The sequence below is a fragment of the Pongo pygmaeus genome, chromosome 8 (assembly GCF_028885625.2).
Source record: "Pongo pygmaeus isolate AG05252 chromosome 8, NHGRI_mPonPyg2-v2.0_pri, whole genome shotgun sequence".
NCBI classification, from domain to species: Eukaryota; Metazoa; Chordata; class Mammalia; order Primates; family Hominidae; genus Pongo; species Pongo pygmaeus.
Window position 1 is genome coordinate 4031699 of NC_072381.2, and position 144179 is coordinate 4175877.

A 144179-nucleotide genomic window follows, 5' to 3' on the forward strand; every position below is an offset into this window, starting at 1 on the left:
GTTCTCCCATTTTATGCTAAAGTTAATTAAATTTTATCTGTGTATCTAATTATAAATGTCACAAATAACTTTTTAGTAGCTAAAAGGAGTTCCACTGCAAGTCCCTGTATTTTCAGTTAATAGTGATATTAACTAAATAATAGAGATGTTTATCAGGATAGTAGCTATGTGTTTAGGCAAAGCTGTTACCCAAATAATTTACATGCGTCTTGATGTAGGTTTTGCTAATGAGCATGCTTTTCACTCATATAAAGCAAGTTACTTTAAAAGGTGAGCCCATTTTGCTAAAATACCTCCCAGAAACCCATTCAAACAATATCACATTTCTGAACGTGAAACCCTTTTATTATTTAATTTAATAATAATTATTAATTTAAACCGTTTTATTATTATTACTTAATTATAATTTTAAGTAAGCAGTCTTGCTTACTGAGTATGTGTTTGAGTAACTTTTCAGTTGTGTTTATCTAATAACCTTTATGGGAAAAGAATCTTTTTGCCTAAAATGGTAGTTAGCCAGAGAAATGTTTAAAGACCACCAAAATTTATATATATTATAAATATTATATATATTGTAATAATATTTACACATGTAATATTTGCATATATAATAGTATTTACTTATATACTATTTGTGAAAGAAAAATATCTTGGGCCCCCAAATTATCCCTCATTAAGCTAAAAGGATAATTCAAGCTGGGAATTGCTTAGGGCAAAGGTGCTTTCCCTTCTATTCTCTCAGCTCACTGAGATAAATGCATACCTGATTGCCTCCTTTGAAAAGGCTAATCAAACACTCAAAAGAATGCAACCATTTGTCCCTCACCTACCTGTGACCTGAAAGCCCCCTCCTCACTTCGAGTAGTCCCACCTTTCTGGAATGAACCAATGTTCATTTTACATATGTTGATTAACGTCTCATTTCTTCCTAAAATGTATAAAAGCAAGCTGCGCTCTGACCACTCCTGGAGCACATGTCACCAGGGCCTCCTGAGGCTGTATCATGGGTGCGCATCGTCATCCTTGGCGAAATAAACCTTCTAAATTAACTGAGACCTGTCTCAAATTTTCGGAGTTCACATATTTAGACATATATTATATATTATATACACTCTATTATATATTAGATACACTCTATTGGCTCTTTGGGCAGAGCTAAGATAGTAGAAGAGAAGGAGTTTTGGAAGCAGAGAGGTAGGAAATAATGGAAGTGATATAAAAATAGCTAACATGGGAAGTTTAGAGAAATGAAGAAAACTAGTATGAAGATAAGACCATGGTAAGTTTCAGCTGAAGAGAAGTCGGATTTGGGATTGGTGATACGGTGCTATAGATTTTTTTTTTTTTTTTTTTTTTTAAGATGTTAACTAGGAATGGTTTTCCCTGTCTCCTCTCCTTCCTTCCCCTATTCCCAATCTGCCAGCTGCCGCTCTGTGGGGATCGCAGGGACGGTGGGAAACACAGCAAGCCCAAAGAAAAGCCTTTGAATTCCCTCATAGGCTTTGAGTCCTCAAGGCCTGAATCCACCAAGCTGATTGTTCCAGAAGCGTCAGCAGGAAATGCCTGGGATCCCCTCAGAGAGACCAGAAGAAGGAAGGAGGAGCGTGGTCAGGAAGAGGCCCGTGGGCTGGGAAGAGGGGCGGTCTTCCTCAGATGGTTCTCTCCGTCAGCAGACCACCCAGCTGCAGCTGTTTCCCTGCAAGCGTCATCTGTGATTCCATTGAGTTCTCACCAGGGAGGTGTTTTTGCCTGGGTTCTAGCATCCCAGGGAAAGGTTTTGCAAGGGCAAGATAACTAGGTCATCGTTCATGCCGCATAATCCAATCAGATATTCTTTTCTGACCCACCAAAGTGGAACTCCCATAAAGAATGATAATTATTGAGAAACAATTTTGACTTCTCTAAAGCACATTAGGAGATGTTTTATTTTTCTGTCACTTTTCATATTCCATTTTTCTTCTTTTCTTCCAAGCCTCATATCTTTTCTTAGAGGAAAACCACAAAGGGTTCCCTTACGGAACACTTCAGGGCCTTTTCATCTCAGGCCTCTTTACAATCTTTCAGGGAAGAATAGCTTATAATTTATCAGAAGGAAGGAAGGTCAGCCCTCCTGAGGGGGTGTCAGGCTGCTGGAAATTTCAGAAGTTCGGTCCCCCGACCCGAGTCACAGAGCAAGAGGCAGCCGCACGGGGCCACTTGGTGCGTGCAGTTGCTGCAAGGCTGCAGCCTGGAGGCGTGTGGAGATGTCCTGCAGTAACAGTGCACGCTAGGGGATACTTCAACTTCTTGCATCCGGCAGCTTGACTTAAATTTAATTCGATAACCACTGAAAGGTTCCCTGCAGTTTATCAACCTGTTCCCTGAATTAGATCCCCGAGGCAAGCTCTACTCACTCTCACCATTCTCTCTCTACCCCGGAACACTTTTCTCTCCCTCATGTATCTCCCCTCCTGCTGTGAAGCCTTTCCCTCAGTGATTTCACCCACTCCCATGGATTTGACACTTCCCTATATTATTATCTAAAGATCGAACTAACCCCTTTCTTGAAGTTTTAGACCTTACTAGAGATATCATTCGAACTCCTGTCTGCTAGGAGACTAGATATTGTCTCTATCTTGAGTGCTCTCTCTAAAGTCATAATAGATACATGAACAGATGGATGACTGGCTGGCTGGCTGGATGGCTGGATGGATAGATGGATGAATGGATAGATGGATGGATGGCTGCATGGATGGATGGATGGGTGGATGGATAGATGGATGAATGGACAGATGGATGGATAGACGGATAGATGGATGGATGAATGGACGGATGGATGCATGGATGGATGGATATGGAGTGATAGATGATAAATAGAATTGGATAGATAGATATGGATAAATAGCTAATTACATTTATAGACAAATAAATATAGGTGATTGACAGAGATACCATGCCTTCTTCTGATCCACATGTTAAGAATAGCAGTCTTGCTGTGGCCTCTGTTCTTAGGATTTCACATAAAACTGCTTTCATCAACACAATAGTGCTCTCCACGTTGCTAAGTCTGATGATATTTTATTCAGAATTATTTAATTTGAACTTCAGGAGCATTTGATGCAGTTGACCATATATTTCTTCTTGAGACCCTTCACTATTTCCTGATTTTCCTTTTACTTTATTGGTTGTTTCTATCAGGTCTATTTTGCTGTCTCTTTCTCCCGTTCTCAAACTCTGAATGTCAGAGAGAGAGATTCGTCACCCTCTTTTCTTCTCTGAGACTCCTTCCTTCCTGGGTGACTTCATGCAAACTTATGGCTCTGAAAACATCTGTATGCAAATAGCTCACTCTGTATTTCCAGCCAAGACTTCTCTGATTAGCTCCAGACTCTCATATTCATTGCCTACTTGATATCTCCATTGAGCTATCTCATCAATTATGCAACTTTGATAGGAACAAAAGAAAGTTCTCCAGCAAAACTAGTAGGTATATAAATAAATAAAAAGATTAACAGTGTTTTTCTAGTCCTCTTTGCCCCAGTGAACAGTTCCATCATTGCTCTAGTTTCTCAAACTTCAGGCTTACAATTTCAAGCTAATTCCTCCCTTTCTTTTATCTCCCACATCTGATCCATTACAACATCTTATTGCTTCCATCAAGTGTGGCCATTTTCTGCTGCTCCAGCACCAGCATCTCAGTCCAAGATGCTATGATCTTTCATCAGAATGGACCCAACAGCTTCCTAAATTCCCAGTGGGTCGCACGCTGCATCAACAATTTCATTCACTCATTTACCCAAGCCATAGTTATTGAGGACCATTATGTTTCTGACATTATTTTAGAGAGTGAACATAGAATCATATACAAAATTAAGGTGATTGTAGAGCAAGAGATAGACTGTGAAAGAGTGGGTGAATAACTAACTAATTTATATCAAGCCTTTGGTGAGGGCAATGAACAAAGAAGAAGATGGGAAAGTCTAGCAGATGGTGGAGATGGAAGGTGCTGTTTTAGACAGGTGTCTGGGGAAGCCACCAAGAAAGCTTCTGATGATGAAATGTGGAGATCCAGAGCAAGAATTAGGAGCAAGGGGCATAGCAAATGCCTGCATCATTGTCTCAGCTCTGGACCTGCTTACAAACGGGTGAGGCGTGGAATATTTCGAGCAGAGGAGTTGCATCATCTAACATGTTCTGAAAAGGTCTCTTGGCCGATGGGCGAGGAAGCACCTCATTCCCTAGAATACACATAAGAAGTCATTCCTGTCCACTAATCTGTGCCGTGCTTCCCATGTTTGCTGGCGTTCAGCCCAGTGGCCTCTCTCCCTGGAATGGAAGGTGGGATCTGGTGGACTGGCTTTGGTATGAGCTCCTCTCTCCACTGTGACACTGTTGTCCTTTGTCTTCATGTCTTCCTGCTCTTTCTCCCCACTCCTCTCGGCTCAGCCCAGACTTCCTCTCCTTCCTCTCTCCTTCTCCAGTCCTCAAGTTACAGTACTGTGTCAGTCCTTCTTACATTACTCTCCTCTACTCATCTTCTTAGTACTCATGCCTATTTGGTATTTTGTGGTATTGCTGTTTATCCTTTTGTTAATTTTTATATTCCATTGTTCCTCAATGCAATTTAAGGTTGTTGAGTGCAAGGATCTTGCCTGCCTTGTAATGCTAAATCTCAAGCACAAGGAAGTGCACAACATGGATATTTGTTGAATGAGTAAATGAATGAATGACCACTGGCATTCAGGGGTTGGCTAGTCATCAAAAGGTGATGTTCTTGGGTTATAAAAAGGCAGATAGAGTTCGGTCCCCATTGTTGAGAGGCTTATAATATAGTGATAGAGAGAGTGAGTGCATGGATGGTTGGATCATAAATCAGTCTATATAAAGATAGAGAGGTAAATGGATGAAGGTGGTGTATATATGTAGCAATATAAAGCCTATTTAAATCTGCAGTTTCTTTTAATGAGTGCCTTCCTATGAAACCTTTCCCAGCACTTAGCATGGTATGTAAAACTGAGTAAGTTCTGAATAATGATTTGTTTACCACATAAATATGTTAGTAAATGAATGAAGGTGGCTTAAGTTTGAGGAAGTCCTTACCATTTATCAAGATATTCTCTTATTCAATATATAATTCACAGAGATGAGGTGTTTATAAACCCTGAAAACAATGTGTTTAATTTGAGGAGGCACTTTCTAGGTCACAAAGGTGGTTACAGAATCAGGAACATGACAGTAGAAAACACCCAGCTTTATTGAGAACCTCCTGCCATATGGTTTGGCTTTGTGTCCCCTGCCAAATTTCACCTTGAATTGTAATAATCCCCATGTGTCATGGGAGGGACTCAGCAGGAGGCAATTGAATCATAGGGGTGAGTTTTTTTCTGTGCTGTTCTTGTGATAGTGAATAAGTCTCATAAGATCTGATGGTTTTATAGATGGGAGTTTTCCTGCACATGCCCTCTTGTCTGCCGCCATGTAAGACATCCCTTTGCTCTTCCTTTGTCTTTTGCCATCATTGTGAGTTCTCCCCAGACATATGGAATTGTGAGTCCATTAAACTTCTTTCCTTTATAAATTACCCACCCTCAAGTATGTCTTTATTAGCAGCATGAGAATGGACTAATACCTCCTGTAACATCATGGAATGTTCTGTCACCATACATAGAGCGAGGGTAGGAGAAACTACAGAAAATCCACAGAGGAGTGTTGACTTTGACCACAGGCATGGAAAAGAGATTCCCTAAAAAAAGGTAAGAAGTATAAGAGAATGTTAAGGCATGGCCTAACTAAGCATTCAGGACTGGACTGGGATGGGGCTGGGGGATTTGCTGTGGCCACTGGGCAGTTGTTCCTGATAATGAATTCAAATACACAAAAGCTGCTGAAACTAAAGTTAGAAAACAAATTCATGCCAGTGTTGATGAAACCCCACAAAGACCCTCAAAACTCAACCCCACCGCCACCTTACAATATGCCAACCGACGCCCTGAGGGTCAGGAGCTGCTCAAGGAGAGCCGCCTTCTATTGGAAAGAAGCCAGACCCAGTGGCCGTCTCTACACTCCAATCCTTCCCACCGAGGTTGTGTGGCCGTCTGCTGAGAAGATGCCGAGATTATTTCCAAGGGAGAGATGGGAGACAAGAGCATGATCTATCTTGAAGCTTTGGACATTTCTGTGCCTGCTGGTTTTGAGATCACTTGCAGCTTCATGCTTCTACAACGTTGCCTTGGCAGCTTGGAAAAGCAGCAGAATGGAGAAGAGAGCCAAGACCAGGTGGGGGTGAGGGTGGAATAGCGACACTGGAATGAACTTCCCTGACCCAGGGCATGCTTTCAGCTGGAGCTTTGGGAGAGATATCTCTACTGCATGGCTCTGGGGGCAGCACCTCCTGCTCCCTGCCTCTGGCCTGGTGAGGTGGCTTCTTGCTGTGCACGTTTCTTCCTCTGTCATTGCATTTTTTTTTGTTCGGGACCCTACATCCCCCTCCCTCTTATACCAGACTGTGAGCTTCCTGAGGCAGAGAATGGATTCATCTCCATCGTCCCTGAACTGGTCACACAGCACAGGATCAATAGTGTTTCTGTGGGCTCAGCCGACCTGTTTGTTCTTTGCATTTTCTTTTTCTTTTTCTTTTGTCTTCTCATGGTTCTTCTTGCTGAAGGGTGAGGAAATTGATGGCTCATAGATGCAGTGACCTGAAGGCTTGCGATTTCTGCCCTGGTATCTTTCTACTCCATAAACCTGCCTCTCCCAGGCAGGTGTGGCCCAGAGAGGTCATACGATTTAGAATTACAGTTTTACTAGAGGAGTCTGTGAAGATCACTGCTTGACCCTCGTTTCTTTTTAGTCTTCTTTTAATGGTCTTTGTGTCTGTTCTATCTGTGTGTTTTATGTGAAACCACTGCAAATCTTTATTGGAAGCATCTGTGGTACAAATTAATAAGAAGAAAATATTGGAGGCCACATAGCATAAATATGTCTGATTAAATCTTTTTAAATATTTAAGTGTATTTTTTTCCTAAACCAATGCTCTACCTAAACTAATGTTCCACACAAAATTTTCTTTTGCAACTTTAGAAGCACTTTTTGTGAGCATTATAGCACAAGCTAGCACAATCTAAAAAGAAAGGAAACATTAGAATCGATTCTTTAGCAATTTTGCACAGATGTGTTTTGCAATGAGCAGTGGCCTGTACTTTATCATGCATCTTTAAAGGAAGTGGTTTTGTTACAGAAATTTCAGCAAAAAAAAAGACTCTCACTCTAAATAATTATGAACTTTTTTTTTTACAGTAGAAAATAGAAACTAGAAATATCTGTATGACTTTCTTTTGGCAATATTATCAGTTTCTTTGTGTTATGAATTATATCAAACACCCAAGATCACATGTGCTATTATGGGAGAAATATGAATTATCTGCATTTAGCTCCCACACTATAATTGCCATTTATGACATACTTTTTTTTTATACATAGCTCATTTTCATAGTGAGAGTATCAGACTATAAACACCAGCAGTTTTCTTTAATTACTATCCTATATTTTGAATGAGCTCCTATTAAGAAAAAGCTTTTTGCATGCTAAAATATTTACAACCATTTGTTGAACTTAAACCATTAGGTGGGGAAATAATAATAGTTTTAATTTTAGTCTCAGAAAAAAAAATGAATGATTACACTTACTGTGGCTAGTAATTGGCCAGTTGGGTTTTGGGGCTAGAATTTCATTTCCTTCCAGCTTTTGTAATTTCAGTTTTTATTTTTCTGCACATGAAAGTTAGGCAGCAGAGCATGCTGAGATTGTTAGTGTGGAGAATGGATTCTGAGCCTCTCTTTATAAACATGCTTCATTCACATTATGGGTAAGGATCTGGGGAAATGTCCTTTGCTAATCTAGTTAGTAGCCCCCAGAGAGACCCTGGAAGGTAGTGCTCTGGCCAAAGGGGGCTGCGGGCTTTGTGCATCCCTGACCTGTCTGCATGTCAGCCACAAGGCAGAACAATAGCAAGCGAGGCCAGGAAGATGTTTAGCCTGGTTTATTCAAGAGTAGAGGGTTTCTTAGTGTTTCAAGAAGATTCTGCATAGACAACCAGAAACAGCTAAATAAATTCTTATGAGCCACAGCAGAGGTCAGAAACAACTCTTGCTGGGTGACAGAGTTTTACTTTTCTTCACTTCAACTTCCAAGCTAGCGACCAGCTGGTAGAAACTCCTGTCAACTGGTCTAAGGACAGATAACTGTGATATATAGGAAGGTGCCACCTGTGAAGCCGTGGGGAGCTGAAGAAGATACTGGAATAGTATCTTCCGAAGCTATTTCCCAAGACTGAGAGCTGGAGGAAATGCCAACACTGAGAGATGGACAGTCCATGGGGAAGTCTACAGAGACTGGAGAAATACTTGCATCTTCTGTCCTGAAACCAGTCACTGTATTCAATGCCTCCAGCTAATCACCTTCACATGATTTAAAAGCAAAAAGACTTGTTTGTTTTATTTATCTATTTACCCTAATTCATGATCACTTTCTATCTCTCTTGTATTCTCAAATTAATGTATTTGCTTCTCCTGACAATGGCTTTCAGAGCTTAATTATTTTCATAGACAAAATCTCTCCAATACAAATAGAAACTTAACTGTATAGTTATGTCAAGTCACTTCATAGTGGTGACGTCTTATGTATTGTTGGAGAACCCACATGCAGTCTTTGGCATGTGATGTTTAAACAGAGACAAAAGAACAACTAATCCACGGTGGACTAACTATAGGATCTGCTTTCATTTTTTCTTTTCTTATTTATTTATTTATTTATTTATTTATTTTGACCCAGAGGATGAAGAGCCATATCCCACATACTCTACTTATACATTCTTCTTTTTTTTCTAAATGAGTATTTCCTTGTCTTAATTTCTAATAAACATTTAGTGTTTCTGGTACAGTTTCTTGGAATTTTAGGATGAGAAGCTGGGGAGGATAGTTAAAGGATTACTAACAAACACTGTGAAAATTGATAGAATTTTGTTCACAGCAATCAATACGAAATGTCCTTATAGATACATAGGTATACAGCATAAACAGATAATTCAAAAGTAAGGAAATACAGCTCGTTAGTGAATATGTAGAAAACTGTTAAAAGGTGCTGTATGAGGGGTCTCCAGAGAAACAGACCAACAGGATGTGCTTACCCAGAGGAAAAGATCTACTATAAGGAACTGGTTCCTGTGATTATGGAGGCTGCATACCAAGCTCTGCAGTCTGCAGTCTGGAGACCCGGGAGAGTCTGTGGGTGAGTTGCAGTCACCGTTGGAAGGCTCAAGACTTGGAAAGAGCTGATGTTTTACTTCAAGCCTGAAGGCAGGAAAAAAATAGTGTCCCAATTCAAAAGCAGACAGGCAGGAAAAATTTCCACTTGCTTGGAGGAGGTCAGTTTTTTGTTTCATTCAGACCTGCAACTGATTGGATGAGGCTCACCCACATTAGGGACTGCAATTTGCTTTACTCAGTCTATCAACTTGAATGTTAATCTCATCCAAGCACCTTCATAAAAATACCCAAAATATTTGGCCAAATATCTGGGCATGCTGTAGCCCAGTCAAGTTGACATAAAATTCTATATCACACATATCATTCCCATCAATAAACCTCTTGTTCTAACAAAACCCTTCTCTGCCACACAAAGACCTTGTTGTCTCTCTGTACTTTTTTACATATGATTTATTCTGCCTTTCTAAGTCTTACTTATCTTTCAAAGCTAGCTCTTTAAATTGCCTTTTAACTTTCATTACTAGCATAGCACTTCATGCCTACATTCATGGAGCACTAACTACCCATCCCAGTTCTGGCATTCAGCCATTCGTGTTGCTCAAAAGACTCAAAAGTAATGATGTCATTTTTAATGTGTAATTTTTTCAGTTAAAAAAATGGGTGCTCCGGTCTATTGCTGGTATGAATATAAATAAGTGCAAGCCTTTTAAGAAAGCAAATTTGCAAAAATCTTAAATGTTCATACCTGCTGATTCAGAATCCTTACTTTGGAAAATCTTCCTAAGAGAATAATCCCAAAATATGTGGATAAATTGGATGCATACAAAACCTTTCATCAAGCTATATTTATAATATAATAAAATTATAACAAATGATCTAAATTTAAAAATATAGAAATGATTAGTTATAGCATGTTGCCACTAGGCAACAAAATATCAAGTACTCATCACAATGTTTGTAAAAGTTTCTAATAATGTAAAATGTGCTTATGTTAGGTGACACATAACATAGTAGTATAATTACCTTATAAGATATGCAAAAAAGACTAAAAAATTTCTAAAATATTAGCAAGTAGTCACTTGGTGATAGTAAAGCTACAGATGCCACCTATTTTTGTCTTTCATGTGTTCTTATTAAAAACAAACCAATAAGAAACACAAAAGAATAATTTGACAATTCAGCTTAGTTCAACCCCTTTGTTCTTGTTTTACTACCTAATTAATATAAATAGCGTGAATGATGTTTTAAATTTAGAGAATGTTATATAAATGGGATCTTAAAAATTCCTCTTACAGCAGATCACGAGGTTAGGAGATTGAGACCATCCTGGCTAACAAGGTGAAACACCGTTTCTACTAAAAATACAAAAAATTAGCCGGGCGTGGTGGTGGGCGCCTGTAGTCCCAGCTACTCGGGAGGCTGAGGCAGGAGAATGACGTGAACCTGGGGGGCGGAGCCTGCAGTGAGCCGAGATCGTGCCACTGCACTCCAGCCTGGGAGACAGCGAGACTCCGTCTCAAAAAAAAAAAAGAAAAATTCCTCTTACAGAATGTATTTTAACCAGACCATCACTGTTATTCTTTAATAATTATTTCACTTGGCAAACAGTTTCAGACTGTGTTCTGTGAATAAAGTACTACACAAGCAGCCTTGTACACCAAAGATGATCGAGCAATCCCACTGCTGGGATATGCATCCAAAGACGAAGAAATCAGCCTATGGAAGAGGCATTTGCACTTCCATGTTTATGTAGCACTATTCACAATAGCCAAGATATGGAATCAACCTAAGTGCCCTTCAGTAAATGAATGGGTAAAGAAAATAAGGCACACACACACACAATGGAATACTATTCTGCCATAAAAAAGAATAAGATCCTGTCATTCGCAGCAATGTGGATAAGCTTGGAGAAAATTATGTTAAGTGAAATACACCAAACACAGAAAAACAAACACTGCACGATCTCACTCAGATGTAGAATCTGAAGAAGTTGATCTCATTGGAGCACGGAGTAGAACAGTGGTCACCAGAGGCTGGGAAGAGGGGAAGGGGCGGGGGCGAGGAGAGGTTGGTCAACAGGTACAAATTTACAGTTAGATAGAAGGAGTAAGTTCTGGTGTTCTACTGCACACTAGGGTGACTAGAATCAATAATAATGTATACTTCAAAATAGCTAGAAGAGAGGATTTTGAATGTTCTCACCACAAGAAATGACAAGCGTTTGAGTGGATGGATGGGTCAGTCATCCTTGTGTTATTTGATCATTACACAACCTATATATATCTTCAACATCACACTGTACCCCATAACTATGCACAGTTATTATGTGTCAATTAAAAACAAAATAAAACTTATTTTAAAAAGTCCATCCACTTAAGAGAAAAAGTAATTAGAAAATCGAATCCTGGGCCAGGTGCCACGGCTCATGCCTGTAATCCCAGCACTTTGGGAGGCCAAGGTGGGCGGATCATGAGGTCAGGAGTTCAAGACCAGCCTGGTCAATATGGTGAAACCCCGTCTCTACTAAAAAATACAAAAAAAAAAAAAAATTAGCAGGGCATGGTGGCGTGTGCCTGTAGTCCCAGTTACTCAGGAGGTTGAGGCAGGAGAATCACTTGAACCCCAGAAGTGGAGGTTGCAGTGAGCCGAGATCGCATCACTGTACTCCAGCCTGGGTGATAGAGTGAGACTGCATCTCAAAAAAGAAAAAGAAAATTGAATCCTGACACCAAAGTTTTTCTGCTTTAAAAATGTATGTTGAGGTTGATTCTAAGGTATTTTAAACACAATCTCTGCAAAACTGCCTTTGGTAAATACAAGGTCAATTCTGGGTCCAGTATCTGGGCGTTGCCCTTTGCCACCACCATGGTACAGACTTATTTTTGGTGTATTCCTGTCCTTGCCCAATTTGCACCATTATGCCAAGATTATAAAACCAGTCCATGGAAGCTGGTGAGTTGTGAGAAAATTAAAACATAAAATAATAGCAGTAACTCCACATCGCTCATATTGTGCTCAAGAATAACATGTTAAAGACTCACCTCCACCACATTCTTGGTTGCTGCCATCATCATGAGCAGCTCTGTCCTCAATGAAGCACATTTCCTTTGCAGGTGGAGGCTGCAGGGTGCCAGAGATTTCTGTGATGCACTCTGGGCTGCCCTAGTGTAAGCAGAAACAGTGGAAGCCTGGGGGTGACTGTCTGCGGCAGCTTGAGGCAAACTCAACATATATATATTCAACATTCAGGCAAACAGTGAACTTTCTGTAATACATCATGTGTGTTTCACTAGAAACTAATGTTTTAAGCTGTTTAACAATTGAATCCAAACCCAACTTCCCAAATACCCACCAACTTTCTTCCTTTGGTTTTAGAGGTCTCTGAAATGTTACCAAGAACCTCCTGGGTCTGAGTGCCTTAGTTCACGAAATGCTGCCCTACCAGATTTTGGGGATCCAGATTTTAGAACAACCACTTTCAATATTGGGAAGCAATGACATCGATGATAAAAATCGCCTTGGGGGCAAGTCCCTTGCTGTAGCTATTTTCATATAAATACCTTCAACGGCACATTAAAACTGAGGCAGAAAACAATGATTATGTCTTCTAAACTCGGATTCATATTTTCAGACCCGTGTTGCTATGGCAACAAAAGTGGCATTCTTTTAATTCATCAAAAATGTATTTCATTCATACACTACTTACGTTTCAAGACTGTTAGTAAAGATTAAAGGAGTTCAAGCTGTAAAACACTTAGGACGGGGCCCAGCACAAAGAAAATACGGAATGAATGCTAATGCTATTAATACTCCAATCTCTTTAATTTGCCAAAGATTTATTGGACACTTCTATGTGCTGCACAGTGTTTTAGACTATACCAAAATAAAAGACCCAAGGATAGAATATATACTGTGGTGGAATTGGTAATCTTTTGTTAGCTTTCAGGTTTGTAACATGAAAAGGATGATAGCAGAGTAAGACAGATTAATGTGAAAAGAAGTTGTTACCATAAAATGGCAGACACTTTAATAACATGAGAGTTAATGTTTGCAGAGGACTTCCACCGTGGCAAACATTGGATGCACGTCTCATGCAACTTTCATGACTGTCCTTCATACAGACAAGGAAATTAAGGATTAGAAAGGAATTGGCTGCAACACCCGCAGTTGGCAGAACAGCGTTTACTCCGGGCCAGTGTGTCTTCAAGCCGGGTGCCTGGAGTCTTACCCCTTCACTCTGGTATCCTGGAATTGATAGACAGGAACTTGCTCACCACAGCACCAAGCCTTTTGTGACAACGCAGTGGTCTCCATTTCAGTTGGGACACACCGAATGCATACACAGTCTGTGTGCTGAACACTGGGCAAGGTTTTCTGAGCCAAAGACTGCCCTGCTTGGGTTGAGCTGGGATCTCTGGAGTTGAGGCTACCTCAGTTCACTGAGGTAAATAATGATTGGTCTCTCTGTGTTCCACACTAACATTGTTAATTCTATTTTAGTGTGTAATTGATAATATTCTTCTGCCACTGAAATTAATTCGAACCAGATGCCCAGACTTAATATTTCCAGCATTTGCTTCAGTGGCACTTGGTTTCAGCATAGTCATTCTCTGCCTGGAATGAGAGTGGGATTGGTAGATGGTTTTAATACTCCCTCCACGTTTCAGATCCTACTGGGCAACATTTACCTTCTGATAACTGCTTAAAAAGATACAGAACTATTAAAAGCTAAGGTTTTAATGGGCATTATCTCATCCCCAAACTCTCAATGCTCTTCTAACCCACTTTCTATCTCCTACCTGTACTTTTGACCTCTGGAACAAACACGCATTCTCGTGACAAGTGTCATAAGAGTTTAATTGTGGTTTGATTGTTTATAACAACCGTGTCCAGGCTCCTCGAATATGTCCTAGTTTCATGCTTTTTAACTGTTCTGTTTTACCCTCCTTGAAATTAGCACACCTTTTTCCATGTCTGTCTTAAGGTGTTAATTTGGGTTCTAATTCTAGTTGATTCATATATTGTATGACTTAACTTTTCTGACTCTCTGTTTACATAAATGGATGAATAATAATACCTAGTTTTTAGGCTGCTCTGAGGATGCAAAGATACAGTATATATCAAATTTCTATCACAGTGTCTGACATTTTAATAACCCATTGCATGTGATTTGGTTATGACATCCTCCTATTGATAAGAAGGCCTCCTTACACCTCAATCTCCATCTGATCACATGAACAATATCTTTCATTTATGCTCCTTCTTGCGGAGGAGAGATGGCTGGAATTGTTGACTAGACTAAGTGCCTTATGTATACTGTGTCATTGAATCCCCAACAGTGACCACCCTGCAAGATAGGTGATGTTGTCTCTACCCATTAGATGAAGACACTGAGCCACAGTGACGGTTAATAGCTTGCTGACAATCTCACAGTGCATATAGTGGAGCAGTGGTGAAAACGTGGGCCGTCTGATTCCAGAGCATATGTTTTCAATCGCTACCTTAGAGATGCCTCTGAGGGAATTGTATGTTTTTTTTTTATATAATTGAGCCTGTTTTATTGGCCTCCAAATATGTAGGTCTGTTATGAGATGTTTAGATCCTAATTCAACTATTACATCCCTATATCTAATAGCTCTTCTTTCTTTAAACCACGAGCAAGATTCAATCCATATGCCATACAAGTTTTGCTGTAAGTGTTAATTAGAAGTTAAAAAATCTTATCGTGCTATAAATACCCAACCCTTTATTTCTCAGATTTGACGCCCTAGGTGTCTATGTAATATTCACATATAAGGACTTACCCACATTCTCTACAACTTGTTCAATTATGTAAGAAAAACAATTGTGTAAAAAAATGTTTGGTTTTGAGACAGGGTCTTGCTCGTGACACACGCAGGTTGGAGTGTGAGCATCGCTCACTACAACCTCCACATCCTGGGCTCAATTGATCCTCCTGCCTCAGCCCCCGAGTGGGTGGGACTATAGGCGGGCGCCACCACACCAGGCTAATGTATGTATTTTTTGTAGAGATGGTACTGGCACACCATTTTAATTTTGCTAATCGGGTGAGTGTCAGTATCTATTATGATCTTGTTAATTTGCATTTTCTAGATTATTTATGATCTCCCTTTGTTGCCAAGGCTGGTCTCAAACTCTGGGTACAAGCAATCCGCCTGCCTCAGCCTCCTCCCAAAGTGGTAAAATTACAGGTGTGAGCCACCATGCCTGGCCAAAAAGAAACATTAAAAAAGTAATGGAATGATAAAGTATAAATCTCAATGACAGCCTCTGCTGCCTTTGCTTCTTAGCGTTAACTCCTGAGCTGCCTCTGTAGGGGCTTCCCCTCGTACTTCCAGAGCTGCTTTGCCTGGAGGGTCAGAGAGAAGAAGCACCTTGGACTCACTTGTGTGACAGCGTCTGAAAGCCTGACTCTCCGGCCCCTGGAAAGAGTCAACACTCAGGATTCTCCTCTGGGGCCAGACTGCAGCACCAGGGACCTCGCCTTAGATGAGGCTGTGGGTGGGCTCCTTCCTCTTCTTCCTCTTCCCTGTCAGTTTCCCCTACTTGAAGGCAAATTCTAGTCTTAATTCTAGTGAGTTCTGGTTTGTTTCTGGCGAACCAGACCTGAGACACGAGAAAAACAAATCCTGCTAAGTGACAGAGGCCCAGTGCCATTACACTGGGGTGGTCAGTTTTCTGGGTTCGATTTGCAACACCTGCTGCAAGGTTGAGAGCCTTTAAATGCATTTGCTCAGGCTCTGGGCGGCTCTACATTCAGCTCCTCTTTTCTAAGATCTGAATTTTGCTTGAGAGTGTAAGCCACACACTTCCTATCTTAGGAAATACTCAGAATGTAAACTTCTCCTTAAAGGGGTTGTCTAACAGCTCATATTGTAGATTATTGGGAGACACGGTGTGAGGTAGAATGGCCTTCTGGCCCTCTCCTTTCCTTCATTCGTGAGGTCGGAGCAGCTGCTTCCTAACTCTTGTAAAATGCTTTCGTGCTTGTCAACTAAATGTAAGTTGCAGCAATCAGAAAGCCATCCTAAATAAATATCTAATGAGAATCTTCCATGTATAAGATTTAATGCTCTGTGCTCAATGATTCAAAGTACAATTCTATATATTGACTATCAAAAATATCTAATATAGAGAAGTGGCTGAAATAAGAAAATAATTAAACATATTGGACAGTCCATCAACAGCTGCCTGAAAGAGGTCACTTACTTATTTCAAGAAAGAAAGAAAGTCGTTATGTTTCTACATTGACAGCTATGTTAGTCAGGATTCTCCAGAGAAACAGAACAAATATATATGTCCTATTGATCGTGTGTGTGTGTGTGTGTATATATATATATATATATATATATACACACACACACACACAAATATATATACACACACATATATGATATGGTTTGGCTGTGTCCTCACCCAAATCTCATCTTGAATTGTAGCTCCCATAATTCCCACATGTCATGGGAGGGACCCAGTGGGAGGTAATTGAATGATGGAGGCAGGTCTTTCCCATGCTGTTCTTGTGATAGTGATTAAGTGTCACAAGATCTGACGGCTTTATAAAGGGCAGCACACGCTTTCTTGCCTGCAGCCATATAGGATGTGCCTTTGCTTCTCCTTCACTTTCCGCCATGATGTGAGGCCTCCTGCAGGAGGAAGGCCAGGTGCTAAACACTCAGTTTGGGATGACGCAGAAGGCTTTTCTTAAACCATGAGCCGCTTCTCTGAGTGTTTTTCAGTTGGAGCTGAAGTGCTGAGTATAGCAACATTTCAAAGTGCAGCAGGGTCTGGCAGGTTGTGCAACTGTCAAGTCGCATGCACAGGTACCTAGTTTTGTTTTATGTTTAAAATAATAACTTTTCATTGGTAAGGCTTCAAAGAAATCTTTCAGAGTGCTACACAAAGATTTGTATACTTGTTAAAAATAGCAAGTTCAAGTGATTTATAAATTGTCCATTTATGATGTTGTGTGGTGTTGACCTAAAAGCATGGGTTTGTGTTTCTTACTCTACGGGGACATCAGGGCCCCCCAGTTTTCACCAACACATCAGTCAATGTGTATTGATTATCATTCCATGTCAAACTCTATGTCAAATCAAAGAACTAGCAAACACCCTCACTACTCTCAATGGGTGAATAATGCAATTCCTGAGACAAGACAGACACACAAAACTTTCAGTAGCACTCTAAATTGTGAGTCTTTTCCCAGGAGTTCAATGAGTGCTTTGAATGCAGAGGAGAAAGAGCCACCGCCTGAGCTAGCTGTGGAAAGAGGCAAAACTCTAACTTCAGCTGGTTTTGAGTGAGAAGTGGGTCTCTGTTAAAACGCTAGTAATGTAAAAGCATAGTTGCCATCTTGTCATGTTTTTTTTTAAATGTCAGTTTATAGCCACTCAAATTTGAATCTATCAGTCTGTTAAATGATGCAAAATTTCTATGGTAAATTACTACAATCAGCCACTATAGAGCATTTATGGACTAAACTGGATTAATTTATCTTCTACTATAGGCGCCGCACACCATCCTCAGTAAAGCTTCAGTCAATCGCTGTAAGTGACCAGGAGCCCTGATGGGAGACATGTTCAGGTTAAGATCAAACAGAATGGCAGTGAATGGAAGCATCATGGGAGACAATAACATCTCAGAGGTGTCGGGAGGAGGAGAAGGTCAAGCCAGGCAGTGGTGGGCCACGTCAGCACGGCCAGGCACACACCTTCCCTTCGTCAGAAAGACACTCAGAAATACTGGGGAAAAAGCCATCTTTTCTTTTTTTTGCAATTAGGCAAAAATAGCTACAGGGAGAAATAGATCTCATCCAAGTCAATCTCCAAGTGACTCGTTGATGACACCTGTGATACATTCCATGAAGAATCCCCGATGGTCAGGTAGCACACAATGGAAGGTCTGCACCTCTTCAGGGAGGTGGAGGAGCTGGTTCCGTGAAGAGCTGACGTGCAGGTTGAGAACTGAAGGACAGGTAGGAATTAGCTCGGAAAAGCAACAGCAGAATCCAGTGTGTGCAGCACAGTTGAAAGGGAAGGTGCGTGACACACGAAGGGAGTTAAAACAAAAAGATGAGAAACCAGGCCAAGGTGGTTGAACCAGGAAAAAAAAGAAGAAATCGCCATGTGCAGAGGCATGACAGGCTGGAGCGAGTCGGGGGGACGCTGTGTGGACCTGGAGTGTGTGTGCATCTGGCTGCTCAGGCAGGGGATAGGAGGCAAAGGCCAGGAGTCAGAAACAAAGACAAGACAAAAAACAACAGCTATGAAGCAAAAGAAAACAAAAGTGGGACTTCTCTGTCATCTAACTTCTGTCAATTTTGATATCATCCAAGTGACCATCCGTCCCTGAGCCTCTGCTTCCTTCTTACTTGACATCCCAGCAAGATGGCTGTTGGGAAAATTCACTCATTAACTCAGTTAAAGTTAAGGACAGATATCTGTGTTTTAAAATTCCTCCCCATTGGCTGGCTGGCTCTTTCTCCAGACCTTTCTGTCCTCTCCTCCCCACTTCCCTCCTCTCCTCCTTACTCCTCTCCTCCTCTCCTCTTCCTTCCTCTCCACCTTCTCCCCTCCCCTCCCCTTCCCTCATCTTCTCTCACCTCCCTTTCAAACCTGCCCCAACTGCAAATGAATAAATCACCAACCAGCCCACCACACTCCCACACAGAACTCCTCCATCCCTCCTCCTTATTCCACAGAGACATGTCTGTCAGCCTATACCCCAGGGGGACTCTTCTTTGCCTTAAGAACCTGGTGAGAAAATTCATCACTCAATATTTTTACCAAAGGAAACCGAGGAAGGCTTTAGCAGGCAGGTGCAGAGGCAGCCTGGGAAACACAGGTCAGAGCCAAGGGTGGCCTGAGGTGTCTGCAGTCAGCAGGAAGGTGCAGGACGACTGCTAGCTGCCACCGGAACGCAGGCGGCCAGCGAAGGCCTCACAGGCACGGCAACACCTCTGACCCTGTTTTCTCTGCCCGGGAGTCTGTTTTTCGTCTTTTGTTTTTGCGCCTGCCGCCTTTGTGTGCTTGTAGCCTCGGCAGTGTGATCAGGTTGACCTTAGAAAGAAAAGTGAAAACATTCCTGGAATAAGCCGGCCAGGGCTAAAAGTGTGCCCCAGGGCCTCTCTATCCAACCGCAGATGGCTAGTTGGATGCCTGTTCTGAGAGTCATTGTCTTGATTGATGAGCACATCAGGTTTCTTTCTCCTCTGGGATGGAGTGTTCCCAGGCCCAGGCAGTGCAGACACATGAGACGGTGTGCAGCATTTTTACAGGAGCAGAGCACAGGTGACCTGCACTGTGCGTTTGCTGGGGGAAGGCCTGGAATCCCAGGCCAGTGTCTCAGCCACTCCCTTCATTGCCAGGAGTTGTGCTAAGCAAACCATGACTTCTATGTTTACACCACTGAGGGAGCAGTAGAAGACAGAATGCTCAAACATGGTTCCACTTTGGAACCCGCCTCCCCTGCCATGTCAGGGATGTATTGGAAATTCTTCACACAATGAAAGAACAGCGATGTGACCGCAGTGCGACACCTGCCTCTCAGGACATGGCAGACGGCAAGGTCAGCCCTGCCCAAGCTGTTTGGAATTCATTCCGCTCTGAGCTTCCTCAACTTTCACCCTGTTCTCAACTCCAGCAAAGCTGCCATTAGCTTTCCTTCTTCCCAAGCATGTTCTGTCCCTTTCTCTGGGGTTGGGAAGTAATCAGGTATTTTGGGCTTGTAAAATCTCCTGCTGGGTTGTCAGCATAGGAGCCAGAAAAATAAAAGAACATGCCGAGCAATGTGAAGAAAAAGACAAGATTTAATTACCCCTTCTGCTTGCTTATTTCAGAAGGTATTGGAAGCTAGTACCTCTGTGCATAATACGAAGCCAATTTAGCATCATAACGTCTGCTTAAGCAAATTACAATAAGTGAAGAGTATATGGCAATCAGGAATAAAATGTTCCTAGGGGGCTGTCTTTGATGGATGCTTTAGAAGAATGTCACTAAAACCAAAATATATCTGAAGCCTGGTTGGCGGGCATCACGAACAATGCGGTTTGCTGGTCAGGTAACTTCATAAATCTCCATAACCAAGATGCTCTGTCCTTCCCCCTAAATTATCCCACCATCGCTATAAATCAGTAGCAACTATTGACCTGAATCAGGGAAGCACAGTTTGCAGAACCTAGTTCGTTGCCAATCAAGGATGGCTGAGTCACCTTCCACACAGGGCAGCAGCTTTGGGAAGCTCTTGTCTTCGACAGATCCCCATTCCTTTGGAGATGCTCTTGGTCCAGACCAGAGAAAACAGGGTGTTTATGCAGTGTTGAAGAACATAGTAATAATTACCCTTTATTTCCTCCACACCAAGAATTCAAAAATATCTTAAATCATTTTCACTCGACATCCTCCCTGCCCCTGAACACAAAACAAAACTCTTCTAACCAAACATAGCACTCTTTCAATGGCTAGTGGTATGGTGTCCTTCTGTGGCCCCACCCAAATTTTGTCTCAAATTGTAATCTCCACATGTTAAAGGAGGGACCCGTAATCCTTACCTGTAGAAGGAAAGAGGTGATTGGCGGTTCCCCCATGCTGTTCTTATGATAGTGAGTGAGTTCTTAAGAGATCCCTGATGGTTTTAGAAGTGTTGCAGAGCTCCTCCCTTACACACACTCTCTCTCACCACGTAAGATGCACCTGCTTCCCCTTCCACCATAATTGTAAGTTTCCTGAGGCCTTTCCAGTCACACAGAACTGCAAGTCAATTAAACATTTTTCCTTTACAAATGACCCAGTCTTGGGTATTTCTTTATAGCAGTGTGAAAACGGAATAATGCACTAGCATGAGAATAAGGGCTGAGGCATACCCATTACACCGTCTAAACGTAAAGTGCTCCCCCAGAACTGTGTTCAGAACATTTCATTTTTTTTTTCCTTTATTCCTGGTTGTTTTCTCTTTGGTCTCTAGGCCCTGTAATATTTCACTGTGACTTCTATCAGTGCATTTGCAATGAAATTTTATTACAACCAAAGCAGAATGTCTCCTGCCATTTACTTCAGGAGAGTTCGATTAATCATTTATTCTAAAACTGAAACTGAACCTGAAACAATGAGGACATAGGGTAGGGATTGGAATGAGAAGTGGCCATTGTTAAGGCCTGTGGCAGAATTGCTTCATGAAGTACACATAATGTTTTTATTTTTATTTTATTTTATTTTTATTTTTTTGTTACTTGAAGTTCTGGGATACATGTGCAGAAAGTGCAGGTTTGTTACGTAGGTATACATGTGCCATGGTGGTTTGCTGCACCCATCAATCCACCATCTAGGTTTTAAGCCCTGCATGCATTAAGTGTTTGTCTTAATGCTCTCCCTCCCTTTACCCCCCAGCCCCTGACAGGCCCTGGTGTGTGATGTTCCCCTCCCTGTGTCCATGTGTTCTCATTGTTCAACTCCCACTTATGAGTAATAACATGCGGTATTTGGTTTTCTGTTCCTGTATTAGTTTGCTGAGGAGGATGGTTTCCAGCTTCATCCATGTCCCTGCAAAGGAAGTGAACTCATCACAGAATGTTTCTTAAAGAGCAGACTTAGAAATCAGAGAATTAGAGAAATTTAGGAATGGGAAGGAAAAGGAATTCTCCCCAGGTACCAAATGAGAAGGGCAGAGCACACTGGACCTGGAGCCATGTTTCTTGCACTCAGTGCTAAATCCTGGGTCTGGCAAAAGCAGTGGAGGAAACCTCAGGCAGAAGGTTGAAGAATGACTTAATTATAGTAAGTGGTCAGCTTTAATTTGGGGACAGGACAAATGAAAACAGGTTGAAGACAGAGTCTGAAGGTTTCAGGTTAGAGATGCGTTTCAAGGCAATGTGTGGGTCATTAGGGAGGTTGTAGAATCACATCTAACTCAATCTCTATTGGCTTCCCCCGTTTTCTGAACTGCTATAGCACCTTCTATATGTATTGCTCTTTTTAATCGTATATTCAATTTTGTCTGGCACTTAAATATTTTCGGTATGTATTTCTCCTACTATCATATAAAATTGGCTCATGGCCTGGAAGAGTTATGTAATTTTTTGGACAGAGCTCAATACCCAGTCATCCATTCCATCCTTCCTAAGCTCTGTGAAGTAAGCAGAACAGGTATTTTTATTTCTAGTTTTTGGATAAAAATACATATACTGAATTGAGCCAAGTGGCCAGTAAAGAGAGAGGAGGCCTTGACCAGGTCCTGGCTGCCCTAAACAAATGCTGCATCTTCTAGTCCATGCAGCTGATCTCTTGACAAGCTTGGAGTAAATGCTTGCTGGGAATAGAATGGATCAATGCAATAAAATTCCTACATAATACAGATTTGATGAGTGAAGACAAATTAGGTTTTTTGCTAACCCTATCGGTCTTTTAATATTTCATTTGAGATCTGAGATTTAAATATGTAATTTAAAAAATCATGCCTATTTTCTTGAGGACATCTGCCATCATTTCCTCAATTTGTAGCTCCCTTTAAAGTTCTGAAGATGGTAATTAAATATATATAATACAGAGAATAAAAATAAGAACCTAATCCGGCCCTATGAAATTAGAACTGGAAATGTTTTGTCGAGTTGACATAGCTGCCAATGAGTTATTGCTCCCAGTGGAATTTTTTAAAATTCCTTTTTAAAAATTTTAAAGTGCAATTTTAAATACCTTAGTAAATTTGCTTGTACCTCTTCCCCAGAGAGATTATAATTTAATGTAATGGCATCCACTCTCGTGACATTCTTGGGCAAAGAATATGAATGTTCTTTTTAAATATAATTGCTGTACTTTTAGGTATGAACTTTAATTCACACATTTCTTTCCCTTTAGGTTTTTTTTTTTTTTTTTAATTTCAGATCCACTGCACGGTCATTTCTTCAATAACATGTATTTTTGTCATTGTCACTTTCTATTTCTTTTCTCTTAATCACTTTTGATCTTCCTTTCTTGATTCTCATCTCTGTTGTCTACCTGCTGTTGGCATCTAGACACTTCATACTGAATTCAGATTTTTCTGGCAGGTTATTCTGAGATCTTTGCTATTTCCATAGAAACCCAACTTCAAACCAAACTTGGCTCCCAATTCTTTAATTGTTATATCCTATGAAAGTCTGTTCTAATTATATTTTCATTGGCGTTCCAATTAACAACAAATATACCTGGATCAACTACATTATTCCAAGGTGAAACTACATGTTGCTGATGGCAGAGAAAAGATAAAATAAAAGGCTCCAGTTATAAGGAAAAAAGAAGACATATGCAGAAATAATTTCTGAATTTCAAATGGTGTTTTTTTTTTTTTTTTTTTTTTAGACAGAGTCTCCCTTTGTTGCTCAGGCAGAAGTGCAGTGGCGCGATCTTGGCTCACAGCAACTTCCGCCTCCCGGATTCAAGCAATTCTTCCACCTCAGCCTCCTGAGCAGCTGAGACAACGGGCATGCGTCACTACACCCGGCTAATTTTTGTATTTTTTGTAGAGACAGGATCTTGCCATGTTGACCAGGCTGGTCTCGAACTCCTGACCTCAAGCGATCTGCCCACCTGGACCTCCCAAAGTGCTGGGATTACAAACGTGAGCACCACACCCAGCCAAATGGTGTAATCTTTTAAGCAATATTGAATACAATCCAGTGTCTGTGTAACAGTAGAATTATGATGTGTAGCCTAGGGAAATGGGGCTTAACCTGACTTGAATGCTATTTTGTTATTATTTCTAGGCATAATTTGAAGACAATGAAGTTTGTCACCCTATGGTTTGATTCCATTTTCACAGGCTTTCTTTTTCCATCCCATTCTGCGAGCTCCTTCATATGTCCTTTGTTCTCACCCTGAAACCTGCTTTTGACAGGATATCTGTGAAGAGGACCCTGCTAATGAAACCTCTCTAATTTGTGTGCGGTCAGTGATAGTGTGCTGTCTCATTCTTCTCAGGGTCGTGAAACACCAACGTGCTTGGACGCTTATTACAGGAAGGGTGCAAATGAAAACAGATTAAAAATGTAGAAGGAAATATGTAGGTTATAGACAAAGCACACTTCAAGGCAACGAATTCGGGTAATAATATGGATATTACTCTAGTGGATATTTAAAGCTGAAGCTGCAGATCTCACCGAAGCTTCCCTCAGACATGGTGGTCATGGTGTCTATTCTCAGCGGCCATTAATTTACATTACATAGCCATTTGCCTGAAGATTTTCTGTGATATCATCTTCTAGAAGTTTTACAAGTTTTCGTTTTACACTTATGTCTATTATCCATTTTGAGTTAATTTTTGTGAATGGTGTAAGGCAGTGGTGCCCAATCTTTTGGCTTTCCTGGGCCACATTGAAAGAAGAATTGCCTTGGGCCACACATAAAATACACTAACACTAAAGATAACTGATGAGCTAAAAAAACCCTCCTAATTTTTTTTTTTTTTTTTTTTTTTTTGAGACAGAGTCTCACTCTGTCGCCTAGGCTGGAGTTCAGTGGTGCAATCTCAGCTCACTGCAACCTCCGCCTCCCGAGTTCAAGGGATTTTCCTGCCTCAGCCTCTTGAGTAGCGGGGATTACAGGCACCCACCACCACGCCCAGCTAATTTTTGTATTTTTAGTAGAGACAGGGTTTCACCATGTTGGTCAGGCTGGTCTCGAACTCCTGACCTTGTGATCCACCCGCCTCAGCCTCCCAAAGTGCTGGGATTACAGGCGTGAGCCACCATGTCCTGCTATAACAATCTCTTAATGTTTTAAGAAAGTTTATGAATTTGTGTTGGGCCGCATTCAAAGCTGTCCTGGGCTGCATCAGCCTGCAGGCCATGGGTTGAACAAGCTTGATGTAAGGTTGGTGTCTTGATTTGTTTTTTGAATGCGGATGTCCAGGTGTTCTGGTGTCATTTGTTGAAAAGACCAAACTTTCTCCATTAAATTGCATTTGTTCCTTTGTGAGGGATCAGTTGTGTGGGTGTATTTCAGGGCTCTCTTTTCTGTTCCATTAATCTAGTTGTCTGTTCTTTTATCAATACCACACTGTCTTGATCACTGTAGTTTACAGTAGTCTTTAACTCAGTACAGTAAGTCTTTACGTCCTAAATATTGTTCTTCTTCAATACTGTGTTGGATATTCTAGGACTCTTGCTTTTCAATATAAACTTTAGAATCAGTTTGTTGATAGCCACAAAACAACTTGCTTGGATTTTGATAGGAATTGCATTAAATTTATCAATTAATATGGGAGGAACTGATGTCTTAACAATATTGAATATTTCTATTCATGAATGTGGGATATCTTTTCATTTATTTCACTCCTCTTCGACTACCTTCATCACAATTTATAGTTTTCTTCATTTAGATCTTATAAATATTTTGTTAGATTTATACTGAAGTATTTTTTTGTCTAGTGTTGGTAAATAGTATTGTGGCTTTAATTTCAAATTCCAACTTTTCAGTGTTGGTATATAGAAAACAATTGATTTGATTTTTTTGTGTGTGTGTGTATATATATATATATATATATAGCACTACTACGCCAGGCTAATTTTTGTACTTTTAGTAGAGATGGGGTTTCACCATGTTGGCCAGGCTGGTCTCAAACTCCTGACCTCAGGTGATCCACCCGCCTCAGCCCCCCAAAGTGCTGTGATTACAGGCATGAGCTACAGTGCCTGGCCTGATTTTTGTATATTAATCTTGCATTCTGAAACCTTGCTGTAATCATTTATTTGTTCCATGAGGCTATTTTTGTTGTTTTTGTTTTTCATTCTTTGAGATTTTCTATTGAGAAAATTGTTTCATCTGTGAGCAAAACTATTTTATTTCTTTTTTCCTAACCTGAATATATTTTAATTCATTTTCTTGTCTTATTGCATTAGCTAGGATTTCCAGTATGATGTTAAAAAGGAGTAGTGAGCAGGGTCATTCTCACCTTGTTCTTATCTTAGTAGGAAAGTGTTTAGTTTTATTACAAGGTTTTTAACAGATAAAATTAATTAAGATTTATTATAAGCATTCAACTGTGCTAAGTGTTCTGGGTAATATACATTTTAGTCCTATTCTTAAACCATTTACACTTTGGCAAAAAAATAAATAAATGAAATAGAGAATATAACAACACATGCAATGATATATTCTCCCTGCCCCTTCTGATACTCTTTGCTAAAACTCTATCATACTCTGATGGCAGTGATCAAAAACCCTTTGCTTTGCTCAAGCTGCCTGCTCCTTCAGCCCTGTAATCCATGAGTCTCATTACCTTAATACTTCTAAGATTTTTAACTCAATTCCTTTATCAAGTGTATCCCAAATGTTGCTGGCTTTTCTCATCTCTATTTCAGATTTCCTTTTTTTTCCCTCTGTATCCTAATTCTCTTACTACTCACTTTCTTTTCTCTCATCTTAGAGGAAATAATCATCCTCTTTTCCACCTATATTTTCTTTAAGAAGTGTACTTCATCCTCAGAATCTTTATCCACGAATTGTTCTCTTTTGTACTTTCTTTTTTCCCCATTATATCATTCCTCCCCTATAAAAAAAGAAAAAACCTTTTCCTGACTTTAGTTTTTATATTGTTCAATATAACAAGCTTTCTTCAATTTCCAGCTCCACAGAACATTTGGCTATTATTTTCTCACTGCAGCCACTTCTCTTATTCATGATTTTTCTCTTGATAATTAATTTTTTATCCTGTGACTCTATGAAAATCACTTATCAAATTGCACCTTCTCTTCCTCAAAGCAAGCCAGTCTCATTGTCTTTGAACTTCTGTAAATTTGACATTACCAGACGTACTTTGATTCCAACACTCTTCTGGATACCTTTCCTTTTTAAGGTTTTTATCGAAATTAATTTTCATCACTCTCCTTCACTTTTGTTGCTTCCTATGGCTTTCTTTTTCCTTATTCTTAATGTAGGTTTTTGCAAAATTCTGGCTTTCAGCTGCCCTTTGCTCTCCATCTCAACCTTCTTCCTTGGCCTTGGGATGTCTTTCAGGCAGAAGACTTCAGTCATCTTCCCTCCGTAGACAGGTTTTTTTTGTTGTTGTTGTTATTTTTAGTAGAGACATAGTTTCCCCATGTTGGCCAGGCTGGTCTCAAATGCCTGACCTCAGGTGATCCGCCCTTCTCAGCCTCCCAAAGTGCTGAGATTACAGGAGTGAGCCAGCACCACCAGCCAAAAGTACCTTTGACAATTTTTAAATGCACATTCCCAGCTCTGGGCTCTTGGACCTCAAGGTGTGCATTTCATGGTCTTTTTGAGATCCGCACAGTGTGACTGCTTGTACCCTAAGACTCACCACAGCCACAGCCACATTTTTTCTTCAGAGTCTCCTCCTCATACTCCCACCCGCAATGTTCTTGCTCCTTCTAATAGTTCCTCCATTCCCTAGAATACAGGCTTAAGACTTTTATTCACCTTCGAATTCGTTCTTCCCAGTGACTTGCTGCCATGGTGAAATACTTCAGAACCTCTAATATCCCTGCAGCCTTCAAACTGAAGGTAGTTTGTCTCTGATCTTTAAAACACTGCAATACTAGTATTGCACTCCATATGACTTTTTCAGTAGTTTTGAAATAGAGATCTCCATTGTTATGTTACAAACTACTCTAAAATATGCACAGATTCTTAATCCTTTTTTATAATTTCAGTGTTCATTACCGAAAGCATATGGCAGGTAATCGAAAAATATTTGCTAAATTAAATGGAATTAAATGGCCTTTGATTTCCTTTTCTTAATCATTTCCTTTTGTAACTAGAATCTCATATTAACAGAAGAGAGCAAAATTTTTGCATTTTATCAGATTTTATATTCTCTCAAGTCTTAAGGAAGCAAAATGTCTTGTAATCAATCAGGAAATTAACAAAAGCTGGCAACTTGCCACTATATTTAACAGTTTGAACTATAAGACAAAAGTTAAAAAAAAAAAGAAAAAGAAACAGCTCTACTATTATTAAAGCCTAAACAATGTGTTCGGGACTTAATTTAATCATGTATGTATTGTAGTGTTGCTGTGGTTGAAAAGAAAGTTTTACTCGACGTTTCCTCTTTTAGTCTCCCTTGACTTTTGGCATAGATGCCTTTGGAGCTGAGCATTTTCATGCTTGTTTTCAGTGCAGTCCAATCATTGCTGAAGTAATTAGGTATAAAAAGTATTACTTCCTATTTCTTTGTGTTGGGAATAATGGATATGCTAATTACCCTGATCTGGTCTGTATGTATGATATGCATCGAAAGAGCACTGTGGACCCCAATAACGTGGACAATGATTATGTGTCAATTAAAAACATTTTGAAAGTAATGTGTTTTAAAAATTATAGCATTAATATTTTTGCTCTGTGTTATCGTTGGATAAAACAACAAGATTTACAAAAATGTGTGATGGTCTAGTGTCACGTCCAAACATTCTGGAAAACACATTGCCCAGGCTGCCGGCTCTGCCTGGGAAGCTTGAGGACCTGTCACAGTGTCTCTGTGGGGTCAGCAGCTCAGACCCGGCCACGCATTCTTGTCCAACAGCCAAGAAAAGCTACCCAGAACCGCAGATGGCCAATGTTGGCTTCCGAGGTGCCAGCCCACTGCTGAGAGAGGAGCCCTTGGGAACAAAGTTTTATGAAAATGAGCTACCTGTGAGGAGGCCCTCCGTGGCTCCCACATCCAAGTTGCAAACTGGTGGCTCTCAAGCCAGACTCAGATGTGGGTTTTGGTTTCAAATTGTTGGCTCCAAGAGCACTTTTCATATCATCTTCCCAAGCAGAATTTTATTGTATTTTGTCTTATATTTACTTATTTATACAGTCATCTTTATTTTAGGGAAATTAGAAGCCAAGTTCCTGGTTGAGATGGAGGGTTAGTAAGATGGAGTTTTGAATGAGGGAATGGAAAAGCCTCTTCGAAGTGCGGTGGAGAAGCGGAGGCCATCCACGGGTGCTGGGAGCCAGCTGTGCTGGAGGTGCTGGGAGTTCAGCTGAGCGGAGAAGGAATTGACTGTGGGGAAGCCAGTGGTCTGGGCCACAGCAATCTTCCTATAAGAGCAAGCAAAACGGAACAGTCATTGGATTTGCCTAGGTCCGGGGCTTCTGTGTAGAGGTAGATTTATATGACATTCACAGGGAGGTATTTCCTTTCTTCCTATTTTCCCACCCCACTAGCAGAAGTTATATAACCCAAGGTACAGTACTACTGGGGGGTCTGCAGAGGAACGTCATCTCTGTGTCCTGGTAATATTTTAAAAAAGAAGAGAGTATAAATGTAATACCTTTCATTGTGCCCCCTATGTAAAGCCATGTAATTATGATTGTTATTTTTTTATATAACTTTGAGCATAAAGCCATTTAATTTCTTGGGTTTTATGACATGAACAAAGCAGTACTCAAAATTCCCAGGCAGAATTTCAAACATTAGCTACATGCCAACATTTAAAAAAATCATGAAATTTCACATAAAACTATGGATTTCTGGCTTCTTTTGAGAAACTTTTGTATCTGGCACACACACTGGGGGGCTGCGTGTAGAGAGTGTTTAACCCCTCCTCACTGGGCTGTCACTCACAGCCATCCTCATCACTGAGCTGAGAACAAGCTCTCCCCCTCTTCATTGCACACACCGTCCACCTAAACCCATTGTCTGCATGTTCCTGTTGGCACCAAGGGTTGCGACCCCTGGTTTATGTCCTAGGAATCACCTGGGGGTTACCACGATATCTCAAGTAAAGTCTCAGTAATCAGAAGGATGGGTTTATTTTTAGGGTGAGAAAAAACAATTGAATGGGGTAAACCAACTGCAGCTTAGTTGGAAGAGACACCACTTATGTGTCTGTGTGACTCAAAATTCAACAAATAATTCTTATGCACAGCACATATTTACCACCAGATTGTCTCAGTTTGATATTCTTTATCTTCAAAAATATTGCAAACAGGCAGTATGTCATCCCTGGGGAATAAAGATGAATCAGGTAGGGTTTCTGACATTACTTTCATCAGATTCACTAAAGAAGATTTTGCATCGGAACCCTTGCTCCTGCATGGACTATGGGAGGTCTGTTAGATTTTAGGAAAATTCTCCTCATTTCTTTGTGGATCATTTATTTTTTCCTCACCTGCAAAGCAGGAACACGTGTCTTACCAAGTGGTAGTAACGATTGAAGATCATATATATGCGAAGAGTCACACAGAGTCAGTGCCAAAGAAAAAACTGGTCATTTCTGTCCCTCCTGAATATTATTGTTGAGATAATTCCTGGAAAGCAGGTAATTGATCTTTATAGGAGGGGACACTGATACATACATTTAGATCACCTCAAATTATTTTGAAATCTAAACACAGTGAGTAAAAGAGCACTGGTGTACAAACACATGAATTTAAAAAATACGTAGATAAAGACGGTTTCACGGGGGACTGGGTTTAGGAAGATTACGGTACAAGCGAATCAAGTGACCGCAAAGGTAAGCCACGGGATGGGGGCCTGAGTGTGCTGGGGCCCAATGGATGTGAGCTGCATCCTCTTCCCAGAATCTGGGGCATGGAATGTGTCCTCGGAAAGACTGTTGAATGAGAAGGCTGAAGGGTAGCTGGGAGTGGGGGTCAGAGAACACATGGAAATGAAGATCTCACTGAAAAGTGTCTTTCTTCACATTTATTTTTTAAGGCTGACCTTGATTATCTTCCAGAGACATTGGCTAAAACCTTGTGATGGAAAAATATGGAATTATTCTTAACACTGGTTGCTGTACTCTTACAAATATCCTCCAAGGTAACCCTTTTGTATTTCAGCTCCTTCTTATTCCAATTTATAGAACTGGACAGTGATAGATGGGATGGCGGAGTGACTGTGAAGGTCTCTAATCCTACAAGCGTCTCGATTTCCAAAGGGGCAGGCTGGGCCTGACTGCGAGTCACGTTCCCACGCCTCCGCTCCTCCGAACGGTGCTGAGGTGCACGTCAATAACTCAATTACAAAGTCTTTGGTCCTTGCTGTCTGTGTGTGAGGTCCAAATTTTAGGGAAAAACACATGTACTTTTGATATGTTTTACAAAGTTAGTTCTTTGAAAGTCGGTTGTGGGGAATAGGACTTAATGAGATGCCTCCTTTGGGGACCTGCTAAATAAGATCAAAGGCTCTGAGTCTGGACCGTGGTGCCCCTCCTGCAGATGACCTAGGAGCACCAAATTCAACCTCCCAGGGCCTGCCTTAAGCTCTTTGGAAGACACTGAGTCACCAGATGTGATATCGTGAGTCTGGGCCCTGGGCCCACGTCCCTCACATGCAGCAGTGTCCGGAGAAAGGGCACAGGCTTTGGGGACAGCCCGGCCTGCGTTCACGTTTTGGATCTGCGACTGTGGATGGCTTTGGTTATTTTAACTCTTTTGTGAAATGTTTAACTTTCCTTCTAAAAAGTGAACTCCTCGAAGGAAGGGGCCCAGTTTTTGAATCTTTAAAGCTTTAGCTAATACAATAAATGGATGAGTTCCTGAATGATGGAGGAGTGAGCTGGGTACGGAGAGGCCAACACTTATCATTCCCGGCAGCCTACTGTGCAGCTGGTCACTGTGGGGACGCAGGACTCACATGCAGTCTCACTCGCCTTTGCACAGACATCGTAATGCTGGCAACCCCACGTCTTTTACAAATCAGATTTGGTTTTAGACGGACCCAAGAACTTGCCAATAAAGGAGGTAAAGGAGGTGAAATTCAAGCCTGTGAATGCTTGGGGGCTGGAGTTTTAGAAATGGCTGATCACGCCCAACACATAGTGACCCCTATGCTTTTCAATAATCAAAGGTGAGAGAGTCTGAAAAGATCCCTAGGTTCTTGGAGGAAAATAAAAATGCTCCAAGAACGACCTAGACTGGAGCCTACAGATTAAGGTAAATTGGGGCAGCTGGCCCAGTCCAAGTTGGTGAAATGAAGAAGAGAGAAGACAGGTGCTGATAGCCAGATAACCGTACTGTGAATCTGGCCCCCTCAAAATAACATCAGCTTTCAATGCCTCCTCCACAGGGAGAAAGCATAGCTTTTCCTTTAGCTTTGTTTGTTATATCTGCTTTTATCTTGTCCTGTAGCAGGAATAGCATTTGTGGCTTTGCAGTAATATATTTACAATAAATGGCTCTTGCCATTTTCAAATGTCTCAACATCACAATGACATTTGACCACCTGAAAATGACATTTATTGCTTTGTTGAGTCCAAAGTCGTGAGCCTCATCCTGTTCTATTCGATGGACTTTTCGTTTTCGTGAAGACTTCTGCTTTTTCTCCTCTATTGGAAATGTTTATTTTACTTCCCAGCAATAGGCAGGGAAGATCTCACTCACAGGCTTATTTTAAGTTGCTTATTACTGTGTGTTCTGAAAGTTGTTTCCTTCCTCTTCCATGGGGCCGGCACCCACGCAGCAACCTTTTACTGTTTATAGCAAGTGAGGGCACATGTACGTTTTGGAACCAAACCTTTCGGAGTAAGTTTGGTTTGCTCTTGAGGCAAATTTCAAGCTGAATTTTTGTTTTCTTTTTCTTCTTTTTTTTGGGACGGAGTCTTGCTCTGTCACCAGGCTGGAGTGTAATGGCATAATCTCTGCTCACTGAAACCTCCTTCTCCTGGGTTCAAGCGATTCTCCTGCCTCAGCCTCCTGAAGAGGTGGGATTACAGGCATGCGCCACCACACCCAGCTAATTTTCGTATTTTTAGTAGAGATGGGGTTTCACCATGTTGGTCAGGATAGTCTCGATCTCTTGACCTCATGATCCGCCTGCCTCAGCCTCCCAAAGTGTTGAGATTACAGGCATGAGCCACCACGCCCGGCCTCAAGCTGAATTTTTAAAATGGCATGTATGTGAAAGCTACTTGTTCACGTTGACAGTGAACACATTGCTGAAGAAAGACATTCATCTGATACCTCGTATCATCAACACCACAACACAAATGGTCATTTGGTCATAAAAGAAAAATTTCAAAAGTGAATCTTAAAGCACCACCTCCTGGATACAACCTTAGCAGTGTAATTCCACTGTAAAACACACTTATCTCAAATGCACGAAATCAAGTAATTGTTACTCAAACCGATGCAACTATGACCTGTAATGATGTGTGGTAATACTGATGATGAGACTGTTGTCATTGGCATCAAAATCACAAAAATTTGTCTAAAACATTCTGAGTTGATAAATTGCTTGCTTTACCTCATCACAGAAGTATTTGTTCATGTCATTAATAATTGCTTACTAATAAGCTGAACTTCTCCCTGCTTGGGATGGGAGGCCTGTGTGGCAGAGCTGGATGCCTGAGCATGTGTCTGATTTTCCTTAAGTGATCTATGTGGTGAAGAGGGCTGCTGGGGACCAGTGCAGACCCCACTGCACTAAGTCTGCTTGCTGATTTTTACCCAACAGTTCTCCTGGAGACCTGCTCAATATGTCCTGAGAGCCATTTAGTTCAGTGCGTGGGGGAGGAAAGTGTGTTTATTCCCCAGCTTATCCTTTGGGTACCTTATCCTCTTGTTTTAGATTCACCCTCATCTTCACCAGCACACCTGCCCCTCACTTTACCCTTTAGCTTCCCCAAGTTCGTGTACAGTGAAGCTGCTCCCTCCATCTTCTCAGAACCTGGACCTAGGGAATCCCATAGTAGGTTTCTAGGAAAAGAAGACCAGGGCGCAGCACTGACATCAGGGATGGCTTTGCACATCACCTGTGACTGTGAGAAATCATCAAGAGTCCTTCGGAGCCACCCTCAGTTGGTAGCTCATGGGCTATGAGTCTGGAAATTAAGGAAAAAATGTTAGAACAAAAATAACAAAACGTATGATCCTGGTGAAAATATCAAGCTTCCCCGAGGTTAAAAATGTAGTCATTGCCGCTGTGGTGAGAGAGTTGTGAGGAATGATGCTGATCGAAGTGATCACTATTGGCATTAATTCCCAAGTGGCTGAGTCAGTTACTAGTGAAAAATCGGTTTATTCAGGTGGCCCTGTGACTTGAGGTTGGATAAGGGGCATTTGTGTGGGGTGAGAAGCAGCAGCTAAGGCCCTTGCTGAGCACTCTATGTCTGCCACCTTATTTAATCCTGAAAACAATCCACCTTACAGATAGGCAAATGGAGAATGGCATCATTTGCCCAGCATAGCCCGGAAACTATGTAGGAGAGCCACGCATGAAACCCAGGCATGACTTGAGAATGTGCTTCTCTTAACTATGCTCCTTCACCTGGAGTGGCGGCTGAGAAGGCTTGAGCGTGGCCGCTATTAGCCAAAGAGACGGACGCTCTGGAAAGGAGCACACAATGTCACGTAATTATAAAACTAATAGGACTTGACAGTGTTATTCATTTAATTCCTATGGCTTTTTGAAATGCATGCTCTTGCTATTCCCTATTTTATAGATGTGAAAACTCAGGAAAGTAAATTAATCAAAGCCATGATGGGAGAGGCTCCTGCTCTGTGTGCTTGTGTGCTATGGACAGTAAGAGGTGCACCATTTCCATTTTTCCAGAGAACTTCATTGGACAGAGTGGCTCAGTGGTCACCAACCCCACCTTTTCTTCCTTCTGAGCCCAGAGCAGTATTCCAAGGACCTCTTACAGTTAGGCATGACATAGGACTGAGGCCCTGTCTGCTTGATGTAGGGAGAAGGAATGTGTACCACTTCCAGGTTTGGGCCAACAAAACCCCCATGAGAAATGCCACATATACCATCCTGATCTGCTACTTTGCTGTAGTAGAGTTTGGTGAGTTGACAGCCACAAGTGAATGATGTAGAGGAAAAGAGGGAAAAAGCCTGGGTCCCTGAATCACTGCCTGGAGGGAAGCACCCTGCTAATTAAGAGCCCTTGCTTCGGACATGATATGAACAAGAAATACATACCATAATTGGGATCTGCTGAGATTTTGGAGTTTATTTATTATTGTGGCCATCTTCCTTTAACTAACAGAGATATACAGTCAGTCATCTATGATTCAAACATAAGATATCTAGATGCAGGCTTGTTCCCGACCACCTCACTGAAATAAGCAAAATAGAGCAAACAGTACAGTCATGAGCTGGGTGAAAAAAAGAGAATGTAACTAGCAGACTACTGTAAAATCAAAGCATTATATTTTCTTTCAAGATTAGAAAACTTGTCACTAATAAAATAACAGTAATGATTTATTCACAGTTTCAATTCTATGTGCTGAGAACTGAGCTTGAATGCGTTTGATCCCCGCTAACACCCTTTATAGTAAGTACCGCGCTATCCCAGCATTACAGGTAGGACACCAGTGCTTGGCAAGGTTAGGTAGATAGGCCACGGTAATAAACTAATAGAATAAAGAGCCATTTGTAAAACCCTGATGCATTGATGGCAAATAATGTGCATACATGCAGGGACTTTCAGGGATATTTCTTTTCTTTTTTTTTCTTTCTTTTCTTTCCTTTTTATTGAGACGGAGTCTTGCTCTGTCGCCCCGGCTGGAATGCAGTGGCACAATTTCAGCTCACTGCAACCTCTGCCTCCCGGGTTCAAACAATTCTCCTGCCTCATCTTCCTGAGTAGCTGGGATTACAGTTACATGCCACCACGCCTGGCTAATTTTTGTGTTTTTAGTAGAGACAGGGTTTCACCATGTTGGCCAGGCTGGCCTGGAACTCCTGACCTCATGATCCACCTGCCTTGACCTCCGAAAGTGCTGGGATTACAGGCATGAGCCTGGCCCAGCCTGGGGGACATTTCTGACCACAGCTGTTACTAGCCCCAGCCCTGGAAGAGTTTAATGTAGAATGGGCCAGGAGAGAATTCTGAGGAAGTGGGATCCACTCCAGACTGTGGCTAAAGAGAAAGTGGTCTGTAGCAAGGAAAGGCCTTGCCTGGGGCGGTCAGATGTGTGAGTGTTTGTGCACGTGCTTGTGTGTGTGTGCACATGGGTCCGTGTGAACAGTTATTGGGCAAAACTGTAAAAAATCTGTCCATAGTGCTGTTTAGTTTTTCAACTAATTTGTTTTCTGAAGCTGTCATCTAAAAAGCAAAAGAAAACAAAACAAAAACAAAAAGAAAGCTTCTTCCAGGATTGAAAGCCATGCATTCCCAAACTAAATTTATGAAAATCCCTAGAATAGGACATTAATGGAGTCTGCTCCACAGCTACCATCTTGATAGGAATAGGAACTAAACTCCTAACTGAAGAGGAAATGTGTTTGCTTTGGATATTTCTAAATGAAATATATCATTATGGCTCTGGGTGACAGCCTTAGGCTATGTGCTAAGAAGGCAGGGAGCCTAACCTAAATCTCCCTTGTCCACATGGCACTCACAGGTCAGTGAAGCACACGCTTTATATAAAGATGACACAGTCGCATAAGGAAGGGATGACCCGACTGCAGCCATCTGCAACAGTTAATACGCTCATCCTACAAGGTGTCCTTATTCATGTGTTGCTGTCTTAATAACATAACATATTTTAGGGGTGAAAGCTAATAGACATGCACTGTTTAATCATCTTTTTTACAAAAATGTTTTATTTAAAAATAGACATGTGGTCTTGCTATGTTGCCCAGGCTGGTCTCAAACTCCTGGGTTCAAGAGATCCTCCCACCACCCCCTCCCAAAGTGCTGGGATTACAGGTGTGAGCCATCACACCCATCCAGTCTCTTTTTTATTTTTATTTTTTTGAGACGGATTCTCCCTCTGTCACCCAGGCTGGAGTGCAGTGGCATGATCTCAGCTCACTGCAGCCTGCGCCTCCTGGGTTCAAGTGATTCTCCTGCCTCAGCCTCTCAAGTAGCTGGGATTACAGTTGTGTGCCACCACACCTGGCTAATTTTTATATTTTTAGTAAGGATGGGGTTTCACCATGTTGGCCAGGCTGGTCTAGAGCTCCTGACCTCAAGTGATCCCACCGCCTCGGCCTCCCAAAGTGTTGGGATTACAGGCGTGAGCCACCGCACCCAGCCAATTATTATTATTATTATTATTATTATTTTTCGTAGATGAGAAAATAGAGGAAGCCCTAGAAACCAGCCAAGGTCATTTTATCTTACAGACAAAATTATGAATGAAAGCTGGAGTACACACACACTCACACTCACACTCACACGCACATCCACAATGCTTCCTAAAGAAAATTGGAAAGGAAAATCTCTAAACCCAGCAACTCTAGATGAGATAGAAATGGAACCAAAGAGAAAAATAAAACAAGACCATCTACGTTAATGGTCAGCGTCCATTCCTCCTCTCCATGTCATTTCCCACACCAATCATTCTTTGTGATACTAATTCCTCACACTGCCTCAGTGAATGAAGGTAATAGATGAAAATACTAGCCAACAGGAAGAGAGAGGAGCTCAGGGCTTTGCAGTATGTATCTGTAAAAGGCAATAACCAGAACAAAGAGTCTGTCTCCTAGATCTTCAAGGAGAGGCTTTGAATAATGTATGTGACTCTACCACGAAAGTCAAAAAGGAGTGTTATGCAGGCCCTAGCAGGGGGCGCTTACCATGCGTTTTCTGCCTGGTGGCCTGATAGGGAGGAAGGAATCCCTTACCTCACAAGAGTGTCACTCAGGTAAAAGATGGCAAAAATCCTGAGCAGCACACATGCTTATCTAAGTAAATTATTTATTTAAATCATAATGAAAGAAAGGGGTCACAACTGAGTCATCTCAATTTCATAAATTCTAGAATCTATGATTCTAGATCTAATCTAGATCTAACCCAGATCTAGATCTAGAATCCAGAACTGAAACATACCTTTGGGCTTTCAGAAAACACTAGAATGCAAGCAAGCAAGCAAACGAAACACACCAATTGATCAATAAACTAATTATGGATAAAAAGCCTGGCAAGGGGTGGTTGGTGGAAAGATTCTAGACCTGGTGGAATTGCAGGCAACCCAGAAGTTCTCTCTTCAGAGGGGAGGAAACCTGTGGTTGGACCTCGAAGGCTCCCAGGGGTGCATTTGTTCCTTATCCTAAAATAGCAGAGAGATGAATTATGAAAAATAAGAATACCTGAAACCAGATAGGGAGTACAACATCCGAAGACCCTCTACATGTGCACATAGACATTAAGAAATCTTATTTATATGTGTTAGAATTAAATGGCCTGTGGGCTGCAGAGGACCTGGATGGGCAGGACCTGGCCTAGGGCTGCCCAGCAGACCCTGCACAACGGTGGACACCCCTGTGCTGTCCCACGTGGCAGCCGACAGCAGCTTATCCTTGAGCACTGGGAGTGTGGCCAGTGTGATGGCGGGGGGGTGCATTTCAAATCATATTTAATTTGAATTTTTAAAATATAGATAGTAGACACAGGGAGCTGGTGGCTACTATATCAGAGAGCATAGATACAGACTAATTCTACTATATTTATTTTTAATTGAAAATACAAATGTCACAATTATTTAATATGTATCATGAACCCATGGTGTATGAAGTGCTCCAGAAAGCGCCTGCCTCACAATACTGCTGTTCTGTGGTGGTGCAGAGCTGAAATCCACACATTCTTCAAGCTTTTCTTCCATATTTCTGCCTGTCCTGATGCTCTAGAACCAAAACAAAGGCAGGGTATTGTCATGGATGACGTTTAGGGAGATTGGCAGGAAGTAGAAAATCATTTGCAGAGCTAGCTTGACTTAAATTTCAGGTATCTGTAGCGACCCAAATAATGTGCATGTAGACATTAAGAAATCTTATTTATATGTGTTAGAATTCAGTAATGCAATGCATCCTGCACTGCAGGCACTTCTTTACTTGAAAATAATCACTTTTATATTTTCTGTTCATATGATACAATTCGTGTTCTTTCCCTCCTTTCCTATCCTTCCCGCCTTCCTTCCTTTCTTCCCTCTCTTCTTTCTCTTTTTCCTTCCTTGCTTCCTTCCTTCCTTCTTTCTTTTCTTTCTTTCTTCCTCTCTCCTTCCTCCCTCCCTCTCTTTCTCTTTTTTTTCTCTCCCTTTGTCCTTCCCTTCCCCGTCTCCCTTCCCTTCTCCTTCCCTTCCATCCCATCCCTTGCCCTCTGTTCCCCTCCCTTTCCCCTCCTCATCCCCCTTCCCACCCCTTCCTTTCCTTTGTCCCTTCTCCATTCCCCCCCACCCTTTCTGCACCTCTCCTCCCCTTCCTTTCCCTCCCCCTCCTCCTCTCTACCCCTTCCTCCTTCTCCCCCTCCCCTTCCCTCCTCTTCCTTCCCCTCCCCTTCACCGTCCTCCCTCTTACTCCTTCTTTCCTTTCTTTTCTTTTCTTTCTTTCTTTACCTTCTACCCCTCTTCCTTCCTTCTCCTCCCCACTTTCTTCTGCTCTCCATTACCCTTCCTCTCTCCTCCCTCCCTCCCCCTCTCCCTCCCTCCCTCCCCCTCTCCCTCCCTCCCTCCCCCTCTCCCTCCCTCCCTCCCCCTCTCCCTACCTCCCTCCCTCCCTCCCCCTCTCCCTCCCTCCCTCCCTCCCCCTCTCCCTCCCTCCCTTCCCGCTTCCCTAGGCTATGTTTGGGGTATGGAAGTCATACCTGTGGGCATTGCTTAAAAACTTTGCACTGGATAATTTATTTTTGCTTTCATGAGACAATATTGAAAAACGGTTTCCAGAGGCAGCTTCACCAACAAGAATGGTTTTGGGTCCTGTGCTTTGGTGCATTTGGCATCGCGGTTAGAAATGCGGTGCTTGACAGGGACATGCCAGCTACCTGATGTGGACGTGGGAACAGCAGACTGTGGGCGGGTGCGAGGCAGGACTTTCCCTCCACTTCCCCAGCAGCTTAGACTATTCGGTCTCCAGCACACGCGCTCACGAGTGACTTGACAAAGCTTACCTTTTACCATGCATGTGACCTTCTGGAGTGGCGTCTTCCTCTCTGTTCACGGGAGCTTGGGAAACCACTCTGGGGCATCCCAGGGGGTGGGAATGGCGTCCTATCCCTGGGTGGTGTCAGGTGGGGCCCTGCCCAGGGACTCCCTTCTCTAACCCGAGGCTTTCTTTCCTCTCTCTTGGCCTCGTCCCAGGGTCTTGGCTGCCAGAACTGAAGGCCTGATGGTGCCTGATGTTAGCAGACATTGAACATTTGACAGAAACGTTCTTGTAGGGGGAGGAGTGAAACAGACAGCTAATAGGAAAAACAGTTTAATAAATGAATAAGTCAGGTTTAGGACCAGAATTAGAATCGGTTTCTGAGTCAGCCTCAGGGTTAGAGCTGGGGGAGAGACTGTCACAACATAGCACATCACTGGTTTTGGTGATTTTATTTTCTGTCATTCCTAATAATAAAACTGCTACAGACCAAACACTCATTGAGCCTACATCAAAGATGCCGGCAGCTGCAGTTACTGCAACAGGATTTCTGCTATTTAGAAACACTTCACTACATTTCTCTAGAAATTTTGATAAAGATGGGTCTACACTGACCACACGAAGACCTTCACGGTGTTCAAAGTAACATGACATACTAAAGCCAATGACTTATTTAATGTAGTGACACATGGTTTATACTAATAATCTACTAATTACTAAACTTAAATTAGTACACTGTCTATCTTTTTTGTATAAATATATATCTTGTGGTTTTATGTAGTCATGTCTGGCCCAAAGTCAACATACTCATATTTGTTGAATGATAAAAGTTTTAATTTATTATCTTTATTATTGCTAAACATATTTTCTATCTTTGTCATTGGGCTTTATAGACACATCTTTCTTCCTTTACAACTTTGTTTTTTGATTTATAATAATATTGTTTCTTATGTTTTAATACCTTGGAGCATATGAAACCAAAAGAGGATTTAATTAAGACCAATTTGTTCTCCATGTGTGATGTCATTGATGTATTCTTTTTACAGTTATGTGAGATGCATGGGACAGACACAAGGAGCCCCATTCATCAGCAAGACATAAACAAATTTGGTGATTTCCTAAAGGTGCATCCCTCGCTGGTGGCAGATCTGGGTGTGAATGCGTCCTCAGTGAAGCTGGGTCGGCTCCTGGGAAGCTTAGCAACTCAGACGCAAAGGTCAGAGCCCATTCCTTCACCACTGCACATTGCCTAAGAGGAGATTGCAACGCATCCCATATTCAAAGACTTAAATGCTCAGATGTCCTGTCTGAAGAAGGATAGAATCATCTTGCCTGCCCCAAATCTTTATCTTTAAAAATCACACTTCTATCTTTAGAGTTACTGGATGGCCTCAATTGAATTATGATGATCAGACTTTAGGACACGAACTAACAACAAATTTTCTAAAATGTATAAAATGCACCTATCATGCATAGGTCTAGAGATCACTAGAATGTTAGCAGGAAAGCTGCAGTTTTTACCTGTATGGGCTAATTGCTGCATTTAATTTCATTAGCCAGTGGCGTGAATAACAACTTGTTTTGGCTTCAAACGTTTTGGTCCTAGATGAAAGAAAGTCATGCATTTCCCGTCAGTATCATAGTAGAGTACAATTTATGTTTGCATGGCATATGATACTTTCACAATATTATTTATTTTTCTAAAAAAAAAATGTGCTTGGCTATTTCAATAGGGCATGATGTCCTTACATAGTTGTGCCTGTGTTGCTATGGCCCTGACGGCATCACTCAGGGTTGCTGTGCGGAGCTGTATACTCTGAGCTGTCACGTGGGCATTAGAAACACTGCATGCACACACCCACTCAGCACGCAGGCCTTCTTTCAAATTAGGTACAATGTAGTCTGCAGTGAGGAAACATGGTTTGTCTGTGTATAGAACTGGAGAGCTGAGGCCGGGCATGGTGGCTCATGCCTGTAATCCCAGCACTTTGGGAGGTCCAGGTGGGAGGATCACCTGAGGTCAGGAGTTTGAGACCAGCCTGGCTAACATTGTGAAACCCCATCTCTACTACAAATACGAAAATTAGCTGAGCGTGGTGGCACATGCCTGTGATCCCAGCTACTTGAGAGGCAGAGGTGCAAGAATGGCTTGAACCTGGGAGACGGAGGTTGCAGTGAGCTGAGGGTGTGCCACCATACTCCAGCCTGGGTGACAGAGCAAGACTGTCAAAAAATAAATAAACAAATAAATAACTAGAGAGCTGAAATGAAATAGAGACAAACGTGGTAGTTGGGTTTCTATGACACATGTTTATAAAATTAAAAGTAAGTGAAGGTAGTCAGGACAGGCCTCCTGGAGAAGCAGATATCAATGGTGCTTGGAGAAACATCATGGAATGTATCAGGCCTTTAGGTCCGCCATGTTCTCAATGTTTGTGCCTCTTCCAAATTCATAGGTTGAAGCTTAACCTCCAATGTGGGAGTGCTGGCTGGGGGAGGGCTTTGGGACGTGATTCAGTCATGAGAGTGAAATCCTCATGAATGGGATTAATGCCCTCATAAAAGAGTCCGCCAAAAAAAATCCTTTGCCCCTTCTACCAGGCGAGGACACAGAGAGAAGGCAAGGTCTATGAGCCAGGAAGCGAGGCCTCCCCAGACATGAGTCTGCTGGTTACGTGATGTGGACGTCCGGCCTCCAGAACAGTGAGACATCGGTGTCTGCTGTTGATAAGCCACCCAGCTGTGGTATTTTGTTACAGCAGCCCAAAGGGACTAAGACCATGGCAAATGGAAGGAGAGGCTCCTCAGTGTGTAAAGCTTCGTCACTTTTGGGGGGCGATTAGTGAGACAGAATGACTGGACGAATCTCACTTCGGTCACAGTGAAGCATCCTGCCCTTGGCACTCTGTTGCAGGGCCAGCATCTGTCTGCAGCCTCTAGTCAGGACTGGGAGTCCCAGGGGCTTCTTCGAGCTTTGGCCTCCGATTGGTTGCTGGAGAATGAGTGGCCCAGAGCCTCACACTATTTGACTGTGGGACAGCTGAGGTACAGACGCGTCTTCCTTGGAGAGTTGTAAAGAATTTTAAATCAATAGTTAAGCATTGAAAAGTCCCAACTTGAGCTTCTGTCAACAAAATGTAATTTTATAGACACCGAGCGTTCTTCTTCCGTGGCCACCAAGCTCGAGCTGGGAAGGGCCGGTGTCCCCAGGACCCATGACTGGTATCCAACACTGATACCCCAGGTGAGTTACCGCTGATCATCATGAAGCAGGATTCATTTTGTGATCATAAAAATATTTTTAGGAATGTATGTCTATCCAACCTGATAAAATGCAATACAGATACAGAGGGACATTTGCTTTCTCCTGAACTCACTTATGCTGTCAGTCTGGCTGCTGAAGTCATCTGAGTTTATGGTGAAGACCCACAGTCTCTAAGGGAAAGAGCCAAATTCATTGCTCTGCTCCAGGAATTCCCCTCACCGCCCAGCCATAATGCCTGGGCTCACTTTGCCCTAAGCACACAGGTCTCCTTGTGGTCCTCAGGCCCTCCAAAGAGGTTCCACCTTCAGGGTCTTCTCCTGTGACATGAGTGCCAATAATCCTATCTGGCAGGAAGTGTAACCTTCCCCTTTGCGTCCAATAGCAGACCTGTCTATTTACGTGAACCTTGCTTTGTTATCCAAACCCTGACTATTTTCAGATGAACTCGGGGTAATTTTATTTCCACTTCACTCTCAGGAAACATTACTGTTCAGAGCATTTCTACTCAAAGGCGTTCTCAGTAAACAACCTAGAATGTTTTGTTTGATTGTTTTGCGTTCATTTTTTAAATCTTGAGAATATCAGTCTTGTTCAGCAGCCTTGAAAATCACAGCCCCTTGAATAGTAGTTTATTTATAAGGTTAGAATGAAACTTTGACTCTCTGGCAATTTGATGGGATAGATGTCAAAAGCCTACTAGACTGTGAGATTCTCTATGTCAGGGCCTGGAATTTGATGCTTTTGCTGCCACCAAATAGATGACAGGGGGATAGAATTATTCAGTAGGATTATTTGATTGAATGACCCCAACCTCATAGGGAGGATCCTCTTAGGAAGCAAATGCGCAGCGGAGGCTAAGAAACAGGGGGTTGACATCCTTAGAGCCCACACAGAAAGGGGTGAAAGCCTGCAGGGGGTGGCCTCATCCCTGGTGAATGAGTTGCCTGTTTGCTGGTCACATCGGGCGGTGTCCACCACACCGGGGCTTCCTCAGCACTGAACACCCTCAGGTCTGGTAACTGCATGGCTTGTAAATCACGAGAGCTTTGGGATTTTGAAACTTAGTCACAAGTCTCTTGATGTAAGCGATGTTTTCTGTTATAATCTCAAGACACACATGAAGTGGTACACTAATAGATAGAGTCACAAGACAGTCACATTTACTTGATAAACCTCCAAAGATAGTTGGAAGGAAATCTGAAGATACAATGCAGAACAATGTTCCCTTTTTGCATCTGAGACTATTCATGTTATTGAAATACAGATCAAACAGTGATTTCAGAATTGTGACGATCTGGTCAAAATGCCAGGAGGTTGGACTGTGGAAGCTGTGGTCTGTGGGTAATGAGATGACAGAAATGATTTTTAAATCTGCTGTTTTTTTTTTTAATTCCCCGACAGCTAATTTGGTGATAGAACTCAATTGCATTTTCATTTATTTTTAGATATGTAGGGAATTTTTACATTTTATGTATTTTTTTTGAAAAAATATGCTTTTATATCAGTTGCTCTTCATCAGTGGGGGAAATTTTGCTCCCCCAGGAGGTATTTGGAAATGTTTAGTGCTATTTTTGGTGTCAGAACTGGGAAAAGGATGCTTCTGGCATCACGCAGGTGAAGGCCAGGGATAGAGTATCTGATGGTGCACAGAGAAACCCCCCCCCAAGGAGAAATCACCTGGTTGCAAATGATGCCAGTAGTGCTGGGGTTAAAAAACCCTGATGTGCATGTGAGTGTGTGTGTGTGTGTGTGTGTGTGTATTACATGTATGTGCATATATGTGTACAATATACATCTATAACTAATGCATATACATACATATAGCATATATATGAAATCGTGCATGTGATATTAAATGCATGCATATGCATGTATATCTATGTGTACAGTATACATAAATAACTCATGTATACACATACATATGTATATTTGGAAGAGGGAGAGAGATTGGAAACCCCGTTCTTCCACTGTCTATGGGTCCACAAGCAAGTGCTAAATTTTATTTCCTGAGAAATTAAACCATCTTTTGTTCCAAAATAGCGGGAATTAAGAATAGAAAAAATACAATGTGCTCTTCAAATTTTTTTTTTTGAGATGGAGTTTTGGTCTTGTTGCCCCGGCTGGAATGCAGTGACACGATCTCAGCTCACTGCAACCTCCACCTCCTGAGTTCAAGCGATTCTCCTGCCTCAGCTTCCTGAGTAGCTGGGATTTCAATTTTTTTTTAATTAATTCAACAAAAGCCCAGACAAGAGAACTTTAAAAAGTACGAGGCAAGGGCCCGCGATCGGAATCTCAGAACCCTCCCCAGCTGTTTCACCCACCACCTGTCCTGGGAACTCTCACCTTCTGAGCCTGGGATGCTTCCCTTTTAAAATGAGGCAAGTAATGAGCATCAAATTGAAAAAAATGTGGGCAGTCACTTCCTAAACCCAAATGTAGTTTAGAAAGAAAATATGCAAATAATCAGGGAGAGACGAAAGTTCAAGGAAAAGGGCTTACTAGGTAATCAGAAGACTAATAATTTTACCGAGCAGTAAAACAATTGAGATTTTTTTTCTATTTATTCATGTATTTATTTATTTTTTGAGACATGGCTCACTCTGTCACCCAGGCTGGAGTGCAGTGGTGCGATTAGGGCCCACCGTAGCCTTAACCTCTTGGACTCAGGCGATCTTTCCATCTTGGCCTCCTGAGAAGCTGCAACTACAGGTATGTGCTACCATGCCCGGTTAATTATTATTTTTTTAATTTTTAGAGATGGCTGGTGTTGAACTCCTGGGCACAAACAATTCTCCTGCCTCGGCCTCCCAACATGCTGGGATTACAGGCCTGATATATATTTTTTTTTTTACAGTTGTTGCTGAAAGACTCTTGAGCTCCCTTTTAATTTTTCAGAAACAGTTTCAAAAAAGAAAATTTATTTCTAGGAATAATCTTTTAAAACCTCTGCCATTATTACTGTGTTTGATTTCTGGTTCCTTTAATTTTGGCAGGACCCTTTATCTGCCTGGAGCTGCCTTCTTCTAGGGACCTGCAGTGGTGCTCCCCATCTTCTGACAGATGTTCCTTCATGAATTCAAAAGCAAGCAGGGGTGATTTCAGAATGGGTTTATGGGCCAGGCACAGTGGCTCATGCCTGTAATCCCAGCACTTTGGGAGGCCAAGGTGAGTGGATCACCTGAGGTCAGGAGTTCGAGACCAGCCTGGCCAACATGGTAAAACCTTGTCTCTACTAAAAATACAAAAATTATCTGGGTGTAGTGGTGGGTGCCTGTAAGCCCAGCTACTTGGGAGACTGAGGCAGGAGAATCGCTTGAACCCAGAAGGAGGAGGTTGCAGTGAGCTGAGATGGTGCCACTGCACTCCAGTCTGGAGTGCTCCATCTCAAAAACTCCGTTTCAAAAAACAAAAACAAAAACAAAACAAAACAAAATGCGTTTGTGATTGAAAAGTAAGGAAATTTGACAACAGTAATTTAATGTGCCAGTTTCCCTCCTTCCATCTCAAGAGAAAACATATCATCAAGAATTACTATCACAAATGCTCGCAATCATTTATACTATCACAAATCCTCACAATCATTTAAAAATAAAGTTGGAAATGGCATTCTAACACAATCCAGGCTTCCTCATTAGCACAGTCACTTGGTTTACCGCTGTGGTTGTATACAGTCTGTGCACACCATGGGGCTCTGCACATATGCTCACACCAGAGCCTGTGCTCTGAGATGCAACTTTCAGAGTAGAAACTCACATTGCCATAGTGCTTAAGCCCTCCCTTTTCTCCACATCTTCACCAACACCTGTTATTTTCTTTTCATTTTTTTTTAATAACAGCCATTCTGACTGTTGTCATACGACATCTCATTGTGGTTTTAGTTTGCATTTATCTGATAATTGATGACGTTGAGCATTTTTTCATATGCTTTTTGGTCACTTGTGTGTCTTCTCTTAAAAAATGTCTGTCCACGTCCTTTGCCCAATTTTCAATGGGATTATTTTGTTGTTGTTGTTGAGTTGTTTGAGTTCCTTGCAAATTCTGGATATTAGTGCCCTATTAGATGCATAGAGTACAAGTATTGTCTCCCATTCTGTAGGTTGTCTGTTCACTCTGCTGATTATTTATTTTGCTGAACAGAAGTTTTTTTAATCTATTTTTGGTTTTGTTGCCTGTGCTTTTGAGGTCTTACTCATAAATTCTTTCCCTAGACCAATGTCCAAGAGAGTTTTCCCTAGCTTTTCTTCTAGTATTTTTATAGCTTGAGGTCTTACATATAAATCTTTAATCCATCTTGAGTCAATTTTCATAGAGGGAAAGTTTCAGGGACCAATTAAGTCATAGGATGGAACCCAGAAGACTGTCCACAGAACCACTAAGTGGGAGAGAAGGTGAAGAAAGCAATAGCCCAGAGTGAAACCAAACACAGAAGGAACTGATTGAAGGTGAGGAGAGAAAATGGAGCTCATATTGAAAGGGTAGTAGCTCAGGTGGCCTCAGCAGTGAGAGAGGATGAGAGATTTGAACTGATGCCACTGAAGGCAGGATGACTGAGGCCAAGTCTGAGCACCAGAGGTTTAAATTGTGTACGTGCGGATTCTTGCCAGATAAGGCCAGATTCCCAAAGGAAACAAGGTGCCTGGACATTGACTTGGTCTAATTTCATTCTCCAGTGACCTATTGATGAACACCCAAAGGGCAAAGGAAGAAATGGGAAGAAGATTTTTCTAACAGTGGACAATTAGAGACAAGCACACAGTCACAAACCTGAACAGGCTGGCCGTTTACATTTTTGCTATATCTTTAGATATTTACTTAACTTAAAATGGTTTCTGATGATCAATCGGAAAGGGAATAAATATAAGAAAATCTTTACTTCTTCTAACTTGTCAATTCCTTGAATTTGTTATTATTCCATCTAGGCCTAGATAAATAATACCTATAATCAGAATGTTTCCTTTGGGGTAATTTCAAAAATTCCATAAAAATAGAGCAATTTTAACACAGCTCAAAAACACTGAGAGTTTCTTAAATTGGCATCAGCATCCAAGTGTTTGACAAACTGAATTGTCTTCCTGCTTTGGACCGGAAAGTTGGGTGGTCTATTAAGACCCTGTCATTTTCCGTGAACGTTAGGAACAACCATTCAATTTTCTGCTTTCTCTTAAATGTGATTTGTGGCTGCCTCTTTACTATATACCTCAGTGAAATCAAATAACCCTAATTTAGATAAATATACTAGCCTAGACCATGATTTTAACTGGAACTGAAGATAGACTATTCTATATTACTATCTGAGGATGTGAAACGGCACACATAAACAAAATGTGCATCCTAAGTGTTGCACAGTGAGAAACCACACTGTATTCACAGCAGAGGACATGCTGGTTTCCCGGTAAAAAGACTGCATTTTAAGGACTCGAGTCACACAGAGTCTGCTGCTTGCATAAATTTTTCAGTACCCAAATGGTGGTAAAAAAAAGGAATAATCTGGACATTTACAAGGTGGCTCTGGACATTTCTTATTTAACTAGATTTTCTTTTTTTACAGCCTAGGAATAGGAAAGTTAATTGTGTTCTAAACTGGGCTGTATTCCAGTGGGGTGAGAGGTCATGACTTCTCTAACATTTGTCATATAAACCCTAGAAAAGGATACACTAGGCCAGGCGAGATGGCTCACGCTTGTAATCCCAGCCAAGAAAAGCAGATTATTTGAGACCAGGAGTTTGAGACTAGCCTGACCAACGTGGTGAACCCTGTCTCTACTAAAAATACAAAAATTAGCCAAGCATGGTGGCACATACCAGTAATCCCAGCTGCTCGGGAGGCTGAGGCGGGAGAATCACTTGAACCCAGGAGGCGAAGGTTGCAGTGAGCCAAGATCTCACCACTGCACTCCAGCCCCGATGACAAAATGAGACTCTGTTTCAAAAAAAAAAAAAAAAAAAAAGGAAAGCATACCCTGAGATAGCTTTATTATTAGAGGATATAGTGGGAAATGGACTAATTTCTATAGGTTTGGAACTAATTAAAATAAGAGCACTTCTTTTGGCAGATAAAAGTAAGCCAAAGTTTCAGGTAATGATGATATAATATAAAAGCACTTTCTAAAATGGAAAGTCTCTACCGGCAAGATAAAACATAAAGTGTCTTTTATTCTTTGAAATTGTTTTTCTCTATTATTGGACAATGAACAATCTGTGCTTTGGAGAATCTTTTGTTGGTAGATAGAGAAGACTATTGCTCAGGCGGTTTTACTGGAGAGATCCAGGAAAACATTTCCTCTATATGACAACGTGGCCCTATCACAAATGCCTCAAACTCCACAGCTGGAAACATTCAAGCCAGCAAACAGCTAGTGAATGGCACAGCTGCACACTGAGGTAGGACTCTGCCTGTCCTCTCTCAGCAGCCACCGAGACTAGAACGGACGCTCACTAGACAGCCCACAGGGGAGAGCTGCAATCTTAGCTGCAGAGCTCTGTCAGGACAACACACTGAGCTGCAGCTTCTAATGAGCAAATCGATGGCTTTCCTGACAAAACTGGACAGATGTCTTATGGGGGACGGTGAAGGGGTCCAGTGTCGTCGGCCACAAGAGATTGTTTCCAGAGTCTCCTGCTTTATCCTAATATTTCTGCCAAACTTGCATTCTACCTAATAATATAACTTTTTAATTATTAAAAATGTATATATTCTCTAAAACCTCAAGTAAATTTGATTCTCAGAGATGAGATATCTCTTTTTTTCCACAGTTACATTTCTTTTTTTAAGAGGAAACCCGTTACCCCTTGATTTTCCAAAATTATCATGATGAAATCAAAATCTATAAATGTATAGGTGCTAAGTGAACGTGTATATATACAATTTCCAATGAAAAAATAAAGTTCTTAAAGGACTGAAATAAGCAAAGCATGTTCTTAGTTTCCTGCCTATTCCATTATTCTGAACGGAAAACCCCAGACAACTTCTTTTATTACGAATTTCGCTGAATCTGGCTTGAATGGACATTTCTCTTCTGAATGAAGACTTCGACAATGGATGAGTCAGCATTTCATGTGACTAATTGAATGCCACTTAGTAGACACTGGGGTTCAGAATAACAATGTCTGGCAATCAGTGCTCTACTCCAAACTCAAAATCCATTTCGGAGAGCAAGTTGTACGGGCGCGAGACTCAGCAGGCAGAGAAACTAAACCATCAGCCGCCATTATCACCAGCACATCGTCTGCTTCCTAATTACACCATAATTAGATCAGGGATAATTACCTTGATTTCTATTATTATTGCTGAATCTTAGAATCATAATGTTAGAAGGAAATTTCATGCTCATCAATTTTAACATCCTTATTCAGAGAAGGTGAGAGAGACCAGAGAGTTTAAGTGACCTGTCCAAGTTAAGATTGCACAGATATTTATTAATACGATTTAAATTAATTAGATCCCTAAATAATGAATGTACTTAATTGGGAACCAGTATTTTGACTGTAGACTATCCACGTGCACCTATGTATTGGCCTGTGCAGAGGGAACGCCAGCGATTTTCTGTTTTTTTGGCATGCTCCCACCGTGCACTGTCTGGTCCCTCAAACTGCTATTTATGCCCTTCTTTCTATTTTAATCCTGCCCACTTCTATTGCAGGGTAGGCTCAGCGAACAGCCATGCCTCTAGTGCATGTTTTATTCTCGGAGTCTCTGTGCAGTGCCTTAACCCTGATGGAAACTTAAGAATCCTGCATTCAATGAATAGTGAACTCTGTGGTTGTGACATCAGCTCTGGGTCCCAGTCTACATTCCGCGGCAGCCTGGCTCCAACATCCCAGGGAATTGTGCCATTCCCATTGGGCAGCTGTGGTGATGGCGTCTCCCACATAGCCCAGCTCTAGTACTGTGTCAAAGGTCGCACAGCCCAGACAAAAGCAGGACACAGCAGTGTGTCAATGAGCCGGGCTTTCTCCTTCCTTCCACATAATAAAAGGTGCCTGAGGTTGTTAAAATACAGTCCATTTCTCCTGGGAATGACAAGAATTTGAGGGATGCTGACTTTCAAGGAATACTGCGTGACTGGCATCAAGATAAACCTGATGAAGAAAACATAGGCCAGAATCTGGGAATCGGGAGCAAAATGATTCAGCTCTGGGGACAGGCACGTAATGAGGTCATGAGGTAGGAGACTCCCTGCATGACTGGTGGCCCCTGTTCCCTGGGCTGTTCTGGCTCTTTCAGGTGAGAGAGAAGGATACAGGCAGGAAATGGTACTTCCTAGAAGGGCCACCCTCTGTTCCTGGGGTGCGTGGCATCTTCCAGCGTTGGGTCTGTGGTTCTAGTTAAGGCTTTACCTCAAAGACAGCCACATATTGCTTTCTCAGTTGAGGCCTCCCACGAGGCTGAGAACTGCAATGATTTTTGCAAATATGTCAGTCATTTGGATGGTATTTTAACAGGCTGTTAGTGGAGGGTAGGTAAACCAATGTCTAAATGAAAAGGGAAACTCTTGCTGCTATTTTTAAAGAGATGTTTCCTGAACAGAACCTGCCCAGCTTGCCCGGGAGGGCTAGCCTGGATCCACGCTCCTCAACCTGCTCCTCCTCAGTAAACATGTTGAGAGAGGTGTATTTTTTTTTATGATTGGCCATATGGCTCTATTAAGTTCAGAATCAAGGATATATTTTTTGACTTATCTATAAGAAGCATAAGAAATTTAAATAGGGGCCAGGCACGTTGGCTCACGCCCGTAATCCCAGCACTTTGGGAGGTCGAGGCGGGTGGATCACGAGGTCAGGAGATCAAGACCATCCTGGCTAACACGGTGAAACCCCGTCTCTACTAAAAATACAAAAAATTAGCCAGGCATGGTGGTGGGCGCCTGTGGTCCCAGCTATTTGGGAAGCTGAGGCAAGAGAATGGTGTGAACCCAGGAGGCGGAGCTTGCAGTGAGCCGAGATCAGGCCACTGCGCTCCAGCCTGGGGGACAGAGCGAGACTCCGTCTCAAAAAAAAATAAAATAAAGTAAAATAAAATAAAAAAATAAAAGAAATTTAAATAATACTTAGGTGTTTTAGGTTAAGACTCGCTGTCCCTTTTGCATAAAAAAGGTTCACTGAATGATTTATTGTAGGTAAAATCTTTTTTTCAGCAGCAAAATATTTAAGGGGGCGGAACAATATTATCATGGATTTCTTTTGTTTAATCTGAAAACATAGTTTCACCCTTGCTACCGTGATACTTCAGTCCATGCTACGTAGTTAGAAATGGCCAGTGCAGAAACACCTTCTCAGGATGCCTTTGGCTTGAGATCTCTCCAGTGAGTCAGTTTTCATGCTGATCATTTTCAACTTTCTTTTTCTCATCTAATTTGTTTTACTCAAACATTAATATCAATCCTAGCCACCAGACAAACGCAATTTGGTACAGTGTAGACCTTGATGATGGAAAATATATTAATTTTTCAAATCTTGAGCTCTCCTTGGTTATTAGGATTCAATTCATTAAGCTGGCAGCCACCTCCATAGGCTTTCTGAATGAACTAGCCACAAGATAACACGTGCGTCCTGAGGTAGGAGATGGGGAGACATTGGGGTAGTTACAGAAAAGAGGTCAGCTAGCTTCGACAGATGCATCCAGACTTTCAACAGCAAGTTAACTCGCTCTGGGACATACCAAGAGCCTTTGAGGGGCTACAAAAATAAAATCAGATACAGGAACACGGAGTGGGATAGGTGGGAATGGCTATGGCAGTGCATTTACAGCTACAGTGCAGGGACACAAACACAGGAAGAGCCCCCATGGCCCTCACTGGGAAAGATGGGCTCACTCGTTGCACGTGAGCACTGCAGACAAACAGCATCACAGAAAGGAGGCTCTCCTGCCGTACTTGTGAGACATGTCTTAAAGGTACCCTAAGAGAAGTGAATAAAGCTGTATTACGAGACACTTCTGAGGAGAGAATAAAAAGGGAATATGTATTTTACTTTTGTACATGGAATTTCCTTTTAATTAATATACTTGGTGATTTTAAAATATCAGGTTCCTAGGAGGCCGGCCGTGCGTGACTTGGCTCACGCTGCTGCCGTGGGCTCCTGGGCGCTGGAAGAGCACTTTCAGGTGAAACGTCTGAGAGCATCGAAGGTTCCAATCCCAATCATTTTTGTTTTGTGCAGCCTGCAGCTCTGTCTTTAGTCCCTGTTCACGTCTTAAAATGGATAATGACTGACTTTCCCCTTCATTCATTTTATAGCAAAGATGTAATAAATTATTGAAATCGGGGGAACAGTACCACTTCATTTGCACTCCCCAGGGGCAGATGCTAGGTGCTGAAAGTCACAAGCATTTTCTTATTGTATTCACATGAAGCATTTGCCATTCTCTGTAAGTACACATTGGAGGAATCATTGCTGCTAATTGCATATTGAAGTGGGTAATAGCACCAATGACCAAGTAACCTCGGAAAAGCAGAGACAGCTGGAGTGGGAAGAGTCTTCTCTTCTTGGAAGGAATTTGCAAGGAAGACAGGTCCAAAATGAGGATGAGGAAACAGCCTGCATTCCTGAGGGTTTTTTTTTTTTTTTTTTTTTTTAAATCATTGCTGGTTCTACAGGTTTCCCTGTTGGAATTGCCCTTTGGGTCTCTCAGGTCTGGATGGTTCTCTGAGGCTGAGGAGCCTGCTGGGTGGTGGCAGCCTGGCGCCGCTGGTGCAGTCAGCCGAGGAACTGTAATCCGACTCTGGAGGGCAGAGAGATGGGTTAGTGGGTGAACCCAACATCTCTGCTCACTGTTGGCCCTTGAAGCTTTTCTTCATCTCATCATGGGGACCTCAATGAGGAAGGTGCCCAAGGCAAGGATGGTGGTGGGGGACCTGAGTGTCATCCCCACTTCTGGATCCAGTGTTCAAACACCCAGAGTGGTGATAACATCTCTGCATCTGTACAGTGCACGGGGTGTGTGGTTAGAGCAGGAGTTGGAAGGAATGGGGAGGGAACAGTTGTAGCTTCCAGTCCCATCTCCTTCTTGTCTCAATGCCCAGACCCTGACCCTGGAACAGGACTGAGCAGGTGTCTGTGTGTGCAGAAGCTCTTGTGTGAGAGACCTTTGGTACCATGTTTGCCACACGAATGTCTGAGATGTCTCACAGTCGCTTGGTTCAGCCTCTCTCTCCTCTCTCTGCTGGGGCACATCATCCTTCATCACTGGAAGAAATTACAAGGATTGTGTAAACAATTACAAGTATTCTACAAACAATGAGCATGCTGGTTTGGCCCATCTATTTGTAAGAAAAAACGTGGGGTTTTACGGCAATGAGTTACAGCTCTGAACTCCTGGCGCAATCACAAATATCCTCAGCACAAAACACCAAGTGTATGTCTCCCTTCTGTCCTAAAAAGGTAGTGTGTGCAACTCACTGATGGGGCTCCCATTTCATTTTTGAAAGATCTGCTCACTGATAATACCAGTGAGATTGTTTTCACCAAGATATATGACTTACAAATAAACTATTGTTTCAAAAGCATCTAGCAGCTAATCGCTGATCATCCAAGTGACAAAAAGCTAACTACTTCATTCCTAATTATTACTGCACACTGCACACATATATCTCTCAATCTATTACCAATTTTATCCTTGACTCTTAATGAAACACAAATCTCCTTGATCAGCTTATCACATTGCATAGGTGCCACGGTGGTTGCTTCAGGGGAAATAATTTAATTCAAGTGCTTTGCAGTTTGCTAGGTGCCCTGGGGCATAGTATTCTTTGGGCCTCCTAAGGTTCTGATGGTGATGAAGTGATATAACGTATAGAATAATTTTTAAATGTGAAGTTCTACAGGGACCACTATGCAGGGAGCTGAAGGACTATTGAGCTGGACACTTGAGCATTGGCTGCATTGAATGATATATATTGCACAATATTTCTCTTTATCAAAATAGAAAATGACAATGGAAAACCTTTAATAATGTCAACATTGGTGACTAGAAATACATATATGCCTCCTTATGAAAGCAGGGGTGGTGACTGAATAGAATTGTTTTGTTTTTAGAGAACCATGTTTTTCTTTTTGCTTGTTCTTCTTTTATAGTATTTTACTTAAAAATCCAAGTAATAGTATTCTACTGTATTGCCTTGAAGAAGCAAATTGAGAAAAGTCAGAACATTTATGTATTTTTATTTAAAAATGAATGTTTTAGTCAGCACCCAATGCAACAAAAGCATACTAAAAATTGCATGTCAGCAATAAAATATCAGGTTCCTAGGAGGGTGGCCTAGGTTAGCTCTACAGATTCTCACCTTTGCTGATTTAGCTGCATGGAACCTAATTAATGGGTAGATTATACATTTGCTCAACAAGTATTAACGGAGGTACTTGAATGAACTGACAGGGCCCAGCCTTATGCACTTGTCCTCAAAGGCTTGTTCATGTCTTGATTTGGACATCAAAAGAGAAGTCCGTCACAGGAAATCGGAGACCTTGAGCTTTACATGACCACCTCAGAGACTAGACGTCAACTGCCTGCTAGAAATAGTGCCGTGAGGAATGTGAAGGGGAGAAGTTGTTTGAAGGAGCTCAGACTCCATGCCGTGTACTTTAAAGATGAGCTTTAGAAATTGCACATCAATAGTTACTGCAGAAGGAGTGGTAGGAACTGAGAACATCTCACGCGGCTTAGTGCGACCGATAAACACCAGCTGAAGCTTGTGTCCTGCACAACAAACCTTATTTGCTGATCTCTGAAGGTGCAAAGCAGGGCGCTACTGCTCAGCAGCCTCTGATGATGGTGAGGAAGGCAGAATGGCGTTGGTGACATCTGCGTCCAGCAGGCCAGGCTCCATAGATTCATGGTCCCAAGTGCAGATCCAAGTCTAGATGCTTGTAGGAAGCCTGCTCCCCGCTGCTGGGAAATCCCAAACTTAATTTTGCAGGCCTCTGAGATTTAGATAAGCGTTTGTTTATTTCAAGTAGTATCCTCAAGTCTGTACTCTGATCGGCACTACAAATATTTTACCAGACAATGATATGCTGTGTTTAAGTTGTATGTAAACACTGTGGAATCCTTATTTATTTTAGTTTATTTCTTCCATTTGTTGATAGAGTGATGCAATAGGAAGATTCCTTCTTAAAAAGAAACAAAATCTTTGAATTAATTTTTATAACTTTAAAAAGTCTACTTTAATAGAAACAATACCTTACTTAAAACCGTAAGTTATTCTTTATAAAAATATTCTTCTCTTCATTTTCAAGCAATTGACATTACACACAAGGAGATCTCAAGTTAAACTTTTATTCCAAGAAATGAGCTGAAGGGTTATTTGATTTATTTTAGTTATTTGCTGTTACGTACTATGTGCCTCTATTTCTAAATTGTGATTGCTGCCTACAGATAGAAGTATTTATTATAAACTAAGCAATAAGCTGAACAATTTGACCCATTTTGATTTTATGTATCTATTGGAAATGAATGGGATATACTGCCTAATTTGGAGGAAAGCTTGCTGATTAAATTCTAGTAATAGGGACTAGGCAGGCACGAGGAATAATAGTCTATGATAAATATAGAAGAAATAAGAATTTTAAAATCACTGAAAGTAAGTTAGTCTTAGTCATTTTCAAAAGGATACCACTGACATCAATTTCTAGTTTGTTGATTGTGTCAAAGCAGTTTCCTGTGTCATTGTTGATCTCTTTAGAAAAATAAAGGAAAAAACCGACGTCAGGATATATTTTCAAGGGTAAATTATTTCCTTAATATTTTTGTCTCTTGGCCGGGCACAGTGGCTCATGCCTGTAATCCAAGCACTTTGGGAGGCAGAGGCAGGCAGATCACCTGAGGTCAGGAGTTCGAGACCAGCCTGGTCAACATGGTGAAACCCTGTCTCTACTAAAAATACAAAAATTAGCTGAGCATGGTGGTGGGCGCCTGTAATCCCAGCTACTCAGGAGGCTGAGGCAGGAGAATACCATGAAGCCAGGAGGCAGAGGTTGCAGTGAGCCAAGACAGTGCCATCGCACTGCAGCCTGGGCAACAAGAGCAAAACTCCATCTCAAAAAATATATGTGTGTGTGTAGGTGTGTGTGTGTGTGTGTGTGTGTGTGTATATATATACATATATATATACACATACATATGTCTTTTACTTTTTACCCCATATTAATTTAAGCATCCACATTTTAATATGTCAGACAGAAAATTGAATGCTTTTAGTTTTTTTCACTTTCTCTAACCCCTACATAAAGAAAAATATCAGCTTTTTGTAATACCTTTATATGTTCAGGGTAAAATAATTATTTAGTTCCAATCATCTTTGTACACAAAGATTTATATGTTAACAAGCTGAATTCCTTCTTCATCTGGAGGACTGCACAGTGTATCTGAGAGAGGATTTTCAGGAGGCCAGAAAATCAAGTTGGAGAGATTTTTAGCATGTTGGGAGATTGCTACCTGTTTTGAGTCAGAACATTGCCACTTCTTTTTCCCCACCTTGGAGACTTCAGGTAAATTGCTAAATTTCAGGTAAATTGCTAAAATTGTGCTCCATAAGACTTTTCCTACCAGGAAACTGGTAGATTTAATTAAACAGGGATCCATAGGGAGATTCTATTCTTGCTGGTTTGTGTTTTGAATCTGATGTCCAGTATTAGAAAATCGTATTTCTACACTTTTAGGAAGCTGAGCTAAACATGTTTGGGGAATCTTATTTATCCGTTGTTTAAAAGGGTTTCCAGTCAGCCAAGTGTTAAAATCAGGACAGTGAGAAGAGGCAGTGCTGAGGAGTACCCCAGGGGTCGAAGTTTGCGTCCTGGCTGGCACTGTGCATTCGAAATCAGGACCAAAAGACAGCTCTGTGTTGGAATGAAATGTCACTTGGACATTTTATATGCTTTATCATAGAGAGTTTCATATTATGCAACCTAGTGCATAGAGATGGAGGTAGTCAAAGCAAAATATTTTTGTAAGTATTTCTATTTCAGGGTTGAAACAGTGTTATGAGTTTTAGTAGTGGTGGTATTAGGCTGAGAGTGTGCCAGAAGAAGGTGTGCTAGTCAAGTCTCTTTGGTTGCATATAACTCAAACCAGATAGTGTAAGGGTTAGGAAAGGAATGGGTCAAGAGAGGCACTGACTATAGGGACAATCAGATGCCAACAGGAATGAGCTGCTGATTACTCAGATTTTGACTTCTGGGTTGGATTTTCTGTAAAACTACATTGGTTCATAGCTGCCAACATCTCTGGACTTCTAAAGGACTTTTTTTTTGGGACAGAATCTCACTCTGTCACCCAGGCTGGATCTCTGCTCACTACAGCCTCCACATCCTGGGTTCAAGCAATTCTGCCTCAGCCTCCTGAGTAGCGGGGACTACAGGCATGCGCCACGATGCCTGGCTAATTTTTTTTTTTTTAATTGTTAGTAGAGAAGGGATTTCACCATGTTGGCCATGCTAGCCTCAAACTCCTGACCTCAAGTGATCCACCCGTCTTGGCCTCCCAAAGTGCTGGGATTATAGGCATGAGCCACCATGCCTGGCCAGGACTTCTGAGTTTCAATTTGGAAATTTCAGAAAATCACAGGGCAGCTTCCCACTGGGACATGGCCCTGTGGCCCCTGCAGTGGACAGCTACGTTGGGGAGAGGGGCTGTTACTGCTCTGTTGTATGAAGTGCTTACCTTTCCTCCAATTACTATAGCCAGACAGAGGGATGGCAGAGGGTGAGGTGGAGGGTTGACTAGTCCAGTCCGGGATGCCAGGACACCCTTGTGAGAAGAGGAGCCACTCCCTCTATTTCTCTCTGCAGCATATCAGAATGTCACTCATCTCCCACCACCCTTACCCAGGATTCGCCATGCTGCTTTCTTGCTCCTGGCCTTGCTTGAGTGCTCTCTGGTCTCAATATGCTCAGGGCACAGCGTTAACCCCCATCTTCCAGGTCTTGACCATGCAATCATAAGAGGCATGGAGAACCTACTATGAGCCAGACATTTTTCTACCTGTTTCTGTGCAATACCTCATTTTGGTTTTACAACATTCCTTCTGGGTAGGATGCACAGTTTATTTACATTTTATAGATAAAATTATTGAGGTACCAAAAGGTTGAGTGGTTTTCCCAAAGCTACAACCTTGTACGTTTTGGAGACAGGCCTGAAACTTTGTTGGAGGGGTTCAGAGCCCACCTCCTTCTCTTCAGCATCACTATGCACCACGGCTGGGCCAGCCCTGGTCTTGAGTCTCATAGAAGGTCTCTATTTGCATTAAATGCTAAAAAGAAGCCGTCATAGAAGATCCTCCTTCTGTCGGTTTCTTTTCTGCTTGGACTCTGGCATAGTAAAAAATTCACACACAACTCATTTTGAAAAACCAAGTGAAACAAAACAAAGATCCTCTTAGTCATAGCATCAAAACTTAAAGTTAGTGAAGGGCTTAGAAATTCACCCTGACTTTATACAGGAGGTAATAGCCACTGGGAAAACCGAGTAACTCTCCTTCCACCCACACCAGATGGTTTCTGGTGGAGCCAGGACAGTGCTCCTGCCCCAGGACCTCAGGACGAGGACGAAGTCCTGGGCTCTGTTGGAACACAGCATAGGATAATTCTCACAGCTGGATGGGCCTGGGAGGCAGGAGGGAGATGTGTGCTGAGGGCCACCTGCCAGATTTAGAGATGGAGCCCGGATGGATTGAGAAGAGGTTCTGAGACATAAGTATTGCTCTAAGGATCCGGCGCAGACAAATGGACCCTCCTTGGAAAGATGAGTGGCCCTGGGGTTGTCCCCAAATCTCAGGACCAGCCCAAGCCTACGACTCCTTGCACAAGGGCACCTGTTCTCACTGCCCAAGGATCTCCAGACTTTCTCCTCCAAAGATCTGCTCCAGGAAGACAGAGCCCCTCTTCTCCTTCGTATTGGGACCCGCCTGGCCGCACACTAGGAATGACCCCTGGACAGCCGTTTGAAGGCCTTATGCTCGCTCACTGCACTAAGGATTCTTGAGCGATGGGCGACTTGGTCGACACGCAGCCCCGGCCCAATGTGCGGAATTGCGTCGAGTAAGCTTCTCCCCGGGGCAGAGTCCCTGCCTGTCCTTGCCGCCCCCGTCCTGTTCTCGTCCCTCTATCCTCCAACCCTCCCCAAGACCCTTTCTCCCCCTACTTCAAGGCTGGGGCCCTTTTCAGAGACTTTGCTCATTGCAAAACATAACAAAATAAAACAAAACAAAGCCCATTTTGGTTTGGGCCTCTAATGTTCTCCTAAATGCTCTCTGATTTTCCATTTGAACCCTAATTTTACTCAGCCTATTTCTGCAATAAATTATCACTGTGTTTTGAGAAAGTGATAGATTTTGAACCCTTTGGCCCATATTCTTTAATGAATCCTCTTTTAGATTGTAGAGTTTCATCTGAGCTTCCCAATCTTAACTCCTCACTCCCCGCCTCACCCCATAGGGAAGTTAGAAGGATCTGAAGAAGTGGGTTCCTATCAGAGAGTCTGGCGTCTCCACTGTGGACATGCCACTTAACATCACCTGACCTCTGGACCAATCAAGTCAGTCAGCTTAGCAGGCTGTAAAACCCCTTTAATTCAAAAACTTGGAGCCTGTATTTTCTTTTCCTTAGATGCCCATTATTTTTTTAAAAATTTGGGATTCTAATTTTCCACCCAAGACCCTTGCACCCTTCAGTACACTTAGTCTGGGGTTCACTTTCCAGACCCTGTCTCCAGGTGATGTCTGCTTCTCCAGTCATGTTAGCCTGAAACGGCGACTGACTCCTGTGCACGCTTCGGCTCCCCAGGCCAGAATGCTGTCACTCTGGGGAGGAATTATGGTTTCACTTTTTGCGTCATTCCTGCTGTAGAGAACAGGCACCCAGCAAAGTCCAGAGTAAACAGACACTTTCACGTGCAGCAAATGGAAGTCTTTATTCATGATTACTTTTGTCCTATGTCTTTCATGTCCCCCTGTTTTATTGATGCCCCTCACTTTTCCCTTTTAAATACTTTGGGTGATGGTTAAAGGCAAGACGACTGCTAGGTTATTCGTCACACCGGAAGCAAGAAACAGTTACATGCAGGCAAAGGAGCTGGATGCAGGATCTCATCTAAAGGACAAGATCACTTAGCTATGCATGGGCAAGAAAGAACGGAATGTTTCTGAATAGAGGAAACGTTAGTCCTAGATTTCAACCGAGAGAAGGAATGCTGAGAGTTCCTGACAGCGAGGGCTTCGGCAGGGGTGACATGCCTTTGATTTAGAATGGCTAGCACATACCCACATGCACACATGACCTTCTGCTTTAGTTTCAGGATATGGAAACTTCTTAACAGAATTGTGGGTACAGCTGCATTTACACATATTTACTGGGCACTTATCACATATAGCAAAATATCCTGAAGAGTAAATTACAATCCTCTCCCATTTTGAAGGCACTTATGAAATTCTGCCTGTATTTACACTTTCATTAGGGTTAGTGAACAGCAATGTGTTGCTGATAATTCTAATGTTGCTCCTGGAAATGTGTTATTTTAAGAGATTCATATCCTCCATGTGGGGTTGGAAACATCTGTTCAGAACAGAACATATCAGTTAAGATTATATTTTGCTCCTCCCAGTTTGAGTCCAGATGGTTATATCTACGCACTATGTACTACAAGTTTCAATTATCTACTGTAATTTAATTTATTTTCTTTTGTATGTCTAATGAAACTAATATTTAAAATAACTCCTAATATATTTCTAATGTGCTAAAAGCTAAAGGTCCTTAAATGTGTGTGTATGTGTGTGTGTGTCTGTTAAAATGTTATAAGATTACTGGATGCTAAGAATGCCATTTTCAGGCCAGGCGTGGTGGCTCACTCCTATAATCCCAGCACGTTGGGAGGCCTAGGCACGTGGATCGCTTGAGGTCAGGAGTTCAAGACTAGGCCGGCCAACATGTTGACACCTCATCTCTACTAAAAATACAAAAATTAGTGGGGTGTGGTGGTGCACGCCTGTGATCCCAGCTACTCTGGAGGCTGAGGTAGGAGAATCGCTTGAACCTGGGAGGAGGAAGTTGCAGTGAGTTGAGATTTTGCCACTGCACTCCAGCCTGGATGATAGAGACACTGTCTCTAAAATAAATAAATAAATGAATGAATAAATAAATAAATACATATTTGTAAAATGCTGTAAGATTACTGTTAAAACGTGTATAAAACATATTATTAAAGGAAAGGTAAACATTCCCTCTGAGTGGATTTTCTAAATCCAAACAAAGTGAACTTCATCAGAAATAATAGCTTCAAGAAAGAAAATCATTTAAAACAGTGATGAATTGTTACTTAATTCAACAAAATAATACATAGTCCATCATAGAAACATATAATAAAACAAATTTCTCATTGATCACTATTTTGAGAAAAGTGACAAAGCTATTGAAGTGAATAAAAAGTATGTGAATTTTCAGGTAATTTTGTGGGAGAAAGGATGTTTCAGGATGCTTTAGAACATTGATCTCCAAATGTTTGTCACTGTTCTATCCTGTTGTTTTGCAAAATGCAAACTCTCAGTCGTTTTTAACGGACATACGAAATTTTTCTTCATATGCTGAAATAGTTGCAAATGATGCAAATTTCAGGATACTGTGGACAGATAAAAATGAAACTATGAACTTGTTCTACGAAATGTAGTCAGTGGAATGTCAATAACGAAGTGATTTGATACTGACCACCACCTATTAAAAGAAATATACAAACAAGCTCTTCAATTACGGGAAATTGGACATTGTTCCTTTTTCTCTTTGAACTTGTATTCCAATTTTATTTCTCCATAGATTTTATCTTAATGTAATCTTTACTCAAAACATTCTTATCGATTGTTTCATAATTCTTTCTGTGAAGGAAATACATAAATTGAAAACAAAATATTTTAATTTTGCCCATGCAGGTCTAAGTGTTACATTTTTCTATACTGAATTGTCATTATAATTACTATTTGTACAAGGCTGATCCCAATAACACACATATACAGTTTTATATTTAGCAAATAAAAATATGCAGTTTGATTTGAAATTCCTATCCTAATAAGATAGATGAAATTTTTTTATTAGTTTATATAATTATTACATAATTAACAGAATGCAGTAAGTGTATCATCAAACCTATTATTGATAACTTTTTAAAATGTAGGCTTTGAGAAGGTTTGAAGTGTTATAGAATTTCGCTGACTTATTCGAAACGTTTTCTGAATTAGATAAAAATATCAATGATCTGTTATTGAAAAAATGTAGTCTCCCTGCTGAGAAGTTGATTAGGTTCTCTTTGAAACCAGATAATCAGAACTACAGAGAGGCTGTGTTATCCATTTATCAGAGTCTCTAGAATGTCTGTATTGTGGGTTGATCATGTATGGTTTGCTCATTGTCTTCATGGGGCTTTATCTCGAGTTCCTCTGTGATATTATAAAGCTTGCAGAGCGGCCACATCGTCCTTGTTTTTCCATCCTCTATCTTTCTCCTCATCACCCTCTTCTTTTACTTCTTATGTTTTAGCTCCACTTGATATTTTTCTAAAATGCTTCCGCTGTTAAGCGTTTAATAAAGTGTCACGTATCTCAAGCATGTGATAGGTTAAGCAGCTCATAAAAGAGAATTTACACTTGAAAAAAATCTTTATAGAAAAACACGCATTAGTGTTCTTGTTGACAAGTTCCAGCAGTGATGCTACAATATATCATATTCACTTTAAAAATATTATATTCAGTCTATTATTTAATGTGAAAATCAATTTGTTGGCTTGGACCAAAGCAGAGATTCTTGTTATATTCACAGCATGGACTATTTTAACGACTGTTAAAAGCCCTCCCATGGGAAGCAACCATTTAGCTAAATTCTATGGCATCATCCACAAAAACCATTCTATCTAGATATAACTTTTCTATCAACCAGAGACTTCAATCCGACTTCAGATGAAAGTGGCCCAGCTAGTGTTCAAATGCCTCGTGTTAGTATTGTGGTGTGTCCCACATCTGCACGACTGTGGGTCTGGCCAGGGGCAGCCAGCCCATCCTCCCAAGGTGAGGATGATTGGAAAGATTCGGTTTGGCTCTGAGGGGATTGAAAAAGGCTTCTCATCTCTCCTTTTTCTTTTTTTTCCATTGAGTCTAACATCCATATCCCTCCAACCATAACCACTTGGGAAGTATTTTTTTCTCTTATTTTGCCAGATCTTTATTCTTGAATTGCATATTAACTGAAATAAATATGTCTTATGTCCTCATTTTTGTTGCTTCTCTTATTTAAAGAGATCTGTACTTTAATAATTTTGCCTTTACTTTAAAAAAATAGAGTTTAACACAGTATAATCTATTTGGGGGAACTGTAATGCATTTTTAAATAGCTATAAAACAGTAAAGTAAAAAGATAGAGTGAAGTAACTCCATTTTCTCCATATATTTTTTAAAAGTGAACCAGTACCTAGTCATAAATGTTACTTTGCACTGTGGATTGATCCCATTTTGTAGGGCCAGAAACACACATTTTTGAGGACCCCCTTTAAGATGACAAAATACTAAAAGCATAGGCCAGGCGCTTGGCTCACGCCTGTAATCCCAGCACTTTGGGAGCCCGAGGCAGGCAGATCACCTGAGGTCAGGAGTTTGAGACCAGCCTGGCCAACATGGTGAAATCCGGTCTCTACTAAAAATATAAAAAAATTAGCCAGGCATTGTGATGCATGCCTTTAGTTTAAGCTACTTGGGAGGCTGAGGCAAGAGAACAGTCTGAACCTGGGAGGCAGAGGTTGCAGTGAGCCAAGATCATGCCACTGTACTCCAGCCTGGGCTACAAAGCAAGACTACATCACAAAAAAAAAAAAGTATAAAATAAATTATAAAGTGAAATTTTATGTAGAAAGAAAAATAAATCAAACACATTGCGATCTTTATAAAAGTATACAAATATGACAATATTATAAATTTCAGCAAATTAACATAATTTTGTAAAAATTAGCTGCCTTACCTAACTGAATAAGTTAAAAAAATTGTTAGAATTCTAATTGAGCAGCTTCTCAGGTGCAAAAGTTTATTGTATCTTTATTTAATAAAATGAATAGTAAAATTTAATTTTTCTGAAGAATATTTGATAGAATATTTTAAAATTAATAGTTTCAAAAAAGTCTTTGAGTTTTACAACTTATTATTGGTAATGGCATGTAAATTTAAGGCTGTTGTTGAATTTATGAAACCTTCTATCAAAAAACTTATACTATAAATAAAATATTAGTTATAAAAATACATAATTTATAAGATTACAAGGACTTTCAAGATTTTTTAAAAAGTTTTCATTTACTTATGATTAATTAGATTTATTAATGAGACTCATTAACCCGTTTATCAAAAACATCCCATTTCTGGTGGCCTAACATATTTCATTTTAACTTAGTGCCCGTATTTTTTGTAAATTCAGCAAGATTTTAAATCTTTTCACAGTGAGTGTCTATGATCCCCTCCTCTTTCTTCTTATTACTGTCAAATAATTCTACAGCCTTTTCATGGCCTCTGCTTGAAATTTATTTTTCAGCTGCAATAAATTACTGCTTTTGGTTTGATCTGAAAAAATGGGTTTTACATTTTAGTCTCATTGTCAGATAAAGAATTTTATTCTCAACACATATCTTTTTATTTTGTTTTATATTCCATTAATATTGTGCCTGTATTTCTCTCATGTTCTATTTAATAAATGCACTTAAAATGGTTGAAACATGACCATTCTATGTATATAAATAAGGAGCTCATAATTTCCAATTTCACTGCAACTTTCCAAAACATCCTTCAAATTAGATTATAATGGTACATTCAGGCTTTATGCATCTTTCAAATAAACTTATTCCATCTTATTTGTGTTTATCTTTCTCTTTGAAGTCTTCAAATGTATATTGTATATCTGGGAGTCCTTATAACACTGCAAAACCCAATTTCTAAGGCTTGAATACTGTAGTGAGCAGGCCATTTTGTGGTACTTAGCCTAAAGAAAAATTCAACTGTTCATGTGCGTTTTTAAATCTAGGAGACAACCTCGAAATGAAAACACAAACTTGCAAAATGCTGAAGAGTTCAACAACTTCAGATGCTATTAAAGGGGTTACTTTCTAAATAAGATTGAGAGACTGAGCTGGGCATACTGTGGCCTATGACAGCTGGCATCCTGGCGTCAGGTATTTGACATGGTTGTAGAGGGCACACTTCCAAGGCATTCCTCTGTCATTGCTTGGGCGAGCAATCGCTTATTAGATTTGACAAAAAGCCATGCAGTTATATCCTAGTAAAATTCAAACTGAAAGTACCTTTAACTCAGTCTTCCTTGAGCTGGATCCAAAAATGCCTTAAACTTTATAGCTTCACAGTAAAAGTGCCTTTGTTACATCGTGTCCCCAGTTAAAACCTGGAGGCTGACAAAGTCATGCAGTTTAGGAACTACAGCCTCAAAACTCATAAACAAGATGTGGTGAGGCCTAAATCATCATTTCTTTTATTCTCAAGGATCTTAGGGTTTCAGATTAATGATATCACTGCCAGAACAAAATACCAGACTAGGGAGGTGCTTAAACAACATAAATTTACTTTTTTATAGCTCTATAGCCTGGGAAATCCAAGGTCGAGGTGCCTGATAATTTGAATCCTGGGGAGGGCTCTCTTCCTGGCTTGGAAATGGCTGCTTTCTTGCTGTGCTCTCATGTGGTGGAGAAAGAGAGAGTGAGCTCTCTGGGGTCTCACAGGGACACTAATTCTGCTGTATCAGGGCTCTACCTTATGCCTTAATTTAACCTTAGTTACTTCCTTATTCCAAGTAGTTAAATAGGGGATTAGGGCTTTGACATATGAATTTTTGTGGGGGCAGGGAATGCTGTTTAATCCACACCCCCATGTATATCATAAATGTCTGTAATAGAACACTCTAAAAGCCAAATTAGAGACATTCCAGTTTATAAAAATTTGATTAAAATTTATTTCGTTGGCTGGGCACAGTGGCTCATGGCTGTAATCCCAGTGTCTTGCAAAGGTGAGGTGGAAGAATTGCTAGAGCCTAGGAGTTTGAGGCCAACATGGACAACATAGCAGGATTCTGTCTCTACAAAAAGCTTTTAAAAAATTAGCTGAGTATGGTGGCACACATGTGTAGTTCTAGCTACTTGGGAAGATGACTTGAACCCAGGAGTTTGAGGCTGCAGTGAGCTGTAATCATGCCACTGTATTCCAGCCTGGGCAACAGAACAAAATCCTGTCTCTAAAAAAAAAAGTAAAAAATAGAATTCTTACCTTGGTTAGGAAAACAAAAGTACCCTCTTGCATGAAAAATACACTCAACTCACTCTCTTTCCAAATCTCATTGGTGGTATTACTGAAGTTCACCTGCTTAGGTTCAGCTTTTCTTGATCTGAAGACCTATGAGCTAGAAGAACAACACAACAGTAATGTATAATGGTGTGAGAGGCACAAAATAACCACAGTGGCACATTTCCATTTACAACACAGGCATATGGCAGCTACTGCTCCATAGCAATTCTGAAACTTCCCAGGACACATATTGGTGCTTCCTTAAGCAGGTCTCAAGCTGTGTGAGTAATTCCACATGCCTTCTGTCTCTGCCTTCTTGGATCTTCCGAGTCATCTTTTTTTCCCCCCATGAAATGTGGCCAGTGCTCCAAGCTGAGTAGTTTCCTCAGCTACTTTTTACTTATAGAAATTTATGGGTCTTAAGAAGCCATTTCATTTTGAACTGACTCTTTCCTTTTCAGTCAAAGCTAGTGGTTCATCTGCTGCTCCACTTGTCTTGAAAAATTGTGTGGGTCTCCCATGAATCTTATTGTAGTGTATTCCATCTTACCAAAGCCATACCTAGAAATGTCTTTAAAATAACCCATTTTGACCTTGGCATCCTGTCTAAACTACTGAGGAACAATAGTCTTATGCTTCTTAAAAGCTTTATTGTTTGAATGAGTGATTTTCTCAGACTTCAACTAGATTTTTCTGAGGCTTTAAAAAGAATTTGAAAAGCACACTTGGCTTCAACTTTTTGCCATGTGTTTCTGATAGTACTCTGGGTTTTCTCTTTGCCTGGGGGTCATGTCTTAATTTTAGCATTATTTATCATCAGGGGAGGCTGATAATTTTCAAAATTAAGGAGTCCTTGTTTCTTTTTTTTGGTATCTGTTCTTCCTTTAGTTGATCTCTGTCTTCTTCCTAGAAGCAGCCCAATAGCATTTTGAAAACTCTACCTGGAAATTTTAGCCAATCACCATGTTTATTAGGTGCATTTTCTATTTTTCACATTACTGCAAGTGCAAATATTGGTAAACTTTCTGCCACTATGTGACAAGGATCCAGTTTTCTTCCATTTTCAATGACATTTTCTTCACTTTACATTAAGCCTTCTCCTGTAGCCTTCTCATAGCAACCAGCAGATACTTATTTTCAGTGTTTTCAAGGCTCCTCTGGTTGTCACTTACACCTTCCTCAATATTTTTCCAGCTCCTCACTGCTTGTGCATCTATTTGTGCTACCAAAATCTACAATAGTTACCTCTTGCTGCATTAAAAAAATCACCTCAAGATGGAGAGGTTTAAAGTTTTAATGCAACTATTATCCTCTCAGTTTCTAAGAATCAGGAGTTTAAGATCAAGGTAATTGGAGTCTCTCAAGACATTGCAGTTCAGGAGGACACTGGGGGCTTCAGGACCTGAAGACCTTACTGGGGGTGGAGGATCAGCTCCCAGGGTAGCTCCTTCCATGGTGGCCAATGTGTGGTGGTTGTTGGCAAGAGGCCCAATTTCTTCCCACACTGGATTGCCCTTATGGCTTAGCCATGGCCTTCCCCAGACTGTGTTATCCAAGAGAGAACAACGTGAAAGTGACAGCATTGCTGTGGCCTCACTTCAAAAGCCACTTTCACCTCTGCCAGACTCTATTCACTGGAAGCAGGTCACTCAGTCCGGCTCATTTTCGGAGGAAAGGAAAATTAGACTTGGAAAGGACAAGTGTCAAAGAATTTGTATGTGTATTTTCAAACCACTGCACAATAGCTACATGATTTGTGGAACTGGCAAATCTCTAGGGAGGATGAGATTCAAAAATGATTTGGGCAGGCACCTGCCACCAGTGCTCTGTGATTCTCATGGATTTGCCAAACCCCATGGAACATCTTTATCCTCATGATCATTTCCCTCACGATGATGAAATGGCTGCAAAATTCCCAGGAATTGCATTTGCATCCCATGCTATCCAGAGAAAAAGAAAGAGCTTTTCTCCTAGAAGTCCCAATGACACTGGAGAGATAGAACCTGGGCACGAGACAGAATGATGCTTAGTTGTTTCTGGTCAGGGAACATTTACCATGCCTTGAGTAACAAATATATGAACTGTTTACTGTCATCTTTAGGGGGATCTTATAAGGTGAAAACATATTTTATCTTAATTTATAATGTAAAAATGCAGACAACCTGACTCTAAAGTCGTATTTCATAAGGCTGCACTGTGTCCATGTGCTAATAGTCGATTGTAAGGATGAAGATTTTTGTCTGTTTGGCCCACTGTGCAGCAGCAGAGCCAAGAACAAGGCCTGACACAGAAGCAAAAGAGGTGTTGAAATATTCAATAAAGGAAAAGGTATCCATAGGATAATAACCATTGCATGAACCCAGAAGCAGTGTCTCTGGTACAAATAAGTTGTTGATTATTGGCGACTATCAGCCTGTTGATCACTACGAGCCAGGGCACTTTCAGCATTGGTTCCGCTGGTCCTGCCGTTCTCGTGGACACTATTTATGGTTCTTCCAGCTCCAGGCTTCCTACCACCTTCCCCTGAAAAGCCCTCTGTGAGCCTTATCTTTCTGGAGCAACTAATACAGACACTTCCTTCTCTGCAATAGGAGGAAGTGATTGCATGTGTTAGGACCCTTTGCCAATTGCCAAGAATGTCTAATACTGTCCCATTCATTCATCAGTAAGAAATATGAAAAGTAGCAGCACCTTCTGAGCATTTTCTGAATATTAATAACAAATTAGCCTGTTGATGGGGTCATGTTGGTCCACTTCTATTTGGTAAATGAGTATTTTTTAAGAAAAATAAATAAGTAACAGGAATATATTGCTTGAGAGTACCTCTGTGATTCAGAAATATCTGGAGTTTCTGGAGGAAACATGAAATCATGTTTCTTTCCCATTTGTTGAGCTTTCTAAGGAGGAAGGAAGTGAGAAAATTTGGAAAGTTCACAAAACATTAAAATAAAGATCATCCAATTGTTCCAATGCATGAAGGAAAAGGAACAAAACTAAAATTTTCATCTTTTGATTGTCACTATGAAACACTAATTAGGAGGGAAGTGAAACCAATCCTAGTGTTGGGATACAACAGGTCAAATTACATTTATAAGAAAAAAAAACCCTAGCATATCAATCCCTAAGGGTCTCCTTTAAAAAAGACAGAAGTTTCTATCCTAGTCTATGGATCAAGCTCAAGTCATTTCTTTTCAGTGTCGGAATTCTGATCAACCAATCTGTTCCCAGTTTCCCTGAGGTCTCTCTCCTTGGTTCGTGAACAGTATCTCTTCCTCATGCCTCTTCCCACCATCTTTCCTCCACGAGTGTCTGTGTCTTAAGCTCTTTTTACAAAGACACCAGTCGTACTGGATTGGGGCCCATCCTAATGACTTTATCTTACCTTAATTACCTGTAAAGACCTTATCTCCAAATATAGTCACACTCTGAGGTATTAAGGATGAGGACCTTTAACACATGGATTTTGGGGAACATGGTTAATTCAGTCCATAACACCAAAAATTATTTTAAATCAGGGTTCTTTGAAAGTGAAAGACAATCTCCTGTTTGAGTCCCCTACCCCACCTCTCTAACCAGGTATGGAGTTTTAGTAAGCCTGTCCTCGTGTATCCCACATGGACTAGAGGTGACTGGACACACTGTAAACAGCATACTTTACTCATGAAGAAGAAGTGCAGCAGCCAGAAGAGGCTGTGGGAAACATTACATCCCCACGGAGCTAGGTCACTTTGGATGAAATATTTATTTCCCATTTTTTCCACCTTCAGAGACATGGAACATTTTTTTTTCCTGTTTTTTGTTATTGTTTGTTTGTTTTTTGTTTGTTTGTTGTTTTCTTTTTGTTTGTTTTTGTTTGTTTTGTTTGTTTCTTTTTTTTTTGTTTTTTTGTTTTTTTTTGTTTGTTTGTTTTCAGATGTTGAGGTTCTGAAATTTTAAATATCCTTAGCTTAGCTTAGCCAATAGAAAAAAAGTTTGTTTTTTTTGTTTTGGAGATGGAGTCTTGCTCTGTCACCCAGGCTGGAGTGCAGTGGTGCAGTCTCGGCTCACTACAACCTCTGCTTACTGGGTTCAAGTGATCCTCATGTCTCAGCCTCTCGAGTAGCTGGGATTACAGGTGCCCGCCACCACAGCTGGCTAATTGCTGTGTTTACAGTAGAGACCGGGTTTCACCAGGTTGGCCAAGCTGGTCTCGAACTCCTGACCTCAGGTGATCTGTCCACCTCTACCTCCCAAAGCACTGGGATTACAGGCATGAGCCACCATGCCTGGCACAAAAGTTCCTTTTTAGATCAAAGAAGATAATGGCTTGTCATTAAAATTGTATTTTTTGCATTGAAAAAAAAAAAACGCTACCATGGATGGAAAACATTCTAATCCCCTTTCCACCATCACAAAGTATTCAGATGAGGGAAGCAGGCTGGGTATGGGGCATCTAAGTTAGAGTAGATTCTGGCTCTGATGAGACTTTTACATATTACAATAGCTCTGAGCTTCTGGAAACTTAGGCTAAGGGACCTGATTTTCTAAGACTGCGTGTTCTAAATAACAGATAAAACAGCCGAGTCTCCATTTAGCCTGGTCACTTGTGTCTCTTCCATTTCTTCTTAGGAAATGCAAAATGGTGGTGCTTTAACAAATAGGAAGCATTTTAGAAAGCATAGCTACTCTCAATGCATTAACTAGCAAGATGGAAATAAATACACGCAGCTTGTATCTTCTGATAAAACTCCATGACAGAGAGGAGGGAGCAGGCCTGGGTGCGTGGGGAAATGCCACCTCCTGAGCAGCCAGGGTGTCTGATGCTGCCTGAATGTCTGGCGGTCACATGTGATTGGCTCAGGAAAGTCCCAGAGTATTTTAGGGTATTTAAGGTTTTGACTGGCAAGTAAATTTTTAATAACGTTATTTTCTTAAGTGCAGCAAATCATCTTTTGTTTTTTAAAGCACACCCTTTTAGAAAATAGCAGTTCACTTAAAACTGAGCTCATGGCCGGGTGCCATGGCTCACGCCTGTAATCCCAGCACTTTGGGAAACCGAGGTGGGTGGATCACCTGAGGTCAGGAGTTCAAGACCAGCCTGGTGAAAGTGCAAAATTCCGTCTCAAAAAACAAAAACAAAAACAAACAAACAAGCAAACAAAAAAAACCTGAACTCACATGACAGATTCGAAATATAGATTCTCAAAATAATTATTAGATATTTCCACTCAGAGGAAGACTATTGCTGTCACCGATGTTTACATCTTTTTATTTGAAGGGTGACTTTATAGTATCCAAATAAATTGGCTCAAAATAAGATGAACGTTTAAATTTAAGCTTCCTTTCTGCAGATCTGTATACTACATCATTTTAGGTTATTTCTTACTTTTTGTGTTTTAAGAAACAAATTGGGATGTAGTGTCTTACTAAGCTATTTGGACTTGTTCCTACAAACACTTATGTAAGAGTTCACCAAAAAGAGAATTTATAGGGAGCACTGCCAGCCTCCAACATTGCAATGTAGAAAAACAAAGTTACAAGTGAAACTGGTCCTTGCCCTTTGTTTTCATTCTTCTGTTTAATTAGGGGAGGCATAGCTGTGGATGATTTATATTCAGTATCATGCACCCTATTAATTATCTTTTTATTCCCAACAAGGCCTTCAGACAACACTCCCGCACTGGGTTTATGAGAGTAACCCCCACCTTCCCAGGAAGTTGGAAGCATTGCCCCAGCCTTTCCAGAAGCTCTGCCTGCCGTTAGCTTGGATCATGAAAATTGGCTTGGCCAGGAGAATACATTATAAGGCCCCAAACCGCGCCAAATCTTAAGGCCTCAGAGCATAAAGATAAACTGATTTACAATTATTTTCATTACAATGTCATTTTAGGTATATGAATGAACAAGACCCTGGTAAATATTTACTATCTATTCTGCACTATAAAAAGTAGGGAAAGAAAGACTCACCTGCTTTCAAGTTGTATTCAGTATCTGGGAAGATAATTTTAAAAGGAAATCTTTAAAAGACCTTATCTATAGAGGGATGTTTTGGGCTCTGAGCCCCCTGAGAATAAAGGCTGGGTTTGTCTTGTTGACAGCTGGAACCCAACCTGTGAGATACCAGCTAGCACACAGTAAGTATCTCATAGATAACTGTTGGATGGAGGTTGTTGATGGAATCCTAATAAAGAGACTATTACTTTTTTTTTCTTTTTTTGAGACAGAATCTCATTCTTTTGCCCAGGCTGGAGTGCAATGGTGTGATCTCAGCTCACTGCAACCTCCACCTCCTGGGTTCAAGTGGTTCTCCTGCCTCAGCCTCCCTAGTAGCTGGGATTACAGGTGCCCGCCACCACGCCTGGCTAATTTTTGTATTTTTAGTAGAGAGAGGGTTTCGCCATGTTGGTCAGGCTGGTCTCAAACTCCTGACCTCAGGTGATCCACCTGCCTCGGCCTCCCAAAGTGCTGGGATTACAGGTATGAGCCACCGTAACTTGTCCAAGAGACTATTACTCTTTACAGTTCTGATCTGTAAGTCTTTCTAGCTGAGAGTGGTATGATTGTTGGCAACTTTTGGAGCAAGGATCCGGAGAAGATGTGAAATTCTGTATGAGATATTTGTTGTTTTGCAGATTAACCTAATACGAATGATATGGAAGTATGTTTTATTTAAAAATCAAATGGTAGGTATATAGGTAATGGGGAATTCTCAAAGTAACCAAAGATTCCTTTAGGATTCTGCTGATGGTTTGTGACCAGAGCCTCTGCTTCCTTTCCCTTTAAGTACGGCAGACTAAACAGACCCAAATAGAGTAATGTATTGGTTCCATGGAAAGAATTAAAATCACATATTCCAAGCAAAAATATCTTTATCATTATGCTAACCACTAAGTTCTGTTATTTTCCCTCAAATTATACTCTGAGTGTGTCTTTTTGGTGGAGTGTGCAACTGTCATCCCTAGATCATTGCAACACTTTCCCAGATGAATGACCTAACATGGACTCTCCATATTCTTTTTCATTCTATGCACTACAGCCAGACTAATCTTCCTTAGAAATTACTTTCATCTGTCTCCTTGCTCAAGCATTTCCAAAAGCTCAGTGCACTGCACTACGTCAGCCTCTGTGTTCTCCAGGATTTGATCCTGCTATTCTGGAGAACAAACTCCTCCCGCCATCCAAGTGCCCCACAGGCCAGTCTAATTTATTCCTGGACTCATCTGACCTTGGCCCAAGAGGGCCTTACTTGCAATACACTGTCCTATCTCCTCTTCTCATCCAGAGCAATATGGTCCACTTAGGCAATTTGGTCCAGAAGGTCTCCCTGAATCCTGACACCCCAGCTGTCAGTGTTACTTCTCTTTGAGTCCTTAATCCTTCAAGTTCAAGGTCAGAAAACCTGGATTCATCTTTACCCTCTACTTGTTTCATGAATGTGAGCCTTGGGACCTATGTAAATGGTGAACTCTTACAAGGCTAAGACCGTGATATTTTGTCTCTTCAATAACACTGATCAAGATAGCCACAAAACGAAAACTATGACAAAAAAAAGAGGTACTTTTAAAACTCTTGTCTTGATACTCAGAAATTACATATTTAACCAATCTTTGACTAATATTCTCAGTAACCTAAAACAGTCTAAATTCAACAACGGGGAAACCAAAAAACCTGAACACAAATGCATTCATTTTACAGCCTCGTTTAGGGTTTTTGCAAGCATAGAACTAGTATGACATTACATAACGGTGTGGATTTCAGGGATAGAGATCAGTCACCAGCACACTGGGGAACACGTTTTGTCTCATTCCGTGATCTATCAAAGAGCTGTTAGAAATCCTAGGATGAGCACACGGCTGGTGGCCGCTCACTACAAGGAAGGAGAAATGTTCTTTTATTTTTACATGCCAACATCTAATTATGAGAACATTAGCCATTTCACTGTATAGAAATCTGTAGATAGTCTTATTTTATTCTCTAATCACAAGTAATATTTCCCATGGTATTAACAGAGTCAAATTAACTGATTGCATTCTCACAGCCTGGGAGCTAGACTCCACTCGGGACATCTTTGACGGTGCTGGATAAGAGCTGCTTATTCATTCTGCCTGCATCTATTGTCTGCTCTTTTGTAAAGTTTCACCGAAAGATTTGAACGTGGCTTTGGAAATGAACCACCTCCATGCTCAAGCTTGAAAGTTTTCAATACAAGCATACAAAGTGAGAACAGGGAGCCTAGGAGAGGCTGGGGATGAGGAAGAATGGGCGGTGTCTTTTGTGACCAAGTTTCCTCAGCGGGGCATTTGTTCCTGGGGGCAGAATTTAGGCACCAGATCAGACTTCTCTACAGAATCAGCTAAGCTGCCTGAGCTGATCCTGAGTAAAGTAAATGATGAATTTGTTGATGAGAATCGGCAAATCTAGTCCTACCACTTTATTCATACTAATCCTCGGCTGGGCTGGGAGGACTTTGTGTGGTAGGGAAACCCATTGCCATGGTCCTAATCCTCACATCCTGGATGTGCATGGTGCATCTGGTTGCCTTGCCTGGAACATGTGTTCATGGGCTCTTCCACATCCTTGGAAAGTTGAGGGGGCTTTACCTAGAGTCTTGTGCCATCTGGATGTCTACCTCTGACTTGCTTCTGTTTAATGAAATTCATGACCTGTGAAGTAGTGACCGCCGATTGATGCCAAACAGCAATTTGGACCTCATTACTGACAATGTTTGTAAAAGCACAAAGTGAACCATTGTGGAAAATTAAGGGAAACGGTACTTATTATGTAATAATAAGAAACTTACACATTATTTTTATGTAGTGGAGATACTTTGGAGGGATTTGTATGAGTTAAAATCACATTTTTCCCTTGAACGGTCTTAATCACACTCCAAGTCTTTTGCACTTTCTCATGTTCTCACAGAAGCATCATAGTCATCACTGGAGCAGGCAGGGATTGCTATCCCCATTTTATGGATGAGAAACTGAGATTTGAAGCTCTTTATGAGCATGATAACAACTAACACTTACTGAGTGCTTATGATATGGGAGGCATTATTCGGAATGCTTATGGGTATCAACTAATGAATGTAATCCCAAGGTCAAACTATGAGGTAGGTTCTATTATTATTTCCATTTTGTAGATGAGAAATTGAGGCACAGAGAGTCTAAGCAACTTGCCTGTGGTCACACAGCTAATAACTGGAACCTAGTTATTCTGTCTTCGGAGCTTCCATTTTAACCACTTTGCTATGCTGTCTTTGTCATTATAATTCTATAACTAATACTCACTTGCACTTGTCTGTTTATACATCTGCCCTTCCTTTAAAGAATTTGAGCTTCTTGAAGGAGATCATTTGTTTCATTCACATTTTAAAATTTTGGTGTTGACATAATATCCCGGCAAAAGGCTGGTTTTCAATCTGTGCTCACTTGAATATATAAGAATAATTAATCTGCTGCTGGTTTCCTACGAGTAAACATTCATGCTACAACTTGAAATCAGCCTTTTGACTTTTAATGCTTTTGAAATGTGATTTCAAGGTTTATATTTTCTGTCTAAAATAGGTCAATTTGTTTTTTGAACAATGTATTCCTTGTCTCAATTCCAATTGTGAGTATGGGTCAGTTTTCTGGAATGGTCAAGAATAGTTTGACCACACACAAATGTTCACAAGCAAATGGAAATTTGTTTCTAACTTTCCCTTTGCCAAATCACACACGACACTCAGTCCAGACCCTCCTTTTACTGCCTGCTCTCGTTTTCTTCCCCGGCTCCCAGCGTATCTGCTCGAGCTTCTGTGTCCTAAATAACTTGGGAGTTACCAGTCTTCTTTAAGGATCTGGTGTTCTAAAAGGTTTCTAAACAATTTTATAAGGTTTTTATTACTTAATTGACAAGAATTTATTAGCAAGAGTGGCAAGTAAATAAGGACGTCTTAAAAACAAAAAGTTGTTTTACTTCCCATTTCACTTTCTCTCTCTCTAGCTGTTTTCCTTCACTAATATTTCCAAAACACACAACAACAGTTGGCATCACTTGCATATAAACAGCTCTTCCATGTCACTGAGAAAATGGCAAGATCCAGGGAGGAAAAATGGATACAGGATGTAAATAGGAAATCCTCAAAACAGGAATTTCAAAATGTCAACAAACAGGCAAAACTTTCTTTCAACAGCGCTATTATGACTGGTATGTTTCACTTGCTTTTTTCTTTTTCTTTTTCCCCAGCAAATTGTTCAAATGTCGGTGTGCCCTCATGAACAGAAACTATGGCACAGTGGGTCCTGCTCAAGACTTCCTCTCAATTATAGGTCCTGGGGTTTTTTTGTCTGAATATCAGGCAAAGAGGAAGGACAGCTATGATGGAGGAGTCTCCTGCCACCCTTCTGGTCGTCACTGTAGTGCCCAGTTGAATGGTGTGTCCATTGAGGTTGGAGTCCCCATCCTGTTCTGGGTCCTGGCCCCCCACAGGCTCCAGGGATATAACCCTTCCAGTTCAGGATCATGTGCTCAGGCACTGTTTCCTGAGGCTGTAGCAGTTGCTTTTGAAGCATGTTCCAGCTTCAACCACGTGCTTGGATGACACCAGCTCTTCCCACATACTCTTCCCCAGCTCCTGTGTTGAGTTTGGCTTCCACCTTCCTTCAGCTGGTAAGGTTCTCTGTTTCTCTTTAATGTGTGGGTTTCAAATCTTAGTCATAATCCCTTCACCTGCCATGCCCTGTTCTACCTTGAATAGGCCTTCATATTTTGAATTCTGGACCAGAGATGGGTTCTTGGTACTCATCTCTTCCAGAAAATTTTGCATTGCTTTTGCAACAAGCCTGAGCCAACAGCAGTACTCTGCATCGTGCTGTGTTTCAGGGTGGGAAAGCCTTGGCCGCAGGGCAGGGAGCCCCATTCAGTAACTGCTGTGGTGACGCTGTCTCCCGCCACATAGAGAAGCTGACAGCATGATGTTACATTTGCCGCATGGTTGCACCCACTTATACTGGCAATCGAAACTACATGAATTACCACAACAAAGAGAGTATTTTTGTCTATTGAATGATCCAAAATTACAAAAACAAATGTGAAAAAGTGGCTACACTTATGCATCATTTATGGGAGTATAAATTTTATATATATATAAAATATATATTTTATATATATATAAAAAACAGGGTCTCACTATGTTGCCCAAGCAATTCTGGAGCTCCTGCGCTTAAGTGATCCTCCTGCCTCAGCCTCCGAAGTAACTGGAATTATAAGTGTGAGCCACTGTGCCCAGCAATTACAAAATTTTTGGAATGCAATTGGGAAGTACAGCTGAAAAACTTCAGCAACTTGGGCCATTTGTACAATCACACTTCTTGGAATTTATCCTAAGGAAATCAGTAGTCAAGTTCACAAAAACTGCAACAGTCATTACAGAAAAACAGAAGAAAGGGAAATAAAAATAATTAAAACCTACCAGTAGGAGATTGCACAAATAAATCATGTTATAACTATACAATGGGCTATTATGTAACCATTAAAATGATTCTCTATCCTAGATCTATACTTATTGCCATATAATAATAACCGTAATATATTGTTATTTGATAAAAGAAGGTAGTACATGTGAGGTAGTATGTCTCATTTCTATTAGAAAAAACTACACACAAACATAAACATCAAAGAAAGGGATCTGGGAAGAGAAGACAAGAAGCTCCCAGTGCATTGCTTGGGAGAAACACAACCTATGTTGTCAGTAACTAATTTCCAGGGTGACGTCACTGGCAATTTCACTTATTTGTGTTTTTCTATACTGATTATATACATATATATATACATATTTAACCAAAATATTATAAGATTATTTTTATTTTTTTGATTACCATTTGTGTGGCTGTGGTTCCCAAGTGACAGGCTCCACAGAAAGTTTTACAATCATTTTCAGCTGAAGTCTCACAAAACCGCCTCAGGTCAGAATCACCGCGATTCTGTGCTTCTATAAATGAGGCATGCAGAATTGAAGCGATTTTACAAGTTCATAAAACTAGTGACCAGTGGAGCTGGTATTTGAACCCTGACCATCTTGTATGATCATAAATTATTCTCATAATCAGAAAAAGAGATGATAAAAATCTACTTATTGAAAAAGAAGAAAAAAAGTATTTCTCTCATCTTCATAACACTGGACAATACTTAACCCCTTTATTCATAAAATATTAAACAAATGCAAAGTTAAATAAGAGATTGCTGTTTTTTTTTCTTTTTGTTTTCTCTTTCCACCCAGAGTCTAGACTATTTCATAGTTAATTTTCTGGTTATTAAAGATATCATCAAGCTGAACATTCTTTCATTACAAGGGATAATCAGCTGATTTCTGTGTTTTTCTTCTCTGTGAAAAACATGCCCACAGAAACTGTTCTTTCCAAATCTACTCATGAACATATTACAAAGAAGGTCTGCTCCCCGATGATGCAAGATGCCCAAGAGTCCGAAAGGCAGAACAGATCAAGTGGGCTTGATCAGAGGGGCTTGGCTGCTACGAATGCTTGGTGGTGTCCATAGATTGCAGAGGTAGACAGTGTTTGTATTAGTCTGTTCTCATACTGCTATAAAGATACTACCCAGACTGGCTAATTTATAAACAAAGGAGGTTTAATTGACTCAGAGTTCTGCATGCTTGGGAGGCCTCAGGAAACTTACTGTCATGATGGATGGGGAAGTAGGTACCTTCCTCATAAGGCGGCAGAAGAGAGTGTGTGTGCGAAGGAGGAACTGTCAAATGCTTATAAAACCATCAAGGATCTGGTGCGAACTCACTTGCTATCACAAGAACAGCATGGGGGAAACTACCTCCATGATCCAATCACCTGCCTCCCTCGACAGGTGGGAATTACAATTCAAGATGAGATTCCGGTGGAAACGCAGAACCAAACCGTATCAATGTTGATTGAGCTATTGGGCAAATCTATAGCAGAAAACTTACCATAAAAACCAGATATTCACAACATTTCCAACTGCACAGAGAACACTGACAGATGCATGAAAGAAATGTTTTCTGCCACCATGAGCTTTCTGCCATTCTGGAAATAAATAACGTACACAGAACACACACAAATACACATGAAATACTATCTCATTATTCCTCCTAGAAAATCTTCAGGCTCATATCCACACACATACATGCAAGCACACACATACACTGTTGCTGGACTGTCAAAAAGTAATTTAGGATCACAGTTCCACCACTCTCACACTCACAATAAAGGTCAAAGTCAGATGTAGGCTGAGCCCCAAAGCTGCCTTCGTCTCCAGGGAATCTTGGATGACAGTGGAGGGTCTGTGAGAGGAGAAGCCAAGGCTCAGAACCACCAGGCGGGGTCATAAGGAGACTTCGATGGCTGCACCTTCCGCATGAGAATGAACTAGAAATAAACACACCTGACAGAATGGAACACCAGAAAGAGGTGCATTCCATCATCCTGGCCCTGAGTGTAGGGAAACGAATCAACAAAGCACTCCTGATCTAACCAGAAGCTGGCCCTCACATCAAATTGTAATGCTGTCTGAATAAATTTTCAGCAAAATTTTTGGTCCAGTAAACCTTGAAGACAATTTTGAAGTTTAAAATAATATGCTTAAAAGAAGAAAATACAAATGTTTTCTAGAGAAATAGACCTAGAACACAGCCTCAGATAATTCTCACAGTGGTAGGTTTCAAAGATAATGAAAAACATCATGATACCAGACACAACACCTCAAGGAAGAAGGCACAATGAGTGAGACACAGCAGACACGACTGACTGCAGAACCAATCCTGCACACTCTTAGACACTGGAATTGTCTAAGGTATAATACAGCTATAGTATATTATATAATGTTATATATAATATAAATGTCTCATATACATAAATACTGTGTTTATATTACTTATAAATAATTTATAATTGAAATATTTATAAATAAAGATACTATTATATATTACAATTATAAATTGTTATAATTATATACCATATAATTATATATTCTTATAAATTATCATTATGAATTATATTACTGTTATAAATGATATATTTATGTAATTATATATTATAAATAATAAAAGGTAACATATACGTGTATATTATATACATACTTAATAAAGTTAAATGTAGGAATTGACTAAAAAATGTAAGCAAATAATGAGGACTCTACAAAACAGCCAAGCAAATTTGAAAGGAAAACACCAAGTGGAATTTCGTTTTTCTTTTTCTTTTTTTTTGAGGAGTCTCGCTCTGTTGCCAGGCTGGAGTGCAGTGGTGTGATCTCAGCTCACTGCAACCTCTGCCTCCTGGGTTCAAGTGATTCTCCTGCCTCAGCCTCCCAAGTAGATGAGACTACCTATGTGCATCACCACACCCAGCTAATTTTTTTTGTATTTTTAGTAGAGATGGGGTTTCACCATGTTGGCCAAATTGGTCTCGATCACTTGACCTTGTATTCCACCCACCTTGGCCTCCCAAAGTGCTAGGATTACAGGCATGAGCCACCGTGCCCAGCCCCAGGTAGGATTTTCAGAAATGATAAGTAAAGTGTCTGAAGTTAAAAAATAATAATTCAGTTTCAATTATGAATACACAGTTGAAGAGACAATTAGTGAATTGGAAAGTAAATCTGATATAATGATATAAATTGTAGTAATAAAGCAAGTAAAATTAAAGAGGTGTGATGAAGAAGGCAAGTTCTAAAATTCATCTACTCAGATTTCCAGAAGAGAGAATTTGAGTAGTTAACATGTAACGAGTTTCCAGATTTGTTGAAAGACGCCAATTCTGAAGTCGAATATCAAGTAGGATACAGTAAAAAGAAAAATCAACAGCTATATTACTCAAAATACAATTTCAAACAAACAGTAGTTACTTAAAGCCCTTAGTGAGAAAATACAGATTAATTTCAAAGGAATCGCAATAAGAACTAACGTTTCTTCCCAGATGCAACAAGGGAAATCAAAAAAGAGTTGAAATTACTTCCTATTTGTGTTGAAAAATATCAATAGTCAACCAGATTTTATGTCCACTAAAACTGTTTTTCAAGAATGAGTGTAAAATTAAGACATAAAATCTGAGAGTTGCCAAAGGAACCTAAACGAAGAAAAATTTCAGTTTATGGAATTTAAATGTTATAATTAAGATACAGGGCACAAATATTATAGACATTCAATATGAATAGACCTTTGCATTGTAATGGAGAAGGGAAGAGATGGTGATTAAATTTTGACTTCTGTATGGAAACTGTTAAATAATACTAAACACTAACATAATAGAAATAGGGACTGTAAATTCAACTTGGTAGAAAATTTTTAAATGTAGGGAGAGGAAAAAAGCCTCTAAATTCAAAAAACGCCAAGAAGGAGGAAAAGTCCAAAAGAATGATAGCACGCATGAGAAGAATAGAAAGCACAATATGAGATAGTAAAATAAAATTCAAATATGTCAGCAATCCAAAAGGTTCTGATGGAAGAAGAGGCTGAGCTTCTGTAAGGAAGAGAAGAGGATTGGATTTCTCCCTCTCTGGAGAGTCCCCACGAGTGGACGTAGGCTGGTGGATGGCCCTGCACACTCTTCTCTCGGCCTGCTTCACTGGCTCTAAGGTGCCTTTTCAGCTGTGACCATACCTGGGTCTGCAGAAACGGGTGAAGGTGGACACCTAGGAGCTCCTTTCTCAGACTGAGACCCAGTCACCCCCAGCAGCCTGTGCACCTTTGCTCCATTCTGCTTCTCCCAGCTCACTCATACGTAGCTACGAGCACTCCCAGGACATGCTCAGCTCGGGGAAGGACCTGGGAGAAGGTTCTATGAGTAGAAGGAAGACGTGGAGAACGGAAACTGTAGGCAATTAGCACTCTTCCCTTCAACACTAAATGGGAATAGACTCGACATTGTGGTTGAAAAGCAAATATTTTCATACTGGATTAAAAAATATCTAGCTAAATGCTATTTACGAGAGACACATCCAAATTACAAGAATTTAGAAAATTTGGCAGTTAAAAGAATTTTTCTTCTGTAAACTGATTATCTATCTATATCTATCACTGTTATAAACTGATATACATATATAAATGTTATGTAAATACACACACTTGTACACATATGCATGTACACACAGACAAAGGAAAGCTGATTTAATCCTCTTATTATTAGGCAAAAGAGACTTAAAAGGCAGAAACCACTACTAAAGATAAAGAGAGAGGGTCATTATATAACATAAATGTTTCAATTTTCTCAAGGAAAATATAACTAAGCTTACATACACTTAGTAATAAAGTTTCAAAAGCAAATATTAGCAAAACAAGGAAAAATAGAGTTCAACATTTTATTAGGGAATGTTTAATAGAATGGGCTTGCTTCACACTTTCTAGCTGTGTGACATCGGAATGTTTCTTGAGTTGTCTATGACTCATAATGGCAAAATGGTACAATAAGATAAATACTTCCTAATGTATTAAATAAAACAGTGTGGATAATGTACCTAGCAAAGTATCTAGTGTGCAGGAAATAGTCCATCAAAATTAAATACTGTTATTATAACATTTTTGATGAAAGTGGTAATAAAGCAATATTAGAGAAAAAAGACTTGAATTACTTTTGCACCAACCCATAGCAAATAATAATCTTTTCATTTCTGATTGCTGCTATGACCACAGAAAAAAATAGATCCATGAAGAAACATGAAAAACAAATAAAAACCTATCTGATAGTGGAGGTTATTGCTCTATTTCCCTTGGAGGCAAAACATATTTTCAAAAAAATTCTTCTTTTCCTCCAAATTCTCCAACTTTTATTTTTAATTATATATACTGCTATGAAATCCACATATTATTTTCTGCCTGAGTAATATTTTGAAATGCAAGTGACCATTCTGCTATTGACTCATTACGCTGCAATTTTTTCGATCTATGTGAACACGTGTAGAAAGCTCTAAAAACAGAAAGCACAGCATCACCAAAGGCAAAATAGAACCCACTATTGGTATTGGATAGCGTTGCCTATATGATCAAAAATGTGTACATTGATTAAGTGTGAAACATTTATTCTGCTCAATGGCTTCCCAATTTAGTGTAAACATATAATTCTACGCTGATTCTTCTGGTTAGAGCCATGGTATATCAATGTGGTCTTCTAGACGCCTCTGCATTTACTTTGAGTGTAGACATGATTGGGTTCAAAGTAAACTCAGTCGTCTTTGATTTGGTTGCATGCGGAGCCAGTGCCATCCGTGCTACTTAGCTTCAGATTGTTTCTAAGTATCCCTGAAAAACATCAGGCACACACAGAACCACTATCTTACCCTTGGGGTTTGTCAACTCATAGCCCTACTGCTTTACACAAAGAAGGTGGTTAAACATGCATTTTTTTAAAAGGCATATTTGGTCCCTCTAAAACAGAGCAATAAAATTGCACAATCTAAAGGAAGGAACAGTTTGTTTTGCCCTTTTTATTGCCAGTTAAATGCCAGAAGACTTTTAAAGTAACAGCAATCCGTGTAAAGGGGGGAAAAAAAAGCAAATAAAATTTTTATGAGTTAAAAATAAACCTAATGCTCTTTCCTCTTCCATAGTTTTACAAAACTTTCTGTACCTTTTGGCATAAGGAACTGCATATAATACATAATATTTTTGCTCTGCAAATACCAGCAAGGCATCATATAAAATTATAGCTGTAGGAATGAAGATGCTGTAAAACCAAGCAGGGAAACAGAACATTTTCATACAGAGTAACACAGTTGATGTTATTTTCACTCTAACAAAGCAAAATTTATTGTAAGAGTAAAAGAGGCTGGGTGTGGTGGATCACGCCTATAATCCCAGCACTTTGGGAGGCCGAGGTGGGCAGATCACTTAAGGTCAGGAGTTCAAGACCAGCCTGGGCAACATGGTGAAACCCTGTCTTTACTGAAAACACAAAAATTAGCCAGGTGTGGTGGCTCATGCCTGTAATCCCAGTTACTCAGGAGACTGAAGCAGGTGAATTTCTTGAACCCAGGAGGCAGAAGTTGCAGTGAGCCAAGATCATGCCACTGTACTCCGGGCTGGGCCACAGAGCAAGACTCTGTGTTTAAAAAAAAAAAAAAAAAAAAAAAGTGGTGTTGGCTGTATGCTTTATTTTGCTTATATAAAACCTCTTAAAAATAGCATTCATTATAGGTGGCTTTTATTTTTAAACAGAGCAGTTGCTGCTTCTGTTCTGTGTCTGATTTAACACCCGAATGCCATGTGACCCTTTTCAGGCATTTTAGCTGTAATCGTGCATTGGAGTCATCTGGAAGCCCAAGGGATTCTGATCTAATTGGCCGGAGGCACCTCCGGGGTCTTTTCTTCCAGGAGTTTTCAAAGCTCCCCAAGTGGCCCACAGGTAGTCAAAGTTGAGAACCACAAGTTAGACGACATCTAACCACAGCTTAGATGAGCAGGGATGCACAAATTCGGTGGTAATGTGGAACGTCCGCCAAGAGGAAGCTACACATCAGTCGTTAATGTCTAGTCTCCGTCCTGTTGCCCTGAGTTTAACTAGCTGTGATGCTACTCTTGACCACCTGGCCCAGGGCACCACCCTCCTTCCACCAACCCTAAATTTCACCTGAAGGGACCAGAGTAATGGTGGTTTGGGAGTGGCGAGATAGGAACAGGAGAAAGGGACTCTTTTGATTTCCATTTTTTTCCCATGTTAAATGCTGACATACAATCCAGAAAGTTTGTGTTGGTCTCCAAACACCAGCCAGGAGGGTTGCTTTAGCGTCGATGGCCTTGAGTTTCTGTTTGCTTCATTTTGTGTGTCCAGCGTATCTTCTTCCGTGCATCAACAATTGTGTATAGCTTGCGTTAGGCTGAGCAGCAGGAGTGACAGACTTTTTTGGGGGGTGGGGGGTGTGTATCGGGGAAGAAGGGGAACCAGGAAGAAGGGAAGGAGCCTGCAGAGGGGGTTTGGCTGGCATCACTTAGGCTAACCTTACCCAGGGCCAAAGACGTGGCACAGGCTGGCACAGAGTTGGAAGCTGATGCATCTTCATTATTCACTCTCAGCTAATGTCCAATGCAGCTGCTAACATCCAGCACAGCTCGGCAAATCAAGCTGGCCAGAGATGGAAAATATTCTTACCCAAAACTTGATGGAATGCTAAGGGTGTCCCGGCATATTATCTGGAAAAATGTCATGAAAGGAGTAGAAATTAAGCTGGATAAGGAAGACCTGATCCCTCCAGTTTAGAAACCTTACCTATTCAAAATAAGAGCTGCTGCTTCCTGTTGGACTCATACACTATAATAATAATTTGTAATAATTTAGTTATAATAATAGTTTCTTGTTACTATAATAATTATTTGTGATAACTTGCTGGTAAATTTCTTGTGGTAACTTGCTGATAAACAGTAATTTTGTACTAGATAGTAATAATTAATTTATATTATGGTAAATCTAGAAATTACTAAATTTTATAAATAATAAAAACTGAACCCCAAATTAGGACAGTGATGACAAAAGTAATAACGATAATCACAACAGTGTATATAATATATATATATATGTTTCCACATATAACTGTATGGAGTTATCTTTATTATTCACTTGCTCATGTATTTATCTGACTATGTATTAATCACCTGGCTTCTAGGTGTTAAGCACTTTGTTATATGTTAGGTATACAACAATAAAGAAACAGATAGGGTCTCCATCCTCAGTAATTTGGTAGGCTAGTGAGAGACAGGCATTAAACAATTAAAAATTCAAGGGTATATATTATGACAAAAATGTGTTAAGGAAAAGAACCGGGACATGAGATAATTTATCCAAATTCCTACTTGGGTTCCAGTGATCTGAGGATACCCTTTAAGACCTTTAAGAAAATGACATTTAAACAGAATCCTGAATGATGGGCAAGCATCATTTTGGTTAAGAAATGGAAGGAGTTCATTTTATGCAGGAAGGGGAATGTGCAATGAGGTAAAAATATTTCCTGAAGAAGGAGCACTCACACATGCAGGCATGTGCAGGCACACCCACAACACGCCCTCACACATGAGAGTCCAGCGCGCAGTGTGCATAGACAGTCATGCTGGTGTCTGGCCCCCTCCCAGAATCTATGAAGATAGGACAAACTAACTGGGTGCCAAGGACCACAAGTTTCAAAAACAAGAGCAGGGAAGCGCTGAGTGTCTGGGCAGATAAGTCTAGACTTTGATCTTGAAGATATGAATTCATTTCAGAACATTTGCTTGGACTATCTCCTTGTGCTTGCATAATCTTGCCTACACCACGATGTGCTAAGTTTAGACGTTCCTCCAGTCTTCCAGCAAGCAGTATGGCAGAGAGGGAGGGAACGGGCTCAGCCCAGGGCTCCCCAGTTCTGCTACCACCAGGGAGAGGGAGGGGCGTTGTTCTTACTGGAGAAAGTGCCAAGACTTGAACCAAATGTTTATATTGTGTTTTTGAATTTCTGCTTGGGGAAGAGACAGCCTACCAATGACTTCAAGAAAATATGTTGGCTCTTTTTCTGCAAATAGCCTTTCTGGTTTTTATGGCAAATAGAAGAAACGTCTCTCTTTAGTCATTGAGCCATTTTGTTGTGATTTTTTTTCTAAAATATGTTGAAAGTCATGTGTATATTCTTCTAGGTGTTGTGAGCTGTGCTATTTTCCTGCAATGTGGAGCTCCTCTCATTCCAAGAACAGGGCGATAATCTATTATTGGAAGATGAATAATGTAGTTTCTTGACCAGAAGAAGGGGAGCAAGATGTTACTAGAGCAGTTTACAGTTGAGCCAAACTGCATGTTCCCTGAGTCACTTCATTCACGTTGTTTTATTTTGCTTGATGGTGTATGAATTTTTTTTAACACCTTTGACCTTTGTCCAAATGCTTCTAACTGATCCTCATCCTGAATCTACAGTGAGGCCATCAGCTGTGTCTCCCCTCCCTGTCACTTGTCCTTCCTGTCTTTCCACAAGCTCTTCCTGCTGAATCTAGCCCTAAATCCGGTTTTGTATTTTTATCCATGGCAGACCTTAGATTATTTCTGGTTGGGATTATTGGGATCATTTCTAAATATGCTGGAATTTCTGCTTTTGTTGTGTCAATCCCAGGGTTGATTTAGATTCCTCATTTTAGCATCAGAACTGACACAATTGCTAAGAATTCCTTCAGATCTGCCCATGGCGTGGAGCCACTTCTTCACCGTTCCAGAGCCTAAACCCTGTGAATCATGGGTGGCTGGCTGGCAGATGCTTCTCTTGAGAGTTGATAGTGTCCTTGGGCCAACACTCAACCGAGGAGCCCTGTGGTGAGACCACCTCTCACTCTAAGGATAGAAACTGATTCCTACAGAACGGAGCTTGGCTGCAGTGGCCTCAGGGCAATAATGTCACGGGCCTTTGAACGCGTTCAACAAAACTCCCAGTCTCTTGGTAACAAGTGAATGTGCCTGAAAGAATGGGACAGATAATGACAGGTGAATGCCCCCAGACCTGTGTGGCCAGTGGCCCAGCAGGACTGGCATTACTCCAAAATTGTCAGAAATGCAGGCTCTCAGGCCCTGCCCCACCACCCAAACCAGAAACCATGTGGACAAGATCTCCAGGTGATTCAAATGCACAATAGGCCTGCATGAGTAATGCGTATCAAGAAATCTTCGCTTAACTGCCTAGCGGGACACCAAGGGAACCTCCTAGAAGAAGTCGTGCATGGGATGGGGCTGGATGCCACCCCCTCAAAGGATCACAGACCTGCTGGCCCCCATCCCTCCCTCTGCAGCCCGCGCTCATGCGCTGTGGGGAGTGGGAGCAGGGGGTCCCTCCCACATCCTCAGGAAGAAGCCACCATATCATTGGGAGCCTGTGTTACACATCAGTGTGTGAGGGAAGAATCTGGAAACAAGTGACTAAGAGGATGGCATGATCTCGGCTCACTACAACCTCCGCCTCCTGGGTTCAAGCGATTCTCCTGCCACAGCCTCCCGAGTAGCTGGGATTACAGGCGTGTACCAACACACCTGGCTAATTTTTTGCATTTTTAGTAGAGATGGAGTTTCACTCTATTGGCCAGGCTAGTCACGAACTCCTGATCTCAAGTGATCCACCCACCTTGGCCACCCAAATTGCTGGGATTACAGGCATGAGCCACCACTCCCGGCCAGGTAGTGACAGTTTTTAGAGGCTCTGGGTGCTTGGCCCTTGCCTTAAACCGAATGCTTTAAATGGGCCTTTGATCTATGTCAATAAAATTGCAAGTGTGTATGCACATTTGACTTAATAATAATAATAATAAAACCTAATGAACAGTCAAGACATTTTTTAAAAAGACATTTTGCTTGAAAGGCTTCTCATCTGATCATAGAACAACAGTGGCTTAGAGCTGGGGAATCATGTCTGTTTCTGTCCCCGAGCGAGTGCCTGCCATATCACATGAGCAGGCACATCCGTCGCTCAGGGGGTCTCCTGCCTCCCGCTGCCCTCAGCTGTTTTTATCTATTCTCCTGGTCCTCTAGGGACTTGACTGAAACTGGAAAGCAGACACAGTCTGAGAATTCTTTTATCCCTTTATCATCTCCCTGGGCAATCTTTACTTTTAGGTTAAGAAATAGCATGTTCTTTTCCTTAAAGTTTTAAAATTCCATTTTGTTTTCATTTTATTAGAAAGACTATTGCAATGGAAAAGAGGGGCAGTTTTCTTAGATATTCAATGCCTGTCTCCACTGGCCAGATAAATTCCAGTCGTGCTCCGTCATTCTGTGATTCTTCTTCAAGGCTACTGAGGGTGGCTATCTGAGTTGAGGAGAATAAACTTAAAAAGGGCTGGGCGCGGTGGCTCACGCCTGTAATCCCAACAGTATGGGAGGCCGAGGCGGGGGGATCATTTGAAGTCAGGAGTTCAAAACCAGCCTGGCCAACATGGAGAAAACCTGTCTCTACAAAAAAATGCAAAAATTAGCCAGGCGTGATGGCAGGTACCTGTAATCTCAGCTACTTGGGAGGCTGAGGCAGGAGAATCGCTTGAGCCCAGGAGGTGGAGGTTGCAGGGCACTGAGATTGTGCCACTGCATTCCAGCCTGGGTGACATAGCAAGACTCTGTCTCAGAAAAAAGAAGAAAGAAAGAAAGAAAGAAAGAGAGAAAGAGAGAAAGAAGAGAGAGAAAGAAAGAAAGGAGAGAGAAAAAGAAAGAAAGAAAGAAAGAAAGAAAAACTTAAAAGGGAATTTGTTTATCTCTAGAAAATTTCTCTCATGGAAAATCACTCAGCTGAAGGGTGAAAGGAGACGCTCCCTTCAGTAACCTTCAGAAACGGCCCATTTACTACTCAGAAATCACTTTACTTTCACTTGAGAAGGGTTCTGGCCCCGCAGTTGTAAAAGCCTGGGTATGAATACTCTAGGTTTTCCTCCTGGCATCAACACGGCATGGTTTGGTAACCCCTTTCCTTGTGCCATCTGTAGAATGGTGGTAAACATGCCCTACGTAGATGTAGGTTATACCTTCAGTGCAATGGACTGAATGTTTATGTCCCTGCAAAATGTATATGTGAAAACCGAATTCCCAATGTGTTGGCAACAGCAGGTGGGGGCTTTGGGAGGTGATGTGATTATGAGGGTGGGGCCCCATGAATGAAATCAGTGCTCCCATCAAAGAGACCCCAGAGTGATGTCCCACTCCTTCCACCCTGTGAGGACATGAGGTGAAGATGTCATCTATGAGCCAGGGAATAGGCTGTCGCTAGACATCAAATCTGCCAGCATCTTCATCCTGGACTCCCAGCCTCAAGGAATCCATTGAGGATACAGTGTGTTGTTCATAAGCCACACAGTCCTGGTTTTTTGTTACAGCAGCCAGAATGGACGAAGAATGCTGCGAAACTGTCTCCCTTCTGGCTTTCCCTCAGCGGCCTCTCCTTTCCTTTCTCGTCATCAGTGTCTGCCCCTGCATTGACATGGCAGCTTGACATCATACTTCCTATCAAGGTGAGATTAGATTAGAACTTCATACATGCTCCCTCTCCCACCATCTCCTGTGGGCCTCAGCTCCTCTGCTGCCTGGAGAACAAATGCAAGAAAGAATGATCCCCAGCTCCTCGGCATGTCTGGCAAAGTCAGGAGTGAGAATGCAGGGTGGCAACCGTGGACAGGCTGGCCTCCGAGGAAGCACTAAGGTCCTGGGGTCCGTGCCCTGCACAGCACATGGAGCAGGCCCACAGGCTGCTGTCATGAGCACCACGGTAGAGTTGCCACACAGAGCCTTAGTGTAAAAAACCGTGAGGTTATTTGACAAAAGGTAGCCCAAAGAAAATGTTTCAAGCAGGAAAACCTAAGTGCAGAGCCTGTGTTTATGGATCTTTAACCCAAACTTTCCCACCTGAATATGATTCCTGGATAAACCTGAGACGCGAGTGTGAGTTAGGCTAGTTTTAGTGAACTATAAATAAGAACTGTTTTCATTAAAATAGTACAGGATGATCATTTTATTAAGCATGCAACATTGTATTATTTAATACCACATTAACTTGAACTTTGGAAGCTTTGATGATTGCACCCTATATTCCTAGTCAGCATTAATAGAGTAATACTATTTTTTCCCCCTAATTTCTTTGGTGATGGGACCGTCTATATTTGCATTACTGGACTGGGTAAAGGAATGTGGCTAAGAATACTGGCCTACAACTAATGAGAGGTGATATTGTTTAATGATCTAGGAGTTTTGGATTGAGAAAAACCCAGATTCAAGCTCAAGACCTAGAATCCAGATCAAATTCTGCTACTTAATAACTACATGAACTTTAATAAATGTTTTTCTTTAATGCCTCTGAAAATAAGACTTATCAGATGCAATAGTTCGTACCTGTAGCCCCAGCATTTTGGGAGCTCAAGGCTGGAGGATCAAAGCCAGGAGTTTGAGATCAGGAGTTTGAGGGCAACGTAGCGAGACTCTGACTCTTAAAAAGAAGACTAATAAAGAGACCCACCTCACTGGTGGTTTGTGTTGGAGATAATGGAAGGAACAATGAACGCTGGGTCAAGAGGAAAATGCAACACGATGTTGACTGATGCACAACATTCATTGCCAGAGAGAACAGAAAGTTTTGGGATTATGAGCAAAACAAACACACTGTTTCTAAGATGACACACTAACAGTGGTTTATGCTATCTTTTTATCATTGTGAGAAATGCCACCTCATTTAGCAATTTTTTGTGTTCACTATGAATACTACTCAATATTTTAGTAGACCAAGGACCCCAGATATTCATGCTCCCAGCCGTGATGTCAGCTCCCTTCTTCTGGGCAGTTGTCCTCAGAGCGCCCCATCTACCACTAGCAGCCCTGGGACTCTCAGAGATGCTCACACCAAGTGTCTGCCCGGTACCTGATAAACAAGTTAAGTAGGATCTGGCAGGGAGGTGTCTGGAGAGAGGTGGAGTGGGGCAGGGGACATGCCTATTTACTCCCTTCTAGCACCAATCCATGTAGCTCACAGAAAGCAAACTCAGAGTGCTTAAAGCAAAAAGGGGCCCCGGTCCTGTCTGATCCTGCCCTGCACAGTTTTTGTGTTTATGGCAGCAGCTTCAGGCAGATAGTGGGCTGAGCACAGTCCCTGGAGATGAGGCCCTTTTGAGAAATTGCCTCTGAGCCCAAGAGTGACTCCCGTTTCTCAGTTGGTAGCTGATTCATCTGAGACCATCTCATTGCAGAATTGACTTAGTAGCAAAGTCCTGTCTGAGAACACAGGCTTCTGGGGGAGAGGCCTCCAAGCCAAGTGACTCCTCAAATAGGACATGAGTTGCATAGTTTCTCTGAGCTCCTGTTTTCTTGTCTGCGAGCTGAAGACAGTAAGGGAAATGGCAGGGTTTCCACGAGGAGTGAAGGAGCCCAAGGAGGGGGTCGTATGTGTTGCTGTGTAGGAGTTTATTCCTTGCCTTGCCTAGGAATTTATTCCTGTAAATCCATTTCCTTACCCACTTTTAAAATTCACTATTTCTTCATATCCTTGTCACTGTTACTACATTTGGGTCACTCTTCTGTGGCCCTGGAGGACTTTGGGGACACTTGGGTTTCCTCTAATATTTCATGCCACGACTCACCTATGTGTATGTCAATGGCCCACCCAGCACCCTACCTTCAAAATTTATGAATTTCCTCCACGCCTACAATTTTAACCTTTGTCTCACTTCTAGAATCCACTCAAGGGACACACCCCGGCCCACCCCTTTTCCAGTAACTCCTGTCTTTCTCTATCTCAGAAGTTCCTTTTTCTTGGGACACATGCCTGAGCACCTTCTCCATGCCAGTGTCCTCACCCTGGCAGAGCACATTGCTCCTTTTCACTGTGCAGCCGGTCTTTAGGTCACCCAGCTCCTCCTCATTCATCAGCCCCCTCTTGTCTTGCTTCCCTCATTCTACTTCTGGACATAGGATTCTATTTAAAAATCCACTCCCACTATCCCTTTCAATATTCTCACTCAACGAACGTTTACGGAATGATAACACCCTTCCAAATAACCTCTTTCCACTTCCTTCTCTTTCACCTTCACATCCACTTAGAGGGTTTCCTCTCTTTAGCTTAGTCACTCATGACCCACCCATATTTTATGAAATCTAAAGCAATATCAGTAATAAAATGCACCATGGCATTATGCACCACGGAGAAAGCAAACATGCTGCCAATTAAAGTAGAGAAAAGCCATCAATCGTAAGATGCGTTCTGCTTTCAAAGCTGTTAAAATATGAAAATATATGCATCCTATAATATACAAAGTAAAGGCATTTTTTAGATCACTGCAAAGATACTTCCTAATCTTCTTTTCTCTTTGATATTAAATTTCATGAAATAGACTGAGCTGTCAAGCCCTGACTCTTATTTCCCAGAGTCTTTATTCCACTACCATTTGGATCCCTCTTCTAATAAAACTACTCTCTTAAAAATCATGAGTCACGTCACAATTGCCAGCCCTGAGGCAGTGTCTAAGGCTGTCCTTCCCAGGGCCATAGCCTGAGCTGATGCTGCCTTCTGTCTTTCCTTCCTACAATGCTTCCCTTCATTCTGAGGATACATCTTCTGGTTATTGTCACACGTTGGTTAATCCTTCTCAGTTTTCAGACTAACTGACTGCTTACCTGCATTATTTCTTCATGATCCCATCTTCTATCCTTGCAATCTGTAGTTCTTCTTTTTGAAACCTCCCAAATCAGACTTTTTGCCCTCAAGACATACCCTCAAAGCAACTGAGTAGGTCAGCCCGTAGCACTCACTTTGATAAATCAAAACATCAGGTCCCCATTAGCCTCAGCTCTTAACTGCCAGTAGAATTCGGCCCAGGCATTCATTGCTTATGTGTGAAGATGCTTCACTTCAGTGCCATGCACAAAGCATGCTCTCTTGCACAGTCTCATGTCAACTAAGCTGCTATATCTTCAGATCACTAATTCCTACACAACTCACAAAAATGCTTGAGCCTAGTCCTTAAAACTCGCTCTCTTGCAGGTCAGATCTAGCCCCATTACATTGAGTAGAGTTGGCTTCTCAGGTTTAGACTCCAAGTTTATCTCTGCAGCTTTAATCTTCACACTAACCCTATCCTTAATTCTAATCCTAACCTTAACCCTAACCCTAACCCTAAACTTACCCCAAACGCTAACCCTAGCAACCTAACCATAGCCCTGACTTTAGCCCTAACCCTAACCCTAACCCTAGCCCTAACCCTAACCCTGATCTACAGGCTTGTGCCCTTCATCACCTGCTTGCCATTGCCTTGGTCACATAATCAGCATCTCACACATGTGACATCCAAAGATAGATTCCGTGTTACCAGACTGACACTTTCCACTGTTGTCTCCATCTCAGGAACAGACAAGTCTCTCCTTCTGTTCCAAAGACCGAAGAACAGGAGGCTAGCCTTGATTCCTCTCCTCACACCTCTGAGTTATCTCCCTCCCAGTGGCTCTAGCTATGAAAAGAGAATCAGAATCCATGGAATGTCTCCGCTTGCACAGCTGCTTTGCTGGGTTCATGCAGGCATTACTTGCCCTCTGGACTGTTGCAGTGGCCCCTGACTGCCTTCTCACTTTCTTTCCCTCCTGACACTGTTCCACCACAGGCATCCTCCACACAGCATCCAGAGTAAGCAACTAGAGTTCCATCATGCCACTAGGCTTAACCTCTGCAATCTCTTCCTGTCTCATCACAGGAAATGCCAGAGCCTGTTCAGGCATCTCAGGCTTGTTCTCCTGCATTCTCTTTCCTTCCCTCCACTCAGCCACACTGGTTTCTTGATGTTCTCAATGATGGCAAAAATTGGTCACTTCAGGGCCTTTCCCAGGACTGTTCTGTCTGCCAAGAATGTTCTTCTTCCAGATTTTCCTGTGGCTCATTCCTTTGTTTCTTCACATCCTTTTGCTTCTCCTTAAAAGCATCGTATTCTCATCCCCTGACACAAGGATAACTATGCCTCTTTACTGTGGTTGCAGTGATTTAAAAGAACATGCAGGAGAGCCTGTCACCGTGTCTAACCTGTCATACATGCTCAATGAGTGGTGGCTATCAGTGTTTTTAAAAATTATTTTTAGTGTAACAACTATCTTTTCCCTTCATTTTCTGATTTTTGTTTTAATTCTTGATGACCTTTAACTTGCATTGATAGCTTCCTCAATCACTTTTTAAAGGCAAGAGTAGCAATTATCAACGAAAAAACTAGGATAAATAAGGACTCTGAAATATACTCATCATAGGACAAAGTATGCCGATAACCAGGACTCAGAGTTTGAGACTTTATGCACATTTCCCAAAATAAAATTCCTTAAAGAATGATTGCTGCTAACTTGCAAGTTTTCAGACCCTGGAACTCATCCAAAGTCCTAAGTAGTAAATGTGGGAAAACATCCATTGAGTTTTCCTCTCCAGTAGCTAAACTTATCTCCTGTATTCCATGGAGAACTATCTTAATTTTTTTTTCAATTAAAGAAAATGATTTGTGAATAAAAACTTTTGATGGCATATACATTGCAACAGTGAAGCAACTTAAAATCGTAAAGCACTTATAATCAAATACCACTAAGTGGAACCACTGTGCCCTCTGTAGATGCTCTGACATTTTAGAATAGGAAAACCTACCCAGTAAAAGAAACTCTCCTTGGAAAACACATTCTCTTCTCCACTTATTTGAGTTCATTTAAAAACATGTTTGTCTTCTAATTTACCCAACATTGAGGTAAAGTAGATTTGGACTTCAGCACTTTAACTGGAGGACGAACAGCTGCGTGGTTCCCGTGGCCAAGTGAGGCAGCCACGGGGTTCCTCCAGGGAACACCTCTGTGTTCTCAGCACAGGCACGGGCTGGCAGATATTTTTGAAGACAGCCCAAAAGTCTCTTCCATCAGCCTTGTTTGGGTTCCATGAGATGATTTTTCACAGCTTTCAAAAGGCCAAATTAATAAAACCCTCCATTGTAAACATGGGCTCTAGTCAGAGTAAACCAGACCCACCTCCACCAGCTTTCAGCACAGCTCTAGAGCAAGGCCAAGAGAAGCATCTGCCGCAGCCAAGCCCACCTATGTACTAAGCCAAGCAGCCACCCACTGCCACACCCTCCTATGTGCTGAGCCACGCAGACACCTACTGCCTTATCTTAAGTCCCAGGGTGGAAGGTTCTAATCACAGCCTGCCCTTCACCATTCTCAACAGACTTTAATGACCCACAGGACGCTCCATGATCAAGTCTTCTTCTGCCCTCTTTCTCTAACTGCAAAAAGACTGCATAAGATCAGAAGCATGACAGAAAACATCCACGGGGCATTTCTGATGTTTTTCTGCACATGGTTTCTGGTGGTCTACATTGAATAATCTTAAAGGTTTCAGTAGACATCTAAAAATATGAAAGCATCCTGTGGAGGAATTCCAGAGGCATACATTTCTTTTCCCACATTCTTCTGTAGAGAGTCCTTCCATGTTTGCTCTGTGTGTGTGTGTGTGTGTGTGTGTTTGGACGTACGGCAGGGAAACTTCAAGCTTCTTTGAATTATTTTGTGTTTCCTGCCCTGATAGAGCTGCTACAGGGAATGCTGGGCAGCCATTCACATTCACGATGTGCTCCAGCGCTCTTCAAAGCATAGTAGAAAACAAAATGGGAAAACTTTCCATTCATGAGTTTTATTATCACCATTCTGAATTTCTAAAAGCTGAGATGTTGTCTTTTATCATACCTTCTATGAAACACACAACATATGGATCTGTTCATGAGATGTAAAATTTGACAATACAATTTCTTAGCTTTTTATAGAAACCTGACTGTAAAGAAACCATTTTTGGCTGGGTGCAGTGGCTTACCCCTGTAATCCCAACACTTTGGGAGGCCAAGCTGGGCAGATCACTTGAGGTCAGAAGTTCAAGACCAGCCTGGCCAGCATTGCGAAACCCCATCTCTACTAAAATACAAAAATTAGCTGGGCATGATGGTGCATGCCTGTAATCTCAGCTACTTGGGAGGCTGAGGCAGGAGAATTGCTTGCACCCAGGAGGTGGAGGTTGCAGTGAGATGAGATCGTGCCACTGCACTCCAGCCTAGGTGACATAGTGAGACTCCACCTCCAAAAAAAAAAAAAAAAAAGTCACCACTTTTGGAGTTTTAATTTTATATTTTAAAACTTTATCAAAGTTTTCAATTGTTTATCATTTTTGAAAGGATTTTCAGCTGGATGCAGTGGCTCACGCCTGTAATCTCAGCACTTTGGGAGGCCAAGGTGGGCAGATCACTTGAGCTCAGGAGTTCAAGACCAGCCTGGCCAACATGGTGAAATTCCAACTCTGTCAAAAATACAAAAATTAGCTGGGTGTGGTGGCACATGCCTGTAATCCCAGCTACTTGGGAGGCTGAGATTGCACCATCGCACTCCAGTCTGGGTGACAGAGTGAGACTCTGTCTCAAAAAACACAACTTTTTTTTTCCCCCAATCATCCCACCCTCCACCATGACCCAACCCAAAAAAATCAGGAATATTTGGAAAACAAACAGGCATTCAAATGATGCAGGACAGGCCAGCCCCAAAGTTGGGGCTTAGCCCAGGAGGGTTCTGGGCTTAGCCCACGAAAGGGAGGCAGAGAGAGAAATAGAAATGGAATCTCTCCCGTTTCCCCTGTGCCATTTGAAACTGCCCAAGGGGATAAGTCATCAAATATTCATGGCAATGACAGATATGGTTGAAATAAAGTTGTAGAAAGAAGAACAGTTTCATCTTAGCATCAAGAATACTGATCATAATTCACAAATGCAGTTGTTCCTCCATCACAGGAATGCTCTTTCCAGGATGTGAATTTGATCTACTCTTGGCTTCTCTCTGCATCCCTGGGCATGTTCTGAGGCACTGACCCTTAGGCTTGCACTGACTCACATCGTGCGGTGAAATCTTCTCCAACACTGCGTCTGGAAGCATGGGTCTGCCCCAGCAGAGGCCAGCGGGTGACCGATACTGACCCATCACTCACAGATTATTTCATTTGCTTTACCAAAAGCCTTTTTGTTTTACCTCTAGCTCTTTCTAGATGACCTAATAAGTAATAATTGTACCTTTGTAGCTCCCCAGACATGCTTTGTTCTTATCACAAAGACCACATAAAAATATGTAGGTTAGAAAGATTCCTTTGTCCTATTGAATGTCAGATTTAACTCCTTTATTAGAATCACAGCTTTTACTTCTTTAAGCTTTTATTTAAGCTTGCTTGAGTTAGATTTCTATTACTTACCACCAAAAAAGATGTGGTTATACATCTTACCTTACCTGATGTTTCCTCTCTTTGAATCCCTTTAACATTCTAATGGATTGGGCCCCTGACTGATTCACATGAGAAATTATGCAAGGATATAAAGTCATTATAACAACCTTTCCCAGAATTTTTTTTGGTAAATAACGTATGGTGTTTATCGCAGCCCCTTCTTTCTTTTCTTTAAATATGATAGTGAAAGACTCTGGAGGAAACATATCCATTTCCTAAATGTAGGGCAATGGGATGAACAGCTTAAGTGTCACAGTCTTTCTTTAAATCTTGGTGTTTTGAAGATTTTTAAAGGCCCATTTAAACCCTCCCATTGAGTACCTAAAATGGCGGGAGTTCTATGTTGTCTGTACGGCATCCGTTTATTGTCAGTATCTGTTTAGTCTATACAGTTTTCTGATAGTGCTTTGGGAAACCATGTAATATCATGTATGACACCATGCAACATTAAACATTCTTCCTGGGGCCTTTTATGCTCATGAATCATGGTGCTTTGCTGAGGAATGGAGGGAAGAACATATTGAGAGGGACTGGAGCTTTTGCCTGTATGTATGCATACATCTATCATTCCTCTATCTATCATTTTCCTTCCTTCCTTGCAGAGATTGAGCATTCACCAAGAATCCAGAGAGACGCTTAGTCAGAAGGAATAAAAAACACCACTGGGAGGTGGCACTCCAAACTATTTCCCAAATGCAATCTAACAGGAAGTGGAATAATTCCCATAAATGGAGTTGAGATCCAGTGTTTTCCAAAGGTCTGGTGAGGACAAGCCTGGTCTCAGCAGGCAACAGAGGCATCACTTGAGGCCATTGCAGCCCAGCTTTGGAAGCCTGGATGAATGTGTCAGTCCAGAAGCTGCTGCCAGAAGTCACACCCAGAGGGGCAGCTTAGAAGAACACATGGCAAGAAAAGCTGCTTTTAAAAACTGGAGGCGTGGATGACTTCTATAGGCCTCTGCTGAGAGCAAATGCCTTATCAGGCTGGGGAGAGATGCTTAGAGAAAGACAGTGCAGTAAAAAGTGAATATTAAATTGTTTTTCTCTGAAATGTCCAATTAGATGACTTTGAACTATTGTATATATTCATGTTAGCAAAGCCCAGAATGAGATAAGGGACTTTTTCATTTTCTTAGAAAGTTCCTTCATGGGCTCTTCAAACACTGCCTCTGCCTGCATTTGTATTTCATATCAACAGAATCACACCATGTGCACTTAAGTATGACTCCTTTGATTTAACATAGTGAGTTTAAGATTCATCAGGGTGGCTGCCTTTGCATGTGGCTTGTCTTTACTGCTGGCTTGTTCCGGTGAGTGTTTCTCCCAGTACGCTGATCTCATGACCACTTAGTGCACATGGGGTTGTTTCAGGTTGGGGATATAAGGCACGGGCTTGGGGTGGAGCTTCGTCTCACCCATTGGATACTCAGGGCTGTGATTGCTCCCTACTGAGGTGCTTGGCCCAGTCTATGGGTAGGTAAGAAAAGTGAGAGCTGCACCCGAAAGTATAGGATGTTTCAGGCAGGTGCAGAGGGTGGGAAAGAAGTGCCCCTGGCAGAGGCACACCAGTGTTCCCAGTGCTGAAGCTGGCAAGTCAAGGCACATTCCAGAAACCCAGACAGTGAGCAAGGCCAGAGCTGAGTGTGCAGAGGGGAACGCATGAAGATACAGATAGAGAGGTAAACAGGAACCAGGCCATGGAGAGCCAGGCGCCCGGAGGCAAGGGAAGGCATTTGAACTTGATTCCCAGGGCAATGAGAAGCAACTGAAGTGTTTTAAGTGAGGAAATTATTTGATTTGATTTTCCATTATAGAAAGTTAATCGTTAGAGTTACTTTCTGTTTATTTTCTTGTGGTTTTCTCTAGGTATCTAGTAAGACTGTTTCGCTTTCCTGTTGTTATACATTAAATTTTATCCCCCCGCCCCCACAAAAAAAAGATATATTGGAGTCCTAACCCCCAATACCTCAGAATGTGATTTTATTTGGAGATGGGGTCTTCACAGAGGTAATCAAATTAAAAGAGGTCAGGATGCTTGAGCTGGGGAGGCAGAGGTTGCAGTGAGCTGATAATGTACCACTGCACTCCAGCCTGGGCAGCAGAGCAAGAACCTGTTGCAAATAAAATGAAATAAAGGGGTCGTGAAGGTGAGCCCTAATCCAATATGACTGATGTCCTTAGAAAAAGGGCAAATTCAGACACAGAGACAGACATGCACACACCCACAGGGAACAGGCAGAGTTCGGAGTGATGCTTCCCCAGGCCAAGGAATGAAACAGATCATCAGCAAACCATGAGAAGCCAGGAGAGAGCTGTGAACAGATTCTCCTGCACACCCTCGGGAAGAGCCAACCCTGCTGACACCTTGATCTTGGACTTCCAGCCTCCGGAACTGTGAGACAATAAACTTCGGTTCTTCTAAGACATTCAGTTTGTGGTACTACATGACAGCAGCCCCAGAAAACTAAGACACCCTCCCCTCCTTTCCCTTCCATTCCTTTTAATTAGGATGACCTAACAAGAAAATGCTCTCACAAATACAAGTTCCCTGAAAGGATGACCTTTACTGGCAGTCATTTCTTGAGATCCCTATGAGTTATTGAGATAATACTAGTTCCTTGGAGATTTTGTGTGTTGAACACATACCTGTTTATACCATTAGGTGTTGAACGGTATTGGGGTTCAAACATTGGATGGACTGTTTCAGAGACATGAATTTGTTTAGTGCTTAGATATAGCGAGAGCTTTTCCAGAAGATGCAGACATAGGAAACAGACCTGAAAGGGATGTGACGGTCCTGACTCTTATTTATTTATTTATTAATTTATTTTTTTATTTTTTTATTTTGAGATGGAGTCTCCCTCTGTCACCCAGTCTGGAGTGCAGTGGCATGATCTCAGTTCACTGCAACCTCTGCCTCCCGGGTTCAAGTGATTCTCCTGCCTCAGCCTCCTGAGTAGCTGGAATTAGAGGCACTTGCCATCAAACCCAGATAATTTTTGTATTTTTAGTAGAGACAGGGTTTCATCATATTGGCCAGGCTGGTCTCGAACTCCTGACCCTAAGTGATCTGCCCGCCTTGGCCTCCCAGAATGCTGGGATTACAGCCATGAGCCACCACACCCTGCCGACAGTCCTTACTCTTAATCCAGATAAGTCTGAGGCTCAACTCTCACCTTCAACCTTCTTAACCATTGACTCTCCATCCAGAAGAATTCTTTAAAAGAAGCTGAAACTTCCCTGAGAAGTTCAATTTTATTTTCAGAGAATACTGGCCATTATAGAAGGTCCTTCCTTGTATTAGCCAGAAAATCTATTTGTGCACAGCCTTAGCCATTCCTCCCAGTTCTGTTTTGTGGCCCCAGAACAAACGGGGTTCACCGTTGTCATGGCTACCAGCTGGCTATCTGAAGTCACTTATCAGGTGCCTCTAAACTTCTCTTTCTGAGATCAAAGACTTAGACTTTCTTTAGTCATCTTGTGCAATACACTTCCGTGTCCTCTCTTTAGTTCTGTTTTTCTCTGAACAGGCCCCAGAGCCAGGGTTCTGATTCGATTGTCTGCTCAGAAATGAACATGATCTTTCGTTGGCTGTCTGACTGGCACTCAGTGGCCCAGACATCTCCTGTCTTGTTCTGCTTCCATATTTCCATTAATCAAACTCTGGCTTATATCGAGTATTTTGGTGTACATATCTCAAAGCTGACTTAAACTGAATTTGGAATGATTGCAGTCTAACCCAGACAGATATGACCGTTAAAACTACTGAACAGAGGCACTCTGGCTGGAGTCCGAGAGGCAAGCCTCATGGCACAGGCGGCAATGCCAGCTGCTTGCATGCAACAATAGCAACTTCCTCACTTAATCCTCAGCCTCCAAGCTCTATTCCTACCTAACGGCCCGAGCAGGCTGGGAGAGGGTGGTCTGATAGAACTTTCTGTGTGAATGGAAATTTTCCCTATCTGCACTTTCCCATATGGGAGCCACCTGCCACATATGTCTCTGGGACACTAGAAATGAGATGAATGTGATTGAGACACTAAAACTTTAAAATCTTTAAAAAATTATTTTCAATAGCCATGGGTGGTTAGTTGTTAGTGTGTTGGACAGCGCAGGTGTGTAAAGCCACTCCGTCACCAAAACAGAATTAGGGGTGGTAGGAATGTTGGAGAAAGACGGGGGGAGAGAGAGAGAGAGGAAGAGAGAGAGAGACAGAGAGACAGACAAAAAGAGAAAGAGAGAAAGAAAAATCAAGTGTTTCTGAGATAATCGGTTGCAGGGCAATTTGTAGAGCAAACATTGGAAGAGAAAGAATCTTTTACTATCCAGTATTATACAGATCTTACTGGCAAATTAGGAAAAGCATCCATGTAAATATTCAAGTAGAATTGGTAAGGAAAATGAGCTCCTGGCCAGGCACAGTGGCTCTTGCCTGTAACCCCAGTACTTTGGGAGGTCATGGCAGGTGGATCACTTGAGGTCAGGAGTTTGAGACCAGCCTGGCTAACATGATGAAATCCCATCCCTACTAAAAAAAAAAAAAAAAAATTAGCTGGCGTGATTGTGCACACCTGTACTTCTAGCTACTCAGAAGGCTCAGGTGGGAGAATCACTTGAACCTGGAAGCTGGAAGTTGTAGTGAGCCGAGATTGCACTACTGCACTCCAGCCTGGGCAACACAGCAAGACTCTATCTCAAAAAAGAAGGAAAGAAAAAGAGAGAGAGAAAGAAACAAAGAAAGAGAGAAATAGAGAAACAGAAAGAAAGAAAAAAGAGAGAAAGAGAGAAATAGAGAAATGGAAAGAAAGAAAAAAGAGAGAGAAGAGAGAAAGGAAGAGAGAAAGAAAGAAAGAAAGAAAGAAAGAAAGAAAGAAAGAAAAAGAAAGGAAGGAAGGAAGAAAGAAAGAAAGAAAGAAAGAAAGAATGAAAGAAGGAAAGAGGGAAAGGAAAGGAAAGGGAAGGAGAGTGGAGGGGAGGGGAGGGGAGGGAAGGGAAAAGAAGGCAAAAGAAGGGAAGGGAAGGGAAGGGAAGGGAAGGGACTCCTAAAATGAGAAAGAAGCTGGAGCTCCCTTCTGGTTAAAGCACCTGCCCCAGGGCAGAAGCTGTGGCCACCTTGATGCAGGCTGCACCCAGCAAAAGACACCCAGGGGCCTGGGGACAGAGCTGAGCAGTTGGAGACTTTTGGAGGAACAGGCAGGTATGTTCCCCTTCCTTGACCTATTTAGGAGCCTCCCCTTCCTCTAATGAGGAGAGGAAGGACTAAGGAGAAAGTGTATCTAGGCAGGACTCACCATTTGCCTGGCACTGGGCTGGCTGCTTACAAAGATTCTTCATTTCTATCCTGGAGTAATTGATTATCCCCAATTCACAGATATTGGAATTATTTATCCAAAAGATAAAGAAACATAGTGACAACACAAGAGTAATAAAAATTAACATTTAACTATCATCGAATGTATATTATGTGACACATGCTAAACTCTTCACACCCATATTTTATTTATTTTTCACAGAGATATTTTCATTAAGCAGTATTATAATTTTACAGATGAGAATAAGTGGAAACTAATTCTCATGGCATGTACACATTACATAGCAGAACCTCAATTTTAACTCAGATTTATTTAACTCTAAACTTAAATTGTATACACGTGTGTGTGTGTGTGTATATATATATATATATATATACGATGCTATCTATAATGTCCATAATATCAGCCTTAATATATCATATATTACATGTATGCATAGAACCACATGTGTATGTATAAACATACACATTTACATATATATTATATGTCTTTAACTGGGGAAAGTTTTTTGGTTGGCAATGATGTTTTCTAAATGAGAAGCCATCTTTCTGTATAAAAATGTGATGATAGGTAAAGTCGTGTCTGAGACCTTGAACAGGGTCTGAGCACAGCTATAGAAAGTGTATTATGTACATGTACATACAGTACTGCACCACATAGCACAGTTTGAGTCCAAGAGGAATGGCATATACAAGAGTGGTTCCATATGATTCTAATACTGTATTTTTACTGTACCTTTTCTATGTCTAGATATGTTTAGACACACACATCCTCACCGTTGAGTGACAGTTGCCTGCTGTATTCAGTACAGTTGCATGCTGTGCAGGTTTGTAGCCAGGGACAAAAGCCCAGGTAAGGCTGTTGTAGGCTCCCTCTATGGTGTTCCCACAACAATGAAATCGCCTAATGACACATTTTGCAGAACTCATCTCTCCTATCTCTGTTGTCAAGCAATGCATGATGGTATATTTTTTTTTCATTCAGAAATTGGTCGCTAATTAATACATTTTTGTTCTTACCAAACTTGAACTCCATAAGATAAAATAGAAAGATGTTTTTCACTTGGTCAGCATCCATTCTTCCATATGTAACTCTTTTTTTTTTCTTTTGAGATGGAATCTCACTCTATTGCTCAGGCTGTTTAGTGGTGCAATATCGGCTCACTGCAACCTCTGCTTCCTAGATTCAAGTGATTCTCCTGCCTCAGCCTCTTGAGTAGCTGGGATTATAGGGGCCTGCCACCACGCCTGGTTAATTTTTAGTAGGGACAAGGTTTTACCATGTTGGCCAGGCTGGTCCTGATCTCCTGTGTTTAACTCTTTATTCAGTTTTTGAACTTCCTCTCCAGACATTGGCTATAGCTGAGAGTCATCTAGTATGTCACTGCTGGAGTACCGGAATATCAGTGGATGTTCTTGTTTTGCTACTTTAAGTGAGGTCTTAAATACCAAGCCTTGGAATCAGAGATGAAGGAAATTTTAGAGATTCAACCTAATTCCGTAATTTAGAGACGAGGAGGCTGAAGTCCTTTCGTGTGAAATCGTTTACTAGACCTCAATAGCTCATATGGTGAGGGTAGGCTTTTGTGATATAGTTAATTTTCTAGCTGTTGGTGCAGATTCTTATATAATTTATGGTTGATTTTCATCTTCCTGGTACAATTTTATTTTCTTCCTCTGTACAAAAAAAATTTAAAGAAAAATACTTTGTAGATAATAATAATAAAATTTTTGTAAAAACAGGAAACTTAAATGTGACACTCTCTGCAAGGATGGAGTAAACAGGAAGTGAATAAAGTGAGTTGCAATTTGAATTGCAAAAATCTCTCATCTTTGGTCACTAATGTACAGTTCAGAACCAACATTCTTCGCTACCAATGGAAATCTGTAATAATCATGGTGAACATAGCCTCTGTGATTTGTTGAGCACTTATTCTGTGAACATCTGTGTATCTGTTTGCCAGGCTGTTGTAACAAGGCACCAGAGATTGGGCGACTGAAACAACAGAAATCTATTTCCTGACAATGCTAGAAGCTGGAAGTCTGAGATTGAGGTGTCGGCAGGGTTGTGTCCCCCTGATGCCTCTCTCGTTAGCTTACAGACAGCCATACTCTCCCTATATCTTCACATCATCTTCCCTCCACGTGTGTCTGATATCCTGATCTCCTCTTCTTACTAGGACACCAGCCATGTTGCATTAAGGACCACCCCATTGACCTGATTTTATTTTAATTACCTCTTTAAAGACCATATCTCCAAATACAGTCACTTTGTGAGGTCCTGATGACCTCCTTCAACCCAGGAATTTGGGGAGGACACAGTTCAACCCATAATAGGCTATATATATGTAGCATGTATAATTTTTATGATAGAGCAGTGAGAAATGTAATATTATCCTCATTTTACAGAAATATGGATTCAGAGAAATTAGTGATATGCTCAAGAGCACACATTCTTTTGAATGAAGCGAGATTTATGTATTATATTATCATCTTTAGGTTTCTAAATCCTTACTTTTTCCACCACATCAGCAACACCACCTTTCTGACTGGAAAGAAAAGAGGCAGGGATTACATCGCAGTGGTTTAGGCCTGTAATCCCAGCACTTTGGGAGGCTGAGATGTGTGGATCACCTGAGGTCAGGAGTTTGAGACCAGCCTGACCAACATAATGAAACCCTGTCTCTACTAAAAACACAAAAGTAGCTGGGTATGCATGCCTGTAATCCCAGCTACTTGGGAGGCTGATGTAGGAGGATCACTTGAACCCGGGAGGTGGAGGTTGCAGTGAGCCGAGATCGCACCACTGCACTCCAGCCTGGGCAACAAGAGTGAAACTCCATCTCAAAAAGAAAAAAAAAAAAAAAAAAAAAAGGAGTGGTCTCAGTGGACTTTATCTGATCCTTTTAAGTGAGAACCATCAGTTAAGGGATGTTCCCATACTCCCCACAACTTCAGGAGCAGATACCCTTCTAGTTACAAGCAGAACTCTGGAAACTTTGTATGTATTTTAGTTTTCCAAATACATGTGTTTGGAATTAGTAGTAAACCCTTGCAGTGTGTGTGGTGAGTGTGTTTGTGTTGGTGGGTGTATAGTTTTGTCTGTGTGAGTCTCCCTGCAAATCAGTGGCTGTGTGGATAAGTCAAAGTGGTCTCCTCCCTCATGCCCTGGGAGAGGCATCTAATAACCTCATGACCACTTCCAACCCCGTTTTGTGTCAAAGCCTTTAGGATCTATTCAGTGACTGATGCATAGAAGGCGTTCTAGAGATTTGGCCAGAATCGCAGCAAAACCCAGGCCAAGAGTGTGGAGAGGGAGCAAGCCCACCCGAGCTGTGGCCCTGCCTTGCTTATGATGTGACCTTAGATCACTGCTTCTCTCTGGTCCTCCGCTTCCTAATGTGTAATTAAGGAAGTTGCACAGTGCAACCTCTATCTTTAAGATCTAAAATATTTGAGTTTTCTTGTGATGAACAGCATTCCAATCCCACTTACAGAGAAAAAAAAAAGTTCTTGCTTTAAAAATAAAACATCCAAAAAATTAAGACTAGAAAGATGATATTTAAGAGTAATATTTTATTACTTTTAAAACATCTAGTATGAATTTGAAATTTCATTTTAAAATTTTTAATAGATTCCTCATTCTGTTTCTAGAAAATAGGTTAAAGTGAGTTGTTATGAAACCATGTTTCTAATTTTTATTTCAGATTCTATATTTCAACTAAAGTTCTCATTTGGGTGAAATCTTTCAACATATCTTTTGTTTAAGAAAAGTCAGAACAAGAATTTCCAAGGTACTGCTTATTTATTATAGAAAACTTAGAAAATATAGAGAAATGTATAGAAGAAAACAAATTCACTCAAAATCTCAATGCATAGAGATACATACAAGGCATTTTTTTAATGTATATAATTTGTAATTTGTGTGTGTATGTGTGTAACAGGGTCTCATTCTGCCCCCCAAGCTGTAGTGTGGTGGCGTGATCACGACTCACTGCAGCCTTGACCTCCTGGGCTTAGGTGATCCTCCCATCTCAGCCTCCTGAATAGCTGCGACTACAGGCATAAGCCACCATGCCAGGTTAATTTTGTATTTTTTGTAGAGATGGGGTTTCGTTATGTTGTCCACGCTGGTCTCAAACTCCTGGGCTCAAGTCATGCACTCACCTTGGCCTCCCAAGGTACTGGGATTACAGGCATGAGCCTCTGTGCCCAGCCATGATGTATGTAATTTGTAAGGTGAGATACCCGTCTTGTTGTTTTGCTTTGTCATCTATGTTTATATTGTTCTCTGTAAATCCTCCACTGGAATAGTTTTTCCATCCAGACCTGAGTCTCATGAGCTACGGCTAAGATGTAATCATTCCCAAAGAAACATGCACTCTCAACAACATTTTTGACATACTTGATTGTTTACCATTGCTTTGCATGGAGGGGAATGAAATGGACCTTTTAGAATCAACTTGCCCAACAGTGGATCTAGGCCAGGCTGAGAAGAGGGTGCCAAGGCTGACATTTGAGTCTAGACAATGATGTCTCTCAAAATACATTTTGCCCTGTGATTTTCCTCCAGCTCCTTAGTTTTCTAGCATAATTGATGGCCTTTGTGGGCCATAATCCAAAACCACTACACACAGGAAAAGGGCTGTCAAGCAGCAATAGTATAATAATTCATGTGTTATTATTACCATTTAGAGAAAACACCTATGCAGAATTGCAAGTTGTGATGGGCCCTTGAAAATCAATGTGTGTGCCGAATCCAAGTGGATGCTGTGACCTCACAAAAGCTGTGAAGGTGTGCTATCGCAGAGTGGAGGTGTGGCAAAGTCCAGATTCGAGAAAAGGCTGAAGTCAGCTTGTGTCCCTGACCTGGGATCTCAGCCTTAATCTCATGTTTAGAAGTGAGGCCAGTGTCATTGGCCATTGACATCCAGAAGAGAAACTCTCATGGAATGACAGCTGACAAACAGCAGATGCCTTCAGACTGGCAGATTCTTCTATCTTGTGTTAATGCATCTTTATGGGAATTCACAATGTTCTCTAGGCAGGGGTCCAAGTGATAAGCACTAGAGCTTTGAAATAAGATAGTAGAAAGCGGGGTAGGCTGTGCTTTTGAAGTGCATTTTCCTGGCAAACAGAAGATGGCCCTCCTCATTCTGCCAAAGGGAATTCTAAGAGCCAAGATTACATAAGAGGATTGCATTTTGGATGTTTTTAGGATGTGCGTTGAGGTAAGCTTAGCTCTGGCTCAAGGATTTCAAAGTAACTGACTTGTTTTGTGTACTTTCAGCTCTCTGCAACTCTTGCTGAATTTTGGAATCATTAGCAGAGCAGGAGCAATTGGCATTGATAAACAGATTTCCTCTTATATGGGTGCCTTGCCAGTGCAGGGATGTGCAGTGATCTTTCACCCTCTCAGCTTTCGTCTCGATACCGCATTCATCATTTCAAGAGCTTTCAGGAATGTGGGCCGTGCTGACATTTTGCAATGTCTATCAGGAATTGAGATTTTAGGGTAACAACATAAAATGTTCCCAAGGTGAAGGTTTTGTTGTTGTTGTTGTTTTTGTTGTTAATTGCCTACATCATGACAGTTTTGTACTTAATTATCAACAAATATCTAGCTGCTTGAAAACTGTTTCCTTTTTTAAAATACAAAGCAATAAAAATGTAAACTTAAATTTCTTTAGCTTTAATATATCTTGGTTCACCTCCTCTAATTAATTTGCCATTCAGCTCATTTCCTTAATGTATAATAAAGTATCAATTAGACATTTGGATAGTTAGTGAATTTGGGGCTTATGCTTTTCAAAGCTGATACTTTTTTTCTCTTAGGTTTTTATTATTGTATTAGAGACATATGATAAAGGAAGAAAAAAGAAATAAAAAATTCCATGGGATTAAAGAAGAAATTATGTTGATTAAAATGTGTCATTTGAGCCAGATGTTCTAGAAGGAAATGCATGGGATGTGTCTTTAGAGATGCTCTGTGTCCTCCACTGTGAGAGCAGAAGACACCTCTGCATAGTCCTCTGTTCAAAACCCAAACTACAGATTGACCAGTACTCTCACATTAAAAAGCAGGGTTTGAAGGATACGCTTACCCTAAAAAGGTAACTCGGCAACTCAAAATTTATAGATCAGTCTTACCCATGACATAAATCCATGGACGAATAAAACTTTATTTGTAACTTAGGGGATGCAACATTCAGGTTAAATGTGATAAAAATATGTGGTGATGGACTCCCTACGAAGGAACCTGTGAGGAGGTGCCCTAGCTACTGAGAAGCATTTTGTGACTAAAGGACCTTATGGGTTATTTGATGATTATTTACATTCTACCAGAACTGTTAAAGCCCTGAAAATTTCCTTTACACTTTTTTTTTTCTTTTAAGACAGAACCTTGCTGTGTCACCCAGGATGGAGTGCAGTGGCACTATCTCAGCTCACTGCAACCTCTGCCTCCTGATTCAAGCAATTCTCCTGCCTCAAGCAACTCTACTGCCTCTCCAGTAGCTATAATCCCAGCTACTCCTGTAATCCCAAGTAGCTGGGATTACAGGTGCCCGCCGCCCACCATGCCCAGCTATTTTTTTTTTTTTTTTTTTTTTTAAGTAGAGACAGGGTTTCTCTATGTGGGCCAGGCTGGGCTCGAAATCCTGGCCTCAAGTGATCTGCCCCTCCTCGGCCTCCCAACATGCTGGGATTGCAGGTATGATCCACCATGCCCGGCCTCTTTACACTTATTTTTAATTATAATTACTCGAAGAAATCACCATGACTTCCACTTATTAAGCTATTTTTATAAGTCACATAGTGTGTTAAACACTTTACATGTCTTCTTACTTAACTGTTGCCCCAACTCCATGGAGTCGATATTAGTTACCGTGTTTCAATATTATAAACACTGAAACTGAGTTTCGGAGGGAGTAGATAATTTCCCCTTCCCTGTGCAGTCAGAGGTAGTGCTAGGATTTGATTGTGCCTTATGGTAATCCAAGGCCCATGTTTGTACCTTTCCTGGCTTCTGCCTCCTCTGTCGTAAATTCAAGGCAGGGGGATGCAGTGCTGCCTCTGACACACACCACAGTAGCAACTCCAGTCTTAATCTGAGATGATGGCACAGGTGACGTCTTACTTGGGATTTTGAATTTTATGCACTATAATGCCTGCACATGATAGAAATAATTGGCGTGTTGCAATATGTTCCCTGAAGGACTGTGGTCCCTTGTCTTCCCCCTATATGTAGATCAGGGTCCTTAACAATGCCACTGCATTAGATTTAATTATAATCCAGATATGTGTGGAAATAAGAAAGATAGTTGTTCATTCATTTTAACCTGCACCAAAGCAATGTTTATAAATCAAACAATGTCTGAAACCAGACAATTCAGATTATTTGGTAAATATTTTGTGTACATTGAAGTGCTTGGCTGCATGCTAGACATTAAGGGATCTGCAAAAAGAAGGGAGAGGTGACACTTGGACCCCTTCTGACTAATTACATGACAGAATTCGTCCATCACATTTCAAAAGCAATACAGAGAAAAGTGCATGACTCACAGCCAGAAAATGACGCATGCCACAGAGGAAGAGGACAGAATATGAAGGGAGGGTCTGAGGCTGAGAGGAAAGGGATATCACTGACAATGGAATCATTTGGATGGATGACAGGGAGAAAAATGTCATTTTTAACAAAACTGCTCATTTCTCCTTATATCACTTCCTTTCACCCGAGTTTCCCAACATAGAGAGTGATCCCATCCGATTGCCAAGTCCCAGTCAAGACATTTCAATGGTTTTGAAAATTCATTCTCCTTCTTGACTCTTATCCAACCTGGCCACTTTCCCATTTCCAAGCATGTGAAAGACGTGTCCCCCTTCAGCTTGGTGCGGACATATATTTGCTTTTCTCCAGACCCTCCCAGCAGACCCACAAACCTTCTCCTTCCTAGGAGCCTCCAGGTCATTATTGTTCAAGCTTTCATCACTCCCATTCATGAAGCTAAACAATCCCAGCCCCATTCATAAGGCTTCCCAGGAGTTTCTATTTTTACTGCCGCAATTCTCTACATTCTTTTTCACACCCATGTGAATCTGTCCCAGGCAACCTCTTTTCTCTCCTGGCCTTGCCCTCCTCCTCCTGTAATCATCCGGTCCCTCTTCTGCCTCCCCTGCTCCCTCCATCTCATTCCTTTACTCCTTGTCAGAGCCTCGGAGGAACCCCAGCACTACTCCCCTTTCCTAAGCTCACAACGTCTTCTTCTACTCTTATCTTATTTCTCAAACTGCTTTTTTTCTCAACCAAGATACTCTAGATCATTTAGTAGTGGTGGATCCATTTCCTTACCTTTTCTGTTTTTTTAATCCAACTAAGTTTGCCAGTCTATGGCTCCCTCTTAGGCATCCCGTCATTAAACTCACCAACTCCCTCTCTCTCTCAGTAAGTCAAAAATGCATTCAATATCCCTAACCCATCAAGGTGCGTAGATCAGCCTAGCTTAACTTAAATGTGCTCGGGACGCTTACCTTAGCCTACAGGTGAGTAAAATTACCTAACACAAATCCTATTTTATATAAAAACAGTGTTGAATATTTTACGTAGTTTATTGAATACTGTGCTGATTGTGAAAAACAGAGTGGTTGCATAGGTATAATCATAAAGTCAAAACATTGTAACTTGAACTATCACAAGTCAGAAACTACTTTACCATAGTACACATACAACGCACATGACCATGATCATGCTGACTTTTCTTTTCTTTTTTTTTTTTTTTTTTGCAGACAGTGTTTCACTCTTGTTGCCAAGGATGGAGTGCAGTGGCGCCATCTCGGCTCCCTGCAATCTCCGCCTCCTGGGTTCAAGTGATTCTCCTGCCTCAGCCACCCAAGTAGCTGGGATTACAGGCACTCGCCACCACTCCTGGCTAATTTTTTTTTTTTTCAGTAGAGGTGGGATTTTGGGGTTTCACCATGTTAGCCGGGCTGGTCTTGAACTCCTGACCTCAGACATCCACCCGCCTTGGCCTCTCAAAATGCTGGGATTACAGAGACCATGCCGTTTCTTACTTTCAGCACAGTATTCAATAGATTGCATAAAATATTTAACACTTGCTTATGTTGAATGATTTTGACCATCTGTAGGCTAATCGAAGTGTTTTGAGCATGTTTAAGGTAGGCAAGGCTAAGCTATGATGTTTAGTAGATGAGGTATATCAAATGCATTTTCAACCTAAAGTAATTTCAACTAACAATGGATTTATTGTGATGTAACTTTACTGTAAGTTGAGAAGCATATGTGTATTTGTATACAGATACCTATATAGAGAGATATCTATAGATATAAATATATAGACAGATAAATTGATGATAGATAGATAGATAGATAGATAGATAGATAGATAGATAGAGATAGAGAGTATGAGGGAGAGAGAGAGGTCAACAGAGCAAAACTTCTTGGTTTAGGAAAACCTGAAACATCTTAATATCCCTTGGAAACGGGATGGTGTAGTAGGCTGTTCCGGCATCGCTATAAAGAAATATCTGAGGCTGTGTAATTTGTAAGAAAAGAGGTCTAGTTATCTCATGGTTCTGCTGGCTGTACAGGAAGCACAGGGCTGGCATCAGCTTCTGGGGAGGCCTCAGAAAGCTTCCAATCATGGGGTAAGACAAAGGGGGAGCAGGTGTCTCACATGGCAGGAATGGAGAGGGTTGGGGGAGGTGCCACTGGATTTAAACAACCAGATCTCACAAGAAATCATTCACTATTGCAAGAACAGCACCACGGAAGGATGGTGCTAGACCAATCATAAGAAATCCACCTCCACGATCCAATCACCTCCCACCAGGCCCCACCTCCAACACTGAGGATTACATTTTAACACGAGATTTGGGAGAACGAATATCCAAACTATTTTAATTAATAATGCGTTAATAAAGCCAAATCAACTCTTATGGGAACATCATTGGACACTGGTCAAGATATTAGGGAAGAATGCTGAGAGAGGTGGTGGAGCGGGCACATGGAAAGAAGCAGAGATGAGAGCGCTCTCTACCCTCACAGCACCATGAGGAAAGTAGCCTTGACCTTGATATTCCCACAGGAACTCATGGTGCTGATCTTGTAATGCCAACGTCATCATTTTTCTGAACAAGCCTGGGTAAGTCTCTACTGCCTGTAAACAAAAGAGGCGTGGCTGGAATGAAAATCACGCTAGGTGAAGAATTGTGATGCAAATTGGCTTTTATTTATTAGGCCAACTTTGTAAAAGATAAGCACACAAGAAAGAAAACTAGAAGCATGGCATCAGTTCCGCTAGGGTGGGGGGAATAATGGGAGCTCTCCTCCAATCTTTTCCAAACTTTCTGTATATTAATTTAATAATGAAAATAGTTTTGAAAAGAAGGCACAATATAAAATCTTGTGAAATCCAACAGTGGAAGTCATTTTCCAGATTGAAATATTGGCTGTCATTTTATAGATGAATAAAATGAAGACATCCCCTAGTGCACTTGGATGTCTCTACAAGGCTTTTGGTGTTTGAATATTCAGGGGTACAGAAAAATGTAAGGTGTTAGCAAGCACTGCTCACCGATGCTCAGACAGAAACACAAATAAATCATTCTGAAACTATGGCAAAGGGCGGGGTGTAAGTGTGACCTTATATTTAAAAAATCTTAATTAAAATAAGTAATATTTCTCTTAAACCAGTGGAAGCATATTTAGAGATTTGAGTGGGATCTGCGTCTTAGACCATCTGTATATGGTGACAAAATAAGAGTCAGTGAAAGGATCAGTTAATTGCTTTATTTGGATTTAATGGGTGTTTTGTTTTTTAGACTCTTTTTTCTATCAATTAATTTATTGGTTAAGCATTTTATTAAAATGTTAAAAGTAACTTAATCATTTGTGTTTGGCATTAATTAAAAGTATACTTGGGTCGTGCAGCTAATAATCCCATGTATTAGCCTGGACGCACCAATAAGGACACACACATCCCCATTGCCTCCTCTCATTTTTCTGGAGAATGCTCTTCTTTCCTCTCCAGGTTCTACTCCTGCGAGACCCTCATGAAGTCCTGAGGTTGCCTCTCGTGCACGTTCACAGGGAGCTGGAAAGCAGACATACCCCATGAGGCTGGAGGATTTCATCAGTCCCAAGAAACACGTGAGGCCTCTCAGTAGGATGCTGCAGGGCAGAGACCTGGTTCCACAGCTGACTCCAAGCCTGGCTAAGGAGCCTCTGGGCTGTGGATACACCAGCTACAGCTGCTCATCAGGTGCAGGGCACCAGATTCCCGAATTCTGCTGAGGCTTTTACTCTGGTCTGGTCACTGACACCGGTGCAGAACTAGTCCTGAACAAAGTCACTGTTTACTTTGTCAAGGATATTTTCATGCCCGAAATGAGCTCAGGTGCCCTCCAATGGCGCTTCAAATCTTCTCCCACAGTCACTGTCCCCAGGACACGGGGCTGGATACCCAGGTTGAGAGAGGCTCCAGCACGCCCACACCATGGACCCAAAGCCATCCTACTTCAACCTTCAGGCTTAGCGGAGGCCCTACTCACTGGGTCCTGTTTCTTTCCATCTCAACTGTGACTCCATTTCAGATGCTTTTGCTCCACCACGGCCTTTGTGTGAGCCACATCTGTCCACCTCAGGGGGTTTCCTTAAGTGTGAATTCTCAAGGATGCCTTTGGGATCTCATTCCTTTCTGCTCAAAATGCCTTAATTTTGGCAGAGTGAGGTGGCCCACGCCCGTAATCCCAGCACTTTGGGAGGCAGGGGCGGGTGGATCATCTGAGGTCGAGAGTTTGAGACCAGCCTGACCAACATGAAGAAACCCCGTATCTACTAAAACACAAAATTAGCCAGGCTTGGTGGCGCAATGGCTGTAATCCCAGCTGCTCGGGAGGTTGAGACAGGAGAATCGCTTGAACCCGGGAGGTGGAGGTTGCCGTGAGCCAAGATCACGCCATTGCATTCCAGCCTGGTGCACTCCAGCCTGGGCAAAAAGAGCAAAACTCCGTCTCAAAAAAAAAAAAAGCCTTAATTTCTTTATGTGAATTACCTTTCCCAGTAACCAGAATTCTAAGCAAGTTTCTTGCAGAATAAAATTAAAATTGTATTAATTCACTAAATATTCCAGTCAATCTAAATTGAAGAGGCCAGAAGACCCTGTGGGCATGTTCTGTGCTTTCCTTGGGCATCCCTCTTACGAACTCTTGGGATGGGACTCATCTTCTTTCCTGGGCACAGCAGACAAAGCATCTGAATCTGGGGGTGGTCAACCTCCAAGAAGTTAATAATTGCCCTTTAGTGTGGGATTCAGAAAAGCACAGTGCCTGGAGGGACCTAAGAAAGAATGTTTAGTTCCTGCAGACCACTGGGTTCCCGGAGGCCCCTCTACTCCTCCACTGCTTCCTCCCTCTCCCGCTGGGGCTCAACTACTGAGACAGTTTTGTCACTGTGTTTTAGGCTTGTTTTCTAGAGGAAGCATGTGATATATGGCATTAAAATATTTGTGCCACAATCCAGAAAATTATGAGTTCAATAAACCTTTCAGTACAGCAATTTTCATACCACAAAATAAAAAGAAATGAATTATAAGTGAAAACATGAGGTATTTGGACATAAAGATGGGAACAGTAGACCCCAGGGACTAGTAGAGGAGAGAGGGAGGGAGAGAGGCATGGGCTGAGAAACTACCTGTTGGGTACAATGCTCACTACCTGGGTCACAGGATCTGTATCCGAAATCTCAGCATCATACAATACAGCCATGTAACACACCTGCACATGTAAATAAAAGAGAAAGGAAAAAAAGTAACTACTTAAAGGTGAACTATTAGAACATAACCCAATGATAAGCTGGGACTAGCTGCTGTCCACGAAGCATAGAACGGTTCATGGACTAGATCATTTTCTTGGTGATGATCTGTCTGAACATTAGGCTACAATACTCATTGGAGGAGATCTTTCAGAAGGCCCTCTGACACAGCCACTAGGTCAGGCTTTTTGAAAAACTGAACTGGGGAACACACTGGATCGGATGCACCCAGCACGTATGCACACATTGTATGATTAGAAAGCAGAACACTATAGCATATAGTTCTTTATTTGAATTATTGTTTTCCTTGTGAGCATAAATTCTAAGATTTTAGGCACAATTTTAAAAGACATCTATCAATATTGGACTAGCATGATCCTCCATGTTTCAGTTTACTCCATGTCCTGTTATTAATTCTGTAATGGTATATATCAAAAATTACAGTGGCCTCATAGGTAGGTGTCCAGCCATTTCAGAAGTCTTTGTCCTGAAATTCTTGGATGATTTCTAAGATTTAATTTATTTTTAAATGCTTGATTTTCTTCTATGCATATAAATATATATAAATATTGTTTATATATATACATGTGTGTATATATATGTGCATATTTGTATTTGTATGTACAAACTTATAGACACACACATATACCTTAACTTGAGAGAATGGAGATTTCAGCTGAGAGAGTTGTAGAGACATGGCCATGAGACGTGTGTTTATTTATAAATGACCTTTGATCCCTTCAAATGTAGAGAAACATAAAGGACATTTGATGGCCATAGACTTGGAAAGATTTTTTTAAAATACAATTATCTTGCTATATTTTGGTCTTTGAAAAAATCATTTATAGTACAATGGAGAAACATATTTGGAAGACATTTAGGCTGTGAAAGCTGAGTTTTGTTGATATTTATGGGCAGAGAAAACTTCCTTTTTGACTATTGTTCTGCAGGGCCAGAGACAGATTGGTCAGTTCTAGTGTTTTTGAAGAAAAATTACTCTTTTTGTGGTTGACGAGCTTCTGGGAGGCAGGAATTGTCTCAGTCATCTCCAGCACCCAAAGGAATGCCAAGCATTTAATAAACATCCCACACGTTTTTCTTGAATGAATAAAAAAATGTAAGACGTTCTACCTATCCATGGTACTATCAGTTTCTAGGCATGGTTCCTGCCCCATTTAAATCAGTTTCAGGAAGTAGCCTTTAATGATTGATATTAACAGACTGTGAAACACACAAAATCTTGAAAAATCCTGGTGAAAACATGAAAATTATCTGGGAAACCCATAATGGGAGAAATGGCTCAGAGTCCGTGATTTTATGGTCTAGAAGAGCACAGGCTACCAGGATGATGATAGTGCTCTTCATGTAATGAGTGTGGCTCTGCCATATGAGCCAGGGAGCTTCAGGCTCTATGACTGGACCAGCCAGTGGAAATTATAAGGATGTATAATTTAGATGTAAACAGACTCTGATATTTATTTTCCAACATTAGAACAGGCTATCGTGTGAGGTAGGGAATATTAGTGGAAGCATTCTAATGAAAGTTAGATAAAAATCTGAGGCACAGCCGGGCATGGTGGCTCATGCCTGTAATCCTAGCACTTTGGGAGGCTGAGGAGGGTGGATTGCTTGAGGTCAGGAGTTTGAGACCAGCCTGGCCAACATGCTGAGACCCCATCTCTACTAAAAATACAAAAATTAGCTGGATGTGGTGGCGCACACCTGTAATCCCAGCTACTTGGGAGGCTGAGGCAAGAGAATTGCTTGAATTCGGGAGGTGGAGGTTGCAGTGAGCTGGGATCTCACCACTGTACTCCAGCCTGGGCAACAGAGCAATACTCTGTCAAAAAAAAAATGAGGCATGTATTGTGGAGACTATTTCTTCTATATCAGATGAGAAGGAGGAGACCTCAGATCCAGTGTCTTAGAAAAAACATAGCATCTTTCTCCTTTCTAATCCTATGGAAGGGGCTGATGCCACAGGTGTGGGTCCTGCCCCACACATCTACACTAGGACTCCTGCTTTTTTACCCAGTTGCTTTGTGGCATCTGTCAAATATGAGTCATTAGCTTGCTGGGGGTCCAGGCGGCAGAAAAGGGAAAGAGCATTATTTCAGCCAAGTGGTTTGCCTCTGCGTTGAGGACGACCTTGACATTTCACAGACTTTTTCCATTTATATTCCTCTGACCCAAACCTCATTACGAAGGTACCTTCACTGAGTGGAGGGTGGAAGCTTTGTCTCCACTGAGCAGAGGGTGGAAGTTTCATCTCCAGCTGGGGGATCAGGCCTCTCACAAAAATCCCTTCCCTGTAGGAGAAAAGAAGGCTGGATTTAGGGGAAAACCTGGGCAGTGGTCTGTATTTTACGACAGAAAACAATGGGGTCTCTTACTCAAATACTACTGCAATCCTGCATGTGCATTCATTTATTTGTTCTTTTAATAAATATTTATGGATTAGCTACTATGTACCCAGTACTGTGTTAGTTACTGAGACATGCCTACAGATAAATTATGCTTCCTGCATTCAATAAGCTTACACTTTATTTTTAAAGTACCTTTAAAAATAGCTATAACTTAAAAACAACAACAAATAATCTAATTCAAAAACTGACAGAGATGTTTGAATTTCTCCAAAGAAGATATACTAACAGCAAAAAGCCACCTAAAAAGATGCTCAACCTCACTAATCATTAGGGAAATCAAATCAAAACTACCATGAGATGCCACCCTACACCCATTGGGATGGCTGCTATCAAAACACCAGATATCGAAATGTGTCGGTGAAGATGTGGAGGCATTGGAGCTCTTGTGAGCTGCCAGTGGGAATGGAAAATGGTGCAGCTGCTGTGGAAAATAGCATGGCGGTTCCTCAAAAAGCTGAAAGTACAATTACCCTGTGATCTAGCAATTCTACCTATAGGTCTATTCCCAACAGAATTAAAAGCAGGCTCTTGGCAGGGCATGGTTTCTCACATCTGTTATCCCAGCACTTAGGGAGGTTGAGGTTAGAGGATCCCTTGAGCTAGGAGTTTAAGGTTGCAGTGAGCTATGATTGCACCACTGCACTCCAGCCTGGGCACAGAGCAAGACCCTGTCTCTAAGTAAATAAATCAATTAAATAAAGTAGGATCTTGAAGATATACTTGTATAGTCATTTTCATAGTACTATTTATAATAGCTAAAATGGAAACAACCCAAGTATCTATTCACTTATGAATTGATAAGCAAACCGTGGTCTATTTATACAATAGAATATTATTCATCCTAAAAAGGAAGAAAATTCATACATATGTTACAGCATGGATGAATCTTGATGACATTATGCTAAGTAAAGTAAGCCATTCACAAAAAGACAAATACTGAGGATTCCATTTACATGAGATACTTGGAGTAGTCAAAATCATTGAAATAGAAAGCAGAAGAGAAAGTCGTCACATAATGGGTATAGAACTTTGATTCAGCAAGATGGAAAGACTTATGGGGATAGATGGTGTTGGTAGTTGCACAATATTATGAAGGTATTTAATAACACTGAACTACACACTTAAAATGGTTAAGATAGTACATTTATGTTATACATATTTTACCACAATAATCAAATTGGAAAAATAGCTATAATTCATGGATTTATGTGCAATCTATAAGCAAATTTAAGGTACAATGAGCAAGAAAAAACACAATCTCAAAAAGGCCTGGAAGAATCAAAGACAATGACATTTAAAGTGTCTTAAGAGTGAGAAAAAGAATCCCATTAGCCTTTAAGGAGGAAATAGTATTCTGGGCAGACGAAAGTATTTGCAAAGCCCAGAGGCATGAAATAGCACATCGCATTTCCAGAAATGGAGAAATGAATGGAAATGGGGATGAAGAGAAACATGGAATGACTCATTCCACCATGGGAAGAAACTTGAACTTGATTCTCAAAGTCGTGAACAGCCAGTCAAATAATTTCTAAGTGGGATAGGCTAAGATTTGCACTTAATAAAAATAGCTGAACTTAAAGATATGGATAACAACAACTTTCAGATAAGGAATGATAAAGATAGAGACAAAGGTCCCATTCATGTGAGGTTTTCTAGGTGCGATTGTCAGCGTTGTAACATGTTGCATTATTTCCAGTCATTGCCTTTATGTCTGCATATAAAGGCTCACTAGGCTAGGGCTTGGAGGACTTCACATGATTTATAATGTACTTAGCACATTGCAAACACTTAATAAATACCAGTGGAATGAATATGCAGATTGAATTTGTAGATCTCTCAGTCTTCCTCACGGCCATCCTAGAAACATTTAATGTAAGAATCTCCCTACAAATAGGTTGTGATAATCCATATAAAGTTGTGAAATATGTGCAAAGTGCAGTTTCACAAACATTTCAATTTTAAATAAGTAGAATCGATTAAAAAATAATCCCCCGCGCAAAGTAAAATATCAGTTCAGCTCGACAAAATTTTTCAGCGTTTGTTATATTCTACATAATGTACATCTATTAACCTGAATATCTACAACTTTTTCAATCCTGTTGCAATTTTGTTGATTATGCTTTACTTAAGTGCTAAATGGGGCAAACCAAGTGGATTTGGCCCTGCTCTGTTTAAACATTGTATTTACAAATAAAGATTGAATACATTCAAGTTGTACATACACCCATTATGGAAAACCGCATCCCGGTTCCTCAAAAAATTTGCCAGCAATCCCACTTCTTAGTATATACCCAAAGGAAATCAGTAGGTCAAAGAGATACCTGCACTTCTGTGTTCATTGCAGCGCTGTTCACAGTAGCCAAGATATGGAATTGACCTGTGTCCATCAGTGGATGGATGGATAAATGAATGGTGGTGTACATATACACACATTGTTGCTCAGACTGATTGAGTGGCTGACGAAGTGGGAACATTTGCCAGCAATCTGTCAGGGGTAGGAATCCGGGATGGATTTTTTGAGAGAGAATTATTGAGAAATCTTTCACATCTTCCTATCTAGGCATTGACAGCAATTTGCTTAGATTTATTTAAATGTTAAATAGCATAGACAAAGACCTCCTCTCCTTCCCAGAAAAGATGTGCTTACATCCCGGTGTGCTACAGGTAGCATCTCTCCATGGAGGGGAGGATGGTAGGGTGACCAGAGCCCATGTCAGATGCGGGTGTCCTCGGTGGGGCTACACCCTGTGTGCAGCCTCTTTCTGCCCCTGCCTCTGCACCCTCTCATCAGGGTTAGGGACAGGGAGAATCAGTGTGAGCAGGAAGCTCCCGCTGCCCATTGTGTTCTCGGTAACAGATTTCCCAGGTCCACTGGGCTCATTGTCTCTTTACCAGTTGGTTCAAAGTGTGATGAGCTGACCCAGCAATGCCATTCAGGAAGCTCAAGACCCGCTCGACTGCCTCACAGCTCTCAGCTTATGCCATGTGGGACCTTGTGCAGGTTGGGCTCGGGCAAGAACTGAGGGCCTCAGTTTGTCAGCTGTGAAATAAATGAGTAGTTCTTTATTCTGACGTGCAGAATCCTGGCCCTATCGGATTGTCCTATCAGTCTATTTCTTTCAATCTATGGTCAAACATGCCCCACCATTACCTCTATTAAGGTTTTTTTAATTCCGAGGGATAAATTTCATTTATTTCAGGACTATATATATATATGTCCTGAATATATATGTGTGTATATACATATATATATAGTCCTGAATATATGTATATAGTCCTGAATATGCATATATAGTCCTGAATATATATACACACACACACGCACACACACATATATATGTATACACCCTACCATTACTGTCTTGTGAAATTTTAGTGTGCCTTCCATTTAAAAAATATATATATGCACACATACATACATATATGCATATAACTATTGTGTGAATGTGTGCAAGATTCACTGAAAGAAACATTAATTTTTTTACTTTCTCTTAAATACAAATCACAGTCTTTTATTTGGAGGCTCAGTGTGAAAAGTCAGCCCTATGACAAACATGAAAACCTGCCCCATGACCTCCAAGTGGAATCCCTGCTTTTGTCATCATTCATTTTTCCTCCAAGGGCAGTTACCATCTCAGTGATTGTTACAGAGGTGTATTGTCTAAATTTCTATTTCTTTCAAATAACATAAGCCTGTTGCCTTATAAGAAAAATATGAAGGCAACAGAGCAGATCCCCCTTGAGACTGAATAGAATTCTATCTTCTCTGCTTGTTTATGCAATGAGAATGAAGTTGGCATTTCTCTGAGGTAGGATGCAGAGGTTGGGCATAGGAGGTGAATAGAGTCAAATTTTAACTTTGCATTGCGTTGAATTTAAAATCTTGATGGTTTGCCTGGAGGTTACACTCTCAGAAGTGGAAGCTCTACCCTTCGGACCCTACTTATGTATTGCAATCTCCAAGGACATCAAGCTCTCACATTTCTAAATCCTCTTTTTCACCTTTATTTATTTTCCTCTTTTTTTTGCCTTAGCACTTATCACCTTCTCACATATTGTATGATTTACTTGTTTATTGTGTTTATTGATTGTTTTCTGTTTCTACCTTACCAGAAAGTCAATTTGACAAGAGCAGAGATCTTTGTCTATCCTGTTCTCCAATGGAATCCAAAGTGCCTAGGACGATGCTTGGCATACAGTAGAAGCCTCACAAATATTCACCGAATGAATAAATGACACTTGTTTCTATTCTGGAAGACATTTAAAATCCTGTGTATAAGCAAGAAATTGATTAGCTACATTAGTTTCAGATAAATTGATTATTGGAAAAGTGGTCTCAGCCTTCAGAAATCCTGTCTCAGAGGAATTCAACAGTGGTTATAAGGACAACATTTTGGTACTATGGACACCTGTCCCGTAAAGATTGAATCGCAATCCACCAGGTTCATAGAAAAAGGAAGTCCTTAGTAAGGCATGGGAATCTCACCCTGTGTTCAGTGGTGGGGACACCCAGATGATGATGACATACCAGGGCGGTCAGACAGCGCCTCTGTAATATTGATAACAGTTTCCATTTTTGCCTTTGTCTCTGCAGGGTGCAGTATCTCATGGGTGCCTTCACCAATGGTCTCCCAGTTCACTTCTCATTCAGCCGGTCACATGCAAACCTCGAGATTTCGCTGATTCCCGAGGACTCTCCTTGCAGGGCTGTGACAAGAAGCAGCATCAGACAGAGTCCTGAGAGGCAGGCTGTGAGGACAGGAGAACAGCATGGATGTTCTACCTCCAGGATGCCTTTCACAGAACCAACTTCAGAGTTTGTTGTGTGATGATTTTAATTTGTTTTTAAAGGTGATGTTGATGTTCTGGTTATGGTGAATCCTAGTTCTGTAGGAAGTTATAGACTTATTATCACTCCAGTAATTGCCAAAAGTGGCAGCTGATAGTGTGAGAAAGAGGCAATTTTGGCAGCAATTTAACTGGATAAGATCTGCAATGACTCTCTAGCAGGTAGATAACATAGTGAAAGCACTTCCTTGTTTCTCAAACCACTCAATTTATGATGTCCGCTGCTTATTAGATTCCTAATTCGATGGTGTTTTTCTTCTACACAGTTTTGCATTCAAACTCAGTTGGTAAACATGTAATCCAATATTCCACATTTTGAGAATAGACTGAAATTGAGAAATAAAATGTGGAAAATCAATTATGACAGCATCAAGAGTTTAATGGGATTTCTCATTCAAACTAAAAATACAAGGTTCAGGGGATCCCTGGAACTTCTTCCATTTAATTTTAGGGAGTTCAATTTTTATGCCATCCCCTCATCAGTTTTCTGTGTTTTGACATTGATGCTTTATCCTCACTGAAGCCTGCAATTTCACTGGATACGTGCCACAATGCGGTGTTTTGGTTGCCTTGGTTACATTTAGCCATAAAGATTACGGAAGGATGAACCAATTCAGATTATTTCTTAAAATGCAACTGGAACCCTCCTAATTTTGAAGACGGAAAAATGTAAAAGGTCTTTATTGGCTTTTGATCCTGATTTATGGTCTCATAAAGTTCTAACAGTTTCACCATGTTTCAGAGAAGTATTTGAAAAATATTAAAACAAAGCTTGATTTCTTTAATCTTTTTTCCTATAACGGCTAAGAAAGTTTAACCAAATTTGAAAATAACATTTCCAGCAAGTAATAGGGTCCTCTGTTAACTTTGTTTTGTTTTTCTTTCTTTTCTTTTTTTTTTTTTTTTGAGACAGAGTCTCACTTTGTGGCCCAGGCTGGAGTGCAGTGGTGCGATCTCAGCTCACTGCCGCCTCCACCTCCCAGGTTCAAGCAATTCTCCTGCCTCAGCCTCTGGAGCATCTGGGATTACAGATGTGCACCACCATGGCTGGCTAATTTTTGTATTTTTCATAGAGATAGGGTTTCACCGTATGGGCCAGGCTGGTCTCGAACTCCTGATCTCAGGTGATCCCTCCACCTCAGCCTCCCAAAGTGCTGGGATTACAGGCGTGAGCCACTGTGCCCGGCCTGTTAACTTTTGAAGAAACTTCTTCTGGCAACTTTTTCTGAGATGAAATACTTTATTGAAACAACATAATTATGGAGAATTTACTTGAACCTCAGAATTAAAGAGAAACAGACTTGAGTGCTTCCACTTGACAAAAAAAAAAAAAACCAAAGGGCAGTCTTTCCTTTTCCATGAATATATGATTTTCACAGCTTATTAACTTCTTTCTAAGCCTCAGTTTTATCATTTCTCATAGGTGGTGCATCTCCTGCATGGGTTCTCATTTGGATTAATTGAGATGATATCTGTGGAGCATTTAGCACAGTTCCTGACAAAGGGGAAGAGTTCAGGGAATGCCCCTCTTTTTATGTTAGAAAGCTGCATGGTAAATTTACTGCAAAGTACTTTTGTGATTGTGAGGCGATTGTTATCATAGCATAAATATTACAATAGTATAATCATTTCCACTACATCTTCTAACTACACCAAAGGAAAATATAATGATTTTTTATTGCTGACATGTAGAAAAACTGATTTGTCTGTATTTACTTTGCAACTGGTTGTCTCACTGACCTCTCTCACCACATCTATCATTTTTAAATACGTGGTTTCTTCATATTTTAATGCCTCTGAAATCAAGTCATGGTTTATAGTCAATGTCAGAAACCATGTGCTCTCCGCAGCTGTCGTTGGAGAAGATAGGTCCTGGCAGACCTGTCATTGCTGGGACATTGTTTTCATCTGCGCGTGGGAGCGGTCCATTCACTTGGCCGTCAACGTGAGCTATCTCCATTGGTAGCACTTGGATGCAGTTGCAATTTAAATTAAATTTGGATGGAACATTATTACTTGTCTGCAAAATGATTACAGATGATAATATATGGAGACAAAAAATGTATTATATGTACAGTCAGTGTTTCTACATACCAATTTAATGTAGTACTAATTTGTAAATATCTCCAATAGATCATGCCATTGTTAAACGCAGAGAGGTTGTTGTAACAGATTCATGCATCACGAGAGACTATCACTAAGTGCTAAATATCTGTCTAAAGTTTCCAACGTCTTCCAAGAAAAATTATTAACTTGTATCCTGATATAATTCAATTAAAAAATAAATAAATCTACAGTCTTGATCAAACTGGAAATATAAAAAGACTATTATTTTGAATAATTCTGGAAATTATACAGTTAATCCTAAAGATTGACTACAGGTTACCAAAACCAACAAGTCTCCATGAAGATATGCATAATTGCAAAAAACTGAATATCTCTCAGAAGAATCTCTAGACTATGAAATGAACATTGATTATGTCTTGCAGAGGAAGGCAGTATACATTGTATAGATAAACATTTTTACTGCCTTCCAGAAAAAAAAGTATAAAATTATTTCAGTGCTTTATTTTTTTTTCTATAATTGGCTGTTATCAAAGTGATTTTATTTTATTTTTGAGACAGAGTTTCGCTCTTGTCACCCAGGCTGGAGTGCAATGGTGGGATCACAGCTCACTGCAATCTCCTCCTCCAGGGTTCAAGTGATTCTCTTGCCTCAACCTCCTGAGTAGCTGGGATTACAGGCCCCCACCACCACACCCAGCTTATTTTTGTATTTTTAGTAGAGACGGGATTTCACCATGTTGGCCAGGCTGGTCTCAAACTCCTGACCTCAGGTGATCCACCTGCCTCAGCCTCCCAAAGTGCTGGGATTACAGGCATGAGCCACCGCCCCCGGCCTCAGAGTGATTTTAAATATTTAAATTGATTACATTTTGGAATCAAGAAACTGCAGCCATTTTAAGTTTTCGTTTTTGTCTTCTTCAGTTCTCTAGATAGTTGACCCATTAGCCTTAGTGAAAGGGCAGCCCTGCAGAGAACTAAAAACATGGATTCCAGCGTCAGAAGGCTTGTGTTTTAATCCTCACTCCAATACTCATTGTTACCTGATTATGAGACATTTGTGTATTGTTTTAATGTGGATCTTATCCCCCTATTAACTGGTGCTGATAATGCTTACACCCCAGATTATCATGTGATTGTGTCCTTGCAATGTGGCTGAAACCACACCATTTTCAGTATCAAAAATAAAACATACTGGGTTGCAAGCAAGTGAGAATGAAAGTAGACAAGTATAACCATACACACACATTTTAAAGCATTGTACTTTTAACAGATTCCTTATTATATGATGTTCAATTGTCATAATAGAGCTAAATTAGCATATTTTATTAGCATTCACTTTGGAGTTCCGCTGAGATACGTGATTACAGCAATTTGAAGGTCAAGAGGCAGAAATCCAAACACGTCAGTATCCTATAGTCACCCAAAGGCTCCAGTTTTTGCTTTCTTGATCTTCATAATGGGAATAGCCACTCAAACCCTGGAGAGCGTTGCCCAACTCAGAACAACAGCCAGAGTGGAGCTGACCCAAACCTTGTCCAACACTGTGCCTATGTTTACACCTGCCTGGCAGCCACCGGTATCCAACGGAAAGAGCTGAGAACTTCCAATCCCATTCAGCCTTCTCCATGCCGAATTATCCTAACGATATTCTCTGTGGTCCAAGAGACATCATTTCTTGCATTTCTGATGTTCTTATTGATCATGAAACTCAAAGATCAGCAGTATACCGATGTAGATACAATTTTGAGTTTATCTTTGTTTCTTTGTTAAAAGTCCCTGGTTTTCTCAATATAGAGTCATTGGCGAGTTCCAGCTTTCTGCCCAAGGAAGAGACTACCATATAAATACTGAACTTCAAAAAGACTAATTAGCAAACAAAGTACAAATTGAGCCCAATAATTATATCATTCTCTTTGCTTAACTTTTGCTATAAATATTTTATTTTATGCATTTTTATGAGCTTATATCTAAAGTATGAAACTGAAATAACTGTCAGGATTGAAAGAAGAAAATGTGACAAATATTCTTCAAAGCCACATCCATATACCAATGCTCTGTAGAGTTTCACCAGTGGTTTTAAGCTAAAATTTAAATGAAATTGTATTTGTCTGAGTTTCCCAAATTAGGTTATTGTGTCTATTTATGACAGGCAGTTCCTGTCATGTAATATGATTACATGGGCTTTATCAGAAGTGACACATTGGATGATTTATATGATGTGTCAGCCAGAAAGACACAAAGGAAGATAATTTCCTGTAATTACTTTTAAAAGAAATTTGAAAATGGATTTTAAATAAATAGTATGTGACTTGTATTTGAAGTAATTTTTAAATATCATTCCAAGACATTACTGAGAATGAAATAATCAAAGAGGCGGCATGTTAACAAGCCTTTTCTAATGGAGTAAAACAATGAGTTTTAATTTTGAGTTTAAGTAAACACATTGCTTGTTGTGCCATCTTCTGATAGTGTGATATTAGTAGGTGCAACTTTGGAATTTCTCAATGCTCACCCAGCAGAGAGACGTTTTGCTGTGTCTCTCATTGTTTTGGTTATGCCATTGTTTGTTCAAAACCTTAACTCATTTGTGCTTTTTGCTTTGCTGTTCATTTCCTATCCAAATCCTTCACACTTTTCACAGCCACGAGAAAAAAGATTATTGCCCAAAAGCCCTTCCCGACCATATTTGCCTCTGTGAATCCCTGTCTTTTGAATAAATCCCTAGCCCTCAGGATCTCTGCCAGTGTTTTCAAGTGGCTCTTTTGAATCCCTGGGACTACCACTGTGCGTCACAGCTAGCTCCGTAAGTAGTGGATTTCCCATACTCGTATATTATTTATCGCCATGACACGGAGCAACTTGCCCCAGACTGTTCCCTGACTTTTCCCAGTCTTTCTTCCTTTTGACATGGTGACTTATTTCATTTTAGTGGTTTATTTCACAACAGATCTGACATAAATTCAGCATGGCAGAGGGAGAAAACAACAGGTCTTCAAAATCTCTGAGGTACGGGCCTGTGTTTAGATATCAGGTCATCCATCTATTTTCTGAGAAATGTGGATTCCTATATGGGGATCATTTCCTTTATCTGTAAAGTGGGATTCATAGTACTTGCCTCATTAGCTGGCCAACACATTAGCTGGCCAAGGCTCTGTCTTTTTGCTAGCTTCTGTAATGCCAGGATCTTGCATTTAGCACATTACCAGATGCAGTGGGTGCTCAAAAGTATCTGTTGAATAAAATAGCTGGGGTATGATTTTCACTTCCATCCTTAACATTCTTAACTGTAATTCAGACTTCTTACCTGGCTACAATGCCTGAGTCAACATTTTTCCCAGGTCAATTGACTGCCCAAAGGCTCTACCAATCAAAACTAGCTTTGATTTATCAAAACGTAACTGAGTTATTAAATTCCTAGATTTTTTTCTGTGCATTTACATTGTCTTCCAATGAAATGATAATTTCTTGTTACTCATCATCCATATGTTTTACTGTTTAAGCATTCACATTTGTCAATGGCACAGAGATTAGCACATAGTAAATGTTTATGGTTTATTGACTAACTAATGTAATGCACAGATGTGTTTCAGAAAAAAATATCCTTTTGATCTGTACAGTGTTAAAAAGGGAAAGAAAATTGCTAAATTGCTATTTCTGTGTTGTGTGTTTTATAAGCACAAGGGCTGTGTCCTGTTGTTCATCATCATTTCTCAGGGTCCCAGAGTCTCAGGCACTTGGCACATACTATGCCATCAATGATAGATGAGTGAATAGTTTTATGGAAATTAAGGATTATTGTTCATAATTTTGATGGATAATATCTTTCCTAATATCAGAGTAGCTGTCATCAAATGGTTTATCAGAAATTTCCCTGCCCTCAAAAGGCCAGAATGCCTTGAAAAGTCATTTCCAGTAAGTTGACCATGGGGAAATCAAGGCTTGGTTGTTGGAGGACTATAGTTTATATTCATTGGGTAGTTTATAGACCCACTATAGCTCTCCATGTGTGTCGGTGGATGTGAGGGTTTCTTACAAGGCAGTCTTTTCTAAGTTGGTTCCAACACCAGAAAATTCTTTGAAGCCAAAAATAATTTCTTTCCAGTTTATGCCTTCTTAATCCACATAACAGGAATTCTAATGAATCTCATCAAGTGACTGATATATACAACAAAATAAGATCATTTTAAGACACCACTAATCTGACAACATCCTTAGTAGGACCACACGTTTTTACCAAAATGGAAAACTTCTTGTAAATAGGAAGCCATCTTAAGAGATGAGCGGATGGCAAAGCTTGGGACCTATAGACACCTGGGAAGGATCTTCCAAGCTCAAGTGGGAGATGTGTTTTAGAGATCAATGGTCAACTCTCCCTTGTGCTAATGTTCAGAATCTCCTAGAAGCTCTTCACTTACAGCAGTGGCCCCATGAATTTTTGGCACTAGGGACCAGTTTCATGGAAGACAATTTTTTTCATGGACTTGGGGGATGGTTTGGGATGGAACTGTTCCACCTCAGATCATCAGGCATTAGATTCTCATAAGGCATGTGCCACCTATATCCCTTGCAAGTGCAATTTACAGTAGGGTTTGTGCTCCTATGAGAATCTAATGCCATTGCTGATTTGACAGGAGGCAGAGTTAAGGTGGTAATGCTCTCTTCTCCCTGCTGTGTCACCCAGTTTCTAACAGGCCACAGACTAGTACCGGTCCATGGCCCAGGGGTTGGGGACCTCTGACTTAAAGTAAAAATACGTGAAAATTTTTTCTTAAGAGAAAGATGATTTCTTCTAAGAAAGGATAATTTCTGCTTCATATAAAGAAAGACCTGATTTTATTAACATGTTAATTACGTTATTGTTACTAAAAGACCATATGTACAATATTTAACTTGATTTTTTCACAATGGTTGTGAAATATATTATCATGCTGAACTTGGACATCTCTATGTAGTAAGAAGGGCCTACATAGAACATGGAGGCTCTTCTTTGGGTTTTGTTTGTGACATGTCTGAGCTCTTCCATGGCTGTCCCACTGTTAAACAGAATACTGGGATGTGCTTTTGCCTAATTGTAAGGGTGTATAAATGCAGTCTTCTTAAAAGCATTCTACACACCCTTGCTAAAAGAGGCCTGCATTAGTACACAGGAAATGTTCGTTTTATTTATTTAACCTTCAAGTTCCTTATTAGCAGTTGTAGAAAAGTAAAGATTTATTCGTTAGTAAAATCCAAAGACTCCATTTACCAAATTTTTATTCTTTACTTTAATGAAATTTGTCTGTAGGGCTTTTAAAATTCATTTATAAAGTTGGAAATATATTCAGCTCTGCTGTCTTAGAGATAGATGGCCACATTATTACTTGTCTGTCAAATATAAGTAGGGCTGTTAATAACGGAGAGACAACTAAGAAAGCTTCCAAACATGGGTGTTTCCTTTGCAGGAAATTGCAATTCTAACCCCTGCATTTCTCTTGGAATCAATTACCTGACTTTGCAAGTATTATGAAATAGCTTACTTTTATAGTTAGGGGTACAAGACCTAAGTTAATGTTCTTCAAAACATTGCCTCTAAGAAGGCAAGTGAAGCTGAAGACTATAAACATGAAGAGGATGTGAACATGACACCTGAAGCAGGATGACGCCAGCCCATTCTGTCCACTCCATAAGGATAGCCCTTGTTCCATTTGGTCCGGTATACATATTTCCACATGATGCTGAGATTGGGGCAGCAGTCAAAGAAGTGAAGAACTGCAGGGTGTTGTAAGAAGATCAGACTTAGGGCCAGGCGCAGTGGCTCACACCTGTAATCCCAGCACTTTCGGAGGCGAGACAGGCGGATCACGAAGTCAGGAGTTCGAGACCAGCCTGACCAACATGGTGAAATCCCATCTCTACCAAAAATACAAAAATTAGCTGGGCGTGGTGGTGGGCGCCTGTAATCCCAGGTACTCCGGAGGCTGAGGCAGAATTGCATGAACCTGGGAGGTGGAGGTTGCAGTGAACCGAGATTGCACCACTGCACTCCAGCCTGGGTGACAGAGCGAGACTCCATCTCAATAAAATAAAATAAAATAAAAAAGTAAAATAAATCAGACTCCTTCTCAACCTGTAAAGTATTGATACATATTTGGAGATACCTTCTTTTTTCTTAGCCTCAGCAATAGAGTCTAGAAAGAGAATGTAATAAAAGAAACAGTGTTAGACTACATTAAAAAAGGATTTTCCAGACTAGACAGTCCAATTTTTAAAATATGTATAGATAGGTGCAACTAAGTCCCTATTTTAGCTATCTTCACCCTTCTACCTTAGGGTAAACCAATGAGTCAATACAACCCTACAATTTCCCAAATGTGAATTGGAGACACACTATCCAACAATAGGCAATATCTATGAAAACTGCTGAGACATGTTATCAGTTAATATGCATGTGGTACGCACCCTTCCTGCTGTAGTAGTTACAACAGTAATGTGTAGAAAGGACATCTGGAACATTACTTAGTGCTATGAAGATCATTTGGATCTCCAAGAAAAGAGAAGTCATTATGGATTGGTTGCCACAGCAAAGGGTTTGTGCAAAAGTGAAACCGGAGTTAGCCCCTGAAGATGAGTGTAGAATGCAGAGAGATTGACAAGGTTGCGGAAGAATTTAGTAATACTTGAATTGTGTATTCGGTCCAAAAAAAGATGACTCATCAAGAAAAAAATAAACCTTTTTTTTTTCATTTCATTGTTGAAAGAATGATACTTGGCTTGTTTTAAAATTTTCCTTTTAAGTCTTTTTCTTCTGGTTCGTTTTCAGATATTGGGTATTTCAAGAATTTACTTGTGAGAAAATCAGCAATAATATGTTCATTTATTTTCATAAACTAAAGAAGATAGCACTGACACCTGGAAACATTATTTTTTTTTTCACTTGGGAGGAAAACATTGTTAGTCTTTGGCAATATGTGATTATGGATGTGATTTGGTAGAGTGGCCGACATGTCATGCACGTTGATTGTTTTGTGACCACGTTTCAGTTTGTAGCTTCTATGTGATGACAATTTCACTTACCTACATCACAGGCCAAGGGAGGGTAATGTACAACTATGTCCTCACTGCTTAGTGTGTCCTCAGGATTGAGAAGCTGCTTGACTAAGAAAAGCTGTGAGCTGCAGGAACAAGAATCCTGGCGCTGAGACAACATCTTATTTTCCTTTAACGTTCCATAGTCTGGCAGGGTTTTACAGACTCTGTTTGGGAGCAGAGGAAAGGTCATGCCAGAAGAATAATTGCAGATTTTCATGTAATTCTTAAATGTATGATCTCTGTGTTTGGTAAAAGAGAGAAAACCACCCTGTCAGCATATGATCCTGAGAAGTATTATATCCAGCAAGCTTTAGCTGGCATTGGTAGAAAAAAATACGCGAAGGGTGCAAAGTCTCCTCTGGCATAAAATCTCTTTTGTCCTTTGAGAATTTAAAGAATATCCAATCATAACTGATTTGTATCCATTTTCATCAATTATTGAGTTGTTATCCAGTGCTAACATGACTGACTAAAGCAGACACTTTCAAGCACATTAGGGAGGCAATATAGCTTCATGGTTAAGAATGCTGGCTTTAAAAATTTAGACATGGTTTGAGTCCACTCTCTTATTGATTTAAGGTGTAACCTTGAACAAATTGCTTAAACTCTCTGGCTGTCCTGGTTCTCATCTGAAAAATGAGACAAGAATAATATCTATACTATAAGATTGTCTTGGAAGTCATATATAATATTTTCACATAATGCCAAAAAGGAAGGCTTTGTTTTACCAATTATTCGTTGATCTCCAACAATGTGAGAACAGGATGTAGGTGTGTTTCTTTGCAAACACATTCAAGAGCTCTTTCTCTTCCTTTCTCACTGAGAGGACAATGGGTACAATGAGGGAAGTACAGGCCACCCAGGGGACCAGATGCTATTATTGTCCTCGTTCACACGCAATAGAGCATGTGAGTCTTGGGTGATACAATTTGACTACAGCTCTTTTAGAAACCATGGAGTTTAAGTTATCTCTTGATTTTCTGGTATGTTCTTTATGAAGAACAAAGCTTTGTTAGCTCATGGTTCCTGAGCCTGGGAAGTCCAAGACTGAGGAGCTGGCATCTGGTGGGAGCTTTCTTGCTAAGTCATCCCATGGCAGAAGGGCAAAGAGAGGATGAGAAAAAGAAGGGGTTGAACTTGTATTTTTATAAGGAACTTACTCCTGTGATAACAAGCTTACCCCTGCAATGATGGCATTACTCCATTCATGAAGACAACGGAGCTCCCTTGACTCCAAAACCTCCTATCGGGTCATGCCTCCCAACACGGCTGCACTGGAGATTAAGTTTCCAACACATGCGCTTTGGGAGAAACGTTCAAACCATAGCAGTTATTATGAGAATCTCTGCTCAACTGGGGTTTCAGCAGAGAATTTTTCCTAATTTCTACCAGATTTAGGTTATGGGGTGAATACATTTGAATGACATCTAATTTTGTTCTTCTTGTTACTGACTTCATCATCAACTAAGTATTCTGTTTCAACCTTGTTGCAAAGATAAGATTTTAAAATTCAGTCCACTGAGGCACATAATTTTCACTTGCATTTCATCATGTTCATACATAATGGATATGTCTTTATATCAGTGTTGATTTGCTGGGGAATGCACTGACTCACATCTTCATAGAAAGGCCAAAATACCTAAAGATGTCTACAAAAAAGTATGTTTCTTGGACAGGATTTATACTGAATCATCATCATATATCACTTCTCTACTATAAGCTGAAATCATGTCATTAGTGTTTTTCAGCTAATTGAACTATAATCTACTTTAAGAAAATACAATACCAATACAACAGCCAGTCAAGGCAGGGACCTGAAGACCCGCAAGTCCTTTGCAATCTATATTTACCTTTCAGCTCTCTGCACTGTTTCTGAACACATTTTCAGTAATGTAAAATTAAGACCTTAGCCTCTGTGTTCAGAATTCATCAGTTCATAATACAGTATTTTATTTACTAATTATCATACATTTCTATTTTGCTCAAATTGATCAAATCCCTATAAATTTATCATCAGACCATTGCTGCTAGAATTCTAGTAATCAGGGAACGCCTATGAACTTGTCATAGAGCACAGTACCATAAGACTCAGAATTTCTTTTTTTTTTTTGATGGGGGGAGACAGGGTCTCACTCTGTCACCCAGCTGGAGTGCACTGGTGCAATCTCAGCTCTCGCCTCCCAGGCTCAAGTGATTCTCATGCCTCAGCCTCCCAAGTAGCTGGGACCACAGGTGAGTGCCACCAAGCCCAGCTAATTTTTGTATTTTTTAAGGAGGGGTTTTCTCCATGTTGGCCAGGCTGGTCTCGAACTCCTGGCCTCTCAAAGTGCTACAATTACAGGCTTAAGTCACCACGGCATCCAGAATTTAACTTTATAACTTAAAATTCACAATTTACTTTTTATGAAGAATTTCCCATTTTTATAACTATATTGAACAAAGATAAAAGTATTTTTTTTCTGTTAACCACTTAAAATTTTAAGGCTCAACATATATATTGAATATTATTTTCTAAAACATGTAAAAATAATTTCTTTTAACTGAGGGGTTTAAAAAGGTTTTAAACTTTTTTTTGATGACTCAATTGGTCATTATTATGAAGAAGTTTTTTAAATTATCCGTCAACATGATTTATTTACTTATTTATTTTTCGATTTGCCCCTCTCTTTCATTGCTGGAAACCATTGCTTTTCTTCTAAGAGTTTTCCTAACGTAAGTACTTTAATTTAAAACAGCTTCTATAGATTGCTGCTTCTAGTCAGCTGTTAAAAACAAAAAACAAAAACAAAGCCTAGATAATAGCAGCAGACAACAACATCTATGTTACATTGTCTTGAAAATTATATACAATATTTGCACACAATGCCAGAAGTCCTTTGTTTAACCAGTTATTTGTTGGTCTCAAAAGTAGCTGGTGGATACTGTAAAATGTGTTACTTTTTAAAGGGATTTTTAAAATCTTTTAAAGTCAGTTGGTTTATTCCTCTTTTGTGACTGCTGTATTGCAACTATACAGACAAGAGAAAAACATTACTCAGTTAAAAAGTAATTTATTTGTAGTAAAAATAGAGCACTAGATTTAGTTGGGAAGTAGAGAAAGCTGAAATTATTGATTAAAATGTGAGAATTGTCCAGGTGCAGTGGCTCATGCTTCTAATCCCAGTACTTTGGGAAGCTGAGGAGAGTGGATCACTTGAGGTCAGTAGTTGAAGACTAGCCTGGCCAACATGGTGAAACCCCGTCTTTACTGAAAACACAAAAATTATCTGGGTGTGGGGGCAAGCACCTGTAATCCCAGCAACTTCGGAAGCTGAGGCAGGAGGATCTCTTAAACCTGGTGGGGAGAGGTTGCAGTGAGCTGAGATTGCATCACTGCACTCCAGCCTGGGCCACAGAGTGAGACCCCATCTCAAAACAATAAATAAATAAATAAAAATGAGTGAGAATTAATTTCATTTAATCCATTAGCTAAAAGTTAACACATTAAAATTAAAAAAAATCTGAATGAAGGCTGGGCTTTAATTAAAAAAAAAAAAGATATTTCTTTGTTTAAACCATTTGTTTTACTAATTAACCAGGCAAAAGTAATAATTAGAGACTTAACAAACTAAGAAAGAAAATGTTGAAAAGTCATAAAAAGCAAATATTTAAAACTGTTTTAATGCCCAGAGGTGAAAAAGTACACAGAAACCGTCATTCTCCATTATTGTTGGTGTCAGCAAAAATTGGCTTGACTCCTTTGGAAAACCATTTGAGTTATAAAAATAAACAACTTCTCTGATTCAGTAATCCTATTTCTGGGAATTTGTCCAATGAAAATAATTTAAATGAAGGCAAAATCCACTCAAACAAAAGTAATATTTGTTGTATCATGAATTTAAGAGTAAAATCTGAGAAGATGATAAATATACACAATAAAAAATAAGTAAATAAATGATAGAGCAGGTACTAAGTGGAATATTATGCTCTGATTCAAGAAATGGAAGACATCCAATACAGAATGCTTATGGAAAGCTCATGTGTTTCTTCAAGTTCAAGACAGCATCTTGAGGACATGTAATTATTTCCTGTCTTCCCTAAAATCCCACTAAAGTAATGGTATAGAAGTATAAAGAAATGATTTGTAAAAGGCAGGTCACAAATATTGATAAATATCTAGACCACTGAAAACATTTGGAGTCATTTATAAATACATCAGAGTTAACAGTAGCATGAAATGTGCATGGAAAGAGCATTAGAGGAGGCTCAAGACACTGCCTTCTGACGTGTCCTTTGAGACACCCTGATCTTTTTAATAAAAGTATGGAAAATGAGGATAAGAAGGGTGGCAGAGATCAACATCATTAATTGTAAAACTGTCAATGGAAGAGCAGTGGAAATCTTTTCACACAGAGACATGCCTCTCCTCACCACCTCCTCCACCCCCAACAGCTTTTTGATCGTGGCTCTTTTCTCAAAGTTCAATGTGTTGTGCACCCATTGAACATGGGAAGAATTAGGATTGCCCAGAGTCAAACCTTCCTCATTCTATCAAGGATGGAGATGAGAGGAGCCAGTCTTCCTTCCTGCTTCCCACATGTGTGCTGCAGGCTGAAATGTTCCTGTCACCAAAGCTTACCTGGGTATGCAAAGGTAATAGTCAACTCACTTACTCAAGGGAGGACTGGTGGAGAAACAGGCTTCCACGGTTGCAGAAGAAATTCTGAGAAGCCTTTGATAATTTATCTAGTCCTTCATTCATAAATATAAGCAAACAACCAAGGGTCACCAGATAAGAAGAAAACACTAGTACCTGCCCCCTAAAATGGCAAGAATGAGGAAAAAATATAAAATATTAAAGGAACAAAAAAGATTTTAAATGGTTTCCAATTAGTATCCTGAGAGAAATTTAAGAAAGTAATTCTTCTATAAAATAAGAGCAGACTATCACTAAAAAGGATTTTAAAAGTTCTAAAATAATTCTGGAAAGATTTTAAAATGTGAAAGTTCATATTTTAAAAATTGTTAACTTATCATGATTGATTCTTCTGATACTTGTTGTAATTAAAGGCTTTTTCTAAAGCAGTTTTAAATTTACATAAATACTGAGCAATAGTATAGAGTGTTTTAATATAAAACTTCATCCCAATAACGGAAAGCATATTTGAAAAAACCTCGTTTACCTGGAGATTAAAAACATGCTTCTTGCAGAGCACGTTGGCTCATGCCTGTAATCCCAGCATTTTGGGAGGCCGAGGCGGGCAGATCACGAGGTCAGGAGATCGAGACCATCCTGGCTATGGTGAAACCCCATCTCCACTAAAAAAAAATACAAAAAATTAGCTGGGCGTGGTGGCGGGTGCCTATAGTCCCAGCTACTCGGGAGGCTGAGGCAGGAGAACGGCGTGAACCCAGGAGGCAGAGCTTGCAGTGAGCGGAGATCGCACCACTGCACTCCAGCCTGGGTGACAGAGCAAGACTCTGTCTCAAAAAAAAAAAAAAAAAAGGCTTTTATATAACACATACTCTGCAGTTCTTATCCATCTTATCTATAGGTGAAAGAAGTCTCTCAAGAACTAAGATGAAATGAAGACACGGCTCCTCTCAATTTGTGGGATGCAGTTAAAGCAGCACTCGGGGCAATTTGTAGCAGTAAATGCATATATTAAAAAAGAAGATAAATCTAAAATCAATAATCAAATTTCTACCTTAGGAAATTAGAAAACAAAAACAAATCCAAAGTAAGCTAAAGAAAAGAATTAATAAAATTAGAGCAGAAATCAATGAAACTGAAAGCATAAAATCATTAGAGAAAATCAATAAAATTAAAGCTGATTCTTCGAGAAGACAAATAAAATTGATATGAGAAACTTCTAGCCAGGTTAACTGAGAGAAAAAGAGAAAAGATCCAAACTACAAACATCAGAAATGAAAGAGGGGCCATCTCTTCTTAAAAGGAGAATAAACAAGTGCTATGAACAATTCTTTCCCCACAAATGTAATAATATAGATGAAATAGACCATTTCTTTGATACAATCATACAAGAAGTAGACAATCTGATTAGGCCTATAAATTTTTAAATAAATAAAATCAATAATTAATAAACTTTCAATCAGTAATTAACATCCTGGGCAGAAATAAAAGATTTTATTTTATCCTTATTTATGCCTATCATGCTTTTCTTCCTTTTTCTTTTTTGTTTGTTTTTCTATTTTTTTTTTTTTTTTTTTTTTGAGATAAATACTCACTTTATCACCCAGGCTGGAGTGCAGCGGTACGATCATAGCTCACTGCAGCCCCGAATTACTGGGCTCAAGTGATCCTCCCACCTCAGCCTCCCGAGTAGCTGGGACCATGGACGTAAGCCACCATGCCAGATAATTTTTGTATTTTTTTATAGAGAAAGGGTCTCACCAAGTTACCCAGTCTGGTCTCGAACTCCTGAGCTCAAGCAATTGGCCTGTCTTGGCCTCCCAATCATACTTTCTTTATGTAGGTCCAAGTTCTGACCTATATAATCTCCTTCTCTCTGAAGGACTTCTGTTAACAATTCTTACAAGGCAGCTCTACTAGCAACACATTTTCTCAGTTTTTGTTTATCTGAGAAAGTCTTTATCCTTCACTTTTGAAGAATAATTTTAGTGAATGCAGAATTCTGGGCTAATGATTCTTTTAAATATTTTACTCCTCTCTTTTCTTGCTTGCATGGTCTGAAGCGGTGTCTGTTGTAATTCTTATCCTTGCTTCTTTATAGAAAAAGTTTTTTTGTGTGTGGCTTCTGTTTAGATTTTCTGCAGTTTGTTTATAAGGTACCTAAGAATAGACTTTTTGGCATATATCCTAATTAATACTCTGAGTTTCCTGGATCTGCGGTTTAGTGTCTATCATTAATTTTAGAAAATTCTCAGTTATTATTGCTGCAAATATTTTTTTCTGTTTCTTTCTCTCTTTCTTCTTCTCTGGAATTCCCATTATGGGTATATTACACATTTTTGTAACTGTTACACAGTTCTCGATTTTTCTGTTATATCTTTTCATTGCTCTTTTTCTTTTATATTTTAATTTTGGACATTTTTGTTGACATTTCTTTAAGCTCCCTGATTCTTTCCTCAGCTGTTTCCATTCTGCTGATGAGCCCATCAAAGGCACTCTTCATTTTTATTACAGTGTTTCTTATTTCTAGAGTTTTCTTTTATTTCTTTCTTACATCATCCATCTCTGTGCTTACGTTACTCATCCCTTTTGGATTTGTACACTTTTTCAATTAGATTTCTTAGCATATCAATCATAGTTGTTAAATGTCTACTCTGATAATTTTGACATCGCTGCCATATCTGAGTCCGGTTTTGCCTATTCTGTCTCTTAAAAGTGTCTTTTGTCTTTTAATATGCCTTGCACATTTTTATTGTAAGTCAGTCATAATGAACTGGGTTTCCTGTTGTCTTTGGGTTTCCCTACAGACTTCTTAAATAATGTGTGATGCAATTCTTTTAGTTGTCTCCCTCTGTTATCACACAAGAGTCTTATTTGGAGGCTCTTTTATGGGGAAGAAGAAAGAGTGTTATACGATCTTATATTTAGGCCTTAGTCTTTTAGCAAGCCTGTGTCCCTGGGCTGTGATCTTCATAAGAGCTCCTAAGTGTCCTCACTCCTTAGGTTAGACAGAAAGATTAAAGGAAGATGGAGTTGGGTCTTCTCCTTTGCCCAAATAGGTTAGGCTTTGGTAAAATGGTTTATTCTGAAGGAAGCATTGTTAAGAAGAACTGGATATTCTGGCATATTTCAAAATGGCAATTTTACTTCCAGGATTCCTGGAAGTAAAATTTATGGAAGTGTGGGTGACCCTAGAAGACTGGGTTCCTGGAGAATTTTTCTTTCAGAATTGTCCATGTTAGGTCTTCAACATTTCATGAAGGACAGGTCTGGCTTTCCTGCCCTGCTGCTTATTCCCTTGGAGGTTTCTGCTCATGAGTTTTAGCCACAGTGAGTTGTAACTCTCTGTACCCATATCTGTCTCCCTTTCTACTTTTTGGGTTTCTAGTTTGTGCTGGGACTTCAGTTCTCTGATAAGTCTAAGAATTGTTGATTTTGTCTTCTTTGTTTTTTTGCCGTTGTGTGGATTGTGGAGACAACTTTGAAGCCCTGGTTGCATGTCAGTATGGAGAGTTTCTGGGTGGACTTTTGGAATTTGTAATACAATGTATTTCAGAAATAGAAAAAAATAAAATTTCATTGAAGAGTTGAAGATATTGTCAAATAAATCTCTCATATTTTGGACAAAGAGATAAAGAAATGTAAAATAGAATACAATCAGCCAATAAATGAGTCAATACTGATCTAGTTCAAGAAAGGAGAGAACTTGGGAAATGGAGGGAAAAAGCTAACAAAATAGAGTAGAATTTTCTAGAGCTGCCTAAAGGCATTGGTCTTTAAACTGTGCTGATTTGACAATTAAAAAGGACTGACACAAAGAAGAACTTATAAAGTTTTTAGCACACCAAGAATAACGGACCTATCTTAGAAGCTTCCAGAAAGAGAAATTTAAATTTCCATTACTTATAAAAGAAAACTAAGATTGATGTAGTTTCTGGTTTCTCATCATCAACAGCAAAGGACTTTCTTCAGCAATCCTTTCTGTTAGAAGTCAGTAGAAACTCGTGTTGCAGTTCTAAGGGTAAACCACTGAACTCAGGGTTCTATAATCTCAAGAATCATTTGAGAGGGTAAAAAATGATGTATCTCATTTGAGATTATAAAAGGATATGGCTATTGCAAGAATATCAAAAAATAGAAGATGGCCGAATAGGAACAGCTCCGGTCTACAGCTCCCAGCGCGAGCGACGCAGAAGACGGGTGATTTCTGCATTTCCATCTGAGGTACTGTGTTCATCTCACTAGGGAGTGCCAGACAGTGGGCGCAGGTCAGTCGGTGAGCGCACCGTGCGCCAGCCGAAGCAGGGGCGAGGCATTGCCTCACTCGGGAAGCGCAAGGGGTCAGGGAGTTCCCCTTCCAGGGGTGACAGACGGCACCTGGAAAATCGGGCCACTCCCACCCGAATACTGTGCTTTTCCGACGGGCTTAGGAAACGGTGCCCCAGGAGAGTATAGCCCGCACCTGGCTCAGAGGGTCCTACGCCCACGGAGTCTCGCTGATTGCTAGCACAGCAGTCTGAGATCAAACAGCAAGTCGGCAGCGAGGCTGGGGGAGGGGCGCCCGCCATTGCCCAGGCTCGCTTAGGTAAACAAAGCAGCCTGGAAGCTTGAACTGGGTGGAGCCCACCACAGCTCAAGGAGGCCTGCCTGCCTCTGTAGGCTCCACCTCTGGGGGCAGGACACAGACAAACAAAAAGACAGCAGTAACCTCTGCAGACTTAAATGTCCCTGTCTGACAGCTGTGAGGAGAGCAGTGGTTCTCCCAGCACGCAGCTGGAGATCTGAGAACGGGCTGACTGCCTCCTCAAGTGGGTCCCTGACCCCTGACCCCCGAGCAGCCTAACTGGGAGGCACCCCCCAGCAGGGGCAGACTGAAACCTCACACGGCCGGCCAGATACTCCAACAGACCTGCAGCTGAGGGTTCTGTCTGTTAGAAGGAAAACTAACAGAAAGGACATCCACACCAAAAACCCATCTGTGCATCACCATCATCAAAGACCAAAAGTAGATAAAACCACAAAGATGGGGAAAAAACAGAGCAGAAAAACTGGAAACTCTAAAAAGCAGAGTACCTCTCCTCCTCCAAAGGAACGCAGTTCCTCACCAGCAACGGAACAAAGCTGGACGGAGAATGACTTTGACGAGCTGAGAGAAGAAGGCTTCAGACGATCAAATTACTCCGAGCTACGGGAGGATATTCAAACCAAAGGCAAAGAAGTTGAAAACTTTGAAAAAAATTTAGAAGAATGTATAACTAGAATAACCAATACAGAGAAGTGCTTAAAGGAGCTGATGGAGCTGAAAACCAAGGCTCGAGAACTACGTGAAGAATGCAGAAGCCTCAGGAGCCGATGCGATCAAATGGAAGAAAGGGTATCAGCCCTGGAAGATGAAATGAATGAAATGAAGTGAGAAGGGAAGTTTAGAGAAAAAAGAATAAAAAGAAACGAGCAAAGCCTCCAAGAAATGTGGGACTATGTGAAAAGACCAAATCTACGTCTGATTGGTGTACCTGAAAGTGACGGGGAGAATGGAAACAAGTTGGAAAACACTCTGCAGGATATTATCCAGGAGAACTTCCCCAATCTAGCAAGGCAGGCCAACATTCAGATTCAGGAAATACAGAGAACGCCACAAAGATACTCCTCGAGAAGAGCAACTCCAAGACACATAATTGTCAGATTCACCAAAGTTGAAATGAAGGAAAAAATGTTAA

General features: G+C 40.8%; 1 long non-coding RNA gene across 1 annotated transcript; it reads left to right on the forward strand.

Annotated features, from left to right (window-relative positions):
- Window positions 1-51052: 51052 nt before the first annotated feature.
- Window positions 51053-110267, forward strand: LOC129006436 (uncharacterized). Its single transcript, XR_008491999.1, has 10 exons — window positions 51053-51490; window positions 57573-57750; window positions 77766-78188; window positions 81225-81359; window positions 105343-105444; window positions 106335-106388; window positions 108299-108385; window positions 108695-108830; window positions 109287-109386; window positions 109882-110267. It is a non-coding gene; the product is annotated as an uncharacterized LOC129006436 (long non-coding RNA).
- Window positions 110268-144179: the final 33912 nt, after the last annotated feature.